The 144,179-nt window shown below is 42.8% G+C and overlaps 2 protein-coding genes across 4 annotated transcripts; one reads left to right on the top strand and one right to left on the bottom strand.

The window, feature by feature from the left end:
* The first annotated feature begins 4,092 nt into the window (after positions 1–4,092).
* Positions 4,093–29,090, top strand: dkk3a (dickkopf WNT signaling pathway inhibitor 3a). Its single transcript, XM_060940439.1, has 7 exons — positions 4,093–4,293; positions 7,432–7,560; positions 7,784–7,864; positions 12,962–13,054; positions 18,477–18,618; positions 22,283–22,439; positions 29,003–29,090. Exons 1-7 carry the CDS (start codon positions 4,093–4,095, stop codon positions 29,088–29,090), a joined length of 891 nt encoding a protein of 296 aa, XP_060796422.1.
* A 9,927-nt stretch (positions 29,091–39,017) lies between these two features.
* On the bottom strand, positions 39,018–138,014 carry usp47 (ubiquitin specific peptidase 47). Of its 3 annotated transcripts, XM_060940953.1 has the most exons (29): positions 137,695–138,014; positions 106,787–106,846; positions 101,501–101,695; positions 98,397–98,510; positions 81,342–81,495; positions 79,958–80,054; positions 79,705–79,850; positions 76,173–76,252; positions 71,714–71,863; positions 69,521–69,616; positions 69,265–69,417; positions 68,964–69,122; positions 68,694–68,825; positions 67,792–67,868; positions 66,313–66,368; positions 66,077–66,189; positions 65,867–65,974; positions 65,401–65,608; positions 65,169–65,284; positions 62,967–63,086; positions 62,129–62,837; positions 58,157–58,332; positions 57,961–58,041; positions 57,711–57,826; positions 53,939–54,057; positions 48,294–48,424; positions 48,147–48,194; positions 45,670–45,800; positions 39,018–40,622 (listed from the first exon to the last, which is right to left on the bottom strand). In XM_060940953.1, exons 1-29 carry the CDS (start codon positions 137,737–137,739, stop codon positions 40,448–40,450), a joined length of 4,065 nt encoding a protein of 1,354 aa, XP_060796936.1. In that variant the 5' UTR covers positions 137,740–138,014; the 3' UTR covers positions 39,018–40,447. The 3 variants fall into 3 exon arrangements, with proteins under 3 accessions (XP_060796936.1, XP_060796937.1, XP_060796938.1); XM_060940954.1 differs by lacking the exon at positions 106,787–106,846; XM_060940955.1 differs by lacking the exon at positions 137,695–138,014 and having other exon boundaries at positions 106,737–106,821.
* Positions 138,015–144,179: the final 6,165 nt, after the last annotated feature.

The raw sequence follows: 144,179 nt of genomic DNA, 5'->3' as shown, positions 1-144,179 counted from the left end.
TGCTACAGCACCCAGGGAGCAGTTGGGGGTTAGGTGCTTTGCTCAAGGGCATTTCAGCCATGATGCATAGGGAAGAGAAAGTGCTGTTTATTCACTCAATTCCCCTCACGTTTTTCCTGCCGGTCCTGGGATTCCAACTAGCAACCTTTTAGGCTTCTCTAACCTTCAGGCCACAGCTGAATGCACTGCACAGAGCAACAGTACAAGACCAGGACAAAGCCGTAAGCTTAAAATCCAAGATCCCACAGCAAATAAAATTCTATAATTTATACCTGAAATTAATATATATTTTTTCAATTCTTAATCATTTCCCAATTATGTAGCTGCAGTGTATGAGCAAGCATCATAGCTGTGTACCATTTTGTCACTGTGTAACTTGTGCTTGGCATAGGAGATAATGGTTCAAAGGCAGCAGTTCAGTAGCGTCTCAAGGGCGTTCTCGTGATGACCAAGTTTGGTGGCACAGAGCACATGCACAACATGTAATATAGAGAACAGCGCAATGAGCTCAGATTACACGTTCGCACTGATTCCTCAAATGTGCCTTCAGTATGATTTTAGCTGACATGCCAAATATGAGGTGGCACAGAGGCCAAATTCCCTTAGTCATCCATCTACATGGGAAAGATAAGAGAACACACAAACTAAATGAGGGAGAGGTGTGTTCACCTTCATAAGTCAGGAAATGGTTATAAACAAATCGATACTCTCCTGAAAATGTCCATTTCTACTGTTAGGGCAATAATAAAAAAAAAAAGTGGACACCAACTGGAACTGTTACCAACTTGCCTGGAAGAGGACCCAAGTTTATTTTGCCCCATATACTGTGACCAGGATGGTAAGAGAGGCAAAAAAAAAAAAAAAATATATATATATATATATATATATATATATATATATATATGGAGAGTGGCTCCAGCAAATCCCAGGAACAACATCTGAAGCCTCAGTCCAAAAGAGTGCAGTACTAGGAACATTGAAGATACTGCGCAGAACCCTCAAACTCCCAGGCCTCTGGTAGAGGACCCGAGCTTGAGGATGACATGGATACCACCCCCTGCCGGGGGTGAGAAGGAGATTTCTTTTTTTTTTATATATATTCCCAAGGATCACTGTTGGTAAATTACAAAATCTTGGGATTTCCAAGTCTCCAAAACCACCATCAGATGACACCTCCATGTCAACAGATTATTTGGAACATGTACTAGAAAAAAAGCCTTTTGTGTCAGTTAACCACAAACGTAAGCACCTGAAGTTTGGTGAAATGCTACTACAACTTTGACTGGAACTGTGTTCTATGGTCTGATGGAACAAAAACAGGGCTCTTTTCGGTGCAGTGTGGCAAATGAGCCCAACAGGGTCAATGGCACACCACCTGATGGCATGCAGAAGAGCCACTCAGCCAACAGATGGTATCACTCGGCAAGTCAGTTGTCACTGTGGGGCAACTTCCATACCCATCGGGTCTGTGGCACTTTTGTGCACCACTTGGCATCAGGTCTGGAGGTCCAGAGAGACAACACGATGGGGACACATCATCGTTTGTCTTCCCTTACTGTGCAAGCACTTTATTAGGAGAGGAGGATAGTATGCAAGAGCTCACAAGGCCAGACATTTTGCAGTGGCTGGGCTGTTCATACTGCCGCTGTGGGCGACTCTGTTGCAGGCCTTGCAGCCCATCTGCATTTCGGCACATCCTAATGAAGCAGTCGTCATTGCTCGTGATGGATAGCCGCCAACGCTGATGGAACAAAAATGGAGCTTTTTGGCAATAAATACTCAAACGCAGAGGTGTCAATAATAATGGTACATACGTTTTTGTTGAAAATAATTATTTCTTGATTTTTTTTAAACGGACTTCATATTTACAGGCCGCATGCTGGTGTCGTGGTTAGCACTGTCGCCTCACAGCAAGAAGGTTTGAGGTTTGAGCCCAGTGACCAACGGGGGCCTTTCTGTGTGGAGTTTGCATGTTCTCCCCCTGCCTGCGTGGGTTCCCTCTGAGTGCTCTGGTTTCCCTCACAGTCCAAAGACATGTAGGTTAGGTTAATTGGTGGCTCGAAATTGACCGTAGGTGTGAATGGTTGTGTGTCTCTATGTATCTGCCCTGTGATGACCTGGCGACTTGTCCAGGGTGTACCCCGCGTCTCGCCCATCATCAGCTGAGACAGGCTCCAGCTTGCCCGCAACCCTGCACAGGATAAGCGGCTACAGATAATGGATGGATGGATAGATACAACCAGTAGAAAATGTTTTTCTGCCACATCAGCCCTGTCTGCAAAAAGCTGGCCACTTCTTTCCCACAGAGAGAAGTGGATTGATTATGGGTATTCTTTATCCTCCACGATACATCATTTGGCCTTTAAGCTGTTTACTATGAGATGCATCAACACACTTGATATTCTGATCTTTCTGAACATGGCACAGTGGGATACTTCTGCACTCCAAGTGTATATATGCTACTCATATCGCACCCTGGCTTCGGTGAATAATTTCACCTGCAGATTTGCATCTATGAACTGCCGCTGTAATCATAAACACTGACTCTCATGACGAACATCCTGTCAACATTTTTATAAACATAGTACTGTATAGGCCTCACATGTAAACCATATTACCCAGTGTCACCCAGAAATAGAAGGATTGGATTAGTTTTTTGAACGTGGGTCCTTGAGTGCTCCCCCCTCATGACGTCTCAGGGAGTTTTTCCTTGCTACTTGCTCAATAGTGAGCTTCCATCTATAGCCGGGTTTGTGTAAAACTGCTTTGGAACAGGATGTAAGGATGTTGCCATAGTTCCCAGGCGTTCTTAGTGTTCTGTGTCTGAGAAATTAAACATGCATCACCAAAAGAGATTACACTACCGTTCAAAAGTTTGGGGTCACTTTGAAATGTCCTTATTTTTGAAAGAAAAGCACTGTTCTTTTCAACGAAGATCACTTTAAACTAATCAGAAATACACTCTATACATTGCTAATGGGGCGGCACGGTGGTGTAGTGGTTAGCGCTGTCGCCTCACAGCAAGAAGGTCCTGGGTTCGAGCCCCGGGGCCGGCGAGGGCCTTTCTGTGCGGAGTTTGCATGTTCTCCCCGTGTCCGCGTGGGTTTCCTCCGGGTGCTCCGGTTTCCCCCACAGTCCAAAGACATGCAGGTTAGGCTAACCGGTGACTCTAAAATTGACCATAGGTGTGAATGTGGGTGTGAATGGTTGTCTGTGTCTATGTGTCAGCCCTGTGATGACCTGGCGACTTGTCTAGGGTGTACCCCGCCTTTCGCCCGTAGTCAGCTGGGATAGGCTCCAGCTTGCCTGCGACCCTGTAGAAGGATAAAGCGGCTAGAGATAATGAGATGAGATGAGATGAGAAATCCACTCTATACATTGCTAATGTGGTAAATGACTATTCTAGCTGCAAATGTCTGGTTTTTGGTGCAATATCTCCATAGGTGTATAGAGGCCCATTTCCAGCAACTCTCACTCCAGTGTTCTAATGGTACAATGTGTTTGCTCATTGCCTCAGAAGGCTAATGGATGATTAGAAAACCCTTGTACAATCATGTTAGCACAGCTGAAAACAGTTGAGCTCTTTAGAGAAGCTATAAAACTGACCTTCCTTTGAGCAGATTGAGTTTCTGGAGCATCACATTTGTGGGGTCGATTAAATGCTCAAAATGGCCAGAAAAATGTCTTGACTATATTTTCTATTCATTTTACAACTTATGGTGGGAAATAAAAGTGTGACTTTTCATGGAAAACACAAAATTGTCTGGGTGACCCCAAACTTTTGAACGGTAGTGTATGTGAAAATAATACACGCCACATATTCTTATGATAAATCAAGTAGTATGCGATTTTTCAGGTAATTTTTTTTTTTTTTTTCCTGAGGGTTGGGGGGGTCAGATATCCCCGACGTGACATACCAACCCGTCTGCGCATGCGCGCCGCATCATCTATATTTCACGCCCATAATTGAGCGCTCCACTGGCACAGCGCACGAGCTGGTGGTGTTGGTGCGTCTTGCATCGTAGTCCGCGCGTGCGCACCATCGGTCCGCATCCTTACATCTTGCATCAAGCACCGAGCGACGCAGGGAAGATGCTGCTGCTCGCCCTGAGTCTCTGCCTGGTTACTGCCAATGGACTCCTTCCTGAAACTTGGACAGCTCCCGGTGAGGACTCCCGGTCGCACGCGCCCACAGACGCAACCGTAGGACAAAAACCGACTGTGCTGAGCGACCTGTTCAGGGAGGTAAAGAAACTGGCAGATGGCACGCAGCTGGAGGATGCAGGGCATCAGGTATCGCCCACGTCATGCATATAAAAGTCTAGACTGGTCACTTTTTTTGGGGGGGGGGATTATAAATATATGTATATATGCTGCATACAATTTGATTTGGCTTCATACTTTATATTTTCCTGACTTGTATATGGTCTATGTGAATGTGCACTCTCAGGGGGGGAAAAAAAGGGTACCAAACTGTACCATTACTTGTCACTGTGGTGGTCCCCTCCCCTCAAGAGTAGCTACCACCCTCTAAACACTAATCATGGCCAATAATTTGTCTAAATACTGTAATTTCTAAACGTAGCCTGTATTATTGACATTTCCAGGTCAAATCTTTATAAAGATTTATGAAGAATCAGGTTGCTACCCCAGGGACAACGGAATGACAATGCATCCTGTCAACTTCCAAAACATTCTCGGGGTTTTTTTTTTTTTTGGACTTTTTTTTTTTACACTATACTACACCGTACCATTATTTCGTTTTCGTATACTAATGGCCATTAGAGAAGCAGCTTTGGGGCCAAAAAGTCGCCAGTTTGATTCCCTTGACCAATAGGAACGGCTGCAGTGCCCTTGAGCAAGGCACCTAACCCCCGGCTGCTCAGGATAAGAGCATCTGCTCAATGCCGTTACTGTACGGTAATGTAATAATACAATCAGAACAAAAGGGTACTAAACTATACATTTTCTTGTTGATGGAGTTTCAGCATAAAGGGTACATTTTGTGTACTTTTACTATGTAGCCTGAAATGTCAAAGTCCATCTCATGCCAAAATCTGGTTCTCCTGGCCCAGTACTAACCAACTCATCATCATGATAAAGGTCTATGTGAATGTGCACACTCGGGGGGGGGGGGGGGGGGGGGGACACACCAAACTGTACCATTACTTGTCACTGTGGTGGTCCCCTCCCCTCAAGAGTAGCTACCACCCTCTAAACACTAATCATGGCCCCTAATTTGTCTAAATACTGTAATTTCTAAACGTAGCCTGTATTATTGACATTTCCAGGTCAAATCTTTATTAAAAGATTTATGAAGGATCAGGTTGCTACCCCACGGACAATGAAATGACAATGCATCCTGTCAAATTCCAAAATATTCTTGGGGTTTTTTGGACTTTTTTTTTTTTTTACACTATACCATACCATTATTTAGTCTTCGTATACTAATGACCATTTGGGGCCAAAAAGTCGCCAGTTTGATTCCCTTGACCAACAGGAACGGCTGCAGTGCCCTTGAGCAAGGCACCTAACCTCCAGCTGCTCCGGATAAGAGCGTCTGCTCAATGCCATTAATGTAATAATACAATCAGAACAAAAGGGTACTAAACTGTACATTTTCTTGTTGATGGAGTTTCAGCATAAAGGGTACATTTTGTGTACCTTTACTATGTAGCCTGAAATGTCAAAGTCCATCTCATGCCAAAAATCTGGTCTTCCCAGGTAGTCTCCTGGCCCAGTATTAACCAAGTCTTTAAGGTGTATGGGTGCGGTGCCGATCTCTGTTTCGATAGCTCTCAGCTTCTCGTCTATACAGCTAGGGTTACAGTGGGGGGCTAGTCCTCTGGTAACCACGAGAGTTTGACTTCCCCACTCGTATCTATTTTGTGGCGTGCCTTGCCAGAGTGTAGTAGGTACCATTTTTTTATGATGGTCTTTGGTATGACCCGACCGCGAGTAGAACTTGCAATCAACCTGAAGTGTACTCAAAGGTAATTACATAAGATTAACTACATATAGCCAGATTTTCCAGTTGAACGTGCATGTTATAGTTTAAAAAAAAAAAGATAAGGAATGGAACAGTTTTCATAACCAGGCCAACTATCTGTAAGCTTCTTTTGCCAGGTTATGTGAAACATCAGAGACAAGATGGCAGCATATTTTATGACAGTCAGTCAGCAGAACACATTCCTATTAAAACTGCTCAATCTGATCCAGAAACATCCTCCATGTTCATGTGTGTATTATAATCAGTTTTATACCGCATTCTGGTTTTTAGGCATGAGGTAGGTACTCAGAGCACACTACAGGGTGGCACCACCTGATTATCTTTTGAAATCGCATTTGCAGAAAAGTACATTTCAACAATGACATTCCTGTACTGGCTTCCTAGTTGCTCTGTTGGTGCAAAAGGAATCATGGAACGCCAATGGCTCTGGTTTTGCATGTGCAATGGCATTCACACGACTGGAGCTGGAGTATGAACAGCAAACTCACCACAGCTTTTCAGCAGTTTTGATGCACTTTGCTAGTTTTAGATCATTATATATATATATATATATATATATATATATATTAGTGCTGTCAAAAATGTCGCGTTATTAACGCGTTAACTTGACTCAATTTTAACGGCGATAATTTTTTTATCGCGAGATTAACGCTCTGTGACATGATGTAGGTTTTTCATAAGCTTTTGAAACTGCCAGGAACTTGGAACAGAGACTTTGCTTAGAAAAACGATAGCAGCTAGACTGTAATGCCACACCCCGCACAGCCAGAGTCCTCTGCCCTCCCCCGAAGAGCCACGGTGCTCGGCTTAGGTTTTGTTTTCCCATCGGCGGCTCCAGCCCCACTTTGCAGTGGCTGTGACAAGACGTGTTATGCTCTGCAATAAAAAAAAAAAAACATTGGTACAACCAGTGTTCGAACTATGCTGATATTTTCGGGGGGTCCCTTTTTTTCCCTTGGGGGGGTGCTTGCGCTTGTCTCAGAGCGCGGATCTCCATCGCGCGCTCACTTCGGATATGCAAATGCTTCCCGTTACACACGATTGCTATGTCAATAAACATCATTTTGCCAATATTTTAGAGACCCCCCAACATTTCCCAAATCATGTTTTCAAGGGATCTCATGTCTGTTTCAGGGGATCTCGGATCCCCCGAGTACCCCCGTAGTTCGAACGGTGAGCAAGCCCATTCACTTTATGCTGATAAGAGAATTACATGGTTTTTCATGTGACAAAAATGTGCGATTAAATTGCGCTTAATCGCGAGTTAACTATGACAGTCGCAACATTAATCTCGATTAAATATTTTAATCGCTTGACAGCACTAATATATATATATATATATATATATATATATATATATATATATAATTACTGTTATTGGTTCCTGTAATCTATAAGCAGTGGGTGATAACTGTTTACAGCTGGACAATGGGAGCGCAAAATCCATCCAGCCCATCCATAACATCACCTCAAATTACAGCAACGAAAGCAGCTCGGAGATTGTTAGCGGAAATCAATCCGCCCCTGCTGCTGTGGAGGCGATCGATAAGGTAAGACTGGCGTAGAGGTCATTTTGAGATGTTTGGCATGATTGCAAGGCCATACAAGTGATCTAAAGAACAGGATAATAGAATAGATTTTATTTTAGATAGATATTATGTCAACACCATGTACATTGGTCATGGAATGTCCATTCTGCAATATTTTGTTTGACAAAAATTATCTAAAAGTCGACTAGTCATGTGTTCCTGAGCAGTGTGCTTGTGGTTTTAGACATCAGACAACGTAACCGGGGAGATCCACATGACCAGAAGTGTTAACCAGTCCAGCAGCAAGGAAAATGACATTGATCGTGTATGTAACTCTAATCTTCTCTATTCCATGAAAACATATGAGCCTGTTTATCACAGTCAAAAAAAAAATACAGTGTCAATATACATTCACCGGCCTTTTTATTAGGTACACCCATCCACCTGCTGTTTTATGCAGTTATCTAATCAGCCGGTTCCTTGACAGCAGCACAATGCATAAAATCATCTCATCTCATTATCTCTAGCTGCTTTATCCTGTTCTACAGGGTCGCAGGCAAGCTGGAGCCTATCCCAGCTGACTACGGGCGAAAGGCGGGGTACACCCTGGACAAGTCGCCAGGTCATCACAGGGCTGACACATAGACACAGACAACCATTCACACTCACATTCACACCTACGGTCAATTTAGAGTCACCAGTTACCTAACCTGCATGTCTTTGGACTGTGGGGGAAACCGGAGCACCCGGAGGAAACCCATGTGGACACGGGGAGAACATGCAAACTCCACACAGAAAGGCCCTCACCGGCCACGGGGCTCGAACCTGGACCTTCTCGCTGTAAGGCGACAGTGCTAACCACTACACCACCGTGCCGCCCGCATAAAATCATGTAGATACAAATCAAGACCTGCAATTAATGTTCACTTCAAACATTAGAATGGGAAAAATTCTGATCGCAAAGTGTGACTTTCACTGTGGCATGGGTGTTGGTTTGAGCCAGATGGACTGGTTTGAGTATTTCAGAAACTGCTGATCTCCTGGGGGTTTAAAAAAAAAAAAAACACGAGTGAGTGACGGTTCTGTGGGTGGAAACGTCTTGTTGATAAGAGAGGTCAGAGGAAAATGGCCAGCTTGGTTCGAGCTGCCAGGAAGGATATAGCAACTCATAACTGTGGTGAGCAGAAAAGCATCTCAGCATGCAACAGCAAAAGACCACATTAGGTTCCACTCCTGCAGCCAAGAACAGGAATCTTATGCCGCTTTTCCACTACCAACGCGGTTGAGTTGGGCTGAGCCGTGCCGTGCTGAGTTGGGCTGAGTCGAGCTGAGTGGGGCTGTTGGGGTTGCATTTCAACTACAACTGCGCTGAACCGTGCTGGCTGGAAGTGGGTGGACACACTGGGTGGAGTTAGTGAAAGTGGGTGGATGTCACGTGATGTCGTTAGGCGGCGCAAACAGTGACATCAGTGATCTTTTAAGCGGTAGTCTCACGACGCGGATAGTAAACAATAAACATGGAGTCGTTAGTGTTGCTGGTCTTGGTGCTGTGGCTTGTTGTCACCGACAACGCCAACAGATACTGGCAAGAGCATATAGATGAGGCGAGGCTCATAAGGCTTCAGAAATTCTCGTAATTCTTCTTCTTCCGGGTTTACGGTGTTTACAGATCCCAGCGTGCTCACGGGGTGTGTGTGGGCATGTGAGGACACTCCTCCTCACCAATCAGTGCACAGGGGAGTGTCTCCTCACGCCCCTAGCCCCACTCGGCTCGCTTCAGCCCCACTCCAAAACCGTGCGAGTTTTGGGTGCTAAGCAGGGCTGAAGCGAGCTGAGTCACGCCGCTCTGAGGTAGTCGAAACGCGAGCCGTGTCGGGCTGAAGTGAGCTGAAGCGAGCTGAAAAAGGGTAGTGGAAAAGGGCCATTGAAAGGCATTTATATGGAAAGATTTGACAAGTTTAGTGATTCTGGTGCTAATTGAATGGCTGGTGTTGCATTTGTGTCATTCCCATAAGCAGGGGGACATTAATCACATGTTATTCATGATGGACTTTTCTTTGAAGATTAATTTCCACAGTTTAATGACAATCTGTTACCTGAACAGCTTCAGTGACTAGCATTTGTACCTTGAATACACTACGCCACCGTGCCGCCCCTAGTATATTTTATAATATATTGTAATACTGAGAACAAACTAGATTCCATCTGATTCTGGTGGTCGTCTTCAGCAGATCATTAAGCGATAAACTCTGGATCTGTTTCAAGCCCTGAAGTTGTATCCAGTACTTTGTAGTGCAGTTTACACAAATCAATCTCCTAATGCACAGATCCTCTCGAACTTCTCTGGTAAAAGCACTATATCTCTTGCCTGATTTGTCGAGTCATTCAATAATCCCCTGGCAGACATGAGCAGGATTTTCAGCCTGCTGTATCTGAGAGGGGACTGATAAAGCAGGATAGAGCCAGATAACGTTCTATAACCTTCTGATCATCAAGGAAGTGTGTTAAAGTGCATCACGTCTATCTGGCAAAGGAAGACAAAAGAAAGACAATTCAGAGTCTTACTGAGTGGATCAGTCTATTGACTGACATTTTAGTGAAATTAAGATGTGAAAGGAATGATAAATACCTAATTTTATATCATTTTAATTATCCTTTTTCATTTTTAGTCAAGGCTCTGTAGTATTTCCCAGGCAGTGTTGAGATTTTAGACATGAGCTCCTCATGTATGGCATATACAATTGTTATTTAATCCTTTTTTTTTTAAATAAACTTTGCTACAGGAAAGGATACATAATAGAACTTTTAAGACAGAAAATACATCACTTCAAATAACATTCAAGATCAATATACTGTACATATAAACCCTAAAAAAGTTACAATAGGCCAAGTTTCATCTGTGGTATATGGTATACATGTGTTGTATATTGCTGTTTCAGAATAATGCGTCTTTGACTCAAATATATTTGGCTGATAAATGGTTGTGTTTTTATTTAAAAGATGTCTAAAATAAATTACACCGACCAGCCATAACATTAAAAACATTGACTGACTAGTTATGATGGCACCTGTCAATGGGTGGGATATATTAGGCAGCAAGAGAACAGTCAGTTCTTGAAGTTGATGTGTTGGAAGCAGGAAAAATGGGCAAGCGTAAGGATCCAAGTGACCAAGGGCCAAATTGTGATGGCTAGATGACTGGGTTTGAACATCTACAAAACACAGGTCTTGTGGGGTGTTCCCAGTATACAAATGGTCAGTACCTACCAAAAGTGGTCCAAGGAAGGACAACCAGTGAACTGGCGACAGGGTCATGGGCGGCCAAGGCACGATGTGCCCATCTAGGACGATCCCGAAGAAGAGCTGGGGTGTTCTCGGTATGCAGTGGTTGGTACACAACAAAAGTTGTATAAGAAAGCAATGAAAGAAGATGGACTGGTCTGACGAATCACATTTTCTTTTGTGGACGGCAGGGCGTGTGCACATGTGTTGCTTACCTGGGGAAGAGCTGGTACCTGGATGTACTATGGGAAGAAGGCAAGCCAGCAGAGACAGTTGATGCATTCAAAATGGGGAAAATACTGTTTCAGGAGGATGGATGACAGCAAGGCATCATGGACTGTCCAAAACTGATTGAACTCTTGTTTCCTGTCTTCTAAGATTATTTCAGACTACCCCCAGTTGAAGGAAAGAATCAATGCATTCTCAACACGGACCCATAAATCTGTGTGGTCACTCCCTCAAAGGAAACCTTGAATCCTGGCATTCATGTGGATGCTACTTTGACACATACCACCTACTTGAAACATTGTTGCAGACCAAGTATACCCCTTTATGGAAACAGGATAATGCACCCTGCCACACTGCAAAAAAATGGTTCAGGAATGGTTTGAGGAACATAAAGGGTTCAAGGTGTTGACTCAGCCTCCAAATTCCCCAGACCTCAATCCGAATGAGCATTTGTGGGATGTACCGGACAAACATCCGTGGATCCACCTTGTAACCTACATGACTTAAAGGATCTGCTGCTAACATCTTGGTGCCAGATACCACAGCACATCTTCAGAAGTCTCATGGAGTCCATGCCTCAAGGATCAGCTGTTTTGGCTGCACAAGGAAGACCTACACAATATTCGGAAGGTGGTTTACAGGTTATGTTAGGTTTATATGGATGGACTCCAGTTTGCCTGCGACCCTATAGAACGGGACAAACGGCTACAGATAATGGACGGATGGTTTATGTGTTATGGCTGATAGGTGTATAGTAACACAGACATAAATCTAAATGGACATAGGTAGACAATTTATTCTTCAAATAAAAAATACCAATTTTGCATTAGATTTCACTCAGTTCTTTTAAATGGAAAAGGGGGAAACCAATCCCCATTTTTGCCCCAAAATATCCATACAGTAAACAATTGCAGCAGAAAAGTGTTTATTTTAGCCTTTATGGAATCAAAATCTTCTTGTCTTGATTCTAAGCATATGGGTCAACTTTCCGTCCAGGTAAATATTGGACAAGTCATGTGTCAACCATAGTAGTAAGAGGAGAAGAAGTAATACAAGTGGAAGTAGTAATAGGAACAACACTAATAATCACATTAGCATTAATAAAACTACACTATCATCATACTACAAAATACTGAGCCATAATAGTAGTAAGTAATCAAAGCAATAATCTTAGTAATATGAGTAATTACAATGCTAGCAGTCACATTCGTAATAAAGTAGTAGAAGAAACAATGGTAATAGTATGCATAACAGTGATTATAGTACTAGTACAAATTGTAATACTCAACAACGACTATTACTATAATCTGAGCAGTAATCCTAAAAGTACTGTTAAGATTCTTAACAGGGGTCTCCTTTATTGTGTTTTGCACTTGATAATGTACCAAATGTTTTCAATGGGTGACCTGTCTGGACTGCAGGCAGGCCAGTTTAGCACCTGGACTCTTTCTATGGAGCCATGCAGTTGCAGTATGTGCAGAATGCAGTTTGGCATCCTGCACTTAAAAGTGATGCTAGTAGTAAATCATAGGAGTAGTAATGGCAACAGTAGTAGTCATATTCATAACCATAATACCAGTATTCGTATTCGTTGTACTAATTGTAACAATAGTAACTGTAATCACAAGAGCAACTTAATAGGAGTAGTACTAGTAATAGAAACAGTACCTGTAATAGTTGTAACTGTAATAGCAGTAATACTTAGTAGTAGTATTCATATTATTATTAACTAATGACAATCATAAAATTAGTAGTAGTGCTTCAGTTACTTCTTTTTTTTTTAAGCTAAGAAATTCAAGATTGTTCCTTTGATAAACTGCACTGGCCAAATAATATGAAGATGCGAGTTCTGCGATTTCTTATGTTAAAGGATTTTTGATGTGTTCTCTTTCCCCCCTTTTTTCTCTTTCAGGAGTGTATTACTGATGAGGACTGTGAGAAGGGTAAATACTGTCTCTACGATGAACACCACTCCGAGTGTATGCCTTGCAAGCAGTCAGATGCGGTAGGACCTTCAGACTTCCTGTACAAAATTGTGAATCTAATCTCTCTCAGGGGGCACACCCATATCGGTCATGAAAGTGCTGAAGACCTGCACATTTGAGAGCCTCTACCTTTCTATATGATGAAACTGAGACTGCACTGTATCTGCATTGCAGCACAAGCACAAGTGCATTCGGAATTTGATATCAGTGGGTTCCCTCCCCCCCTTTGGGGTGCACATTAAAAGTGGAGCATTTGCTGAATCAGAGCGCGTTCTCTGTCCCTGTAACGTAAAGGACAGCAGAAGACAGTGATGGACAGGAGAAAGCACTAGAATACTGATGTGCTACTGGTAGTCAGGTTTAATTCAGTTCAGAGGCTTGTTTCGGTCTGCCATGAAATACAGTCGTATAGGCAGAGTTGAGAGTGCTCCTGGAACTTTCCCCCCATTTATACGGAGGTCTTATTGAAGAGGAATTCACAGGTAAAATCCTGTGAGTTTACACTGATTTAGGTCATGAATTCAGTACACAACCACGCCAGATAAAGTGTGCTTATGTTACAGGTTGGGTAAAATATCTACACTTTTAGAAAAAGTCTTCAGGGATAAAATCCTTAAATGCAATACGTAGAACTCTACAACAGAAATTCAGACTCTCAAATATCATATTAGAAAACACACACACACACACACACACACACACACACACACACACACACACACACACACCAAGCCTCAGAACAAACATGCGCCTTTTTAATGAAAAATAAGGGATAATTGGCTGCATCTGGGTCTTTCAACAATCTTCCAGAGGCAGCATAAGCGGGAGCGAAAAGCACGACATTCTTGATTTCCTCTTCTTCATCCTCAACAAGGTTGCCTGAGCAGAGAAAGGAGTGAAAATCAGAAGCCATGTACCCGGTAAACTCCACCTCACCTCTGTGTATGGTTTATACCGCTCCATTCGTATGCGATCGGCAAGCCCCACCCTGTGGCCATACTGCTTTCGGCCATCCAAAACCATGGTGATGAAGTGTCGCTGTCTTTTCAGCACCACGGAAGCAGTTGTGTGAGGAGCGATGCGCTGCTTCAGCAGCGGTTTTCTCATGCTGCCGTTACAGTCTTTGTCCTGCGGTTGTCTTCCTTGCGTTAGTCCCACATGGGTGCAGGGTCTGCAGCTCGGCTCAGCTGTCTCCACTTACTCCAATCAAAAGCGTCCTCTGGTTTTGCTTTTATGGACTTTAGGTCCTTCTTTATTGAGTCAGCCCATCTCTTTTTGGGTCTTCCACACAGCCACTTGTCTGGAATGTCCAGTGCTGTTGCAGATTTAGCCACTGCTCCATCTGAGCTTCGCATGATATGGCCATACCATCAGAAGCACCACTCTCATCTTTGCAGTGATTGGAACCACCTGCGTTTTCCTATGGACTTCCGGATTTTCCACATGGTCTAATAGAGAGTGTTCTTGAAAGCAGCATAGTATTTTCATCTCCATGGCATGTAGATTTTGCTCATGTTTTACAGTGACTGGCCAACATTCACAGCCATATAGTGCTACTGGGCTTACCAGTCTTATATACTTTAGCCGACCAGTTTAAGACTGTGGTACGCCCAGTAGCACTACATAGCTGCAAATGTTGGCCAGTCACAGTCTTTGTCCTACTGTATTCCCAGTTAAATACAGGGTTTCCATGATTTGCAAATCACCACATTGTTTTTATTTACGTTTTACAACGCTTCCTAACTTTTTTGGAACTGGGGTTGGAATAACAGAAGTGGTAGTACCAGCAGCAGTTGTAATAGTATGAGCAATACTAAGAGGGGCGATAGAAAAAGTCGTAATAGTAGTAGCAATAGTAATCATAGTATTAGTAAGAGAAGCAGTACCAATAATAATAATAGCAGAAGTCATAGTAGCCTTAGGCTACATCCACACGACAACGGCAACGAGATTTTATTTTTTTTTTAAATATCACATCCACATGGGCAACGGATCAGTAAAATATCAGGTTCATATGGCAACGCAACGCTTGCTGAAAACGATGCAATACACATGCCACACCACTACGTGCGCTGTAAGACGGTCCCATCGGAGACACCAGAACAATAGAAGTAGACGCATGCGCATAAACCCCTTCTTCTGTAGCATCAGCCACATAAAGTTTTGATTATTAATCAGTAGCGTAAAACGAAAGACGCGGAAAGAGGAATGAATGGGGGTAGATGGAAGCCGGTACGCCAACATTCTGATATCCTCCAGAATTCTTTAATGGTCCGGAATAAATTGAATGCTACACGTTGATGGATTACTTTGTTCTTCTACGCCCTTTTTGAGGAATGTATTGTCGGACTTAAACCAACATCTGAAGAGGTGAGATCGCTCCTTTTTTTCCCCATTTTTGCTGGCGGGATTGTTTTTGTTTTTGGAAAGCAGTGAAAATATTTTGTAAGCGCGTTTCATGAACCAAGTTATAGGATTTGTTGACAACTCGCATCGAGTTCGTTACACTTCTACCCGGCGTGAAGCACTGACAGTCATGTGGTTGTGACGTCATCGTAAACAAATCCGTTCTACTCATCCAGACGACTTCGCAACGGCGCCGTTGCCAGATTTTTCCACTCTGGAACCCGTTCTGAAAAGATTTCGTTTTGGGGCACCCAAAACGCCGGTGCCGTGTGGACGCCAGGCCGAAACGATAAACAATTTTCTCAGATTCACCTGAATCCGTTGCCGTGTGGACAGGGCCTTAGTAGTAGCTGCAGCAGTAGTAATGGTAATGGGTGGGTTTCCCAAAAGCCTCTTAAGGCCAAGAGAGTCTTAAATTACCTCATAAGATCCATCGTTAAGCTAACATGGTTTTCCCGAACAAACATCGTAGCCCAAGTAGTCCTTTAGTTTGCTCGAAATTTACGAGAGACCCAGACCACTCGTTCAAAACAAAGAGTGGCTCGCTCACAGCCAAATACACAGACTGCGCATGTGCTGCGGAGGGACGCTCACAGTCAACAAGGAAAACAGGTGTTGAATCTGCTGCCGGTGTTCAATTATTTTTCTTCACTTTCTAGTGCAAGTACATCCAGTTAATTATTAAATAAATATATGCAAAACATTCTGGATATATTTCAATAAGTTATGGAATTACGTATGGATATCGGAAGGTCACATTGATATCGCCATAGTTTAATCACATTTAACTCCATTTGGCAAGTGATTCACTAATTCAGTTTCATAAATGAGATTTCTGCACCTCTAACATTGCGTGCGCGTGCACGAGAGAGAGAGGGGTTTTGATCTGTGTGTAGTGTGTACCAAAGGAGATTGAATTGACCTTTTATAGATAGATCAATTTATATATACACAGAGGGCTGCAAAAAGTAGGCATACAAGAATGAAAAACAAAACGTTCACACAAAACAGTAGTATTAAATGAAACCAAGCACCACTATTATAATACTGGAATAATCCTTACTGTATACCTACTTTTGCAGCCCCCTGTATAAGGAGGTCAATACAACCTCCTTAGGTACACACCATACACAGATCAAAATCTCTTTCATGTGCGCACTTGTAAGGGAGAACATTGCCCCCTCTGCACTGTGGATAACAGTTGAAATAGTCCTGACTGCATGATCGGGGGATAACATACCCCCTTTCCACCAAATCAGTTCCAGGGCTGGTTCGGGGCCAGTGCTGGTGCTGGTTCACAACTCATTCAACTTGCGGGCCAGCTGAGAACCAGTTTGCTTTTCCATAGCTCACGGTGCTAAGGGAAGCCACGCCATTACGTCGCTGTATACGTCAGTTACGTCGCTACGTTTGCATAAACCTTGGCGCGAATATTGAAGCAAAAACAACACGGAAGAAGCAGCAGCAGCAACAATGATAATAATAATGGATGACTTCGTGTTTGTACAGCTGCTGCTTCTCGTCGCTTAAAAATGGCGATCTTTCGCGGTCTTGTTGTTGGTCTTAACAACTCCGCCCCCCCCGCTGATGTAAGCGGTTCTTTCCTCTGGCCCAGCAGAGAGTTGGTGCTAGCCTGGAACCGGTTTTTCTGGCCCCAGAGCCAGTTCTTTGTCAGTGGAAACAGAAAACCCGGTTCCAAACTAAGCACTGGCCCCGAACCAGCCCTGGAACTGCTTTGGTGGAAAAGGGGCATTAGTGAACGATTGCCTTTAGCAACTACGAATGCTGATATCGGGGACACGCATTGCAAAGACGCTCTTCGTCCTGTTGCTCTTTAGACTCCTTCTGACGAGTGAGTTTGGGAAAACCACATACAGAGACAACATTCGTTGCTTAAGGGCGTATTCACACCTACGTTGTTTGGTCCGGACCAAACGAACCAAATTTCCCTTGGTCTGGACCTTTTGGGTTGGTCTGAATACAAACCACCGAACTCTGGTCCAGACCAAACAAGCGGACCGAGACCGAGCTGCAAGGTCGGACTCGGTCCGGACCAAAGAAACCCTGGTGCGGATCTTTTGGAGGTGTGAAAGCAGACCGGACCTAATCCGACAGTTTTGCTTTTTTGTATCTCGGGAGCTTCCGTCGTTTGTTGAGCATTATGGGAAACAGAGTCTTGACACTCCACCACAAAGTGCAAACACTGTTTCGGTTGTCAAGGGAACCTTACAACAGTCGTTCAGTCACCAGTGGTAGGCGAGTACAAAAAATGAGTAGGGGGCAAACGTGGGCCGAGGAAGAAACGCGCACCCTTGTGGATATATGGGCAGATGTCCACATATCTGAGCTTTTGGAGAGAACACACAAAAATGCCGATGTGTTTGCTGTATTCAGTGAGAAAATGAAGGAGAAGGGGTTCACGCGCTCCCCAGAACAATGTCGGCTAAAAGTGAAGAAACTCCGTCAGACCTACATTAAAATCAGGGACATTCTTTCAAAAAGTGGCGGTACTAGCAACGCAAAAAAGAAATTCATCTATTACGATGACCAGGATACTATTCTGGGGTCAAAATATAATTGAGGCGTGGCTTTGTTGACAGATTTTGGTCCGCTTACTAAAATGTACAGTGTGAAAGCGAACCGCACCAAAATGAAAAAATAAAAAAAACATTTGGTTCGGACCAAAGCAAGTGAACTATCGAACTATCCTGGTCTGAATACACCCTAAGAGTCTCTCAACTCTCTCTTTAGCTCTGAAGGGCAACGTTATCGGGAAACCCACCCAATAACAGTTGGAACAACAACAGTAGTAGTAGTAATAATAATAAAAAAAAAATCACACATCTACACAACTTATCTTTTGGGTTGTCCATGTACCACAAATGTAGAACTATCCCCCACACAATGTCCTTTACTGTATTAATGATGCTCATAATATCCTGCCTGGATGGCCAATCATCAGCAATGACCTTTATTCATAAAGAAATGATTAGATGAGAAACTGTGCATAGCTATTGTGTGGATTTTGAATCACAGACCTGCAGGAAAGATGAGGAGTGCTGCGAGGGCCAGCTGTGCGTGTTGGGTCAGTGCACGAACGCGACTAAAGGGGAAGCGGGAACCATCTGCCAAGAACAAAACGACTGCAACAGCGATCTGTGCTGTGCCTTCCGTGAAGGTACTAACTTCCAAAGAGCAAAATTTTATTTTCCCAATTAGATGCGATTGGACTTTCAGATGTTTTCAGCTGTGATAGGATTTTACTGCTATCATTGATCGTTTCTGGAGTTTTATTCAACAGTACGGCCTCCTATAACAGAGCAAAAATAAGGCAAGAGAGCTCGAGTAGTTTTGTACATTGCAAAAATACTCAGAATTGGAACTTCTTCAGTAAAAATGTGAATTTTTCCAGTCTATGAGTAAGGAGTAGCTGTTTTTAGCATTTGTTAATATCGTATATACACAACCATTACTAATGGTAGCTAACTCACCTAACGTTATCCATAACTTATTTCAGTATCTCACGAAATTTGCAGTATATTTTAGTGATTTACCGAAATATATGCCATAATCTTAATTTGCTCACCAACATTTAGCGAAAAGTAGGTAGCAGAGTACAAAAGAAAAAGATACCGTAACTTAGCTTGCATTGCACAACCTGAATCTCACTGGGCTGCGACAGCTTGCGACAAATTGCGAACGTCATTCGCGAGAGAGTTTCAAAAGTGTCTTGAAACATTCGCAGGGCTTCTCAATTTCCTCGCATCAGTCACAAAGTGTCGCTCCTTCGTCGCTGAAATTTTGAACATGTTCAAAAAATTTGTGCGACAAAATTGCTCTCAAAATAGCCGCAAATGCGTTGCTGGTGTCGCAAAGCCGTCGCGAACCCTTCTCAAGTCAGTTTCCGTGAGACAGGAAGTGCGAGTGTATCTCACTGGGCTGCGACAGTCTGCGACTAGTTGGAGACAACAATTGCGATAAAATATGTGAATATCAATTCAGTGTGATTCGAAGTCAAAATTGTCACTAATCTGCATATTTTATCGCAATTGTCTCTCCAACTAGTCACAGCCCAGTGAGATACTACCTTTAGTCACATGGTTCAAAAATATTGCACAACCAGTAAAACCCTTTCAGACATGACTTGCATTAAACAAGTTAGCTAATCTGGGTAGCTTAGCACATGAACTGAGGAATCCTCCCCCAACACGCACACAAAGCTCAGAAAACATGCATTTAACCAATCAAAATGTGAGTTTAGACAACCCTAATTTTACAATTTTAAGGTAGACTGCCTTTCAGATTTTTCAAGTGGAGGTCATTAATAAAAATAATAATTTCCGACACTCCGTTAACTGTGGGTGGTTAAAGAGAGTGTGCAACTGGACTTGCTTGAAGATTCTTGATGTTTCACCTCTCATCCGAAAGGCTTCTTCAGTTCCGTCTGACTAATAGATAGTTTTCACTGACGTCACGGCATTCCGGGGAACACCCTCCAGCCGCCATCTTGTGGGGCAAACAAAACGGACCATCGCCATGTTATCTCCGACGAATTTATGAAGTTATATAGTCAGTTTTCTAAAATAAAGATCAATGTCGGCAAAATCAAGCAAACAGAAGTATATAGATACATTAGACGACATCTCACGACAGCGGTATGCAGCCAAACTGGCCTTGATTGGGGGAATTGACCCCTACGAAGTGGTCAAAGATGCATTTTCAAGTGACTATGCAGGGCTGCCAAAGCCTGAAACTGCCAAAGCCTGCTCCAAAGCCTGAAACTGACTTCATCAAACTTTAAAGGCTGTCTGATATATACAACTTTATATATTCACAGCGCGCCTTTTGTCGGATGCCGCCTTTTTCACGGCTGAATCGCACAGATCCGATTTTTTTTTTTAAATGTGAAAAATTAAAATTACTAAATAAGCAAATCCGTTACAGTCCATGAAACAGGAAGTATAAGGATGAGAAAAAAAAACAGTTTAAATCGGAAAGCTGCGCACATTTGCGCAGCCCGAACGGTGTGCAGGACTGCGCAAATGTGCGCAGCTTTACGATTTAAACTGGTTTTTTCTCATCCTTATACTTCCTGTTTCATGGACTGTAACAGATTTGCTTATTTAGTAATTTTAATACAGAATTTACTTTGAAATTATAATCAGACACTCCAACACCCCCCCCCTAAAAAAAATCGGATCTGCTCGATTCAGGCGGCATCCGCCAAAAGGCACGCTGTGAATATATAAAGTTGTATATATCAGACAGCCTTTAAAGTTTGATGAAGTCAGTTTCAGGCTTTGGAGCAGGCTTTGGCAGTTTCAGGCTTTGGCAGCCCTGCATAGTCACTTGAAAATGCATCTTTGACAACTTCGTAGGGGTCAATTCCCCCAATCAAGGCCAGTTTGGCTGCATACCGTTGTCGTGAGATGTCGTCTAATGTATCTATATACTTCTGTTTGCTTGATTTTGCTGACATTGATCTTTATTTTAGAAAACTGACTATATAGCTTCATAAATTCATCCGAGATAACGTAGCCGGTAGTGGCGATGGTCCGTTTTGTTTGCCCCGCAAGATGGCGGCTGGGGGGCGTTCCCCGGAATGCCGTGACGTCAGTGAAAACTATCTATAGGGAGTATCAGGTATTTATCCTCTCATGGATAAAAAGCAATCCTAAGGTGTCGTCAAGTCATCCTGTTGGTGTGGGTCACTGGGGGCTGGGTGTGAACGGCCTAGAGTCGTTGGGGTGAACTCTCTAGGCCATTCACACCCAGCCCCCAGTGACCCACACCAACAGGATGACTCGACGACACCTTAGGATTGCTTTTCATCCATGAGAGGATAAATACCTGATACTCCCTATTAGTCAGACGGAACTGAAGAAGCCTTTCGGATGAGAGGTGAAACGTCTTCAAGAATCTTCAAGCAAGTCCAGTTGCTCTTTTCTACCACCCACAGTTTACTATGACCTGGATGACTGAGAATCTTGACAGACCGACACCCAGTTATTTTTGTTTAGTGGACCGAAAGCTACCGAATTCGAATCACAGACTTCCAATAAGTTTTTTTAAATAAAACAATTAATGAATTTAGGGCCGTGTGGCCCTAAATTCTCTGCTGCTTTTTCCTGCTTCACCATGACCCAGTTCAAGATACTACATCATGCAGTGGACTTTCCCCGTTCGTGCAAGGAATTGTGGGATACAAATTTGAAACAGGAGAGAAAAATAGAGGACGCGAGTGTGCGAATGAAACGTGAAAGACCGACTACAGTAAAGGAAAGTGAGAAGACGTTACATTGCGAAGGAAAGGAAACGCAGGACCAAACTAATACATATCAGCGGTCAGCGAGCACCTCGGTGTGATCAGCTGTTTCTTTAGTGACAGAATGATGTAACTGTTAGTGCACGGTCAAAGGTGAACCTGCGCATGCGCACATGGACTTCCTCTGTCTGCTTGACTGCGTGAAGCGCGATTTCATGCATGTTACAGTATTTGCTCAGGAATCCCCTCAAATTAAATAACTTCCCAGCCACAGAATGACCTGATATTTTATGAGATATTACAGAAATAAATATACATCACAATGACCAAATTTCAGAGAGAACTAAATTTCACCGATTTTATGAAATCGAAAGGCAGTCTCGCTTTAAATCAAGAAAACTGTTCAGAAAATATTCTTACAGCTTCCAAATAAGTAATAATGCTCACACTACCATATTTTTATTTCGAGTCATAGTCATCAAAAACGTGAAGTTTAGTGGAGCAAGTTCTGTGAATCTTTTCTGTCCCTGACGAAGATTTATGACATTTCTCTTATTTATCCACATTTTCCTTTCAGGTTTGCTTTTCCCAGTGTGTAGCCCCAAACCCAAAGAACGCGAGCCCTGTCACATCTCCGCCAATCACCTGATGGACCTGCTGTCATGGGATTTAGGACACCGGAGTCCCAAAGAACATTGCCCCTGCGCTGGGGACCTGCAGTGCCAACATCTGGGGTAAGACACCAGGACAACCTCAGCTTGCATTCATTTCCCAGCGTGACTGGAAAATATGCCATTAAAATGAACACAATGATGGCTGTAACCAAATAAAGGCATCACATCTGTACTTAATCACCATATCACCAACGCCTCCGAAGAGCCATCCAGCTGTGATCGCTCAAGCAGATGTTTTCTCTAAACCAGCTGAAGGTTTATACACCATTTTGCAAACAGAGTTACAGGTGAAACAAATCTGTCAGGAAACATCTTTAGTGGTTTCCAAACAAATCCTGACCTGCTGCAAATTCATTGTGCTCGTAAATTGTTAGTGGTAAACCACGGCTCTGTTCAGTTCTTGAATCGGATTAGTCTGAAGGTGTTGATAATTTTCTAACAGCAGCTCAGATAGTAGTAGTGCAGCCTGCAATTTAAAAATCACAGGATTATATTAAAGCGCTGGTTCGAGGATGTTTCGTTTCTGTAGTAACTGGTCATTCACAGAGACTTGTTCAGTGACCAAGTTATTCCATAAAATCGAGTCATACATGAGCTGATAGCCGACGAGGCGCGTAGCACCGAGTTGGCCATCAGTCATGAACGACGAGATTGAGTGGAATCACTTATTCTATCCACATGCACTGGATTTTGAGAAACAGAGCACTTTTATTTATTGCAAATTTGATAAATTTTTACACAAAACATCCGACAAAATCATTTCCACTTAGAATGCAAATAAACCGGCGAAATGACAGTAGCAATTTGTGAAAAATGTGATAATTCTTGGGGGATATCTTACCATCAAATACTTTTATTCTGCTTTTTTTGTATTTTGGGGGGGCTTTGTTTTCAAGTAGAGTTTTTATTTCATCCTCAGTTGGTTCAGCAACATGCTTCGCAATTTTGTTTTTTCTACTCATGGTATACGAGCTGATATAGCCGTAGAGTAGCCAATCAGAGCACACGATTGCTCATATTCGGTGAATGTGGATGTAATATACTTGTAATATACTACTACTACTACTACTACTAATAATAATAATAATAATAATAATTTTAAAACATGCTGTTATCTACCAAAGATGATAATCATTGAAATGAAATGTTTTTCACGTTTATGGAAGGTGGCTCCAGTGTCCACGCTTTGTTACAGTAAGTTTTCCCATCAAAGGAAAGTCTTCAGGATGGAGGAGTTTGTGTTCAAGTCAAGTCAACTTTATTGTCAAATATGCTATACATGCTCGACATACAGCACAGATGAAATTTCAGTCCTCTCTGACCCACGGTGCAAACAGGCAATGCAATAAATAAAAATAAAAATAGAATAATTGAAAAAAAACAAACAAACAATATAACAGTATAAACACTCTAGATAGGAACTAGACATAGACTAAACACTCAGACAAACAATATAAACAGTATAAATAAACAGTATAAACACTAGATAAGAAGAACTAGACATAGACTAAACACTCAGACAATATAAACAGTGTAAACACTAGATAAACACGAGATAAGAACTAGACAAAGACTAAACACTCAAACAGACGATATAAACAGTATAAACACTCTAGATATGAACTAGACGTAGACTAAACACTCATACACACACACACACACACACACACAAAATGGTTCACACACAAATTTGGAAAACACACAAATTTGGTGTTTTCTGGTTTCTCAGCATTATTACAGCCTTCATTTAAAAAAAAAAAAAAAAAAAAAATATATATATATATATATATATCATCTCATTATCTCTAGCCGCTTTATCCTTCTACAGGGTCGCAGGCAAGCTGGAGCCTATCCCAGCTGACTACGGGCGAAAGGCGGGGTACACCCCGGACAAGTCGCCAGGTCACCACAGGGCCGAAACATAGACACAGACAACCATTCACACTCACATTCACACCTACGGTCAATTTAGAGTCACCAGTTAACCTAACCTGCATGTCTTTGGACTGTGGGGGAAACCGGAGCACCCGGAGGAAACCCACACGGACACGGGGAGAACATGCAAACTCCACAAAGAAGGGCCCTCGCCGGCCCCGGGGCTCGAACCCAGGACCTTCTTGCTGTGAGGCGACAGCGCTAACCACTACACCACCGTGCCGCCATATATATATATATATATATATATATATAATCTCAGGAGAAAAAGAAAAAGTTGGTGAGGGAATGACGTAGCTGATAAAACAACTAACTATAATATGATTTTTTTTTTTTAAAAGTGGTGTTCTTAAAAAAAAGTATAATTGGCAAATTGCTATGTTGGAAGATTGGAATAAAACAAATGACACTTATAGGGGGGGGGGGGGGGGATCAGCTTTGAGGTTTAAATGGCAAATCTCTTCAATCTGTAATTATTTATTTTCCACAACATGTTTCATTGCAATCAAGACGAAAACCTTTGAATCTTGGAATGAGCCAAATGAACATGAGCTAGGAAACCAGTGTACAGTAATTATAAATGACCTTGGTGATTATTTTAAAATCTTGAATTTATTGTCTACATATCAGGCCTCAACGTTAACTTTTGCCCCCCCTTGAATTTCGTTTTGCCCTAAAATTTTGAGGTATTTCAGCAAGTTTTCAAGTACACGGTTCAAGGCAATGCTGATGTGTTTTCTAGGGGTATAACTGTGTTATTTAGACAAAAGTACATTAAAAAAATTTGTTTTAAACATTTATTTCTGCAACAGAACAGCAAGACAAGCCCTGAAAACATGAAACGTAAATCATATGTAAAGACTTGCATACAGTACTAGTACGTAATGCGTCTTTTTACCATATATGGTGTTGAGGACACAAAACACACTTTGTTTTGCCGATAACAATGACTAGCAATATTGCAAAGATGAATTGTAAAACTAAAAACATTATAAAACAGGAGTCTGTACTGCAGTAGTGTCTTATCATTCAGTTTGCCAAAAAAAAGGAAAATAACTTCCATCCATCAACCAACCCATTCCGTCCCCTCCCATCATCTCGACCTCCATCCCACCCTACCTCCATCATTCCCCTCAACCCAATCATCTTCACTTCACATGCATGATGGGCCAATATCAAATGATAAATGGGGTAAGATATCTTTATCTTTGGGATAATTCACTATGTAAATGAGATATTTATTGTAGAGGGTGTGGTTTACTCTTTGAAACACAAAAGCATGCCTTTCCATTCGTTGAATGTACTTCCCACTAGCTTTTTACCTCCGCCAAGGAGGTTATGTTTTCGGTAGCGTTGGTTTGTTTGTTTGTTGGTTTGTCTGTTAGCAACATTATGGAAAAGTTATGAACGGTTGCTCTGAAATTTTTTCCAGAGGTGTGACTGGGCACAAGTAGCAATCCATTAAATTTTGGCGGTGATCTGGATCACCTTCTGGAGCCCGGATTTTTTTAAAGGATTCTTGGCGGAGGTCTGCGCTCTCTGAGTGCTTTTCTAGTTTACATATATATCCTTGACTTGCAAGTGACGTCAAAGCAAAAAATGGAAACCCAGATGTCGGCCATATTGGTGGAGATACAAACGCAGGGTCAAGCCTGTGCAACTCTGTTTTTCCACTGCTTTAAGCGTTTTTAGCTATGCCATATCCTTGTGCTGTATATGGTTGTGGTCACAACAGTACTCGTGACCGTGGCACATTCCGATTTTTTAGAATTCCGTCCGTGATTTGGAAAGGGGGCGAGGAAACTCTGAGACTTAGTACGGAGAGGAGACAAGGGGATCAGGACACTTTGTCCAGTGACCATTTCATCCAACAGTTAAGACGTTTCATCCAAAGCCTTTTTCAGACACACTATCAATTATTTTATATTTCAGGTATTCTGGTGTTCGTGAATGAAGCCCCCGCGAGAGCGCTGCTCCACGCCTAAAGATTTAATATGATCCAGCCGGCTTTAAAAATTAAGAACAGAGCTCACACGCCTTGGCCCAGGATACGCAAATGCTGCTTGGCGCCTAAAGATTTAACATGATCCATACTATGGCACTCATTTGCTTTACAAAAATGTGTTTTGCTTCGATCAGATTCCATTGAGAATTCCTCCTTTTTTCAAACAAACAAATATCTAAAATATAAAATAACTGATAGTGCATATGAAAAAGGCTTCGGATGAAATGACCTGTATTTGTACTCAATGGTCGGTAGAAGCATCTTATCTTCAGAAAAGCCTGACTTTTCAAATAATATGGGTCAAAACCACACATACAGTGGTGCTTGAAAGTTTGTGAACCCTTCTATATTTCTGCATAAATATGACCTAAAACATCATCAGATTTTCACACAATTCCTAAAAGTAGATAAAGAGAACCCAGTTAAACAAATGAGACAAAAATATTATACTTGGTCATTTATTTATTGAGGAAAATGATCCAATATTACATATCTGCAAGTGGCAAAAGTATGTGAACCTTTGCTTTCGGTATCTGGGGTGACCCCCTTGTGCAGCAATAACTGCAACTAAATGTTTCCGGTAACTGTTGATCAGTCCTGCACACCGGCTTGGAGGAATTTTAGCCCATTCCTCCGTACAGAATAGCTTCAACTCTGGGATGTTGGTGGGTTTCCTCACATGAACTGCTCGCTTCAGGTCCTTCCACAACATTTTGATTGGATTAAGGTCAGGACTTTGACTTGGCCATTCCAAAACATTAACTTTATTCTTCTTTAACCATTCTTTGGTAGAACAACTTGTGTGCTTCGGGTCGTTGTCTTGCTGCATGACCCACCTTCTCTTGAGATTCAGTTCATGGACAGATGTCCTGACATTTTCCTTTAGAATTCGCTGGTATAATTCAGAATTCACTGTTCCATCAATGATGGCAAGCCGTCCTGGCCCAGATGCAGCAAAACAGGCCCAAGCCATGACACTACCACCACCATGTTTCACAGATGGGATAAGGTTCTTATGCTGGAATGCAGTGTTTTCTTTTCTCCAAACATAACGCTTCTCATTTAAACCAAAAAGTTCTATTTTGGTCTCATCCATCCACAAAACATTTTTCCAATAGCCTTCTGGCTTGTCCACGTGATCTTGAGCAAACTGCAGACGAGCAGCAATGTTCTTTTTGGAGAGCAGCGGCTTTCTCCTTGCAACCCTGCCATGCACACCATTGTTGTTCAGTGTTCTCCTGATGGTGGACTCATGAACATTAGCCAAATGTGAGAGAGGCCTTCAGTTGCTTAGAAGTTACCCTGGGGTCCTTTGTGACCTCGCCGACTATTACACGCCTTGCTCTTGGAGTGATCTTTGTTGATCGACCACTCCTGGGGAGGGTAACAATGGTTTTGAATTTCCTCCATTTGTACACAATTTGTCTGACTGTGGATTGGTGGAGTCCAAACTCTTTAGAGATGGTTTTGTAACCTTTTCCAGCCTGATGAGCATCAACAACGCTTTTTCTGAAGTTCTCAGAAATCTCCTTTGTTTGTGCCATGATACACTTCCACAAACATGTGTTGTGAAGATCAGACTTTGATAGATCCCTGTTCTTTAAATAAAACAGGGTGCCCACTCACACCTGATTGTCATCCCATTGATTGAAAACACCTGACTCTAATTTCACCTTCAAATTAACTGCTAATCCTAGAGGTTCACATACTTTTGCCACTCACAGATATGTAATATTGGATCATTTTCCTCAATAAATAAATGACCAAGTATAATATTTTTGTCTCATTTGTTTAACTGGGTTCTCTTTATCTACTTTTAGGACTTGTGTGAAAATCTGATGATGTTTTAGGTCATATTTATGCAGAAATATAGAAAATTCTAAAGGGTTCACAAACTTTCAAGCACCACTGTATCCATCTTTGCTCAACCGTTCAAATCGTGGTGATACTGAGAAAATTCAGCATTGTTTACAGACACGCTTTCAGCGGCTGCCATCCTAGTTGCTTTGTCTATCCACCATCATGGCAGACGCTCATGACGTAACACATTTTGATCATGTGGTTGCAAATCATCTATATGTGGACGTTCTGAAGTCAACCCAGGAAAACAGACGGCACCAGCGATCACTCGCAGTGATGAAAAGCACAAATGTGCACACGCCTGAAGCGAGACAATCAGAATCGGCGTTACAAATCAGGAAGGAAAAAACAAAACAAAACAAAATGGCGATCACAGAGGAGGGGAGGCAAGGATGCTGGTTAATGTCTTTTTTTTTGTTTTTTGTAACGTACTCTCTTGAAAATCATTTTTGTGCTTAAAGAAGCCAACCATAGGTGTGCCCGAACGGGCCTAACTTGTTAAAATATTTCTGCCCGAATGTCTTGGTTGGGCAAATCAGGCATTCGGGCAATGCCTGGTGTTGAGGCTTGCAATATGACAATGTAATTATACAGAATGGATTTTGAGACCAGAATTTTTGCTCAAGAATATTAAGCTAAAAAGGTAACAAAAAAAAAAGAAAAAAAAAAGCCTAAATGCAAGTCAGCATGAAATAGCAGCAACTCAAATCTGCAAAGGATTTTCCAAGTTGGATTTAAAATAATAATAAAAAATTTCATAGATCCCTGCACTCTACCATTAGACATGGATGAAACTGTAACCCCGCTGTTCTGTCTTCTTTAGTCGCAGCTTGGTGTGTTTGAAAGGTCCGACCTCCAGCGAAGAAGCTCTGAGCGACACGCTGTACTCCGAGATCGACTACATCATCTAAACCCGGACACAGAACCTGTTCAGATCTGAAGTTAACCCAATAGTGAGCTCTGCAACCTTCACAGAGCCTGAAAGCCTTCAGCAGTCCACCGTAGAAAACTATTTATTACTCAAGACCAGAAGTGTATATACAATCAGGTCACCATTATCATGCTTCATGTGCCAATGTTCAGCTTGTCTACAGGAACAGTAGCTTTTAGCAGGAAGTCTACCATGTAAAGGTTCTCCAAATCTCTGCAGACAGGAAACAATATTAGATTAAAAAGATATACAATATTTACTTATGCACATATGACTGAATAATCACTGGGGTGCAAATACAGTACGAGTATTGTAGGTGTTCATGTTACAGACCAGTTATCAGACCCCACTGCTTCAGATTTCAGCACTTCACACTCACCATCAGTCCTCCATGTGCTCAATTTGGTGCATTAGAAAAAAAAAAAGAAGCTAAATCGCTGCTCCAGGATTGAGTGGAACTCCCTTGATTTAAGAATTAATTCAGAAATATTGTATGTTGTCTCAAAGCTCCAGAAATGTAAACTTGCAATAAATAAAATGCTGAAAAATGCTCATTTTCTTGCTTTATCGTTAATTAGGATTTCATTATCAGTAGTGCTGGGTGATATGATTATATAAAACCAATATTGTGATAATTTACACCATAGTTTGAGATATTACAGCTATTTTTTTTTTTTTTAAATACCCTGATCACAATTTTATGCTGCTGATATGATGGTTAAATGTTGTTCTTAGGCCTTAAAATTGAAAGAAAGTGTTAAATATTTTTTAAATTGAGCCATTTTTAAGTATAAAATGTTTATCAATATCTATATGAATAATGCTATTTCGTATAAACACGGAGGAGATTATAGAAATTGCATGCAGTGATTATTGAAAAATAGCCCGAATTTCTTCAACAATCACCTCGAGCGATTCAACAAAATGGCGGCCAATCACTTCAGGACCGTGAGAGAAGTTACAAATTATGAAAGAAAATGCTGTTCCGAAAAGCACGAAAGATGCTATGGAGTTTGGTCTAAAACTATTCAAAAGTAAGGTGGGATTGTGATTTATTCTATCCATTTCAAAATGAAGTATTTTATGTGACTCGGCGTAGATAAGTGACGAGCCTTTATTACATTTGCATGCTGCTTTTGAAGTTTGAATTTTTTTTTTAAATAAATCACCTGTGTATTTATACTAAAACAATTATCTGCCTCAGACTCTGTGAATAATAACGTCGACTTCGTCTCGGTTATTATCCACCAATCTTCACCTCACCTTCAGCAATTAATTGTTAAAATACTAATTTAAAGCTAGACTGCCTTTCAGATTATTCAAGTGTAGGTCATAAAAATAATTTTCCCTGGCACTCTTTGTTTAGTGGACCAAAAGCTACCGAATTCAAAATCACAGACTTGCAATTTTATTAGTTTTTCTTTTCAAAGAGCATTTAATGAATTTAGGGCCATGTGGCCCTAAATTCTCCGCTATTTTTTCCTGCTTCACCATGACCCAATCCAAGATACTAAGTCATGCATTATGTGGTAGGCTTTCCCTGTTTGTGCAAGGCATTGTGGGATACAAATTTGAAACAGGAGAGAAAAATGAAGGATGCAAATGAAATGTGAAAGAAAGACCAACTACAGTAACGGAAAGTGAGAAAAGGACGTCATGTTGTGAAGGAAAGGAAACGCAGGACCAAACTAATATCGGCGGTCAGCAAGCACCTCTGTTGCCCCTTTTCCACCAAAGCAGTTCCAGGGCTGGTTCGGGGCCAGTGCTTAGTTTAGAACTGGGTTTTCTGTTTCCACTTACAAAGAACTGGCTCTGGGGCCAGAAAAAAAGGTTCCAGGCTAGCACCAGCTCTTTGCTGGGCCAGATGAAAGAACCGCTTACGTCAGCGGGGGGGCGGAGTTGTTAAGACCAACAACAATAGCAAGACTGCGAAAGGTCGCAATTTTTAAATAAGCGACGAGATATCATGGATGCAGTAAAGCAGCAGTCATCCATTATTGTTGTTGTTGCTGCTGCTTCTTCTCCGTGTTGTTTTTGCTTCGATGCTCGTGCCAAGGTTTATACAAACGCAGCGACGTAACTGACGTACACAGTGACGTAATGACGTGGCTCCCCTTAGCACCCCGAGCTATGGAAAAGCAAACTGGTTCTCAGCTGGCTCGCAAGTTGAATGAATTGTGAACCAGCCCTGGAACTGATTTGGTGGAAAAGGGGTATGTGTGATCAGCTGTTCGTTTAGCAACAGAATGATTTAAGTGTCAGTGCACAGTCAAAGGTAAACCTGTAGATGGCAGTAATGCAACACTGTGGATGCCAGCTGCCGTAAAACCCAAAAGAAGGTGGTAAACCTGCGCATGCGCACACGAACTTCCTCTGTCTGCTTGACGCGAGTGATTTCATGCACATTATTTGCTTGGGAATCCCCTCAAATTGAATAACTTCCCAGCCACTGATTTTTTTTAAATTATTTTTTCAAGATATTACAGAAAACAGTGGTGCTTGAAAATTTGTGAACCCTTTAGAATTTTCTATATTTCTGCATAAATATGACCTAAAACATCATCAGATTTTCACACAAGTCCTAAAAGTAGATAAAGAGAACCCAGTTAAACAAATGAGACAAAAGTATTGTACTTGGTCATTTATTTATTGAGGAAAATGATCCAATATTACATATCTGTGAGTGTCAAAAGTATGTGAACCTCTAGGATGAGCAGTTAATTTGAAGGTGAAATTAGAGTCAGGTGTTTTCAATCAATGGGATGACAATCAGGTGTGAGTGGGCACCCTGTTTTATTTAAAGAACAGAGATCTATCAAAGTCTGATCTTCACAACATGTTTGTGGAAGTGTATCATGGCATGAACAAAGGAGATTTCTGAGAACTTCAGAAAAAGCGTTGTTGATGCTCATCAGGCTGGAAAAGGTTACAAAACCATCTCTAAAGAGTTTGGACTCCACCAATCCACAGTCAGACAGGTTGTGTACAAATGGAGGAAATTCAAGACCATTGTTACCCTCCCCAGGAGTGGTCGAGCAACAAAGATCACTTCAAGAGCAAGGCGTGTAATAGTCAGCGAGGTCACAAAGGATACCATTGATCATTCCATTCTTCTGGATAGACTAGAAAATGTTGTGGGAGTTAAGGGAACGACCCTCTCCTGGCTCAAGTCTTATTTAACTGATCGCTATCAGTATGTTGATATAAATGGTGATATTTCTAGAAGTACTGAGGTAAAAGTTGTGTGTTCCACAAGGTTCTGTCTTGGGTCCACTGCTTTTTTCTTTATATATGTGTATGTATGCGTGTGTTACCTCTGGGTGATATTATTCGTAAACATTGTATTAGTTTCCACTGTTATGCTGATGACACAGTTGTATGTTTCTGCAAAACCTGATGAGAGACACCAGCTTAATAGAATTGAGGAATGTGTAAAGGACATTAGACACTGGATGCTTATTAACTTCCTTCTGCTTAACTCTGACAAGACTGAAGTACTTGTACGAGGACCACATGCAGCTAGAAGTAAGTTTTCTGATTACACAGTAACTCTGGATGGCCTTTCTGTTTCTTCACGTGCAGCAGTCAAAGACCTCGGAGTGATTATTGACCCCAGTCTTTCATTCGAAACTCACTTTGATGATATTACCCAGATAGCTTTCTTTCAGCTCAGAAATATTGCTAAGATAAGAAATTTAATGTCACTACGTGACACGGAAAAACTAGTTCATGCTTTCGTTCCCTCCAGGTTGGATTATTGTAATGCCTTACTGTCTGGATGTTCCAATAAGTGCGTAAACAAGCTCCAGTTAGTTCAAAATGCAGCAGCAAGAGTCCTTACTAGAACTAAAAAATATGACCACATCACCCCTGTCTTATCCACACTGCATTGGCTCCCAATCAAATTTCGTATTGATTATAAAATACTACTATTGACCTTTAAAGCACTGAATGGTCTCGCACCACAGTACCTGAGTGAACTTCTGGTCCTCTATGACCCGCCACGCCTACTTAGATCAAAAGGTGCGGGCTATATGCTGGTACCTCATATAGTGAAGGCTACATCAGGGGGCAGAGCCTTTTCTTACAAAGCCCCACTGTTATGGAACAGCCTTCCGAGTAGTGTTCGGGAATCAGACACAGTCTCATGTTTTCAGCCTAGACTTAAACACTCTGTTTAGTCAAGCCTTTTGTTAATGGTGTTTATGAGGTAAAGGTGTAGATCTGAAGGGTCCTCAGACATGGTGTGTTTTGGTAAACTGGGATGTATGGATGCTGTCAGTCCCCACTCGCTTGCTCACGGTGTAGTGGCTGGCTGCTTTATGTCCTGGAGCTCCCTCATGCCTGTGTTACCTTCCGGCTCTTCCCTTTTAGTTATGCTGTCATAGTTAGTTGCCGGAGTCCCTGCTTGTACTCAGTGCAATATGTATACTGTTCCTACTTATTCAAGTGACATTGGGCATACCCAACAACCTGTGCTTTCTCTCCCTCTCTCTCCCCCTCCCCCCCAAATCTGTCCCTCTGAGTTACATGTTGGTCCTGGGATCGAGATGCTGACCTCTTCTGCTCCTCGGACCTGCTTGATCCATCCTGATGCCCTGTGTCTGGTTAGTCTCATCGCATCGCTCCTGTGGAGGACAGCCCCCTGAGGACCGTTAAAAGTTACACTTGGAGGACGCTCTGGACTCTTACAGTAAAGCTTTTATGGCTGAGGACTACAGTTAACTTGCTAACTTTAGGACTGCAGTTGTCATGAACAGTTTTGCACTCAAGTTCCCATCAAAGAAGAGTTTATAACATCAACGAGACTGACTTCATGTTAAAACTGTTAATATTATAGTCATGCTGTTTGTTGTTGCCCAAATGAGGATGGGTTCCCTTTTGAGACTGGTTCCTCTTGAGGTTTCTTCCTCATGTCGTCTGAGGGAGTTTTTCCTTGCCACCGTTGCCACAGGCTTGCTCACTGGGGATAGATTAAGGATAAAATTAGCTCATGTTTTGAGTCGTTCAAATTCTGTAAAGCTGCTTTGCGACAATATTTATTGTTAAAAGCACTATACAAATAAACTTGACTTGACCCCAGGGTAACCTCTAAGCAACTGAAGGCCTCTCTCACACTGGATAATGTTAATGGTCATGAGTCTACCATCAGGAGAACACTGAACAACAATGGTGTGCATGGCAGGGTTGCAAAGAGAAAGCCACTGCTCTCCAAAAAGAACATTGCTGCTCGTCTGCAGTTTGCTCAAGATCACGTGGACGGATGAGACCAAAATAGAACTTTTTGGTTTAAATGAGGTGTGTTATGTTTGGAGAAAGGAAAACACTGCATTCCAGCATAAGAACCTTATCCCATCTATGAAACATAGTGGTGGTTGTATAGTTTGGGCCTGTTTTGCTGCATCTGGGCCAGGACGGCTTGCCATCATTGATGGAACAATGAATTCTGAATTATACCAGCGAATTCTAAAGGAAAATGTGAGCACATCTGTCCATGAACTGAATCTCAAGAGAAAGTGGGTCATGCAGCAAGACAACGACCCTAAGCGCACAGGTCGTTCTACCAAAGAATGGTTAAAGAAGAATAAAGTTAATGTTTTGGAATGGCCAAGTCAAAGTCCTGACCTTAATCCAATCGAAATGTTGTGGAAGGACCTGAAGCGAGCAGTTCATGTGAGGAAACCCACCAACATCCCAGAGTTGAAGCTGTTCTGTACGGAGGAATGGGCTAAAATTCCTCCAAGCCAGTGTGCAGGACTGATCAACAGTTACCGGAAATGTTTAGTTGCAGTTATTGCTGCACAAGGGGGTCACACCAGATACTGAAAGCAAAGGTTCACATACTTCTGCCACTCGCAGATATTGGATCATTTTCCTCAACAAATAAATGACCAAGTACAATATTTTCGTCTCATTTGTTAAACTGGGTTCTCTTTATCTACTTTTAGGACTTGTGTGAAAATCTGATGTTGTTTTAGGTCATATTTATGCAGAAATATAGAAAATTCTAAAGGGTTCCCAAACTTAAGCACCATTGTAAACATGCATCATAATGACCAAATTTCAGAGGGAACTAAATTTCATTGGTTTTATGAACTCAAAAGGCCTTCTAGCTTTAAGTGCAACACTACTGTATTTGCTGTATAGTGCGTGAGCAAACCTAAATATTGTAATGTCTCTTTTTGCTCTACAGTTTGATACTTGGCAATTTTTGGCTTGTAAAAAAAAAAACCCATTCATAAATTTATGTGCAAAATTATTGGAATTGCTCAAAGAAAAACAAAGTTGTCAGTTCATTTGTTGCACTCTAATGCAGATGAAAGTACAAGAATCCACAGAAAATTTGGATATGAGCGAGGAGACAAAATCTTTAAAGCTTTCCTAACCTTTTAAATGTAAAATCATGTACAATTTTGAACTTTATTCACAATATAAATTATATACGAATATAAATACACCTTTTTTTCAAACTGGAAGTTGGGGGGGGGGGGGGAGAAATTCAGCGACACTTCACACAACTGTCTGGCCACGTGCAGTGATCGTGAACAATTTTCAAATATGAAAACAATGTAGAAAAGAGTGTGCTTTAAATGAAAAAGTTTCTAAATAAAAAAAAGCCATTTTTATTACTTCGCTTGTACAAAAAAATTTGTACAATTACACACACTTTGAATGGAAGCATTATGTCGGCCTTGATGTTACATGAACAAGTTACATTAAAACACATTGATTCACAAGAATTTTCCCCATTATATTCAGTTATTAGAAATAGAAGTCAAACATACAGAACCCATTTTTTGGGGGTTGGAGGGAGTTATTGAATGTGTTACTGCAGTACGACTCAACCAATAGGGATTCCTGAGGATTTCCTTTTAAATATGGCGGAGTGGACAGACATGTACGAAACTCTCACATAACCTTGACGGATGCTGCTGTATGATCAGCATTTCAGATTAAGGAGGCTTGTCCAGCTGAAGTTAAATTACAGTACATGGAGGAAACAACTACTGGACTGTACAAGTGGCCAACACGTCCTGACATCTTCAGAGAATCCATAACCAGCATCACCAAAAGACTATCAATGCCTGTCCTGGATGAAAGTTCAACCAGAACACAGTTTTTCCAAGTTTTTGTAAGTGTGATGAATTGGTGTGCGCGTTACACTTCCTGATGATCTTATGCCTGTAATAGCTGTCATTTCTGAACTATCATTTTTCATTACACGATTCTTTTTTCCTCGTTCCAGACTCCATGGCCTACTGAAATAGTTCAAGTGTGTGTAATTAATCGTTGAAGTAATGGGGAAAAAAAAAAAAAAAAGTTACTTTGTAAAATATCAGCTTTTGAAATGAAAATTAATCAAACAGACCTCAGATCTGTCGAAAATCTATTTACAATCATTTCATTTCCTAACAAAGAAACCTCGTTTGGATAACTTTTGTCCATCCTGTTACATGAAGAGTTGCAGTTTCATAATGAACCCGTCACATATGCATCATGTTACAAATCTTAATAAATGGTATAAAGTAAAATGTCTTAAACATGGATTAAAATATTTTTTTTGATCAGTAACATTTTCATAGTAAAGACAATGGCACATTTTGGATTTGAAGGACTCCATATTAATAGAAAAAAATGCATCATGATGGATTAGTTTTTGATAAATGGATATATACCCAACAACCTGTGTTCTCTCTCTCCCCCCATCTGTCCCTCTGAGTTACGTGTCAATCCTGGGATCGAGATGCTGACCTCTTCTGCTCCTCAGACCTGCCTGATCCATCCTGATGCCCTACGTCTGGTTGGAATCTTCTCGCATCGCTCCTGTGGAGGACGGCCCCATGTGGACAGTTGAAAGTCACACCTGGAGGACGCTCTGGACTCTTACAGTAATGCTTTTATGGCTGAGGACTACAGTTGACTTGCTAACTTTAGGACTGCAGTTGTCATGAACAGTTTTGCACTCAAGTTTCCATCAATGAAGAGTTTATAACATCAACGAAACTGACTTCATGTTAAAACTGTTAATGTTATAGTCATGCTGTCTGTTGTTGCCCAAATGAGGATGGGTTCCCTTTTGAGTCTGGTTCCTCTCGAGGTTTCTTCCTCATGTCGTCTGAGGGAGTTTTTCCTTGCCACCGTCGCCGCAGGCTTGCTCATTGGGGATAGATTAGGGATAAAATTAGCTCATGTTTTAGGTCATTTAAATTCTGTAAAGCTGCTTTGCGACATCTGTTGTTAAAAGCGCTATAAAAATAAACCTGACATACATTTATATATGGCATTGAGGTATAATGCATTACATTTGCTGTAAAATTAAAAGATGTCACTTGTAAAATGTTTATCCTGTTATGTGAACGAGGCTTGAGTATAAATACAGAGCGATTCTGCAACAGCTACTTAAACTTTTTTTTTTAATTGCTGTTTGTCAAATTGAAGGATCAGTTAAAACAGTTTTGAATTCCAAATCGTTTATTTTTTAATCTATATGTCCTGCTAAAAGGCTGAAGAGCAAATAAATAGAGTCTCAAATATATTAAACACCCCATCCATCCCGAATCTTCATATCCTGGGAACTCCGCATGAGGCCAGAACACACCCTGGATTGAACATTAATCCAGCTCAAGGCACCTTGCATTCATTTACATTCCTGTGAAAAAAAAATCAATTTTTAATAATTTAATTTAGTCACCAAAGAGTCAACCATCATTTTTTCTGGAAGGAAAGTGCAGACGTGTTCGAAACATTGAACAGGAAGCCATTAAAAGTGACTTCAATGTAGAACTTTTAAATTATTTTTTTCTGACATTTTTTAATTCTTTAGAAACCTAAAATGGCCCAGAAACATCAAGAGCTTCATCATAAAAACTGCAACGATCTAGAACACTGCACACTTACACAAGTTGGAAATAACCCTGCATCAGATTTGCTCACTCACTAGCAAAATCAGTCATCAAATAGGCTTTCAGCACTTAAAGGAACAGTCCACCGTACTTCCATAATGAAATATGCTCTTATCTGAATTGAGACGAGCTGCTCCGTACCTCTCCGAGCTTTGCGCGACCTCCCAGTCAGTCAGACGCGCTGTCACTCCTGTTAGCAATGTAGCTAGGCTCAGCATGGCCAATGGTATTTTTTGGGGCTGTAGTTAGATGCGACCAAACTCTTCCGCGTTTTTCCTGTTTACATAGGTTTATATGACCAGTGATATGAAACAAGTTCAGTTACACAAATTGAAACGTGGCGATTTTCTATGCTATGGAAAGTCCGCGCTATAATGACAGGCGTACTAACACCTTCTGCGCGCTTCGGCAGCGCATTGATACGGAGCTCAGATATCAATGCGCTGCCGAAGCGCGCAGATGATGTTAGTACGCCTGTCATTATAGTGCGGACTTTCCATAGCATAGAAAATCGCCACGTTTCAATTTGTGTAACTGAACTTGTTTCATATCACTGGTCATATAAACCTATGTAAACAGGAAAAACGCGGAAGAGTTTGGTCGCATCTAACTACAGCCCCAAAAAATACCATTGGCCATGCTGAGCCTAGCTACATTGCTAACAGGAGTGACAGCGCGTCTGACTGACTGGGAGGTCGCGCAAAGCTCGGAGAGGTACGGAGCAGCTCGTCTCAATTCAGATAAGAGCATATTTCATTATGGAAGTACGGTGGACTGTTCCTTTAAGCAAAGTAGTTTCTGAACTCCAGTTAGTTTGAGTAAAAAAAAAAAAAAAAAAAAGCACTCTTTCAATAAAAGGTGGTGTTCTAGTTCTTGTGCTGGATTTGGCGACACATTTCAACTTCAAAAAGTGTGTGTGTATGAAATGCTCTTAAAGATTAACTTTTATCCCCCCCATAAGGATATCACACAACTCTCCTCCTGAAATAAATGCACTAAAAACAGTAACTCATTTTTTTTTTTATTATTATTATTTCCATATTGGCAAGTCTACAGTGAACAGCTTGTGGCAGAGTTAGGAGCCCAGGGCACCCACGGAGGTTCGGCCAAGTTCAGTGATGCTGTGAGCCAGAGCGCTGCTCCTCCTCCAGTGTGGCTCTAAAGCAGGGTCGCCAAACTCCACCTAACCACAGCGCAGTCTGGTGGTTTTCCTGTTCAAGCACACCTACTAAACCCGATGATAAACTAACGACCTGCATCCGGCAGCCCTGCTTTACAGCGTTTGCTCTCTGGCTATGCAAAAACAGCAGCAAGTAGCATCACACAGAGAGCACATACAAACATGCGTACACGCAGAGACCAGGCTCGAACACACACACACACACACACACACACACACACACACACACACAGGTTCCGTTCATGTTGTGCAGAATTAAAAACTGGACAAAAAGAAAATTGGGCTGGGGGGGGTTAAAACGTGTGCCAGTTACTCAAGACCCATCATGTCTGTGGTGAAAATAACTTACAAGGAAGAGTTGGGGGGGAGAAGGTAAATAGGTAAAGCTCGACATGATTTGTATTACCCTAGTCTTAAAGACCGACTAAAAATGTACCAGTGTGAGTACCCTAGAGGAAGTGGGAGGAGTTGTAAGGGATCAAGAGGCAGGGCTCCCTCTACAATGGGTGGAGCTTCAGCAGTCAGCAGGGTGGCACACAGCATCAGCCACCGTCACACCCACGTGTGTGGGGAAGCACTCTTGTAGAAAAGGCCAGAGCGGAGCCTCGTCACCCAGGAGAGAAGCATTTAATTCATTCATCGAACAAGAGCGCAAAAAAGACAAAACAAGAAGAAAAAAAAAAAAACCTCAGCTTTCTGAGAACCTCGAAAACACACAGGATCATAACGTTTGTGTTGGAGAGGACAGGCTTGTCATGTATCTCAACCAAGCAAAACTTGGATCATGGACATGTGCATGGTGGACAAGATCACTACTCAGAGGAGTGATTAATGAACAGGGATTGAGGGAAACGAACAAAAGATAGAACTGCCAGAGAAAGAGATAAAAATAGTCCTCTCTATTCCGCAAGTGCATCCATTTTTGTCAACATTGATTTGTCTGAATGATACCAGATGTCTTTTCATTTGAAACAGGCTTTGCGCTTCCCTTTAACTCTACGAGAAACTACAGTGCACAGTAGAAATTCTGAGCCTCGTACACAAGTCCGCCGCAGAGCTCGGAGAAGACGGCGCCGGCTGTACGGCACCGGTGACGTCGGATCGGATGTGGGCTCCAACGCCATCAAGGACCCCTAGCGAGGCAGCGCTAAACTGCAGCAGGCAGGTCAGCTATTTTAAAAAAAATTTTTTTTTTTAAATTTATTTTTATTTTTTTTTTTTAAAGTGATCAGGGTGTAGAAGGGGGGCCTACTCTCAGTCCTGGCCCGGGTCTTTAGAAGGTCCTCCGTCTAGGTAGATCTTGAGAGCTTTCTCTTTGCGGGGAGAATAACTGACCCGGTGGCCCGTTTTCAGCAGCCGGCTGCTCTCTTTCTTCATCAGTTCGTTGCGCTCATCTTCCGAGAGCTCCATGAGCTCCTCAGTGCTGTCCCTGCAGGAGACGGACACAGCCTTCAGGCAAAAATTCATAATTATATTTAAAAATGTTTTTTTAAAAAAAAAGTCAACCCTAAAATTAGGTGCAAGTTTTCAGTCATCAATTTTCCTCCTTGGGGAAAAAAAAAAAAAAAAAAAAAACCCTCAATATTCACAAGTTCACTGGTTGCTTTTGACTAAGTACGAGATCTCAATCTGTGTATATTAAAAGGTTCTGACTGCAAAGCCATCTGACATTCTCCAAAAAAAAAAAAAAAAATTTTCCTTTAATTGTGCGTGGCTTTTTTCTGTCTCGCAAGAATATCACGCAGATGAAATGTGATCATTCTGATGTCCTGAGTAGATGTCCTGCACGATTATGGAAAAAACGATAATCACGATTATCTTGATCAAAATTGTAATCACGATTATTCTTGATGTTAGGGAAATCACTTAAATTTTCATCTCACTATATTCAAACAATATGAACAGCTTTCAGTGCAGAATGAAATTTAAAAGAGAAATTCTGATTTCCAAATGAAAAATAAATTACATTTATCCAAGAAATTACCAAAAGGATGAAGGAACTGAAAACTCAATTGCAACAATTACATAGCATTCTACTGAGGCCTACAAGTTTTTAGCTAGAAAGACCAGCCTATCAACATGCTCTGGCTTTAAACATGAGCGAAGGCAGGTCACAGCATTGCCTCCAGTGCTCAATAGTCTGTTGTTCCGACATAGTTAGCTTTTCTCCCTCACCTCAATCTGTTACCTACTCTCACGCCATTAGGGGGCGAACCGACGCATGTAAGTTTTCATTACTCCGCCTAAATAAGCAAGCAAGCCAAGTGACTTGGCTTGCTTGCTTATTTAGGCGGAGTAATGAAACCTTACATGCGTCGGTTCGTCCCCTAATGGTTTGGCGGAGTACTGGTCAAAAAGTGCTTCATCAGATATGCAGCAGAGCTCGCATTTTAAATGGAAATAAATCGTGATTTTCATTTAATTTAATCGCGGCAGCCAAAATCGTGATTTTCAATTAAATTCGATTAATTGTGCAGCCCTAGTCCTGAGGGTCGCTTTCCTGCCTCCTGAGGCAAACAGTACGGCCCTATGGAAACAGCCAAACACGAGGAGCTTTAACCAATTAGCAAAACCATGGAATTGCATCACACCACGATGGTGACGTGCAGGAAACACCGTGGCTCTGCATCGACCTCGGAGCGTTCTGAACCGTAGGGATGCAATTTGTGGTCGACATTTGCGAATAGATCCGTGAAACAAAAAGGCAAAATACATCTTCTGTTTCTGCTTGTGTGTTCTCGTTTCTTTCTCTGCAAGATCAAAAAACATTGTGTATAACTCCATACTCGCTACCATGAAGTCGAACCCACGCGTTCTAAACCTAAGATAGCTAAGTGCTAGTGAGAATGGTTTAGTTATTGGTCCAGAAAAATGACATCATCTCGCCTTACTCCATCTTGCAGTTGCACTCATTAGGCAGGCTTTCCTTTTCTTTTCCGCTGGCGGGAGAGCTGCGTCCGCCATGTTTGTCCATGCCGACTTGTTTTTAGATTAGATTAAACTTTATTGATCCCTTTGGGAGGCTTCCCTCAGGAAAATTAAGATTCCAGGAGCATTATTACAGATAAACAGAAAAGAAAGAGAGAAAACTTCTAGATAAATTAAAATAAATTAAGTATTTACATATACAAATATAATAGTGTAGCGGCGAACATGACATTTTCACCAGAATATTTCACTTGGTGAGCAAAGCATGAAAATTGGCACACATGTAGATCAAACCATACTGTTTCCAAAAACAATCGTTGGCCATCGCGATTTCCGCCATTTTAAAGATGGCCGCCGCCGTTTTCAACATGGCGCCATTTTCAACAACCAAATTTCCGAAATATGGACATTAGGGGTGGGCAAAATTATCGATACGGCGATATATCGCGATACTTTGTCTTCCGATTCAATATCGATACTCAAAATTTGAATATCGATATTTTTTCAAATAATAAAATCATGTTTCAGACGGGTTGTAAATCCAGTACGACTTCCGCTCCGCAAGGTGTCACTGTGCCGCTACCTCACTGCAAGGCACTCTGTCTTCTCTTTTTTTTCCCGGTGGTTGCAGTGAGGGAAAAAAAAAAACCACAAGCAAGCATGGCTGTTAATGTAAACCTAGAGACGCCGCCGAACTTTAAGGCAGATGTTTGGAGGCACTTTGGATTCCAAAGGAAAGGAGAAAAAAAAAAAAAGTGAGCTGGACAAAGAGTACTCACTTTGCAAAACCTGTTTCGCTCCAATTAGATATTCAGGTAACGCAACAAACTTGCGAACTTACTTAGCACGACACCACCCCGACATATTAGCTCAGACGGAGCCACCGAAACCCGACCCGAAGCAAACTACACTGGACAGCGCCAAAGTCCTCCCGTCTACTTCAGTGATGTGTGACTTACTGTAACTGTGAACTTAATTTTGTCATTTAAGACCAAAGGCAAGAAGCTGCACTTTATTTTGCATTTTCAATTTTAGTGTGTGAGACACTGCATTTTATCTTGAGTATTTACTCTAAGTTCAGAAGAAATGTGATTCACTGAGGTTTCAGTTCAGTTTCAGTGTGTGGACACTGACCCACACTGCACTTTGTTTCATAATTGTGCTCAGGGAGACTAAGATGCACACTGCACTTTTCAATGTGTTCCAGACAGTGTGTTGTTCCTGCAAATACGTTGTAACTTGCGCTTGTGTAGTTACAATAAAATGGCATGGATAATTAGAATTACACTGTTTTGACTCAGTTTGCCCCATGAATTATCACCATCATCTGATGTACATACAACTCAGATTTTAAGATGCATAATGCGGTTACATTTTTCAGTGAACTATGTAGAATATCGCAATATATCGCAGTATCGTATCGTGACTGAAGTATCGTGATGCGTATCGTATCGTGACTCAAGTATCGTGATGCATATCGTATCGTGAGGTCCTTGGCAATACCCACCCCTAATGGACATGTATCTTTATCGTGGTCGTTTTTTTGGCCGGATTTTCACAATTTTAATGTAGAAGGCTTTGGTTATTATGTGAGTGAAGTTAGAATGACTATTCTTTCAAAATAATTCAACCTGGATCAAAACTGTCCAGGAGCATGATAAAAGTTTGATTCAAAAGGGCAACTAAGAAACTGTTGTTTTATATTCTCAAAAGAGTAAATTGCAAACACTACCAGGGCACAATGGTGCAATTTACTGCCGTTAAACTCGGCATGGGGTTCAGTGTAAGCTTTGTTCATTATTGATACAAAGTCTCCCAAATACATTACGATCTGCCCCGTATAAACAGGTCGTGATGTCGTATCCGAATTGACGGAGTGTGCTAACGCGGGAGAGCCGAGCCAAGAGGGACGGGGCTAAGGCCCAATCCCAATTCTAATTTCTACTCCTACCCCTCCCCCTTGGCCCTTCCCCTTGAAACTGAGCTACAAGGGATAGGGCTGGAAATTCAACCCCTACGTATTGGGATAGCCCTTCAACGATCGCATACGTCATCGCGTACCTCCGTCAGCATTTACGTTAGCAAAACGCGACCAAATGCGTCATTGGCTGCGACCAGCCGCTACAGTCAGAGCCAGAGGCAGAACCAGAAATCTCTGCTGAAATGCCGTCTGCTGCTGTTGTGATCACTGTGTCCTGGGCTATAGGCCTCTTTTTACGGTTGTCTGCAGCTAAACGGAGAGTGTTTTTTCCCCACTCTGAACAAGTGCATATCACAGTACTATGTTGAAAACTTGTTTCAGACAGTTAAAATGACCAATATGATGAAAATGTGTTAAAAGCTTGAAAACATGAAAATCCATGCTTAGAAAGTTGTTTCATGTCACATATGCTCGAATGCACTCATTTCACTCAAAATCACTGTTCCTTGTTAAAAGTTTGCTTTATGCGCTGAACATGTGTTTGGAACAGGTTGAAGGCGCTCCTGCTGTAGGAAAGCTGTTTTCTTGCACTCAGTGACCCAAAGTGTGTATTCCCACTCTGAACAAGTGCATGAGACAATCTTTCGCCGCGGGAACCGCCATTTTTCTGGAATCCGCATGGCATTGTGGGAAATCACTCAAACCCCTTCGTTTGGAGTCAGCTCCAGGAAAATCTCCGTTTGGAGGGGTACAGAAGCCCTACCCCTTCCCCTCTGCGTTAACTGGGATTGGGATACCCCTACCCCTTCACGTGAACGCGCAAAATGGAGGGGAAGGGCCAAGGGGTAGGTCCAAGGGGTGAAATGGGATTCGGCCTAAAAGTCCCTTGAATGGTGTACAGATCGCACGGGAGTTAAATTGCACTGGATGAACGATCGGGCTAGGTGTAGGAATTCCTATCTTCGAACCTAGTTGTATCCCATACGTTAAAGTGTTATAGCTGTAGGTGGTAAAAGGATAATCCCTCGGCCTTCAGTTATTGATAGTGACAAGTCATTTTCCTTATTACTGCGTTTATTACACCATTTTGAAAATCATGGCAGCCATCTTGAAAATGGTGGAAACTTGAGTGGCCAATGATGATTTTTGGTCAGGTACATGCAGACAAAGTTTCATGCAAAATTTGGTGCTTTGCTCACCAAGTGAAATATTTTACCAGCTATCCGCTCCACTATAAAAGAATAAGATATGGGAAAGAGAAGGGGAGGGGGAGAGGAAAAAAAAAAAAAAAAAATTGTTAAAAGTGGGTCAAAAACACCCCACAGTGGTCACGTGATTCTGTTGCTCGCTTGCTTCGGTAATCTCCGGAATCATTAAATGTGGGATGCTTTTTATCTCTGCAAAAAACATTTACACGCAGGGTACACGGTGTGTGCGGCAGCAAAGCATCTCGAAACTCCAACAGCAACAGAACATTTTGCCCAGAATTCAACTTTGCAGTCAGAACCTTTAGATATCCTTTACCACAATCAGAGCCAAGTTCATGGCCCACTGTCCTCTGCATTTGACACCAGATTTCTCTCCTTTGTCTTTATATCCTGTCCTGAATGGTCAGTGTGTACTCTACCTGTAAAACACCACTGCACCATCGTCGCAGATGTAGAGGGGCCAGACGTTCAGTGTGGAAACCTTAGGATTCCAGTCTAAATCCTGATGGATCTCCAACACGGATATGTCACAAGGAAACGTTCCTCGGCCCTACAGGTGGAGGACAGGGATGCACAATGAACCGACCACTACCAAGACACATTAGTTGAATAGGGCTAGAACAAGATTCTACTTTCATAACTATCAGTGGATTTATTTAGTTAAAGATGACTGGACGGAGAACTGTGCGTTTACTTTACTTTGAGACGGAGGTCTCATAACACTCAGTGGTAACATGAAGGGCCACTCCAAACAAAACCTTCTTATAAATAAAAAAGTAGTGATGTCTTGTGTAGCCATAAACTATGACTAAATTTTAGTGCTGTCAAGCGATTAAAATATTTAATCGCGATTAATGTCGCGACTGTCATAGTTAACTCGCGATTAATCGCAATTTAATCGCACATTTTTGTCACATGAAAAACCATTGTAATTCTCTTATCAGCATAAAAAAGTGAATGGGCTTGCTTTGTACCAATGTTTTTTTTTTTTTTTATTGCAGAGCATAACACGTCTTGTCACAGCCACTGCAAAGTCGGGCTGGAGCCGCCGATGGGAAAACGAAACCTAAGCCGAGCACTGTGGCTCTTCGTCCCGAGGCGCGGGGCTAGCGCGCCCTGCCCGCGCTGGTTCTTTGGGGGGAGGGCAGAGGACTCTGGCTGTGCGGGGCGTGGCATTACAGTCTAGCTGCTATCATTTTTCTAAACAAAGTCTCTGTTTCAAGTTCCTGGCAGTTTCAAAAGCTTATGAAAAACCTACATCATGTCACAAAGCGTTAATCTCGCGATTAAAAAAAAAAAAAAATTATCGCCGTTAAAATTGAGTCAAGTTAACGTGTTAATAACGCAACATTTTTGACAGCACTACTAAATTTCAAATATTTAAAAAAAAAAAAAAGTTGTCAATATTCAGGTCATGAGAGTTGCTTATCTAGAATTTTGTGTCGTGGAATATTTTCTACACATTTTAAAAATTTAATATCCTTATTCTATCCACATTCACTGGATATGAGCAATCGTGTGCTCTGATTGGCTACTCTACTACTAGGCTATCAGCTCATATACCGTGAGCAGAGAAAAACAAAATGGCGGCGCATGTTGCTGAACCATCCGAGGATGAAATAAAAACTCTACTCGAAAAAACAAAACCCCAAAAAACACACACAAAAAAAAGGCAACAAAATATGGAATGAAAGTCTTTGATGGTAAGAACATTTTTATTTTTCAAGAGCTATCGCATTTTTCACAAATTGCTCCTGTTATTTCGCCAGTTTGTTTACATTAAAGTGCCATTCCACCATTGGATGTATTTTTTTGGCATAAAATACAATATATTTTATGACATGACTAGACAGAAATCTTTTAGCTTCAAAATGATATATCAAACAATTTGACAACGACAAGTATATTAATTTTGCGACCAAAGTCACCTACCCTTTTAATTTCCGCGCGGTAGTGAAACGTGATGTCATCGGCAGGTTCCCCTTCTTGTGTACCACGTCACATGTGACGTGGCACAGATTATCAGCAATGGCGGATAGAACGCGATTGTCAGCTTCGGAAAAGAAGCGAAGGAAAATAGCAAGTGATGCCCAAAGGAGACGGTCGATGGTGAATATCGGCACAGCAATCGACAAGTGGAAATCGCGTTCTATCTGCCATTGCTGATAATCTGTGCCACGTCACACGTGACGTGGTACACAAGAAGGGGAACCTGCCGATGACATCACGTTTCACTACCGCGCGGAAATTAAAAGGGTAGGTGACTTTGGTCGCAAAATTAATATACTTGTCGTCAAAAAATTATGTTTGATATATCATTTTGAAGCTAAAAGATTTCTCGGTCTAGTCATGTTGTCATAAAATATATTGTATTTTATGCCAAAGAATACATCCAATGGTGGAATGGCACTTTAAGTAGAAATTATTTTGGCAGACAAGTTTTTATTTATCGGATTTGCAAAAAATAAATGCTCCGTTTCTCAAAATCCAGTGAATGTGGATAGAATAATACGGTTATTCCACTCAAGCTAGTTGCACATGGCTTATAGCCGACTCTGCGCCCCACTAACTCATGTACGACTATTTCGTGGAAAAATATATTACTGTGTAAAAACACTTTTCAAATTTAAACCGAGTCTGTACAGTTGATCAGGTATAAAATGTTTTGTTTTCAATCTTGAATTTGAAACCACACCAAGTTTTTCTTTATTTGACTGCAAAATCAATCAGATTTTAAAAAAAAAAAAAAAAAAAATGCAATGATGCCCTTCTCCAAATGAGCACGGCATCGATCCTGGCTATGAACTCATGCATTAAATCTGAAAATCAAAACATTAAATACCCTAAAACACAGCCGAGTTTGAGGTCTCTGACTTCAATAAGCAAGCCATCGTACCTTGGCGAACTCCAAGTTCTCGAGAGGAATCTGACTCATTTCACTGAGCTGCAGGGAAACAAACATGAGAATGAAACACCTTCCCAGACCAGCAGTGTTGGCGTTAACTTCACGTCTGTGATATGAAAAGTAAAGACGGGCCATCACCTTTTCCTTGAGTTCATCCACACTGCTGCTCTCCAGCACCACCTCACGGAAGGGCTCCAGCTTCATCTGAGCCGGACACCAGCGCCGCGTCAGCACCGCCAGCTGAGACATGGACTTCATCCGCTCTGGTTCTGCAACACACATCCCCCACATTGAAAAGACGATCATACATTTCAGGGCTCGAAATTTATATATATTTTTTTCACCAGCCAGCCAGACTAGTTACCTTCCAAAGTAACTCGCCAAACAAAATCAACTCGCCAAAACTTGCTCATGCATGAATTTTACTTCTGTCAAAAATAACATGAGAGTAGTTACCATTCTTCATGACTAATGTGCATTTATTTCAAGACTTGAGTATTTTGATACTGGGTTTTTTTTTTGGCACACTTTACAAATTGGCATTTGCTGTTCCACGTTCTCCTCGCGATATCCAAAAAAAAAAAAAGCCAGATGACTGACCCCTTACTAGTTCCTTTTAGGAACCAATTCGTCCGCTTCCATTTTTAAATTTGTCGCTGAAATTGACAGAGCTTCCACGGTAGCCTATGCAACACTAGCGATTGCACGAACTGAGTCAGCGCTGTTAACCGAAACTAGGAAATCTTCCCGCAAGTTCTTTTCAGCACCGAGATGTCGCCCGGGATTGGTTGGCGAGTGTGTGACGTTATTTATTTTTTTTTTTACCCTTAGGCAGCCTCTCAAGTTACTGCCTGAGGGACAGGGAGAAAACCACCGGAAAATGGTTTTAAACAAACGCAAGTCGGCAGATGACCATAAAATACTCTATAGTTACGATATATGTGTATCTCACAGAATTTTCAGAGATATATTGAGTATATTTGATATATCACACAGCCCTAGTCTGAATCTTCGCTTCATATATATTTTTTATTTTCAACTAGCCAGCCGGGCTGCCTAGTGACAGGAATTACCCGCCAAATGACAAATTAATGGCCCTTTTCCACTACCCTTTTTCAGCTCACTTCAGCTCGCTTCAGCTCACTTCAGCCCGACACGGCTCGCGTTTCGACTACCAAAAACCAGCACGACTCAGCTCGTTTCAGCCCTGCTTAGCCCCTAAAACTCACACCGTTTTGGAGTGGGGCTGAAGCGAGCCAAGCCGAGCCGAGTGAGGTTGGGGGCGTGAGCAGACACTCCCCTGTGCACTGATTGGTGAGGAGGAGTGTCCTCACATGCCCACACACGCCCCGCGAGCGCGCTGGGATCTGTAAACACTGCAAACCCGAAAGGAGAATAATTACGAATTACGAGAATTTCTGAAGCCTTATGCGCCTCGCCTCATCTATACGCTCTTGCCAGTATCTGTTGGCGGTGTCGGTGACAACAAGCCACAGCACCAAGACCAGCCACACTAACGACTCCATGTCCTCCATGTTTATTGTTTACTATTCGGGTCGTGAGACTACCGCTTAAAAGATCACTGATGTCACTGTTTGCGCTGCTTAACGACATCACCTGACGTCCACCCACTTTCGCTAACTCCACCCAATGTGCCCACCCACTTCCAGCCAGCACGGTTCAGCGCGGTTGTAGTCGAAATGCAACTCCAACAGCCCCACTCAGCTCGACTCAGCACGGCACGGCTCAGCCCGACTCAGCCGCGTTTGTAGTGGAAAAGCGGCATAAGTCGCCTCGGGCAACCGGGCCACCGCGAATTTCGAGCCCTGCATTTAGATTTAAAATAAATTGATCTTGGCAGGCTATAATGAGAGGTTTACATACATCGAGTCAAATGATTATGAAGCTAATGTCCAGCCATAACATTTTCATCTCATCTCATTATCTCTAGCTGCTTTATCCTGTTCTACAGGGTCGCAGGCAAGCTGGAGCCTATCCCAGCTGACTATGGGCGAGAGGCGGGGTACACCCTGGACAAGTCGCCAGGTCATCACAGGGCTGACACATAGACACAGACAACCATTCACACTCTCATTCACACCTACGGTCAATTTAGTGTCACCAGTTAACCTAACCTGCATGTCTTTGGACTGTGGGGGAAACCGGAGCACCCGGAGGAAACCCACGCGGACACGGGGAGAACATGCAAACTCCACACAGAAAGGCCCTCGCCGGCCACGGGGCTCGAACCCGGACCTTCTTGCTGTGAGGCGACAGCGCTAACCACTACACCACCGTGCCGCCGCCATAACATTTTATTTAAGAATATTTGTATAGGTAATCGTATGGGGCTGAGTAAAATTAAGGATTAATTTCACGAGTGATTTCAAAGTTTACGCGACTCGGGCAATTTCAAAACTTCAAAGTCACGAGTGAAATGAATCCTTAAGTTTACGAGGAACCATACGATTACTTGTTTATAATATATAGGGCCAAATTCATACTTCGGAAGCCATTCAAGTTCACAACATTTGTCATTCACGTTTTCTAAACCAATCAGGGCGCAGGACCATCTTTTCATGTTTGAATCGGTTTCTGAAGTGTCTTTCATCATGACACAGCGACACGGCACGAGGATTTGCATCTTTCAGGATTGATCCCTGATATTTCTCTAGTCTCAGATACCGATCCAATGCTGCCTGCATTACTTTAAGAGAGTCTGGTTCGTAGTTTTCCCCATTTTCTTTCCTCGCTTCTGCATAAAACTGCGATAGCACCTTGTCTAACTCACAGCATTCATATGCCACTAGACAGTCGTTTATTTGTCTTTCTGCGGCCCATTTCTTCAACACGGTATTTTCATTTCCGCTTGCAGCTTTCAATTGGTTTATCAATATAGTGAAACGCGGCACTGCTGAGTCAGCCATTTTGTTGACAAAATTTGCTAATTTTTGTAACCGTAACCAAGCAACGAACTAGCCAATAGCATTTCAGAAATACGGCCCCGTGTTAAGGGGAAAAAAAAAAAAAAAAGCCCTCCTTGATTGACCAATCAGAATTGAGTAATTTGGCCCAAGGCATTATAAAACAAGTAATAGAAAGTGCATCAGTTCAAACATACCAGAGAAAAGGTTTCAATTGCATAAAGTGCTTCACGGATGGTTACGAGCTCATGTTATAACTTTTTTGTGCACAGGAATTACAAATGGAACTAGTGCATGGTCCCCGTGATCAAACCGTAATTATAAAAAAAAATTTCATGTGCACGACGCGGTGACCAACAGCAGCCTGATGCCAAAGCTTCAACAACTATTAGTGCATTTCTGTCCGGTATACATTAGGCATCATATTCAACCAGTATGGTTTAAAAAGGAAAAAAAAAAAGTGCAGCTGAGGGAGTCAGATACAACAAAAAAAGATAAAGACAAAGCTGGCTCAGAGATAATTGGTCTGAAGTGCTATTTTTAAACTGCCATTGGACTGGTTTGTGGCACCAACTGACTGTTCCCTCTCCAAGTCTTCTGAACTCTGGTTTGCTTGAATAATTAAATGATGATATCTTAATTTGGTGAAAAAAAGTCTTGAGCAACTCTAAATAAGAGTTTCATTAGTTCTATCTAAACAGCATTACGATTAAAACTATAGAATGTATATACTGTACAGGGCTCGAAATTCGTACATTTCTTCACCACCCAGCCGGACAAGTTACCTTCCAAACTAACTCGCCAAACAGAAAATCAACTCGCCAAAATTTGTTCATGTATGAATTTTACTCAGGGGTGAAAGTAACTTATTTCTTGCCGTTACTATTATTTTGAGTCATAGTACGCGCACGCCAAAAAAATAAAAAATAAAAAAAATAAAAAAAATACACCCAATTGTCTACTTATCAAGCATTCACTAGGACTTCTCATCACTCAGTAGTACTAGTATAGTACTTTTTATCACACTATCACTCTCATCCACCTGTATCAGTTTTTGATTATAAATAAATTGCAAACATCATTTCAACAACACAATCGTTTTAATAACTTTTTAGCTGAGCAGTTGAAAACTAACTTTTCATTTTGGGCATTCTGTCTACTAAAACACTTTGGATACCAGCTGCGCACGTTGGCGCAAGATGGTTAAGCAGTGGGCTACGCGCGTTCTCGCACGTCGTCTGTCGAGTGAAACATGGAAGGAATTCACTTCAGACGTAATTCAGAGACAGGTCAGAACGAGTTATATCCAATGTATATTGAGGAAAATGTGTTGCTTTTGGTAAATTAACGTTAGCAGGTGTGTTATGCTGAAAGTGCATTTCCCCCCCCCCCAGAGACAGTACATTTTTCTTTCCGGTACGACCAAATCTTTTATGCCGCTTTTCCACTACCAACGCCGCTGAGTTGGGCTGAGCCGCGCTGAGTTGGGCTGAGTCGAGCTGAGTGGGGCTGTTGGAGTTGCATTTCGACTACAACCGCGCTGAACCGTGCTGGCTGGAAGTGGGTGGACACATTGGGTGGAGTTAGCAAAAGTGGGTGGACGTCACGTGATGTCGTTAGGCGGCGCAAACAGTGACATCAGTGATCTTTTAAGCGGTAGTCTCACGACCCGGATAGTAAACAATAAACATGGAGGACATGGAGTCGTTAGTGTTGCTGGTCTTGGTGCTGTGGCTTGTTGTCACCGACAACGCCAACAGATGCTGGCAAGAGCGTATAGATGAGGCGAGGCACATAAGGCTTCAGAAATTCTCGTAATTCGTAATTCTTCTTCTTCCGGGTTTACAGATCCCAGCGTGCTCGCGGGGCGTGTGTGGGCATGTGAGGACACTCCTCCTCACCAATCAGTGCACAGGGGAGTGTCTCCTCACGCCCCTAGCCTCACTCGGCTCGGCTCGCTTCAGCCCTACTCCAAAACCGTGCGAGTTTTGGGTGCTGAGTAGGGCTGAAGCGAGCTGAGTCGTGCTGCTCTGAGGTAGTCGAAACGCGAGCCGTGTCGGGCTGAAGTGAGCTGAAAAACGGTAGTGGAAAAGGGCCATTAGTGGTACGCCGGACCGGCCAGGACCGGCTTACTTTCACCCGATTTTACTTCTGTCAAAAATAACACAAAAAGAGAGTAGTTACCATTGTTCATGGCTAATGTGCATTTATTTCAAGAACTGGAGCATTTTGATACCGTTGTTAAATACATAAATGAGAACACAGAACACCATAATATATCAACAAATAATAATATATTGGACTTTTTCCCCCCCGGTCTGCAGGTTGGGATGTGTGTAAACCAATCAGGATGCTCTTTGTCTAGCATGCGCTTCATGAACTGGCACACTCGCAGTCTCTCTCGCGCACGCCGTCATACGCGTGATGCAGACATTAATGTTTCGCGTGCACGCTCTTGCTCACTTGCTCTAGATTCCGGGAGATATTATCCAATTTGCGGGCATTAGGGAGCCACTATCAATATGCAGGAGACTTGGGATGTCTTATATGCATGCGCAGTAGTGAAAAAAACGACAGCCTGACCGTCCCGCCGATAAACACAGACACGGCACGCACTTAATATGTGGCGGCTTTAGTTGACGGTGTGTCTGAATCTTCGCTTCAAATATATCTTTTATTTTCAACTAGCCAGCCGGGCTGGCTAGTGACAGGAATTACTCGCCAAATGACAAAGTCGCCTCGAGCGACCAGACCACCGCGAATTTCGAGCCCTGCTGCATCTTGTCATGTCTTTGAGTAAGAATGATCGTGAACTAAGGTTTTTGGCTATGTCCTTTCTTGTAGGGATAAAATCTTTACCGTCAAGAACTTCGAGGAAGACTTCCCAATTACTCGAGATATTGATGTCCTCCTCATATACGTGATACTCCAGAAACACAGTGCCTGGGTTTTTCCATGTCTTCTTCCTGAGTCGGAACCTACACAAGCACCAACACAAGACAAATTTATATTTGTGTGGGTTCAGCTCCTTTGCCACATGATACCACTGAGTCAGGCCACTGAAAAAGGTCAGCTGCTGCTAGGAGGCTGCTAAGAGGCACAGAGATAGAAATTAATAACCCTTGACATGAGATCAATGGCAAATTCTCTTGTGTGAAAATGGGGGATTTTACAAAAAATACATGGCTTGGCCAAAATAAAGACATAAAACAAAACCCACACTATCCCATTTCATTAGATTGCCTTTAGCTTTAATTATGATACATGTTTGTTATGGTGTTGCTTCAGCAACCTTATCCAACATCACAGCGTTTACTCCCTTCCAGAGCCACTTAAAGGGGAACTGAAGTCATTTTTAAACTTGCTTTCTTTCTTAACGTGTTCAATTATGTTTTCGGTTTTAGTAACCTTATATATCGTGACTCATATTGGTAACTACGGTAATTGCAATTAAATATTATACTTACTTATCGGCCTATCCGGTTTTTAGCCATGTTGAATTTAGTTCGTTTGGTCCACGGCAGGCGTCGCTTATCCGCATGATCTTCACGAGACTTGTGCGAGACTTCAAAATGTGAAACGTCGGCGCTGCCATTTCGAAAACTCCGTTCCAAACGAAATATCGCACAAAAATGAGTTTCAATGACGATGACTGTCTACTTTTTCGAACTTTCCTGATTACGTCAGCATTAGAAAGCGGGCGCGCGCGTCTTTTGACAACGTTGGCAGATGCTTGTCACTTTGATTTCCGCTGTACGTTTTACTTCCGTCCTACGATGTCCCGCACAGGTCTTGATGAATCTCGTTTACGGCCGTTGCTTTGACGTATGGACTGATATATTACAGAGCATATTTCAAACACTCAACTTGCTATAAAAGGTGACAAAATAGCTATCAAAAATGCATTCCTATATTTAATAAAATGAGATAAATAGAATTTAGATTATATTTAAAAAAAAAAAAAAAAAAATTGGCTTTCAGTTCTCATTTTTCACCTAGATCTTGTATTGATGGGATTGTCCCAAAGACTTTCAATGGGGTTAAGCTCAGGACTCCGTGGTGGCCAATTCATATGTGAATGATTCCTTGTGCTCTCTGAAACATTTCATTCCTTCGCAATTTGAGTTCTAATTTCACACCTGTGCCATCAGGAGAAGGGGGGGGGGGGGGGGGGGAAACGGATGATATATCCATTGATGCGATAACCTGGTCATTTGTACATTCAAGTCATCAGCTGAATTCATTTTCTCGCCACAACATTGTTGAGCCTCGACCTGACCAACCACAGCCGCAGATCATAACACCGTTCATGATGGGTGCATCACTTCATGCGTTTCCCCATTCATGCCCTGACACGCCCATCGCTCTGGAAGAGACTAAACCTGGATTCATCAGACCACAGGACCTTTTCCACTGCTCTCAAGTCCAATCTTTACCCTCCCTAGCAAACAAGCATTTTCTTCCCATTAGTCTCGCTAACAAGTGGTTTTCTTACAGCCATACAGCTGCTTAGTTCCAATCCTGTGAGTTCATCACATTGCGCGTGTGCAAGTTCGAGCATCAGTTGACAGTTCACTACTATCCTTTTTCAGGTTTTAATAAAAGCACTGGACAGGTCTTAACCCAATTCCAGACCCTTCTGAAACATATTTTCCACAACCACAGGATACATCATCTGACATGGTGGTTCAAGAATTGAGAAGCTACTCTTTTTTTTTTAGGGGGGGGGGGGGGGGTTGTCAGTTGAGACACTCGGTGCGTTTACATGCACATAGAGAAAAATCGAATTTCTGCCGTAGCTCGACTGAAATCGAAGTTCTAAATGCCATGGAAACACCTTAGCTCGGCTGAAATCGAGACGAACTGGATTTCTCGTAATCGAGCTACGCGACCTAGATTATGCGATTGTAGCCAAGCTACTTAGTGCATGTAAACTCTATCGAGCTACATAGTCGAGCTGTTTACTTCAGCACTGCCCCTTCCGGAAGTGACGAGCGACGAGACCACAAGCGGGAAACACAACAGCCTCGGTCGGCATGACAACAGTAGTAGAGTGTGTGTTTTTTTTATTTATTATATATATATATATATATATATATATATATATATATATATATATATATATAAAAATAAAGTGCTGTCAAGCGATTAAAGTCGCAACTGTCAGTTAACTCGCGATTAATCGCACATTTTTGTCACATGAAAAACCATTGTAAATTCTCTTATCAGCATAAAAAAGTGAATGGGCTTGCTCACCGTTCGAACTACGGGGGTACTCGGGGGATCCGAGATCCCCTGAAACAGACATGAGATCCCTTGAAAACATGATTTGGGAAATGTTGGGGGGGGTCTCTAAAATATTGGCAAAATTATGTTTATTGACAGCAATCGTGTCTAACAGGAAGCATTTGGATATCCGAAGTGAGCGCGCGATGGAGAGCCGCGCTCTGAGACAAGCGCAAGCACCCCCCCCAAGGGAAAAAAAAAGGGACCCCCCCCCCCCCGAAAATATCGGCATAGTTCGAACACTGGTTGTACCAATGTTTTGGTTTTTTTTTATTGCAGAGCATAACATGTCTTGTCACAGCCACTGCAAAGTGGGGCTGGAGCCGCCGATGGGAAAACAAAACTTAAACTGAGCACCGTGGCTCTTCGAGGGAGGGCAGAGGACTCTGGCTGTGCGGGGCGTGGCATCATGTCACAGAGCGTTAATCTCGCGATAAAAAAAATTATCGCCGTTAAAATTGAGTCAAGTTAATTTTTTTATATATATATATATATATATATATATATATATATATATATATATATATATATATATCCCCAACATTTGAAGAATGTCAATAAAAACAAAAACAGTTGAACTTTGTGTGTTTATTAAGACAAGTTAAACTGTAAGCAAAAAAACGGAACTGATAACTTTGTTTATACTCTTGAATAGCTCTTCATGACGACAACCGGAAGTGTACCAACACGATGGGGCGTGTAGCGCCACCTGTGGCTCGGGTGCACAATGTACCTCACACAATAGCTCGATTTCCTTGTGTGCATGTAGGATTGGATTTCTCTGGCACCCCTGCTGGGACCCTTAGCTCGATTTGGATGTGCATGTAAACGCACTGAGTCATTACCAGTCAGTCATTCTGCAATCAAAGGATGTTAAGACTTGCTTATTTAAATCCAAATGGCTATTTTTTTTTTGGCCAGGCAGTTTACATTCATACAAAAGTATATTGTATTGAGTTAATACAAGACTCCATTAGGATTGTTACAGTTTCATTGTGGAAAATCAGACCGCTGCCTCACTTCTGACTGATTACAATGCATTTCAGTCCATTACCATCTTTTTTTTTTTTTAAACCAGATCAAGTTCAGCCAGGTCCATAAATATTAGAACGACAAAGTTCGTGTTATTTTAGCCGTCCAGCAGCTAACAGAGTGCTGGGGTTGAAATGAAATCCTGTATACGAGTCTAAAGTGCAGACTTTTAGCTTCAATAAGGATATGTACATTAAACCCTCATGCGGATGCTACACAGACACATTCATAGCACACAAATAATTAATCGATTACTCACTCGTGCAAAATCAGCTCCAAAACACCAGTTTCCTGGAACGAACATATGACTCACCTGTCTATGCTCAGGTCCAGTTTGCACTGGTCTCGGAGCTGGGGCAGTAACTCCTCTTTCGACTGCCTCACCGTCATACCCTTAGCGAACACAGTATCCAGTAGGAACCTACAAGGCTAGGGAGAACCATCACATCCACATCAACCAAATTTTCCCACCACTTTTACCTAAATAGCTGAAACGTGTTTTGCAACTTCGTCTTACGAACAAATTCTGCACTCAAAGCCCTCAGATGTAGATATTTATTTACCTCTGGTTCGTTGACTAAGAGCTGGTACACCTTTACTCTGTATTCCCCTTTCTTCAGTGCTCGTCCTAACCGAATGGTGATCTACAGATTCCCCCCCCCCAAAAAAAAAAGAAAAGCAGGATTAAAATTACTCATCCCGACTCAGAGGCTGAGATTGTGTGGTATTATGACACGCTAGTCAGGAAACAAGTCAAACCTTGTTGTCATCTGAGAAAGAAGAAAGAGTCTCGTTGAGTCGCACGCTCTCAAACTCCTGGTTGTTTGCGTAGACCCGGAAGACCTTGAACTGCGTAGAGGGGACTCCGACGAACGGCTCCAGGTTCTGCTTGAATGCTGCCAGAGTGATCCTTTTATCAACATGGACAAGTAAACCTGAAAGCATGGAGAAAACACCAAAGCGTGAATAAATTATTTAAATTCGATTACTGCAAAGTAGATAACAGGGATGCATTGTATATCGGTTAATTATTTACACAACTTTGACCTTTGTATTAGATCCTAAAGACGACTGCAGTACACAATTTCACACCAATAAAATCAGAGCATTAGGATGCTACAATATTACACACCGTACATGCACTTACAGGAAATTAATCAGACGTGGTGGTGTTTCATTACGCTTCTAATACAGCCAACAACTACAGCGTACAAAGCACTAAACCGAAAAACCTAAATCATCTGAGAAAAGAAAATAGCAAGTTTTTAAGTAGCTTTGGATCATCCAGCATGGAAGTCCCCGTCAATTAGTTATGATAGAAACGACAAAAAGTATTAGAACAAGTGGATTATACAGTGTTAAAGAAAATTAAAGCTAGACTGCCTTTCAGATTCAAGTGTAGGTCATAAACAGAATTTTCCCTGACGCCAATTATTTTTGTTTAGTGGAACGAAAGCTACTGAATTTGAATCACAGACTTCCATTTTTATTCGTGCCCCCCCCCGCAATAGAACAATTAATGTGGCCTTAAATTCTCCGCTATTTTTTCCTGCTTCACCATGACCCAATTCAAGATACTACATCATGCATCACGTGGTGGGCTTTCCCCGTTCGCGCAAGGCATTGTGGGATACAAATTTGAAACAGGAGAGAAAAACGGAGGATGCGAATGAAACGTGAAAGACCGACTACAGTAACGGAAAGCAAGAAGAAAAGACGTCATGTTGCAAAGGAAAGCAAACGCAGGACCAAACTAGGGCAGCACGGTGGTGTAGTGGTTAGCGCTGTCGCCTCACAGCAAGAAGGTCTGGGTTCGAGGGCCTTTCTGTGTGGAGTTTGCATGTTCTCCCCGTGTCCGCGTGGGTTTCCTCCGGGTGCTCCGGTTTCCCCCACAGTCCAAAGACATGCAGGTTAGGTTAACTGGTGACTCTAAATTGACCGTAGGTGTGAATGTGAGTGTGAATGGTTGTCTGTGTCTATGTGTCAGCCCTGTGATGACCTGACGACTTGTCCAGGGTGTACCCCGCCTTTCACCCGTAGTCAGCTGGGATAGGCTCCAGCTTGCCTGCGACCCTGTAGAAGGATAAAGCAGCTACAGATAATGAGATGAGATGACTTGTTCCATGAAATCAAGTCATACATGAACTGATGGCCAACGAGGCACGTAGCACTGAGTCGGCTATAAGCCATGTATGAAGAAATTGAGTGGAATAACATTCTATCCACATTCACTGGATTTTGAGAAACCAAGCATTTTTATTTTTTTGCAAATTCGATAAATAATTTTTATGCAAAACATCTGACAAAATCATTTCCGCTTAGGCAGGCTTCTTAAAAACTTGTCGATGGCTGCACAAATTGCCTTTCGTGTTGTTTTCTTGTAGAAAGTGCAGTCTTGCTGTTGTGCCGAGGTACAGAATAGCGTTAGACGTTTTAATTCTTCCTTGGACATTACATAACTGAAATTTTCAAAACTTCTTTGAGCTTTTAAACCAGCCTAAAAATAAAAATTCAACAAATTTTAATGCTTTAAGATGAAGAATGTCAACAAACCAGTGAAATGACTGGGGGGGGAGAAAAAAGTTCTTACCATCAAATACTTTCCATATTTGGTTGCTTTTTTCCATAATTTTGGTTTTTCTCCACCCCAAGTAGGAGTTTTTATTTCATCCTTCAGCAAAACGCTCCATTTTGTTTCTCTCTACTCACGGTATAAGAGCTGATATCCTAGTAGTAGAGTAGCCAATCAGAACACACGACTGCTCATATCCAGTGAACGTGGATAGAATAATTAGTGATTGATTAGTATCAGGTCACCTACAAGATAAAAAGCCATCATCTTCCATCCAAAAGCAATGACATTTTCAACCGAAACCATTTTTTACTTCACTCTGAACGTGCAGGTGGGGAAAAACGTTCACCAGTAGAGTCATGCACTCACAGCTAAAACCAATGTGGCATTTTCACTTGAATGGCAAAAAATACATTGTGATTTTCATTCAGCTGACAGTGTCACAAGACAAGTCAAATTACAATCGCAACAGCTCGCAAAACAACTTCAACATGCTATTTTTGGGCCCATTTTGCAGGTAACACGCTAGAAAGAGAGAAGTATAATCAGATTAGGGTTAGGGTTGTTTTACAATCAGGGTACGCAAGCTAAAAATCACATTTAACACTTAGTCAATATCAAAAGGCTTGACTAAATAAACTTGGTTGTTTATTGTAGCCCTGTGATAGCTCTATTTACCATGCAAAAAAAAAAAAAGAAAATTGGTGATAACGTTATTTTCGGTGAATGTGTGGCCTGGGAAATCCCATGCTGCTTTGCACAATCGTTCCGATCTGAAAAGACAGCATGGAAACTATGGTCTAAAGGCTCGCCTGAGTTAGGGAGCCAATCAGAGAGTGGGGAGGGGTGGAAAGACGGTGACGCGTACTACTCGACAAACGGAAGCTTGTAGTTTATTTGGGACTGTTTATGGATCACATTTAACATGGTGGCGAGCAATACGAACCAAACTTTCGATCAAGCTTTAGACACTGTTCTGAATAGTTTAGAGCGAAAGTTTGTTTTAAAAAAGAACAGCGTCTGTCTTCTTTCTGTTTAAAAAAAAAAAAAAAAAGAACGGCATCTTCTTCGCCTCTTCGTCGCTCTAACTACATCACCGAGTACAACTGCCATGATTGGCCATGGGCTATGTATACGCCAAATGGTAGACATTCGCAACGTCCAATAAACGGCTGTTGACAATCGTAAACCACGCCTCCCCTACGAGAAATTCAATAGGCGGATTCCAGACCATATTTCACTTGTGATATGGTCTGGTGTTAACCAGACTAGCAATGTGTGTCATATTTAGCAAAATTACTCACGTCATTTAGAAAAAAAGTGCTTTTTTGACCACAGGTAGCTCCAAAAAGGATGCACTTAAATCATTCTTTATAACACAAAACAAATATTTGGTTCCATATCATTGGAAACATAGTTAAGTTTTAATGTTGAATGCCAGTAAGGTTTCAGACTATTTTGATCAAATTAGTATGTAATTGTGTCAAAAAAAAAAAAAAAAAAAAAAAAAAGTCCTCTCCGAGACAGCTAATTTTTCAATATAAAATAACATAAACGATTATTTTCATCCTAAAATGTGGTCAAGATATTGGGACATAAATATTAGAGACAACTAACACAAAGCTTACAGCCTTATATTTAAAAGCACTATGGAAGCAGTGGATTCTGAATTGTCAAAAAAAAAAAAAAAACGTCCTCTCCGAGAATCACTTCATTTGTTTCTCCCATCTTATAGCAGATTACACAAAACTACCATACACGTACGTCAAAAAATTACCTGAAATCTGTTCTTTAACTTGTCCTTCACTTAAAAACTGGTACAAGAACCCCTGAGACACAAACTTTGTACCCCGATTGTAAAACAACCCGTTAAAAACCAAGGTAAAGGGGGCGTCGTGGCTCAGGTGGATAAGGCGCCATACCATAAATCCGGGGACCCGGGTTCGATTCCGGCCCGAGGTCATTTCCCGATCCCTCCCCGTCTCTCTCTCCTGCTCATTTCCTGTCTCTACACTGTCCTATCCAATAATAAAGGTGAAAAAAGCCCCCCAAAAAATCTTTAAATAATGATAAAAAAAAAAAACGAGGTAAATACTTATAATACATCAAAGGGAGAGGAAGCCCCTTCTGCTACTCCCCCCCCATACACAGTTCCTTACCTTTCTGCCCATTTCCAGCAGCATCCTCTTGTGCATACGGTTCTGCTCTGAAGTACAGGTAATGTGTCTGTGTTTTACTCTTGCCGTTCTCATCGTATTCGCTATCAGTGCCCGAGTCCTCCTCAGCTGTATCCCACGTCTCCTTCTTGCCCTCGTGGGCTTTGGAGCGGCGGCTGCTGGTGATGCTGTGCGAGTCGAGGCCGTTGGCCAGAGGCAGTGGTGCGCCGTCAGCGTTGCAAAGCGTGTCGCTGCTGTGGCTCGAGCTCAGGATGTCCGAGTCCACGGAGCTGGTGCTGCGGTCGTTGTTGGCATCCGAGTCGGAGCGTTCCTCCGAAGCCAGCTGGTTCTCAGGCTGCGGGAAATCGAGGTGCTCGAAATCGCTGTGGTCCGAACTCTTCTGGCTCTCGCTGGTGCTGGAGGTTTGTTTCTGCTGCTGCTTCTGCTGGAGGGAAAGGTTCTTTAACTTCTCCGTGCTCTCTTCCAGTATGGCCTCTACGCACTGGCCGCTGCTTTTAGCCCCCTCAAATGAGTCCTCAGAGTCACCGCTCACTTTGGGGCAACTAGTTCTGTGGGCCATGGAACCTGGAGACTGCTCCGGAAGCGAAACAAACAGTCTGATTGTGTTGCCGTGACGGTCCAGAAGCTTCCATAGGAGCGACTCAGTGAATGTAGCCTGGTGGTCCTCGGACTCCGAGCTCTCCACAAAAACCTAAAGGGAGACGAAACTATTCGATATTACAAGATGATGATCAAGGCAGAATTTTTACCAACACATTGATGAGGAACTTCTGATAAATAGTTTGGGAATTTTCCCCCTTTGGTTTTTAGAAAATGGAACCTTGTTACTCCTGAAGAAACCCTCAGCTTTCAGTGTCTTGTTGGGCACGTAGAGAAGCCTGAGGTCATTATAGCAGCGCTCCAGGACGACTCGCATGGTTTCTGCAGACAGCCCAGTGGCCTGAAAAAAGGAAGAGGTTGCTCTTTGGTGAGATTTTCCAATCTTTAAAACCAAGTGAAAATTTATCAAAAAAAAAAAAAAGCCACTGGCTGCTAGATTATCCAGGATCAGGCTTGGACTTTCATGCATCAAATGAACAGATCATAGTGCTTGTGGTATAGACCCTTCCCACGTGACGTTACAACAAACGCGGCTGCCATTTTGGACATGAGCTACCAGTAGTCTACCACAGCCAACGAGGAACGACGGCGAAGCATCGAAAGGAATATAGCCATCAAAGAAAGTTTTTATTTTCAGCAAGACTTCCATCATGCCATTATATTGTTGTGCACCTGGATGTAGTAACCATCAACACACAAGGCAAGATTTATCATTTTATCGGATCCCAACCGACGGAGAAGATGGATGGTCTCTAAAATATTGGCAAAATGATGTTTATTGACATAGCAATCGTGTGTAACGGGAAGCATTTGCATATCCAAAGTGTTGTGTTTACATCAAAGATAAAATAAACCGATATGACAACGACTGCTGCTGCCAGGTTGGGGACACAAATGCCGCTTTTCCACTACAAACGCGGCTGAGTCGTGCCGTGCTGAGTCGAGCTGAGTGGGGCTGCTGGAGTTGCATTTCGACTACAACCGCGCTGAACCGTGCTGGCTGGAAGTGGGTGGACACATTGGGTGGAGTTAGCGAAAGTGGGTGGACGTCACGTGATGTCGTTAAGCAGCGCAAACAGTGACATCAGTGATCTTTTAAGCGGTAGTCTCACGACCCGGATAGTAAACAATAAACATAGAGGACATGTTAGTGTTGCTGGTCTTGGTGCTGTGGCTTGTTGTCACCGACAACGCCAACAGATACTGGCAAGAGCGTATAGATGAGGCGAGGCGCATAAGGCTTCATAATTCTCGTAATTCGGAATTCTTCTTCTTCCGGGTTTACGGTGTTTACAGATCCCAGCGTGCTCGCGGGGCGTGTGTGGGTATGTGAGGACACTCCTCCTCACCAATCAGTGCACAGGGAAGTGTCTGCTCACGCCCCCAGCCTCACTCGGCTTGCTTTGGCTCGCTTCAGCCCCACTCCAAAACGGTGCGAGTTTTAGGGGCTAAGCAGGGCTGAAGCGAGCTGAGTCGTGCTGTTTTTTGGTAATCGAAACGCGAGCCGTGTCGGGCTGAAGTGAGCTGAAGCGAGCTGAAAAAGGGTAGTGGAAAAGGGCCAAAACTAGTAGAAAGGAAGTGTGCCAACAGTGCCAACACACTTCCTTTGTGGTCGATTCTGCTTTAAGGTAAGATGCATTTAATTATTCGTCTGCTGTGGGTTTGGAATCGGTAGCCTGACCGATTCGTTCATGTTTGTGGTGCCATTTGTTTGTTGACGCGTGTTGAAATGGAAGATTGGTTGTTGACATGATTTCCAGTGATGCTTTGGTGCTGCTGTGGATCAGATGTGTTGAGTAGCCTGACTGTTTTTTTTTTCTTGCGTGTGGTATCATTGTTGACGCGAGGTTGTTTTTTGAACATGCCAATGCGGACACGATTTCCCCTGATGAGTTATGACTTCAGACGCGATGCGTGTGTGGAGGTGTGGAGTCCGCGTGATATGTGCGTAAGATAGGCTTCTCATGTGTTTGGAGATCCGCGCTCTGAGACAAGCGCAAGCGCCCCCCCCCAAGGGAAAAAAGGGGACCCCCGAAAATATCGGCATAGTTCGAACACTGGGTTGGAGAAAGTAATGGCAAATAGTGAGTGCACAAACCATAGAAGGTAAACTGTACACAGCGCCAGGGCAGTGTGATGGTATGTCTACTTTTAGATTGTGTTAACTTAATGAACGCACTCGTCGAGTTTCACGTCTTCACGACGGATACTTAAATGTGTGTTAGGTATTATTGTTGCAGTCTAAGCAGTCATTGTAGCAGCGAGATGAGCGAGAACTGAAAGGGTCTGTGCCATAAACCGTTATTTCTTCATGTCCAAAATGGCGGTCGCGTTTACGAAGGTCACGTGAGTGAAAAGGATCTATACGCATGTCTGCAGACAGCGAGAGAGGGGGGAAAAAAAACAAAAACAAAACACGCACTTGTGCAATGAGTTGCTTGAACTCTGTAATGGTTTGGTTGAGGTATGCCCTGACGCTGACTGGAGCAGCGATGGTCTCACTCTTCAGATCCACCACATGGACCTTCACCATCACCTCTGAAGAGTTAAACACAGCCGCACATTCCACAAATCAATTCAAACAACCTTTTAATTTCGAAAAAGTGGCAAATTTTCACATTAGGAAATGGCGAAATGTGTGTGATTCATGGTACCTCCAGGTTTATAAGGCTGGAACACTTGGTCGGGTCGGCGGGTCTCTAGGAGCAAATCGAACATGTAGGAAGATTTAACCCCACCAAGGAGCAGCCCCATAGGCATATCCTCCTCCCCCTCATATGAGCACTCCAGATATTCATGAAATTCATCATACTTCACTAAGCGACAGCAGTCCAGAGGAACTACACCCTCAAGATCCATCAGCTAGCAGGACAAAGCAAACACACAAATATAACTGTGTGTATAGTGTATAATCACCTAATACAGTGAAGATAGTTTGGGTGATCAGGTTTACTGCCATTTCAGCTTTTCGGTATGTACAGTGAAACATGGTGGTGGAAGCATTATGTTCAGAGTTAACACGACAAATGAATCAACATGTGCATATACACACACTTCTGACAGGCGTTATGCGCAACAGTCTACACACAGCAGTCACTAATAAACCTGTCCAAGGCTTACCTTGTATGCCATTTCTGTGGCCTCTCGGAGCGTTTTGTCCTTGTGAACCTCCAGCTTGTTCTCCATCATCATCATCATCTTGACAGGATGCATGCAGAACAGCTTGATCTAGACAAATGAGGGAAAACGGAGGTGTGAGTATTCAGACCGAGAAACTGCGCATTAAAAGTTGCAGTAAAAAAAAAAAGTTTAAAGAGGTGCATGCAGTACCTTGCAAGTATTGCGCTCGATCTCTCTCTGTCTCTTCTCCTGCTCTTCGGACTCTCGTTCTCTTTGAACGAGACGCTTTATGTGCTCTGGGAAGTCTTCGACGTCGAGGTATTCTGCGCACAGTAGTAGTTAGCGTTTTATTTCCAAACCAGCAAAATATTTCAGCAACATCACCGAACTATTGATTTTTAAATGCAACTATTAGGTTGGAAAAGTACAACAATAACTTCTCTTACTTGCATTCCTTGAGGAATCTTTCAGTCTATATATGAGCATGTATGCGTTTGTGGAGCTGTTAGAACACAAAACATAATTATGGGGATTATTTCCAGTCAGAAACACCAGTGATGTAAGAATGTTGTTACTTGGACAACTCTATAGAGATCTTGCAGTCACGTGACCGGAAAGTTAACAGCCGCCATCTTGTCGGTAAAAAACGCCGCTGAATACTGCTGCACTCGTGTACAGAATGGATCAATTTCAACCGACGGACTACACGGCTCATTTTTCTAATGAACAGATAACTAGATACATGTCTAAAATAAACGATCTACAGATTAGTGACCCTTATGGCTTACCGGACGGAGTTTTCACGACCGTGTCAGTGGATATTGAACTGCCGGAGGTGGAATACCCGGATGTGTATAATTACCTCATAAACTTTCCCTCGCTGTTCAGTGGTGAAGCACTGCGTGCTTATAAATCTTTGGACAGTTATCTCTACAGAAATTCAGGATTTGTCAGCCCCCCTAAGATGTGGCATCTTGTAAAGAAGAAAATAACAATCCTCATTGGACGGGTAAGTCACTTAAGTATTGAGTACTAGTGCTGATACTAGATATATCAGTAGTATCCAGCATAGGACTGACCAGCCGATTATGGTGAATCATACATGGCATATATATTTATTTATAAATCCTTATAAGGATTTACTACTAAGACAGTGGTAAATTCTTATAAGTTCTTTACTGTTTTTTTCGTACCACACCGCTAAAGACCCAATCCACCCCGCCCCAACTTCCCGGAATTTTTTATTAGAGCAAGTCATAAACTTATGCCGCGAATAACCACATGGATATACTGAAATAAATACATGACGAACCTGAGATGAAATGGTCACTGCACAGGCGCCAGTGATCGTTCCTTCCAGTCGGTACCCATGCCTTGTTCTTGTTGTTTGGATCAGCCCGGCTGATAGCAGCAATCCATTTTGCGCGCCTGTCAGGGTCCCGTGGCAGCCTATGAAACTAACTTCCCGTTTTCTGACCTCTCCTGTTGTGGCATTTATATGCCATGTAACTCTCCGGCATTGTGGCACGGTAATATCTGAATATTTCGGCGAAAAATAATGAAAGTCAGTGTCGGAAAGACGGCGGAAATATGGCGTTTAACCGACAAGATGGCATTTGTCTACAATCTGGAGCGGATGTGACGTCACATGCAAGTGCTCCATAGGCATCTTGAAAACCACAACTGCGTGACAGAGGGGGGAAAGCACTAAATGGGGCTTTGTTCATGCTTACATAAAGAGTTTGTTTTCATTTCAGAGAGACATCATTTAGTTGTTTAATGGTTGAAGTTCATGGTGACCGTGTCTGTTTTTAAGATGGGAACGTGTAGACTTTTGCCTTTGAAGCCCCACCGTCAAAACAGCAGCCAGAGGCAGACGTGTCTCTGTGTGTGTGTGGTAGGGGAAGAGATGAGGTTTTATTTACCTGGCAAAGGCACTGGAGTAATAGCCTCTGCTCCCTGAGGAACCACCATGTGTCTTTCTGATGTCATCTTGTGTGATCTACAGCAAAAATAAAACAGCATCTTTAGAATATAATTAAGGCCCATTTTACACGGGGACGGTCTGAAACAAAAACGCAAAAGTCCGTTTCCGTTCTCGCTTTTTTCCACGTCTACACGACCGTTTTCAAGGAGGAAATCTGCGTCTATACGGTGACGCATAAATGTGTGGAATTCAATTGGATGTGCATGCCAGGCGGCTAGGTGGTGCTGTGAAAGACCTCCGCTATGTCTGCACGCATGCGCAACGTCTTCCGTCTTGTCTGATCTGCACATCTGCGCCGCGAAAACTTTGACTACTCTGGCTATGGTAAGTAAGAAAGTAAGTTTTTAAAAAAAAAAAAAAAAAAAAAAAGCATACTATACCCGCCTCTGTTCATTAACGGTATATGTGCAGATTCGGTATAGATGTTCGAAGGACTCCTGGACGTTTATTAAAGCTGCCAGAGCAGCTTGAAGGTCCGTTGGATCAATGTAATCAGACATGCTCTTACTTTTTTACTTACTTTCTTACTTCCCGGGCTGGCATGTACAGTATATGACATATGTATGACGTAAACGCGTACCCGACGTGAGCGGAGTTTCGCGGTATTGGGTAGTTTAGACGGATATGCAACGGGGGCTGTTTTTAACTTATCCACTCTGGAAGGCGTTTTCAATTTTTTCCGTTTTTCAGCCTCGGAAACGCCGTCCCCGTGTAGACGAAAGGCACTTCCGATAAAATATTTAGTCGTTTTTACCCGACAGCGTCCTCGTGTAAACGGGCCCCAATACTGAAAACCAGTTAATGTTTAAAAAAAATAAATAAATATGAAAGCTGAAGAACCTTGCTGACGTGCTGGTCGTTGAAGCTGTACCACTGGCCATCGCTGAAGGACTTGATGCAGGCGTAATAGTGTCCACCTGCGGCGCTCCCAGAATGCACCATTACCGAGAAGAGTTCGTAGGTTAGTGAGCTCTGCAAAGGAAGAAAGCAGGATGAATTAAATGAAGGATGTCGGATCTTTCGTCTGTTTACAGTTACGTTTCATGTTTCAAGCAACACGAACATGTATCATCTATTACGCATGTGCGTCAGGGTCAAGAATAAGGATACCTTTGGCTTAAGTACCCTCTCGGTGGTGCTGGTACTGTCCAGGCAGATGCCCTCGTCCACCCCATCATCTGTGGAGAAGTCATTGCTCATCTGGTCGCTGTGGCAACTGCCTTCATTCTCCGCCCCACTGTCAGTGCAGCTCTCTGTCTGAGGGGATTTCTGTAATTTCATGCACCAAAGATGAAATGAGAAAGGGAAAAAAAAAAATTGGGTCTAACTAGTCAGGAACAAATTGAGAGAAAAATTTCAAAAAGAACCATTAACCCACTGGCCATGGCAAATCATGGAAGCTGATTTTTACCTCGTCCTCGAGGTCAATAAAGGGGCTCATGTCAAGCTCCTCAGGGAAGGTCATGCGGTCGTTGAGCTTGATTCGGTGCATAGTGGTGTAGTCAAAGTCGAAACGTTTCAGCTGCAACGTCAGAAGGTAGGGAAAGTGCAGAAACCGTAGACCCTGAGGAATCAGACACAGAGAGGGGCAACAATAATATAATGTTTAAAAACAAAAACCCCAACCACTACGGAGACACTGTGCGCACGAATCTGCTTCTGCTCACCTTGCGTGCATCGCATTTCTTCTTGCAGCGCTCGCAGAAGTACTGGTTAGGCCCGTCCAAAGTTTCAGGCTGAATGAAGGCCTGCAGTGCTTCTTCCTGTTCCATGCATCACATTGCAAGGACAAAACTTCGTTTATAAACGTGCTGGCTTTTAATGGAGGTCTAATTCAAGACTCGCAGCCGAATACACTTGAGCTACAGAAGTAAACATTAGCAGTAGCACTAATTTTCTGGACCATACTCCATCGAAGGTGAAAAAGAATGAGCCAATATCAAATCAAAGTCCTTCCTACGCGATGTGGTGCATAGGGTGACGCCGATCTCCGTTTCCGTAGCCCTCGGCCTCTCGCCTATTACATAGCTAGGGTTACAGTGGGGGGCCGGCCCGGCCCTCTGATAACCGCGAGAGCTTGACTCCCCACTCGCATCTGTACTGCAGCGTGCCTTGCCAGACGGCAGTAGGTACCATTTTTATGATGGTCTTTGATATGACCCGACTGTAAATAGAACTCGCGATCTCCCAACGGAGAGGTGGACACGCTAACCACTAGGCCAACTCGCGGTAAGCTATCAGTTTTATTAAAAACAAATACTTCAAGATTAGTTATTCGTGTAAAGTAACATCTTAAATGTCAGCGATCTGGAGCTCAATTCTTAGACTACCCATGCATGATGCACGTATAAATCCTAATCCTGTCTTATTTTTCCACTAGATGATACGCTCACTATACAGGGTACGACAATGATTTGCAGGACTTATGAGACACACCATCTATCCAACAGGACACTGGGTGTGATTCAGCTACACAAACTGAATACATAAATGTCCCCTTACATACCTTGTTCATATTTAACTGGAATTTAAAAAAAAAACCCCGATGCATGAAAAACTAGAGACCTGTGCAGGTCTGAGTTCAGCCTTTTTCTGACTGGGAAGAAAAGATACATTTGAATTAAAGCCTGTTCAGAAATACATGAACGCGAGGATTCGAACCGACTATATAAAATCTGTTCCTTTCCTGGACAGCGCTCTAGACTGCTCGGCCACGGAGGATTTACATCGCGAACTGAAATTGGATGAACATGGAGCAGACACTGTCCACAGTTGCGGTGTGGCGTCACAACGTAATCACTACCTGAGGCTGGCGTGCCAATTACATTCTTAAAACACGCTCGAACTCAGTTAAACATACACATACAGACAGGTGCCTCGATATGCTTCAGCCAAAGGCGGAGCCAAAATTGAGCCAAATGTTTAGGCAACACCACAGTAGGTGACCAAATGCATGCAATCCCCCCCCAAAGAATGAACTTATGGTTATCGTAATTGCATTTGATTAGTCATAGTAGCAACTTTAAAAAATTTTATATTATATATATAATATATATATATATATATATATATATATATATATATATATATATATATATATATATATATGAGTGATTCCATGCTTATGGGTACTGAAATGGGGACATGAACTTGTACACCTAAAACCATTTCTTTTTTTACCATCAGGTCACAAAACATGTAATCTTTAATGAATGATGTGTTAAAAGATAACTTTAATTTTCTGAGATGTAATAAAAAAAAAAAAAAAAAAAAAAAAAAAAATATTTATATGCCAAAGTCAAGCCTATGAGTTCCAAAATGATGTCTGTTCCATTACTTCTGTTACGATTGTCCATCTCGCGTCTGTTACAAATTAATTACAATCTAGCTATATACCGTGTTAATCTTATTGAAAGAATGTGTATGTTTATTCTACTACACATGTTTATTAATTATATTTGCTAAAACATCACCTTCCTATGTTTCAAAAAGTAATTCTGCATTGTTAAAATTGAGAATATATATGTCCACAACACTTCTGTTACGTTCTGACTTTGGCATATAAATTTATTACATCTCAGAAAATTAAAGTTATCTTTTAACATATCATTCATTAAAGATTACATGTTTTGTGACCTGATGGTAAAAAAAAAAAAAGAAATGGTTTTAGGTGAATTTTTAAAAATAAGTTCATGTCCCCATTTCAGTACCCATAAGCGTGGAATCACTCATTCATATATAAAAAAAATATATATATATATAAAAATTTTTTTAAAAATATATACACAAGATTTACTGTATACACGTTTGGTACAGTTTCAAACACCTGACAGGTTGAACATGAAGACAGACATGCATACCACGCTGCCAAAGGCCTGACTGGCTCCGAAAGGCCTGATGACTAACGGGATGTCCAGATACGTGTCAATCCTCCAGCTTTCGTTGCCACACTCCAGACAGCGCACGTAGTCCTTGAGTTTGCCCTGGTACAGCTGATTTATCAGGTCAGCCTGAGGAGTCATAACGGTTATTCAGTACTGAACAAGACCAACCGTGAGCTACTGCTCACTTGCGTATCCCCCCGCTCTCGCTTATATCAGAATGCAAGCAATTGAAGGAATAGGGCACTTATTATGAATGTTGACTTCAACAAATAATTAACCCTGAAACAAGTCAAGAGCAGTGTTCTCCTCAGGGATTTCAAATAACATCCTGGTAAACTCATTTTGAAATGGCATCAAAATCCACCCTGTGTGTTTCATAAATACATAGTCAGTAAACAGGAAGTCAATGTAGGACAGACCTGAAAATGCCATACACTGTAGAAAACCCCAAGCTGAAGCTCGGTACTAAAATCTCAAGCAGTTTGGGGGGGGGGGGGGGGGGGGGGGGGGGGTGTTAGGGTGGATTTACAAAATTTTCCTAACACTTTTCTCAGCAACGACAAGTCACAACTGCTTGAGATTTAGTACCGAGCTTCAGCTCGGGGTTCTATACAGTGGAGACCATTTTCAGGTCTGTCCGACATTGACTTCCTGTTTACCGACTGAATGTATTTCCAAAAACGCACACAGGGTGAATTTACAAAATTTTCCTACGTGCGTTTCGTAAACACGTCAAGTCGGTAAACAGGGAGTTGATGTGAGACAGACCTGAGCGTTGGCTGTTCTGACGCGAGAAATACGGTCGCCATCTTGGAGTGGTGAGATAAGCGCGAGATACTCATATATATCAAGGTAACGTCTATTACTGCACCATACTACATGACTGAAGAAAAGAGACAAGATGCCAGGCTGGTGCTCAGCTCAAACGAGCGAACCATTTCAAACAGAAGCAGGGGGATTACTTTTCATAAGTAAGATTTAACATTACCGTACTATTTGTTGTTTTTTTTAAATAGTATATTACCAGAGCTGAGAAGGAGCTAAGAGACTTAAATCGTCATCAGGTAGCACTAGTCTAATACATAAGAGTATGACAATAATAGACATGAATGAAATTAAATATGATAAAGTCGAAATAAATGATGAAGAAATTATGATGATTGTGAACGCCAACGGGTATAAATGTACAGGTCTCGATTGTGTTGGGGTAGGGCTGTTAACCTACGTTAACCTGTCAAATTTTTCTCGGTTTCAAAAAAAAAAAAAAGTTTGTCGGTTAAAGTAACCTGTAAATAACAGTAGAGGAAATGCTACAAGATTACACTTCGCCATCTCATTCCATGATCTTTTCGAGAGAAGTGAGCGAACAAATTGTTCCTCATACACAACTATTTATAACAGATGAGGCGTGTTGCAATAAATGGTTATTGTTTGACGGTTAAAAAGATACAAAGTCGCTGTGGTAAGGTAACGTCAACCAACTGATTTAGGAGTCACTTAGTTACTTAGGCTCTTATAAATTATAAATTCACTGACTAGATTAATTTCCCCTTTGATATGTTCTTAATCTAAAGAAAACATACACACATTTGAATCATTATAATGGATTTAGATTGTTAAAACCGCATTTTATTTAAAAAAAAAAAAAAAAAGAAAAAAAAAAAGTGTCCCACTTTACCTGAATTTACCCTATCCATTGCAACAGATTGGTGGTTGTAGCCGATAGAAAAACGTTAAGCTGTTTATATCTAATGTATTTAGTATTCACACATTTTTTGGAGGATATTAATCACCGTTTCCTCAACTTCAACAATCTCCGACGTCTGTTCACTTAAAGGGCTGATGACACGAACATGACTCAATGCAATTTCTTAAACTATACAACATGGCAAACATGTTAGATTTCTGTTATAATTACGTGAAAAGAAGCTGTTGTTACGCAAACATCCAACTTTTAATTGCACAGCGCAAGAAAACTGGGTCCGTGGCTCGCGGCCATGCTGTGACGTCAGCGGAAGAACACGCTGCGGTTCGCTGGCTGTTCTACTCTGGTTCTACTCAATGGAAATGGCGCATGAAAACACCGGTGAACTCTCTAGTGCTAGCTCTTCCTCTTCTGGGAGTCTAGAATTGTGTTGATCTCTTCCGAATAGAATCTATGATAGCCTACCCTCTTTACCCTTTGCCTCTCGTTGCTAGGCGGCAGTTACATGAAAGCCACAAGCTTTCACAAGCAAATATATGACTGATATCACGCCGACTTTATGATTACATTTATGATTATCATGTAGAATCTATAGCTCTACGTACCTTTATCTTATGTCATTTCACAACACATGTTCTGACAGGAGGACTGTCTTTGGATCCGGCATAGCTACTAGTAGACCCCCTCCGGAATACTGGCAGTGTTGCCATATTGGGAGGTTTCCCTCCCAGTTGGGCGGTTTCAAGTGCATTTTGGTGGGTTTTGAACATATTTTGGGCTGGAAAACTTCAGCAGTATCTGTTGCCAGATACTGCTGAAGTTTTCCAGCCCAAAATATGTTCAAAACCCACCAAAATGCACTTGAAACCGCCCAACTGGGAGGGAAACCTCCCAATCTGGCAACACTGTGTAGGCACTGCTGATGGTAGTAACACATGCTTGGGCTGAACTGAACACCCAAGAGATTCTTTTAAGCTGGGAAGGGTGTCAAAACAATCCAAATCGAAGTGTTCAGAGCACAGGATGGATGTTGGTGAGGGCTCCCACTTGTCACGAGTGCGCCTGACTTGCTTCACCCACTTCGCATGCAGCTCGGGATCTCTGGGAAACTTGAATAAACTTACCCCATCCTTGTGGGTTTTGGAGCAAAAGCCGGCAACACAACGCGAAGGCATAATATATATATTTTACCAACCGGACATAGTGGTGGTGGACAAAGAGCAGAAGAAGGTGGTGGTGATAGATGTAGCGATCCCAGCTGACGCCAACATCAGGAAGAAGGAACATGAGAAACTTGAGAAGTATCAAGGGTTGAAAGAGCAGCTGGAACGGATGTGGAAGGTCAAGGGTTGCGTGGTCCCCGTGGTAGTAGGGGCACTTATCCCCAAACTGGGAGAGTGGCTCCAGCAAATCCCAGGAACAACATCTGAAGCCTCAGTCCAGAAGAGCGCAGTCCTAGGAACATCGAAGATACTGCGCAGAACCCTCAAACTCCCAGGCCTCTGGTAGAGGACCCGAGCTTGAGGATGACATGGATACCACCCCCCCGCCGGGGGTGAGAAGGAGATTTTTATATATATATATATAAAAATATATATATTTTATATATATATATATATATATATATATATATATATATATATATATATATATATATATATATATATATATATAAAATGTATAATAAAAATACTAATAATGATAAACTGAACACCTGTCACATCAACAACAAACTGGTAAGTTAGGAGGAAGGTTCTTTCGCTGACGTCATATAGCTCCTCCTCCTCCTTCGTCTCCTGGGTGCTGCAGCCCCGTCAAATTTGCCCAAATAGCCGCGTTTATCATAACTTGTAAAATAGGCGCCTTCGTGAATTAATATATGGATCATCGGGAATTACTTTTGATGTTATAAAACATCGCCAAAGATGTCAAAAACGTGTCATCAGCACTTTAATATCAGGATATTCTATTAACGTGAAGCCAACTATGAATAATAACCCCACCGCTATCCTTTATCGTAGCTACATCTATGACAAAAAAATGCGAGCCAGCGCTGCCAGCGCATTACACTGAGTGCAGCGTATCACCACTCCAAGATGGCGGCCCCGCGCCTCGTCAGCGCTTTTAGAATTTAAGTTGGATGCTCCGTCTACGTAATAATAGGATGTCTATGTATAGAACCCCAAGCTGAAGTTTAGTACCAAGTGGCTAGGATTTGTGGTTGCTGAGAAAAAGGGTGTTTCAGATGGACGGACGGAGGTAAACCAGTATACGCCCCCCCGGAGCTGGGATATAAACATACAACTTCACACTCAAAACCAGCACTATAATTCAACACAAAGCACACAATTACATCTAATCCTTTTGCTAACCACTACTAACAATAACCCCAATTTTGCTACTTCATTACTTCAAGAAAAACACACTAACTCAAGTGCAACGAAGCAAACGTCCTAAACCCAAACACTGAGGAGTCATTCACCTTCATTTAGCATATTACCTCCAGTCCACAAGTGTGAACAAGTAAACTGTGAAAGCCCTGTGACTGAGTCAGACGTCCTCAAAACACTGCACGGATCACATGAGACCAAGTTTATACAAAACTTCTTCCAAAATCACACCAAAAAAAAAGTACCAACCCTTAGAATTTCCTCTTACACTGGGTCCTTTGTTCAGACCCGAGTGGATTAGTGGCAGATCAGATAAAGGTGCAGGAGCTGTAGCACGTACCTGCTCCGTCTGTTTCCACTTCTGCTCCAAGGCGTCGAACATGACTCGGCAAAGTTCCTGGACGTCGTGCTGCTGCCAGGCTGCACAACATACAAGCGCGCACACAAATGTAGAATACTTTCACAGTACTCTAGTAATCTGGCTGCACAGTCTCTGCTCATCTACACGTAGGCTATGATGCCAGCTGAAAATGTTAAACCTTCTGGAGGTTTGTTTTGACACAAGTTAAAATCACTGAGTTCTACAGACATGGCAAAAAAAAAAAAAAAATTTTTTTTACACAGAACAGCAATTTAATGAGGAAAATTAAAATCTTTAAACTCAACTTCTCACTCTAATCATTCTAATGCAAGTGCAGTATTAAAAAGGCAGGTGGAACTGAACCATAATCCTGTTAAAGGAACAGTCCACCGTACTTCCATAATGAAATATGCTCTTATCTGAATTGAGACGAGCTGCTCCGTACCTCTCTGAGCTTTGCGCGACCTCCCAGTCAGACACGCTGTCACTCCTGTTAGCAATGTAGCTAGGCTCAGCATGGCTCAGTATTTTTTGGGGCTGTAGTTAGATGCGACCAAACTCTTCCGCATTTTTCCTGTTTACATAGGTTTATATGACCAGTGATATGAAACAAGTTCAGTTACACAAATTGAAACGTAGCGATTTTCTATGCTATGGAAAGTCCGCACTATAATGACAGGCGTACTAACACCTTCTGCGCGCTTCGGCAGCGCATTGATATAGAGCTCAGATATCAATGCGCTGCCGAAGCGCGCAGAAGGTGTTAGTACGCCGGTCATTATAGTGCGGACTTTCCATAGCATAGAAAATCGCTACGTTTAAATTTTTTTTTAACTGAACTTGTTTCATATCACTGGTCATATAAACCTATGTAAACAGGAAAAACGCGGAAAAGTTTGGTCACATCTAACTACAGCCCCAAAAAATACCATTGGCCATACTGAGCCTAGCTACATTGCTAACAGGAGTGACAGCGCGTCTGACTGACTGGGAGGTCGCACAAAGCTCTGACAGGTACGGAGCAGCTCGTCTCAATTCAGATAAGAGCATATTTCATTATGGAAGTACGGTGGACTGTTCCTTTAAACCTATGGAGACAGAGCTAGTATTAATGCAGGGTTCTCCAGAAACTCCGAAGCAGCTGGCAGTGGCTCTGGAACGCGCAGCAGTGAAGTGACCGTGGCATGCTCCCCCCCCAGAAAATTTTGAAATGTACATGCCTTCTGGCGCATTCTCAGCTAATAAAATTACTAAACCATTTCTGCGTAAAATACATATGAACTTTCCCTCCAGATTTACGCATGCTTGGCTCTCTCAGTTATCCTCTGTAGTACACTGCCTGGCTCTGTAACATAACTACATGGTGAGCTTCTTTGGTGCAGGTGTAATATAATGTGCTTCTGGTGCAGTATAGTGTATAATTTCAGCACGAATACTTGCACTAGCACTTGATAAAGTCTTCGCTAAGGGACCAGACATCTCTATGGGAGCTGAGGCACTCCACGTAGCTTCTGGATATGAAAATTACGATTTACACGTACAAACCGGCAGAAAACGCTTCCAGTATTTGGCCCACCGAAGGTTTTAGTTTCTTCTTCGGTGGCATTTTTGAAAACCTGAGTGGAAATCATCTGCAACCACCACCAACTGCGTCTTTACCGTCGTGGTCACGTGGCCCGGCTCAGCCAATCAGAGCGCGAGAATCGATCAACAAAATGTGGTGTCGCATCCAGTCATGCAAGACCAGAATCAAAGGCGATTTCTTGGTGGAATAATTGGATTTGCATTGGAGACTATATTTTAAAATAAATTAAATAATTTAAAAAAAAACGCAACATTGAAAGGCAAATTTTTTATTTTTTCCTGGGATCGAGTAGCCGGCGCAGACCGTCCGTGTAAGCAGAGAAAACCATCAGTCGCCAGCGCTTGTGGACATGTCTGTAATGCTAAGGTCAAAAAAGTGTGTTTCCGGTAACCCAACCGATCGAGAATTTCCGCGTCGAAATTGCCGACCGTAAAGTTTTTATTACAAATTTCCCTCGATATTTTAGTGTAAGCGGCGTTAGTTTGTCATAATTTTTTGTTTCAACGCATTCAAGTTGTGAAAGAAATGATAAAAAGTAAAATGTTTCGCCACTTCTATCAGCCCTCCTGCATACACACGGAAGTGCACTTGTATACTGAAGGAGGAAGGGAAAACGGAGCCGAGCCGCCATTTTGAATGCAAATTGCTTCTTCTTCAGTATACAAGTGCACTTCCATGGCAGGGAAAAACACTACGTTTTGCTGCCTATGTAGTCCCCTATTTATACAAATAGGAGTCATTCAGGATTCAGCCATGTTTTTGCTCGACCCAAGTTCTACAGTAGGCTAGGCCGTCTGCTTTTAATGGAAGTAGCCTAGGATGTTATTTTCACGTTATTTCTTGATAAGGTGTTTTCACGTTATTACATGAAAATATCATGAAATAATTTCGTATCATGAAATTACGTGGTTATTACATGATAACTATATTGTAAAAACGTGATAACTTTAACAATATCTTCTCACGTAATTACTTGATTCTAAGCCAATTTTTTTTTTGAGTGTGGCAGCAATACGCTTCCGTAGATCATAACTCGAACTCTTGCGATATTTTTTTTTATTCGTTTAAAGATTTAAAACACTTATTTTATTGTGTGGTATAAAGGATTCTGTGCCAAAATACTATTTTGTAAGATGTTTGTGTTAATTTTTTCAAAAATAATAAAAAAAAAAATTAAGAGGGAAAAAAAAAAAATTTTTTTCCTACCTACCGACCTTATTTTAGTATTTCATGTTACCTGAAAAAAACACTTTTTTGGCCTAACCCTTTCTGTAGGCTAGCAAGCAATAAAGTGACAGCCAGACGTTCATTTTCCATGCACACGAGACACGGAGCAGCAATCTCAAGTAACAAGGGAATTGAAATTCTCAATTCTATGCAAAAAAAAAAAAAAAAATCGGTTATGCCATCGTAAACCAAAAACAACTAACTCATTTCCTAGACCAAATGTACGGAGCATGGGGGCCGATGTTTCTTCAGGTCCTCAGTTGCAACTTTACTTCCTGCCAGTCATTAATTCCCATTCACTGTCTGACGTGCAACCTCCCCAGGCGAAAAAAACCCCAAACACTTTGGTTTTCCTGTCATTTAGGAGAATGTGTTATATATTAACAGGGGAAAAAAAATCCCCTCCTAATTGATTATTAAGCAGGGATACAAAACAGACACCAACACTGGAATAGGACACAAATTGTAACATGAAGACTAAAGTGAAAAATCCCTCTCTCCAGTAGCATAAGGTTTTGTTAAAATAATTTACAATAAATACAGTCTACAGTGTATGTGAAACAAGAATTAAAAAAAGCTCAAATACAGGGTGTTCAAAAACATTCGCCTGGCGATGTAGATCGTATGAGGTTGTCAGTAATACAAGACCGCTCCTTCTGTGAAAGTGAGCTGTGTAGAGCAGTGCTGAGAGGAGCTCACCTTCACTGCTGTCCCAACCGAAGCTGCGCGTCACATCAGTGGTTTCTATGGCTCGTTTCTTGCTGGTCTGCAGCAGCACAAACAGCCTCTGCAGCTGATAGGGAATACTAGTGACAGGATCTTCCTCAGACTCCTCAAACTCCCAACTGAAGGGGTGGGGGGGGAGAAAAAAAAAAAAAAAAAAGTCAATTTAATCCCCATTCACTGATTTTCTCTGATCTTGTAGGGGTGGTGACGTTTGTTTTCCACTTACTTGTAAAGAGCATTTCTGAACTCTGGTGTCATGAACAGGGTCTGTAGTAAACTGTTCAGGTAGCAGGTCATGGCTTGGTTGACCAAACCTACATATCCTAGATGGAACGATATATTAAATGTTAAAAAAAAAAAAAAAAAAACAGGCAGAAATGGAACTGTGCAAAAAAAATGTATAGAGATCTTGCAGTCACGTGACCGGAAAGTACACAGCCGCCATCTTGTCGGTAAAAAACACCGCTGAATACTGCTGCACTCGTGTACAGAATGGATCAATTTCAACCGACGGACTACACGGCTCATTTTTCTAATGAACAGATAACTAGATACATGTCTAAAATAAACGACCTACAGATTAGTGACCCTTATGGCTTACTGGATGTAGTTTTCACGACCGTGTCAGTGGATACTGAACTGCCAGCGGAATACCCAGACGTGTATAATTACCTCATAAACTTTCCCTCGCTGTTCACTGCGTGCTTATAAATCACTGGACAGTTATCTTTACAGAAATTCAGGATTTGTCAGCGACTCAGATGTGGCATCTTGTAAACAAGAAAATAATCCTCATTGGACGGGTAAGTCACTTAAGTATTGAGTATAGCACTGACCAGCCGATTATAGAATAGAATAAGGTAATTCCAGCTGTAATTCCAAATCGTCCGCCTTGTTTACCATGGATCTGGCGTTGGAGAGGTAGAGGCTTAGCAGTGGAGATTTGAGTGGCTGTTTTCTGAGCTTAATCAACAGGCCGGCTCTGCAGCCTCGCTTTTGCTTCCGCTCCCGGCGCCGCCTCCTTCACTTTGCTTCCGATAACAATCCACGGAGACCCCGCTGGTCTCGCTATCTCGTCCGGAATGTTGTGCACGCGATGGAAATCGCTACAAACCGTCATTTTCTGCTGGAAACCAATGTCCAGTAAGTCCATACGGTTGTAGTGGATATTGAAGTCCGGTACAGACGAATAACACGCAAAAATACACACAAAAAACAAAAACGTGCACAGGTAGGGAGAGCTTGTAGCTGCAGCCGTTGTAGTAGAATTGTATATAGTAGGGTTTTCCAGAAGAAAAGGTAGAAGCAGAAGTAGAACCAGAACGAAATAGAAGGTGGAAATATGGCGTTTGACCGACAAGATGGCGTCTGTCACAATCTGGATCGGCTGTGACGTCACATGCAAGTGCTTCATAGCTGGCACGGTTTTAATGGACTTTTTTTTTCCTTCCTCCTCTCTCATGTACAACCTGCTCTACCAGTACCATTGTCTCTACAATTGAACATTCAAAAAAAAAAAATTATATATATATATATATATATATATATATATATATATATATATATATATATATATATATATATATATATAAAAACCTAAGAGAGCTTACCCGTCTCAGACTTGTTGAGTATGGAGGAGTAAGAGTAGCTGGGGCTGCTGTAATCACTGCTACAACCCACTGTACCATCGCGGGACAAGGGTCCGATGAAGCGGTCCTGAGAACTATCGTCCAGTCCACTGCTGTCCGCCGTGCCGGACTCATCCTGTACGCACAAAGGTTTTTTTTTTAAACTAGAATTTAATACTACATGAAGACTATTGCACCCAATTGCTAGTGCATTTAGTGGATGCAACTTAATGATTTATCTCAGCCAGTGTAAAAAGACGCACTGTTCCGTCGACACATCGTAACAGATTGTTCCAGAGATAGCCGTCCCGCAGCAAAGTGTTCCTTCTACGATCTGCACCTGCCTTTTCAACGCTGCTCAGGATAATGTTTGACGCGCTTCAGCATAGCGTCTCATGCTGTTTTCAGTACAAGTAAAAGCACTTCAAGGGCAATTACTGTTCTTTATAAAAATATGTCCATGAATATCCAGCAGCCTCAATCAAAACATGTTTGCAACTTTCTCAGTCATTTAATCAAAGCATGAGAGTCTAGGGAAAAATTTTTTTTTTAAGTCAATATAATGGACAATTCCAAGATCAGGAAAATGTCTTACTGACATTAAAATTTTAAATATTTAAAAAGAAAAAAATACCTTAAAGATAGGGGACAGATTACTAGGACTTGATGCACAAAATGTATACACTTCATACGACACTGGTGTCAGACAAGACGTTTTCAAAAATAATTGCACACCAGCCATGACCTCAATGAAGCAACTATTGCTGCTCATCAATCTGAGGAGGGTCACAAGGCCATCTCCAAACAATTTCAAATTCGCTATTCGAAAGTGAAAAGGATTATTTACAAATGGAGAACCTTCAGTCTAGGGATGTTAACCGATGACCGTTTGACCGATGGTTGACCGAATCAGCGTCAACCGGTTAATTTTTTTTTGGGTTGTCGGTTAAAAAAAAAAAAAAATCGTTTTGAAGCTGCCGATTTTGGAGCAGAGAACCTGGAATTCTGTGTTGTAAACGCTTGGGGCATGCCATGCAGTGTAAGGACGACAGCTGACAAATCAGAAAACACCCATTCAGTCGTCCCGCCCCAGTTAAAGACAGCTGCCACTCGGCAAAAGAAAAAAGTCTAAGTACCAGGCTAGACTTTTTAGCTTACAAATTACTTTTTTTTTTTTTTTAATTATTATTAGAAGGCACATGGAGTTTAGTCCTGCCTTGGCCAGTGCATTCTGAAAGTATGTTTCGGTCTGTAGCCAACAATGCATGTTATTGCAGATCATATCTCTCCACACACTACGTTCAGACTGCAACCTGAAACGACCCATATCCGATTTGTTGTGAAATCCGATTTTTTTGTTAGGCCGTTCACATTACCAGAGACTTGTATGCGATCTCCAATATGAACGGAAAACGACCCAAAAGTGTCCCGCATGCGCAAACTGACACGTAATAAGCACATCTACGTAATACGTAAACCCAAAAAAAAAAAAAAAAAGCGCACTCCAAGTTTCCACCAAAGAGGCGGGATTAGCCAACGCAGAATAGTGATGTTTGTCTCTTGTTGATGTGTAGGTCGCATGAATACGACCTGTCCGGTCAGACTGCAGTCGCATGTGAAAATAACGGATATGCATCGGAATTAGGACCACATATCCAAGCAGCCTGGGTCGCATGTGAAAAAAATCAGATGTGTCGTTCAGATTGTCAATAACAAATCGGATACAGGTCGCATATGGGCAAAAAATAAATAAATAAATAAATCGGATATGGGTCGTTTCAGGGTGCAGTCTGAACGTAGTCCTAAAGGCGCAGATGCCGACTTTTGGAGGGAAGGGGAGAGAATGAAATGACAGCGGTGTGTGGAGGGGGAGTGACAAATGCAGCTTTTATGTCTGTGAGCCAAGTCGGTGACGGCTTCAGAGCAACTTCAATACCATGCACTAATGGCGTGTTGATATTGGTAATGGCGTTATAACGATTGTAGCTAATTAATTAGATTACCCGGCGTGATAACAGCCTTTATTTTAACGCCGTTATTCCCATTACTGAATGTTATGTACTACTTCTTAGCCTGGCTAACGCGACTTCAAAGCTCGCCGAGCATTTGGTCTGGCCAAGATATTAAGCCCAACCGTTTCCCAGAGCCCGTGGTTGACCCACCTCCCTGAAATGCCTCAGTTTGCTACTGGTCGAAGCCAGAAAAGGCTGTGACGAAGCTTAAACCAATCACATCACTCTTTCCTCTGACGTATGCGACGCGACGGGGCTAACTGGTAGATTAAACTCTTACCGAAGCCGGTCGGGAGCAAGGCGAAAACGTCCTTCCTTTCAGTAAATACCTCCAGGGCTGCTCTTTGCTCCGTTTTCAATGAGAACTTCCCGTTGAATGCTTTCAATACAGCATCTATGCGTAATAGATGCGGAAGTGTGAATGAAGCGCTTCCGGCATAGATTCTGTAAACAATCTATGGCTTCCGGTCGCAGTTCTACTACGTCAGTGCCTTGAACACGCCTCTACCCAGGGCCGTTGGAGATGCTCAAAGTTGACTGGTTCCCGATTTTTCGGGAGCTTGGAAGAGCTGTAGATAGCTTGCCTGGCCAGACTAAGCTCGCAACAGGCCCTCGTGTTGTGTTGCGTCACGCTTAGGATGGGCGGGCCCAGGCTAACTACTTCTAGCACTTGACTTTATTTTCAACACCATCATGGCCAACTGAAACTGTCTCTAAGCTGGAGCCATTTGTCCTCCGCTCCAATACAAACCCCTCGACATCAGTGCCGCGTTTGACCAAATGTTTCGCGCTGTAGAAAAGGTAATGTGAGTGGAGGGCAGCGACTGGGACTGAATGTGTGGATGCTCGCGGTTAGATTTAGAACAGATTCTAATAATTCCAATTCTAGAATTTTAAACTCGTAGGTTAACCGACTTTAACCGGCTAATGAGGCTCGGTGGTCTGTCAAGATTTTTTTTTAGTTTTCGCCATCCCTACTTCAGTCAGTCACCAATCTTCCCAGGAGTAAGCATCTCAGCAAATTCAGTCCAAGGTCAGACCCTTTAATACTCCGAGAGCTCATTTAAAAAAAAAAAAACCCAAGAGCTACATGTGACCTAAAGGCTTCTGTAAGCACATTAAATGTTTGACAATGACGATCACAATCAGAAAAAGACTCAAGAACTATGGCTCTCACAGAAGGACTGCTTTCTCTCCGAAAAGAATATGGTAGCAAGTCTTGGGTATGCAAAATTGCATCGAACAAACCACAAAAAAAAAAAAAAAGTTCTGGAACAATAGCATTTGGAATGGTGAGACCAAGGAGGAGATGTTTGGTCATCATGCACAGCACTGTTTGGCGAAAATCAAATACACCGCCACAAACACCTCATGTTTGTGAAGATCTGGGGAAACTTGGTCATTGAGATAAAGATGAACTCCACCTTATGCAACAATATTCTTGATACAAAGCATACCAGCAAATCAACATCTGAATGGCTATAATAGAAAGAAGGGGGGGAGGAGAGGGAGAGAAGGGAAAAAAGGGGGAGAAAAAAGAAAGGAAAAAAAGGTGTTGCAATGACCAAGTCGAAGTCCAGACCTCAACCCCATTGAGATGCTGTGGCAGGATGTTCAGGCATTTCAATTATATGAAACCTGTGACAGATAACGTCGTAAGAGCCCAAATTAAGGTCAAGCGCCCAGAATACGCTACTAAAAGTAAACAAAATGTTGATTAAGGGCGTATTCACACCTACGTTGTTTGGTCCGGACCAAACGAACCAAATTTCCCTTGGTCCGGACCTTTTGGGTTGGTCTGAATACAAATCACCGAACTCTGGTCCGGACCAAACAAGCGGACCGAGACCGAGCTGCAAGGTCGGACTCGGTCCGGACCAAAGGAACCCTGGTGCGGACCTTTTGGAGGTGTCAAAATAGACCGGACCTAATCCGACAGTTTTGCTTTTTTGTACCTCGGGAGCTTCCGTCGTTTGTCGAGCATTATGGGAAACAGAGTCTTGACACTCCACCGCAAAGTGCAAACACTGTTTCGGTTGTCAAGGGAACCTTACAACAGTCGTTCAGTCATTCAGACCAGTGGTAGGCTAGACTACAGAGTACAAAAAATGAGTAGGGGGCAAACGTGGGCCGAGGAAGAAACGCGTACCCTTGTGGATATGTGGACATCTGCCCATATATCTGAGCTTTTGGAGAGAACACACAAAAATGCCGATGTGTTTGCTGTATTCAGTGAGAAAATGAAGGAGAAGGGGTTCACGCGCTCCCCAGAACAATGTCGGCTAAAAGTGAAGAAACTCCGTCAGACCTACATTAAAATCAGGGACATTCTTTCAAAAAGTGGCGGTACTAGCGACGCAAAAAAGAAATTCATCTCTTGCGTGAAGAGCCAGAACTGTCACAACATGATGTGCGCTCATCAGCGCTATCCTCCGTGACTACTTTTGAACTTAACGCTTTGTGCACGTGTCGTCTCTGACCAATAGCTGAACGACCTCAGGGCGCGTGGCTTTGTTGACAGATTTTGGTCCGCTTACTAAAATGTACAGTGTGAAAGTGAACCGCACCAAAATGAAAAAAAAAGGAAAAAAAAAAACCACATTTGGTTCGGACCAAAGCAAGTGAACTATCCTGGTCTGAATACACCCTAAATAAACTTGGCTGCATAAAATCCAATGTCTTGACTTCTTTAAACACACCAAAATTAGCGAGAATTAGCATGCCTTTCTCCTAATTGACAAAATCCGTACCTTTCCCATGTTGTTCCGGGCTCGTCGAACTCGCCGCAAGCCTCGCACAGAGCACAAATTCTCCATCAACAGTGATCGGCACGCCATGATTTCGTGGAGGAGCGACACACTCTTACTAATGACCAGAGTGGGATTTCCACATTAGGCAAAGCTTCTTTCACATCGTTTTATGGCAGATGGCAAACAGCTTTAAGCTGCATTACTGCCACCTTCTGAACTGGAGTGTGAACCAGAATGTTGACTACCCCATTCTGCTAAATTCTCCTAATAATTCCTAGATCACTTAAAAACCTAAAAATAGCCCTACGGTATATCCCACCAGTGTTGCTTTCGTTAACGATGACGAAACTTCGTTAACGCACCTTTTTTTCATGACTAAAACGAGACAGTGACGAGCTAAACATAACTTTGATCGCGAAAATATGACGAGACGTATCTGTTGTTTTCGTTGACGAGACGAAAACGTTAGTGGGTTGGCTATAGGACTATCAAAATGCATGGCGTTTCCTCCAACGGCGCGTGCAACCTGTCTGCCAAATGCTGAAAATAATATCAGCAATGCACCTGCATCCAGTCCTTGTTTGGTCACGCCCACCAGGCACAGTGCACACCGGGGCAGCCACACAGTTCATGGACCATGGCGGCGGCAACGCCAGCACAAGGGCTTGGTGGGCGGAAAAGACGTGGTGATTTATGGACATACTTTACACATAATCCAGCAGAAAATAAAACGGAATGCCTTGCAGTGGGAGACAGAGGTACACGCCGTGGCTATAAACTATGTGGCAAGAATACGACCAACCTCAAGAGGCATCTAAAGGCTCACCATGCTGCTATTTCTGCGACGGTAAGTTAACGTTACAAGAAGTCCTTAACAGATCATGTGTACGTTTGCTAGCTTTGGTTAATGTCACTCAACAATCGGGCTGTGAGGAATTTCCTGTGAAGTTTTCCAAAACACCATGACCTGGCGAAAATGAATGGGACCGCTAGCTTCATGCTAAAGTTGGCTTGGTTAAGCTAACTTAAATTCAATTAACATGTCATGAGTAAAACTTGTCCTGCAGGGATCATTGGTGGGACAGCAACTGAATGCTTTGTCATATATTGACCCATATTTGAGTTACTGTGAAACACACAGGGGGAAATGTAGCTTTTCAGACCTGTTGCTGTGCCTTAATGTGTCTAAGGACGTATTCACACCTACGTTGTTTGGTCCGGACCAAACGAACCAAATTTCCCTTGGTCTGGACCTTTTGGGTTGGTCTGAATACAAATCACCGAACTCTGGTCCGGACCAAACAAGCGGACCGAGACCGAGCTGCAAGGTCGGACTCGGTCCGGACCAAAGGAACCCTGGTGCGGACCTTTTGGAGGTGTCAAAATAGACCGGACCTAATCCGACAGTTTTGCTTTTTTGTACCTCGGGAGCTTCCGTCGTTTGTCGAGCATTATGGGAAACAGAGTCTTGACACTCCACCGCAAAGTGCAAACACTGTTTCGGTTGTCAAGGGAACCTTACAACAGTCGTTCAGTCACCAGTGGTAGGAGAGTACAAAAAATGAGTAGGGGGCAAACGTGGGCCGAGGAAGAAGCGTGTACCCTTGTGGATATATGGGCAGATGTCCACATATCTGAGCTTTTGGAGAGAACACACAAAAATGCCGACGTGTTTGCTGTATTCAGTGAGAAAATGAAGGAGAAGGGGTTCACGCGCTCCCCAGAACAATGTCGGCTAAAAGTGAAGAAACTCCGTCAGACCTACATTAAAATCAGGGACATTCTTTCAAAAAGTGGCGGTACTAGCGACGCAAAAAAGAAATTCATCTATTGCAATGACCTAGATACTATTCTGGGGTCAAAATATAATTGAGGCGTGGCTTTGTTGACAGATTTTGGTCCGCTTACTAAAATGTAGTGTGAAAGCGAACCGCACCAAAATTGGAAAAAAAAAAAAAATTTGGTTCGGACCAAAGCAAGTGAAATATCGAACTATCCTGGTCTGAATACACCCTAAATGAGCAGCAGCACAACTGGCTGCTCTAACGTTAGCAGCATGTTTAGCAATCATTTATATTAACGGACAGCGTGGTCATCTTCTAGTTGTGTGTTCATCATGACATGTTTGTGCTCCATCAGCGCATCGCGACATGTTAAACGGAGGCAGAAACACGAGTCTGTGAACAATGGAGCATGCACACGAGCAGACATCCCAACCTGCAGAAACTCATTTCAGGGAGGTGTCGTGACGCATGACTCCTTCCCCCCTCCCACATCAGCTGGGGGGGGGGGGGGTCCACGACACCTCCCTTAAATGAGTTTGGATGTCTGTAAACCAATCAGGATGCTCTTTGTATAGCATGCGCTACATGAACAGGCGCGCGCGCACACAGTCTCTCTCGCTTTCCCTCGCGCACTCCATCATATGCGCGATGCAGACATTGTTTCGTGTGCACGCTCTTGCTCGCTTGCTCTAGATTCCGGGAGATATTATCCATTTGCAGGCATCAGGGAGCCACTATCAACATGCGGGAGACTCCCGGAACTTCCGGGAGACTTGGGATGTCGGCACTAGACCGCGTTTATGTAGAGAGCATGTTATGCACAACCTGTCAACCTCGATTACAATTTCCTATCTCTGTATTGGCCTCATTTAATGTTTTAAAAGTAATTATTTTTTCGACTAAAATGAATGACTAAAACCCTTTTAGTTTTCGTCGACTAAAACTAGACCAAAACTATCAAGGATGCAATTGACTAAAATGTGACTAAAACTAATAAGCATTTCATCCAAAAGACTAATGCCGCTTTTCCACTACAAACGCAGCTGAGCAGTGCCGTGCTGAGTCGAGCTGAATCGAGCTGAGCGGGGCTGTTGGAGTTGCATTTCGACTACAACCGCGCTGAACCGTGCTGGCTAGAAGTGGGTGGACACATTGGGTGGACACATTGGGTGGAGTTAGTGAAAGTGGGTGGACGTCACGTGATGTCGTTAAGCAGCGCAAACAGTGACATTAGTGACAGTGGCGGAACAAGTCACAGCCGGGCCGGGGGCGGGGCAAATGACCGGGCCCTTTATTAAAGCTTATCATAACATCATTTTAGGCTACAAAAACAAAGTCCTTCAAACGAACATGTAACTCAGAAACAAAAAACATTAGGATACTGTACATGGCTCATAATAAAACATCAATAGCCTATACTGCGCACATTATTTGAAGGGCATACGAATGAGCGCTCAGAGGTTGCAACGGTGACAGGAAGAGCCATGTACAGTATCCTAGTGGTCTTTTCAGCGGTAGTCTCACGACCCGAATAGTAAACAATAAACATGGAGGACATGGAGTCGTTAGTGTTGCTGGTCTTGGTGCTGTGGCTTGTTGTCACCGACAACGCCAACAGATACTGGCAAGAGCGTATAGATGAGGCGAGGCGCATAAGGCTTCAGAAATTCTCGTAATTCATAATTATTCTCCTTCCGGGTTTGCGGTGTTTACAGATCCCAGCGCTCTCGCGGGGCGTGTGGGGGCATGTGAGGACACTCCTCCTCACCAATCAGTGCACAGGGGAGTGTCTGCTCACGCCCCCAACCTCACTCGGCACGGCTTGGCTCGCTTCAGCCCCACTCCAAAACCGTGCGAGTTTTAGGGGCTAAGCAGGGCTGAAACGAGCCGAGTCGTGCTGGTTTTTGGTAGTCGAAACGCGAGCCGTGTCGGGCTGAAGTGAGCTGAAGCGAGCTGAAAAAGGGTAGTGGAAAAGGGCCATAAGGGTGTATTCAGACCAGGATAGTTCGATAGTTCACTTGCTTTGGTCCGGACCAAATGGTTTTTTTATTTTTTCATTTTGGTGCGGTTCGCTTTCACACTGTACATTTTAGTAAGCGGACCAAAATCTGTCAACAAAGCCACGCGCCCTGAGGTCGTTCAGCTATCGCTCAGAGACGACGCGCGCACAAAACGTTAAGTTCAAAAGTAGTCACGGAGGCTTTCCGTGCAGTTATTCTTTTTAACGTCATCAAAGCTATATGTTTTTCCAGTTTTTACTGTTGTTTTCACAACTGTGGGATTACTATGCTGTTGTACAAGTAATTTATCAACGATGACTTCAAAGGGCAAGGCGGCTACGGAGGATAGCGCTGATGAGCACACATCATGTTGTGACAGTTCTGGCTCTTCACGCAATAGATGAATTTCTTTTTGCGTCGCTAGTACCGCTACTTTTTGAAAGAATGTCCCTGATTTTAATGTAGGTCTGACGGAGTTTCTTCGCTTTTAGCCGACATTGTTCTGGGGAGCGCGTGAACCCCTTCTCCTTCATTTTCTCACTGAATACAGCAAACACGTCGGCATTTTTGTGTGTTCTCTCCAAAAGCTCAGATATGTGGACATCTGCCCATATATCCACAAGGGTACGCGTTTCTTCCTCGGCCCACGTTTGCCCCCTACTCATTTTTTGTACTCTGTAGTCTAGCCTACCACTGGTCTGAATGACTGAACGACTGTTGTAAGGTTCCCTTGACAACCGAAACAGTGTTTGCACTTTGCGGTGGAGTGTCAAGACTCTGTTTCCCATAATGCTCGACAAACGACGGAAGCTCCCGAGGTACAAAAAAAAAGCAAAACTGTCGCATTAGGTCCGGTCTGCTTTCACACCTCCAAAAGATCCGCACCAGGGTTCCTTTGGTCTGGACCGAGTCCGACTTTGCAGCTCGGTCTCGGTCTGCTTCTTTGGTCCGGACCAGAGTTCGTTGGTTTTTATTCAGACCAACCCAAAAGGTCCGGACCAAGGGAAATTTGGTTCATTTGGTCCAGACCAAACAACGTAGGTGTGAATACGCCATAAGACTAAATCAAAAATGGCTGCCAAAAACAACACTGTATCCCACATCGTTGGACCTCAACTGCAATAGCTCTCTGATATCGAGTTTCATATGATTTAAAAGACTGAATAAAAGAGCTATTCAGGACACAACTGTGTGTATTTAAGATACAGCTTGCATCTTAAATACACCAGTTGTGCAAGTGTGGGTGGAATCAGTGACTTGGAGCTTGGTCCTCTTGTTGATGATAGTCTTCGACACTGGCCTTTCATTTAAACTAAGATCTTTTACCCGACTACATACTGTGATTTGCGCTGCCGATTCTTGTGATGCGACTGAAAAACCTTTTGCGTCGCAAGTCTGCTACAGGTTTGTCTCTTTGACAGCAACAGCGCAGAACTTGCTTTTTCATTCACAGGCTGCTCTCCTCAGGCCCCAACACATCTTTTAAATCCTGACTAACTGTATTCTAATTATTTTCGTCATGTACGTCAAGAGGGATTAATGCTGTAGGCGTTTTGCAATAAAAGGTAAAAATAACATTCATACATTTCTTTATAGGCGGCACGGTGGTGTAGTGGTTAGCGCTGTTGCCTCACAGCAAGAAGGTCCGGGTTCGAGCCCCGGGGCCGGCAAGGGCCTTTCTGTGTGGAGTTTGCATGTTCTCCCCGTGTCCGCGTGGGTTTCCTCCGGGTGCTCCGGTTTCCCCCACAGTCCAAAGACATGCAGGTTAGGTTAACTGGTGGCTCTAAATTGACCGTAGGTGTGAATGTGAGTGTGAATGGTTGTCTGTGTCTATGTGTCAGCCCTGTGATGACCTGGCGACTTGTCCAGGGTGTACCCCGCCTTCCGCCCGTAGCCAGCTGGGATAGGCTCCAGCTTGCCTGCGACCCTGTAGAACAGGATAAAGCGGCTAGAGATAATGAGATGAGATGAGACATTTCTTTATTCATTCATAACTTTGTAGCACCGTGGGCGGCACGGTGGTGTAGTGGTTAGCTCGGTCTCCTCACAGCAAGAAGGTTCTGGGTTCGAACCCAGCAGCCGGCACGGGCCTTTCTGTGTGGAGTTTGCACGTTCTCCCCATGTCTGCGTGGGTTGCTTCGGTTTCCCGCACAGTCCAAAGACATGCGGTTAGGTTAATATGGGACGGCCTTGGGCTGAGGTGCCTTTGAGTGAGGCACCGAACTCCAAACTGCTCCCCGGGTGCTGTTAGCATGGCTGCCCACTGCTCTGGGTATGCGCTCACAAGGGCAAATAGCTACAGCCCCAATTACATACCGTATAACGGCGCCCAAATTACGGGCTTGTCAAAAGGCCCAAAATAGAACATATGAAAATCGCCCAAATTAGAAGAAAAAAAATCCTGTTTCATAAGGGTGGAGAATCCAAAATATTTTTAAATTATTGTTAAACGTCATTTTTTGGCATATATTTCAATTTGCTGTTCAGTCGTTTCATAACATGAAATGAACATGAAATGCGTCTAGCGATTACCGTAAACCGTGTCCGAGTCTCTGACGTCTGAATGTCGTAAAATATACTTCCTTTGTTTATGTTGTGAAATTCTCAACGATTCATAACACGTGGCTGTCGGTTTGTGATACTGCTGATAGTATAGATTGACACGTGGTCATCATGCCGGATCGTGGTAGACCTAAGGTAAATCACATAAGAACAACAGTTCATATATTCATGGAAAACGCACAATCGATGGCATTATTAAGTCTACAGGCGGGGGAATGGGGAGGTTTATAAATAAGTTTTATGGTATGTATTTGTTGCTAGAAAATATCTTGCACACAAATTTCTCTGTAGAAAATGATTTAATTCTAAAAGTAATAACTGTTATTGAATGACTTATACTAATACTACTGGACCTATTATTAATATATGTAAAGACGTACTACAAACTATTTTATGTGGTTATATTATATACTGATATCTTGTTTTATTTTAATTGATTTGTTGAATTGACATATTCTAGCTTTTTCGATATGTATCAATAGCTTAATTTAGACAGATACACGTGTCATATTTTTGATTGTTCTAGATCATTAATTGTTTCACTGTGAGATTTTAAAGTTCTCTGCTGCCCATACTCTTGTGCAAATAGATTGATATTAGGCTACATATTGTTTCCCATTTTTCATGCATATTAAAAAAAAAAAAAAAAAATTCATGAACTATTTCATCTTTATTCAGAATGTTGGAGAAAACTTTTGACTCTTTAGATACAGCACTACTTTATATTTGCACATGATTATGTAATTTCTATTATTTTTATTGCTCGATATATTTATAATTGGTTAAAAAAAATTACTAAAAATGATACGTCAAAAATTTTCGGCACACTACGTGCAAAAATAGTTAAAAAAGATAAATAAATTTTAAGCTTGCCACGCTCGCCATGGTGCCCAAATTAAAAACCTGTCTTTGCCCCTGGCTCATTGCTCGTGTGTGCGCGTTCACTGCTTCAGATGGGTTAAATGCAGAGAGGAAATTTCACAAGTGTGAAATGAATAAAAGTTGTGCTTTCTTTTTCTTTAAAACACAGCGCACTGGGAAAACAGCACTTTACACGTGCAGAAAAGCCCAAATTACCCTGCATCATGACGGAAAAAGCCCAAATTCAGAAATAAGGTGCACCCCAAATTATCTAATGGTGATGATACACGGGGCAACTTTTTGGGCAATGTTGCCGAGCAAAGTTGCTGGCAACGGGCAACTAGGTGAGACACAGGGCAACTTTTCAGGGCAACAACAGTTAGCAACGGCAGTTTACAGTTAGCTTAAAAAAAAAAAAAAACGATGTCTTAATTTTTGCTGTGACCATTTAATCAAGCTGTCTGTTGTTTTTTAGAGCTTTGGTGAGGTAAATTCCTCCATATAGAATATTAAAATAACTTACCGGCGTAAAAACAGATGAGGAGTCTCTCCATCTCTTCACTCCACTGACACTGAGCGGCCGCCATATTTGTTTGAAATTTCTGATCCGAACCTCACCGGAGGTCACATGACTCGATACTCGCGTTCTGATTGGCTTATCTCAAAAAGTTGCCAGAGATTATCAAAACCATTCAGAAAGAAGCAATGTTGCCCAATCTCAATAGAAAAGAGTCAAAACGCAATTGCCCAGCAACATTGCTCGGCAACATTGCCCAAAAAGTTGCCCCGTGTATCATCACCATAACCGAAAGGTCTGATGTTAAAAGAGCAGTGCATAAACAAATAACCTTAATCGATGAACTGAAACAATGCTGTCAAGAAGAGTGGGCCAAAATCTCTCAAGGTGATGCAAGAGAATGAAATTCATACAAAACACATTTACTTCAAGTTACTGTTGCTACAGGCGGCACGACAGGTTTTTCAATTAGAGTACACACATTCCCCCCAACCTACTTTCTAAATGGTTTAATTTTTCAAAAAAGAAAAAAAGACTACATATTGAAATGTGTTATGTTTTTCTTTGTCACCTGAGGTTTTGTTTGTTTATAGACGATGGTGAGAACCACCTAATTGCTATTTAAGCCCCAGGAGAGAGAGTGAGAGAGAGAAGGATGGTGTACTTTCTCCCCCCGCCCCATGACTGTACATGTGTGGGCTGTTAGTTTTTCATTAGTAGTTTTCCAGTGGACAAAGAAAATAAAAAGGGAGGAAGAAAGGAGAAGAGAAAAAAAAAAAAAAAAAAAAACACCCCCCCCACCCTGCTAGCTTTCACAGAGCAAACTGCTTTGACTTGATCTGCACACTGAAACATTTCGCCCTCCAGGTTGTTCATGATGTACTACTAGTCTACCATGAGCTTAAGGTGGTGTTTACATTAGACCATATCCGTCTCGTTTTCGTCGCGGATGCACTGTCCGTTCACATTAAAACGCTGGGAAACGACTCCACAGGCGGAACAACTTGAATCCGCCAGGGCCCACGTATTCAACCCAGTTCGTATCTGATCCGGTGCTGTGTAAACATTGAGATACGAGGAAACGCAGTGCTGAGCTCTAGCTGACGTCGTCATTGGACGGCGTCACTGTGACATCCATCTTCCTGATTCGCTGGCGTTGTTCATGCCACGTTGGTCATGTGACGCGACTGCTGAAAAACGGTGTGGACTTCACTTCCTGCTATTGTTTCCGCCTTGTATCACCTTTTTGTTTTTCATTAAAGAGCATAAAAGTATGAATATAATGCTTTGCCATTCTTAAATGTTGTTCATGGTAAGATGCAAATACTGCCCATTGTGTAGTTATGATTGTCTTTAGGCTTGCCATCCTTCCACTCGCAAGTGGTGAGTGACTTGCGCATGCCCGATATGCACTGAGATCACACACACACAGCGGCTCAGTCCCGAATCACTGCTCGTGCGCTTCACTCGTGCGCTCTGTGAGCTGCGCAGGGCCAGAGTGCGCACCCTCCAGAGGGCACTCGCTGTTCAGGGCGGAGTGATTTGGAGCGCAGCCGCTGAGGAGGAAGCGCTGAGCCGCACTGACACATTTCAACTTGCGTGCCGTCTAATTAGTCATGTGATCAGCGTATCCGTGTATTGGCGTTGCTGTGTGCACGCGAATCGTTTTAAAAACGTTAATCTGATGATCCGCTGATACGGTCTAACGTAAACACCACCTAAGAATCTCTGCTGGCTTCGAAGCGTCAAAACAATATGAACAAGACCGAAAGCAGAACAGCAAAACCCAAAACGTGATTAGAAATTCAGAAATCACATCAACACTGATCTTCAATCAGGACATCTCATCTCATTATCTCTAGCCGCTTTATCCTGTTCTACAGGGTCGCAGGCAAGCTGGAGCCTATCCCAGCTGCAGGGCTCGAAATTAACTTTTCTTTGTGTCCCCCAGTGGTCCCGAATTCTGTGTTGTATTGTCCCGAATGGAAGCAATAGTGTCCCCATTTTTTTCCTCTCTGAAATAACCAGTGGTTAATATTATCATATGAAGTTACTATTATATTTGTAACGATGCGATTTTGAACCCTTTATATCATTTTTACAATAAGTCACAAGACACAAGCGACACATGTCCTATACATCATCTACTTCAAAATTAGTTATTGCATTTTCAGTTTATTAAACTTTGGCGATCTCACTGTACGAATAGATACCCGTTTATTTAAAAGGGCCAACTAGCTCATTCAGAAAATGTTTCAACTCCCTACATCTGCAGTACACTTTAGTTGAAAATAAGACCCCTTTTATGTTCATTTCATCTACTTATACCTTGAATATCTGTTGGCACTTATAAGGCCAACTTATAATTTTCACCATTACCGTTACCCATTTTTATGAACTTTCCGTTACCCATTTTTATGAACTTTCCGTTACCCATTTTTATGAACTTTCCGTTACCCATTTTTATGAACTTTCCGTTACCCATTTTTATGAACTTTCCGTTACCCATTTTTATGAACTTTCCGTTACCCATTTTTATGAACTTTCCGTTACCCATTTTTATGAACTTTCCGTTACCCATTTTTATGAACTTTCCGTTACCCATTTTTATGAACTTTCCGTTACCCATTTTTATGAACTTTCCGTTATCCATTTTTATGAACTTTCCGTTACCCATTTTTATGAACTTTCCGTTACCCATTTTTATGAACTTTCCGTTACCCATTTTTATGAACTTTCCGTTATCCATTTTTATGAACTTTCCGTTACCCATTTTTATGAACTTTCCGTTACCCATTTTTATGAACTTTCCGTTATCCATTTTATGAACTTTCGCTGCCGAAACGTGGGTGCAAATGTTAGCAACATCAGCATAGTGGCAGGTCCGAGCCTAGTTGTGCTGCTGACTGACTAAACTTTCTGAACTAGAAAGACACCAAGAAAACTCACTTATTCTGTTGAACGGTATCTTCCGTCAACATCATCCACATCATTCCTGTTGTATTTTATAACGTGTCTAACAGTGTTCATTAAGTTCATTCAGTTGCTAGCGTTGCCTGCAGACCAGGCGATGACACTTTGGATCCTGAAGGTCCCGGAGACGTTATGTCTGGGCTTTCAGTTTCTTCCCCGCGGTCGGTCCGCTTCAACCACTTCAGCATTTTTGTTCTGGCAAGAGTCGGCGCAGCGTGTGCGGTAGCAATTCCATTCCAAGTCCATATAATGCGGACTCCGGCCGAAGATTCTAGAACAGAATGCGCTGCTCTGTAGCCTACGGATGCAGGTGCATCGAAAGTGTAGCTACTATGTATTTTTCGCTGTTAACGTTTTAAAATTAAAATTGACAAATTAGGTGAATGTCTACGTATGTGTTACGGCTTTGTAAATAATATTAATGTAGAACTTTTTTTCTAGATCTATTTTTTTCTATTGTCCCGGGATTGTCCCAGATATGATAATTTTGTGTCCCGATGACATTTTTTATGGTCCCCGGGACACCGTTAGTTTCGAGCGCTGCCCAGCTGACTACGGGCGAAAGGCGGGGTACACCCTGGACAAGTCGCCAGATCATCACAGGGCTGACACATAGACACAGACAACCATTCACACTCACATTCACACCTACGGTCAATTTAGAGTCACCAGTTAACCTAACCTGCATGTCTTTGGACTGTGGGGGAAACTGGAGCACCCGGAGGAAACCCACGCGGACACGGGGAGAACATGCAAACTCCACACAGAAAGGCCCTCGCCAGCCACGGGGCTCGAACCCAGGACCTTCTTGCTGTGAGGCGACAGTGCTAACCACTACACCACCGTGCCGCCCCCAATCAGGACATCTCTTTTCCATTTCGAGTTACGAGTGATGTATTCAGGATTTTGCTCTTACATTGTCACACTTGTTTAACATGCTTTGCTTTACGTATCAGAGGACGTATGACGAAAGACCTCAAGTCCGCATCATTACGGCTCCAAAGGCTGCCTTCCCCTGGGAACTTCGGAACTCGCGAATATATTAGTCCAGCTTGTAATTGGCCCGTTACAACATGGGGTTAAATTACATCGGCGACCTCTTGAATCCGGTTAATTTGATTTCCTGGCAACCAAACAAACAATGAGACCGCACTACTGGAGCTTTCACTTGCTCTGTGGGTGGAGAGAGTACATTTTTATTTGTCCGCCCTCGTGTTAACATGTTCTCTGTGACCGGGCTAGTAAAGGAAGCTAGGGTCAAAATCTAAGGTCGGCTATTGTACAACAGCAGTGGAACATTTGGTGGCGAAGGATCTGGGGCTCAGAACACAACATAACGTACGCAACGTCCCATGTTGCATTTCACTTTAAATCATGTTTGATGCTTCTTGGTCAGAGAAATGGCTGCTTTGTCTTTCTTCATTATCAGAGGGCTGAAATGCTGCACTGCTGCTAGCTTTTGCCGATTAGGAAACAGCCGTTGAAGGAGATAACCCACTTTCTGACGCAAGCATCAGTGACGCATGCTAATTACACACTGATAACTGAATTTCTAGCTCTGGCCAGACGGGCACTCACAGAAGCTATCTGAGGCTGCTCGCCATCCTTGTCTGAGAGTTGCAGGAAGTTCCTCTTCCCTGGCTCGAACCCAGACTCCACCAGAGACATTTCACTGGCCTGGTCCAGAGGAGCCTGTGGAGACAGACGGAAAGACAGAGAGGGGCAGAAAATTAGGATGATGTAGCTTTATATATTACACGAGTGTTTTTCTGGGAAATACTCCACTCATGTTTCATGCAAGCTACAGCCAGGACCTGGAGATCCAAAACTGTGACGCGTCACTCATGAGATCGATCGATGAATTGTCTTGATAAATTTGGGTACTTGTTTGTGAACGTGTCTATATAATAATTAAAATAAAAAATAAAAAAAATAAAAAACCCACCATACGCTGGCTTGAAGATATGAAGTTTATCTTCTCGTATTGAAAGACGTGCATTTTTCATATGAAAAACACATCGTGGCTCTGAGTGACAAATAATATTGGCTGGCGTTGAGTGGTATATCAGATATATTCCATTCAGCTAGCAGGATACTGAACGAGTCAAAGAGGAGTTCGATACCACGCTAGCTGAATGGAATCTCTCTCATATGCCAAGAGAAAAAGTCATTATAATACACACACATTCCTTTCAGGTGTTCAATGCATCTTTCGCTTTCAAAATCCTCTGTATTCAACAAAGCAAACCTGGCGGCCATGTAGGTTTACAAAACCGTCACCGTCGCTCGCTAGCGCGCGAGTTTCACGTCTCGCGTCATATCTTGACAACCATGCAATATCGTAAACCATATTCAACGCTCGCGTAGAGTGGCGTAATACACGCAGGATAAGCGGTATGCTAACAATATTACATGCTAGCAAACCAAACCCGCTAAAAGGGAACAGAACATGTTTTTATTCCATCGAAAAAGTGTCCTGTACGTATAACAATTCCTGATATTTCAGTCCGATAACGTCACTCCCATTGTTTTCCTGCTGTGCGTTGTCAAAATGACGAACTGGCTCAAAATTAAAATTCTTTTGATTAACTTGCATAATGTGTGTTAATGTGTCCACGGTGGCACGAAGATGTGAAGTTTATCTTCTTGCATTGAAAGAAATTGTGCCTACATGCACATGGGTGATCTGATCAAGAGAAAACTCCTGGTCTACAGGAGCCACTCAAAATCAGAGGTCACTATTAAATGCACTTCTGGTGTTAAAGGAACAGTCCACCGTACTTCCATAATGAAACGTGTTCTTCTCTGAATTGAGACGAGCTGCTCCATACCTCTCCGAGCTTTGCGCGACCTCCCAGTCAGTCAGACGCGCTGTCACTCCTGTTAGCAATGTAGCTAGGCTCAGTATGGCCAATGGTATTTTTTGGGGCTGTAGTTAGATGCGACCAAACTCTTCCACGTTTTTCCTGTTTACATAGGTTTATATGACCAGTGATATGAAACAAGTTCAGTTACACAAATTGAAACGTAGCGATTTTCTATGCTATGGAAAGTCCGCACTATAATGACAGGCATACTAACACCTTCTGCGCGCTTCGGCAGCGCATTGATACCTTCACTCCTCTTCGGGCACGGCCAGGCGGGCGAATGCCCTGGTCCGTCTGCCCTGTCTTTAAAAAAAAAAAAAAAAAAAAAAAAGGTACAACTCGAGCCCCATGATAAAACTGGGACTCTCATTTTTTCAGCCTAAGGCCCATGGTAAAAATGGGACGTCATTTTTCCGCATGAGGCCCATGGTAAAACCACACTTCCAGGAGGGGCTGCCGTCTGCCTCCCAAACTGGCCAAGAGCGCTCCTCGTCGGGCACGGCCAGGCGGGCGAATGCCCTGGTCCGTCCGCCCTGTCTATATTATTTAAAAAAAAAAAAAAAAAAAAAAGGGTACAACTCCAAGTGAAGGTATCAATGCGCTGTCGAAGCGCGCAGAAGGTGTTAGTACGCCTGTCATTATAGTGCGGACTTTCCATAGCATAGAAAATCGCTACGTTTCAATTTGTGTAACTGAACTTGTTTCATATCACTGGTCATATAAACCTATGTAAACAGGAAAAACGCGGAAGAGTTTGGTCGCATCTAACTACAGCCCCAAAAAATACCATTGGCCATGCTGAGCCTAGCTACATTGCTAACAGGAGTGACAGCGCGTCTGACTGACTGGGAGGTCGCGCAAAGCTCGGAGAGGTACGGAGCAGCTCGTCTCAATTCAGATAAGAGCATATTTCATTATGGAAGTACGGTGGACTGTTCCTTTAAGGTGGAGGCAAAGCCAGGGACGTGCAAGAAATATTTGCGTCTTAAAATAGACTAAATGAGAGAATTTCACCCTTTTCGCACAAGGACTTCCACTAGAGGTTTCTCTCACACAAAAATTAACACACACCATGCTCTCCTAGGCAATATCCATGTGCAACATAAAATGCGTATTTTTTTTTAAATTAGATTTTTTTTTTAAATCATGCATTAACGGCTTCCAAACATAACCGTTGACTGAAAACATATTTATGACTCCATTTAAGGCCTGCAATTTTCAGCCATTCTCTTCAATGTAATATTCAATGCTCTAATATCCCACTGTGCCTTCACAGACCTCTTTGTGTAAGGATTAGCTTATTATGATCCTGTACTATGACCCTTTTTGCATGAGAGAGAAAGAAAGTGACTGGACACGCATCATTCTTCTCCGTTTTATCGAACCAAACAGAGGACAGCTGTACCATGATGTTGCATGTTTGGATAAACATCGGATGCTGCATTACAAAGCTATTTAAAAAGGTGCTGTTGGCACAAGTGCAGAGTTTAATCCAGTGACCTATTCAGAGATCCGACTCCTCCCCTGGCACCTGTGCTCCGGGTCAGCTGCAGGATTAGCATTCCAACCCGGCTGAAGAAGACTAAGCCTGTCCGTCACTGGCTAAAATACCATGACAGTATTTCTAGAATCTTAAGGAATTTGAAAGATATAATGCTGCCTACTTACGATACGGCAGATGTAATTAATTTGAAAAGTACCCAGTAGCACCGTGTTGAATATTCCACCAGTTATCGACACATGCCTTATCACTAATTCATGATGCAAGATGTATTCGGTTACAGAAGAAAAAGAAAGGAGAGAGGAGGAGCTCACCAAATCCACGACGTTGGCCCATGCCAGCTCAAAGGTGCCATTCACGTAGCTGGCTTTGTGAGCGACGTCTTCGTAGAGCTTTGAGAGGGTGGTGGAAGCTGGGAGGTTGAGCGTCAGTCGCTCGTTGACTGTCTTGGCGTTGGTGGTGTCCTGGACGATACACAGCACTCGGGGTTCCTCGGCGGCGTTCTCTATCTGCACCACACAGACACATTTGCTTCAACTTTTCAGGAATAGCTGCTCAAAAACAAAATTCACCGCCATGTAGAGCTGGACCTCCTGATAGATAAATGTTCAAGATATTCCAAGCCTATTAATTTTTTTTTTTTTAAAAAAAGCACATCCTTTGGTCTAGGCGGCACGGTGGTGTAGTGGTTAGCGCTGTCACCTCACAGCAAGAAGGTCCTGGGTTCGAGCCCCAGGGCCGGCGAGGGCCTTTCTGTGTGGAGTTTGCATGTTCTCCCCGTGTCCGCGTGGGTTTCCTCCGGGTGCTCCGGTTTCCCCCACAGTCCAAAGACATGCAGGTTAGGTTAACTGGTGACTCTAAATTGACCGTAGGTGTGAATGTGAGTGTGAATGGTTGTCTGTGTCTATGTTTCGGCCCTGTGGTGACCTGGCGACTTGTCCGGGATGTACCCCGCCTTTCGCCCGTGGTCGGCTGGGATGGGCTCCAGCTTGCCTGCGACCCTGTAGAGGGATAAAGCGGCTACAGATAATGAGATGAGATCCTTTGGTCTTAGGCAGCCGATGTTACATGAACATTAAAGCAGAAACAAAATTCAAAAACGATGATGTGCATGAGGGCAGGTGACCGGAGAGTCAACCTGGGTCACCAATACAAGTGCAGTGCGCATGCAAACTACTGCACCTGAGCACTGAGACACGAGCATTTTCACTCCACAGTCAAGTTAATTAAAGCAAAAGAGCCACACCATAAGTATATATAAAAGTAACTTGTAATTATTAGTGTTCGGACAATGTGTTTAAATTAAAAAACGCATTTTTTTGCACCACCTTTTAGAGCAAACTATTATTGCTCGATGTGTAAACACACTGCAAAGGCAAAGCAATGTAAACAAAACCTGACCTCCACGCCCATCTGGTTGAACCAGATGGTTTCGACATGGTTATTTAAACAGGATTATTCTGTTATTGACACCAAACCTGCTGCGATGACATATGGAGATACTTGTCATTTTGGCACGTTTCCACTGAGCAGCTTCCCTGGATTTAACGAGAACACATCAAGGTGCAGCACACAATGCCATGCGAGTAAAAGTGGAACGACATGGATTACACAACTCGCATGACCGACAGTAGCTTTGGTTACATTAATCTCCCAGCAAGCACAGCTTACAGTACACTGATCAGGTTAGCGCTTCGCTTCCTTCACCTCAAGGTTTCTAATAAAACCTTATCACCCACGCAGTACAAACATGCCCAAGAGTGTGTGCTCGTCAGTATACTGCACAATGTCCGATGATCGTATTACGACCACCACCACATACTAGCACTTACACAATAAGAAAATTATCCAGGGTTCTCCAGAAAATCTGAAGTAGCCGGCTTTACATAAAAAAAATAAATAAAAATGAAAAAAGTAAGGGGCTCTGGAATTTGCCAAGAGGCCAAAGGTGCACCAATGCTAGTGGGGCATGCCCCCTCCAGAAATTTTTGAACATACATACCTTCTGGTGCATTCTCAGCGAATAAATTACTAACCATTTCCCACCACTGTACAGTATGCATGCTCCGCTTTCTCAGTTACCCTCTGTAGTACGCTGCCTGGCCCTGCAACATAACTACACGATGAGCTTATGTGGCGCATGTGCAATGTACTTGATGTGCCTCTGGTGAGGTATTGTGCATAATTTTAATTTCAGCATAAAAATATTTGCACTTGATAAGTATGAAGGCCTTTGCGAAGGAACTATAGGAACTTGGGCACTCTGGCTAGCTTCTGGATGAGAGAAACCATTCTTAGATATGAAAATATTAATTACGATTTATACGTACAGACCTGCAGAAAACGGACTTAAAGTGGTTTTAGTTTCTTCTTCGGTGGCATTTTGTGAAAACCGAGTGAAATTGTCGGTAGCAACAATGACCAACCGCATCTTTACCATCGCCTGCTACGGCGTGGTCATGTGGTCTGGCTCAGCCAATCAGAGTGCAAGAATTGATCAACAAATATGGCGCTGCTTCCTGTCATGCTCAACCCGACTCCGACGATTTCATGGTGGAATAATTGGATTTGCAGCAAATTATGGGAAGCGGAGACTATATACAAATCGCTGGAACACTGAAATTTCCCCCTGCCGGGATCAAGTAGCTGGCGGAAGCTGTCTGTATAGGTGGAGAAAAACGTCAGTCACCGGCGCTTGTGGACATCTCTGGTATACAAATTTTGATCACTAAATACACAGAGTCTAATACAGAGATGTCCACAAGCACCGGCGACTGGCGGTTTTCTCCACCTACACAGACGGCCTGCATCGGTTACTCAATCCCAAGAAAAAATAAAAACTTGCCTTTCAATGTTCAAGCAATTTATATCAGGGTTTTTTCTAGAAAAATTTAGTATGAGGGCGCTCACCATGGCGAGGGAGCAAAGCAGGGGGGGAGATGGTGCCGGTTGTCCCCCCCGCCGTGCAAAGCCTTTGAAAAATGCTCCAATGGGACATTCTGAGGCTGAGAGGGAAATTGTAACAAGTTGTCTGTCAACATTGAAAAAGAAAGTAGTAATCATCTTCTGCCCCGGACAGTCTTTGGCTTTCTTCCGCTTCGTGCCGCAGGACGACATCTTTAAATGCTCAAGTGTCAACAAAAACAACTCGCGAACTACTTCTGTCAAAAGCTCCCGCGCCAGTGGGTGAAAGGTCATTCAGTCTCGAGAAATCTCGCTCGACAAGTCAGCTGACCTTGTATGTAACCCATGTCAAATCTCGCAAGAGCAGCTGCGACAAGTAAACAACTAAACATGGCGCCTCAGTCTGGAAAACGCCAATTCGGATTGTTTTTGCACCGTCTGGCGGTGTATCTACTATGACTGGAATATTTTTGGAGCAATTATAACGTATTTGATGATCAGACACATTGTCACGTGGTGTTGCTGGGATGTTTTCACGGAGTCAGTAAGGGGGCGCACGCCGAGAGTAAGAGGGCGCAGCGCCCCTGTTCCCCCGTTTAGACGAAAGCCTGTATATCACCTTCACTGCCCATAATTTACAGTAAATCCAATTATTCCACCACAAAATTGTCTTCGATTCGGGTCATGACCGGAAGCAACATCATATTTATTGATCGATTCCCGTGCTCTGATTGGCTGAGCCGAACCACGTCGCAGCGTATGTAGTTATGCTACGAAGCCAGGCAGCGTACCACAGAAGAGAACTGAGAAGGCCAAGTGCACACAGGGAAATTTCAGACATATTTTGCAATTATTTTACAAGGAAATGGTTAGTAATTTTTTGAAAATGTAGAAAATGTCAAAATTTTCTGGGGGGAGCATGCCCCCAGACCCACCCTAGCATTAGCTGCCTACCACTTTTTTTTTTTAAAAAGTCTGCTACGTTAGATTTTCTGGAGAACTCTGCTCATATCTGCTCGGCAAGGACACAGAGGAGATCACAAGCTTTGCCTACAAGGCCAGAGCCCACCTTCTTATCACACAATGCCTCCCCTGACTGCTCGCCTCTGCCAATTTGCTCATGTTACTACAAGCGAAGGTGTCGGGCTTTCCAAGAATAACGCACATAAAACCGACTGACGGGGGGGGGGGGGGGGGGGGTTTATAAAGGGATGTGGAAAGCAAGCACCAGCAGAAATAACTTCAGCACTCACTGTGCAGGTTAATGAGGACCTGTGTTATATGGACATGACTCAGCTTCTTTTAGGATAAGAAGGTGTTTAGGAATTTTCTATAAATGGCGGATCTATAGAAGACTGAGTACAGTGGATGTGCCACAATCTAAATTTATTTACCATTTAAGGAAAACGTCTCCAGTGTCAGTATTTTGTAACAGTCAGTACATTTTTGGAATGGGAAAGTCTTCATGACGGAGGACTTTGTTTCCCCCCGGAACAAGACAGGCTGCATTTTTTTGGGCTTCTTAAAGGAACAGTCCACCGTACTTCCATAATGAAATATGCTCTTATCTGAATTGAGACGAGCTGCTCCGTACCTCTCCGAGCTTTGCGCGACCTCCCAGTCAGTCAGACGCGCTGTCACTCCTGTTAGCAATGTAGCTAGGCTCAGCATGGCCAATGGTATTTTTTGGGGCTGTAGTTAGATGCGACCAAACTCTTCCGCGTTTTTCCTGTTTACATAGGTTTATATGAGCAGTGACATGAAACAAGTTCAGTTACACAAATTGAAACGTGGCGATTTTCTATGCTATGGAAAGTCCACGCTATAATGACAGGCGTACTAACACCTTCTGCGCGCTTCGGCAGTGCATTGATACGGAGCTCAGATTTACCAGACAGCGCGTCTGACTGACTGGAAGGTCGCACAAAGCTCGGAGAGGTACGGAGCAGCTCGTCTCAATTCAGATAAGAGCATATTTCATTATGGAAGTACGGTGGACTGTTCCTTTAACCTCAAGAGGAAAAAAGCTGTTGGGGATTTTTTTTTTTTTTGGGGGGGGGGGGGGGGGAGCAATTTGACATCGGTCACTAAAATTAAAAATAGGTTACAGGAAAATAATCAGCTTTATGGTCACAGCAAGTGGACTTTGTCAAGCCACACAACACCCTGTTGCTGATTATTTTCCTGCAACACCCACCCACGGGTTCTAGTCTTTACTTGCATGAGGAGTCAAGTGGTTTGAGAGCTGCGATTTGATTCTGCATGTTGAAGTGCTTCCTTTTGAAACAGGAAGTCAGGGAGGGAGCATGTCGAAGGTCTTGGCTAATTTCCATAACAGCCAATCGCATTTGAGATACACTTTACCACACGCTGACTCAGCAATGGCTTAACCACCCGGCCAATTTATTTCCTTTATCTGTACAGTCAGCCTCGTGCAACAATAAGTGACGGTTAACACAAAATTCTGATAAACTCAGATTTTCAAAGCTGAAATATACTAAGGAAATAATATCTAGAAAAACAGAGTTTGGGTTATACATCAGTCTTTTTTTTTTTAAATTGGGTTATAGGGTTAGCAGTCTCATCTCAACTTTTATTTTCACTCATTAGCTTACAGTTAGTACATCCTTTAAAAAAAAAACCCACACAAAACACCGTGCTGTGAAGACACTCGGAACTGCTCATGCTAGAACTACCTGCGAGAACCTCTTCTTCATCTCCTCCAAAATACTCTGCCTGCAACTCCAAAACATACCCTGCTAGCAAAGCACAGAAGAGGGGGAAACAAAAAATAAATATTAAGAAAACATCTGGAACAGGAGACAGACATGCACTGTTCTGTATAAAGTAAGATAGAAAACATTACCGAGACAGTAAACTTTTGAAGCAGAGCTTCCTTTCTTACCTCTTTACGCTTTGAGGAAAGCACACGAGAGGAAAATAAATGCTCGAAGCTACCCTAAAAGCCTCGTAGGTGTCAACACGTGCAGCGCTAGAATGATCGTGATCTCTCCGAAGTCATGTAACGTATCCTAGCCAAACTGGACATTCCCTGAGACCTGCACAGCATGATCATAGTGCACATAACACCAGTTAATTTCTGACAATCCAGAGCCAAGGCCAGGAAGCAAACAAACAGGCTAAACCGACTGTCTGCTAGCTGCACAGAGTCGTCACTCAGGGTCCACTACATCGAGACGGTGCCTGTTCCCCGAGCTCAACAAAAAAGTAGAAATATTCAGCGTGTTTGTTCCAGTAACCTAATCAATACAAAATTAGATCATACTGACTATACAGCCGCTGCCAGCACCTTTGATCTAAAGGTGGGGCTGTTAAATATTAGATCTCATATCTAAAGCGCTAATGGTTAATGAACTCATTACTGATCAGGAGTTTAATGTACTTTGTTGAACTGAAACATGGATTAAGCCAAATGAATATATAGCATTAAATGAAGCTAGTATACAGTTACATACACTAGCCTCGTCTAACTGGTAGAGGAGGCGGCGGCACGGTTATTTATAATGATTATCTAGGTGTAACACAAAAACCTGGTTATAAATTTAATACATTTAAAAAGTTCTTCATACTAATATAACGCATGTAGCCTTGAAAAATAGGTCTACCCAGTTAATTCCGTTACTTATTTACAGGCCCCCGGAGCCATATTCTGAGTTTATTTCATCTCAGATCTGGTTATTTCCTTAAACAAAGCTTTAGTTGTCAGAGATTTTAATATTACTTAAAAACCCAGAAGACCCTTTGAAAACAGCATATCCCCATTTTAGATTCAGTAGGGATTGATCAGAGCGTCATAGGACCGACCCATAATGGTGGTCACACCCTCGAGCTAATACCAACATTCGGGGTTAAACATAGAAAACACAGTCATACTTCCACAGTCTGAAGTTCTCAGATTATCTCATCTCATTCAAACTATGAGTAATAATATCTGCACCTCGCCACGCTACCGTATTAAACGTACAGTCACGTCAACTACTGCACAGAGCTTTATAAATGATCTCCCAGAGTTATCAACTTTGACTGGGTCACTGTCAGCCCCTGCAGAACTTGATCAGGCAACTGAATGCTTAAAATCAACGTTCCGCAATACTTTAGATAACGTAGCTTCTCTGAAAAGAAAAATTAGCACCCTGGTATAATGAGGACACGCTCATTTTAAAACAGACCACTTGAAAATTGGAACGTAAATGGCGTCAAACAAAACTGATAGCGTTCAAATTAGCTTGGAAGGAGAGCTTCCTGAAGTATAGAAAAGCTCTTAGTGCAACATCTCTCCTCCCTAATAGATGATGATAAAAATAATCCTAGATTCCTATTTAATACTGTAGCAAAATTAACCAGGAATAAGTCCACTATAGACACATGCACACCTGCAGTATGTAGTAGCAACGACTTCCTGAATTTTTTTTTAATGACAAAATTGAGAATATCTGACAAAAAATTCAAACTACTAATTTAAGGTCAGACAATGTAAGTGACCCTGTAGTTAACAATATAACTATCAAATCAGCAATTAGAATGTTTTACTCCCCTTAGAGAAACTGAATTACTTTCATTAATCTCCGCATCAAGGGCGGCACGGTGGTGTAGTGGTTAGCGCTGTCGCCTCACAGCAAGAAGGTCCTGGGTTCGAGCCCCGGGGCCGGCGAGGGCCTTTCTGTGTGGAGTTTGCATGTTCTCCCCGTGTCCGCATGGGTTTCCTCCGGGTGCTCCAGTTTCCCCCACAGTCCAAAGACATGCAGGTTAGGTTAACTGGTGACTCTAAATTGACCGTAGGTGTGAATGGTTGTCTGTGTCTATGTGTCAGCCCTGTGATGACCTGGCGACTTGTCCAGGGTGTACCCCGCCTTTCGCCCGTAGTCAGCTGGGATAGGCTCCAGCTTGCCTGCGACCCTGTAGAAGGATAAAGCGGCTAGAGATAATGAGATGAGAATGAATCTCCGCATCAAAAGCCTCAACGTGTGTACTAGATCCCTTACCTACACGTCTATTCAAACATAATACCTGAAGTAATTGAACCGCTTCTAAAAATAAATCCTTCTCTTAGGATTGGCTATGTACCCAAATCTTTTAAACTAGCAGTTATCAAACCCCTGATTAAAAAAAAAAAAAAATCTGACCTTGATACCCATCAGCTGTCCAATTATCGGCCAATATCAAACCTCCCCTTTATCTCCAAGATCCTTGAAAAAGCTGTGACACAGCAGTTATGCTCATATTTACATTGGAATAACATCCATGAAATGTATCAGTCAGGATTTAGACCTCATCATAGCATAGAGACAGCTCTGGTTAAAGTAGTAAACGACCTACTGTTGGCGTCTGATCAGGGCTGTGTCTCGCTGCTTGTATTGCTTGACCTTAGTGCAGCATTTGATACCATTGATCATTCCATTCTTCTGGATAGACTAGAAAATGTTGTGGGAGTTAAGGGAATGGCCCTCTCCTGGCTCAGCTCTTATTTAACTGATTGCCATCAGTATGTTGATGTAAATGGTGATTTTTCTAAACATACTGAGGTAAAGCTGGGTGTTCCACAAGGTTCTGTCTTGGGTCCACTGCTTTTTTTCTTATTTTATATATATATATATATATATATATATATATATATATATATATATATATATATATATATATATACATATATATATATACACACACACCTCTGGGTGATATTATTCATAAACAAACAGTTTCCACTGTTAAGGCCTCTGCATGCTCTTGCAACAAGGCTTTCGCAGATAGCTTTTCGCAGACAGTTGTAATTTATCGTTGAGCGGGGAGTAATAGGCGTGCGCGATGTTATTTACTGCCACAACGCAATGGGGCGCAAAGTCGCTAGGAGTAGTTGGTGGCAGGGCTCGAAATTAACTTTTTTTCTTTGTGTCCCCCAGTGGTCCCGAATTCTGTGTTGTATTGTCCCGAATGGAAGCAATAGTGTCCCCATTTTTTTCCTCTCTGAAATAACCAGTGGTTAATATTATCATATGAAGTTACTATTATATTTGTAACTATGCGATTTTGAACCCTTTATATCATTTTTACAATAAGTCACAAGACACAAGCGACACATGTCCTATACATCATCTACTTCAAAATTACAGTTATTGCATTTTCAGTTTATTAAACTTTGGCGATCTCACTGTATGAATAGATACCTGTTTATTTAAAGGGGCCAACTAGCTCATTCAGAAAATGTTTCAACTCCCTACATCTGCAGTACACTTTAGTTGAAAATAAGACCCCTTTTATGTTCATTTCATCTACTTATACCTTGAATCTTTGTTGGCACTTATAAGGCCAACTTATAATTTTCACCATTACCGTTATCCATTTTTATGAACTTTGTTATCCATTACCGTTATCCATTTTTATGAACTTTCGCTGCCGAAACGTGGGTGCAAATGTTAGCAACATCAGCATAGTGCCAGCAGGTCCGAGCCTAGTTGTGCTGCTGACTGACTAAACTTTCTGAACTAGAAAGACACCAAGAAAACTCACTTATTCTGTTGAACGGTATCTTCCGTCAATATCATCCACATCATTCCTGTTGTATTTTATAACGTGTCTAACAGTGTTCATTAAGTTCATTCAGTTGCTAGCGTTGCCTGCAGACCAGGCGATGACGCTTTGGATCCTGAAGGTCCCGGAGACGTTATGTCTGGGCTTTCAGTTTCTTCCCCGCGGTCGGGCCGCTTCAACCACTTAAGCATTTTTGTTCTGGCAAGAGTCGGCGCAGCATGTGCGCTAGCAATTCCATTCCAAGTCCATATAATGCGGACACCGGCCGAAGATTCTAGAACAGAATGCGCTGCTCTGTAGCCTACGGATGCAGGTGCATCGAAAGTGTAGCTACGATGTATTTTTCGCTGTTAACGTTTTAAAATTAAAATTGACAAATTAGGTGAATGTCTACGTATGTGTTACGGCTTTGTAAATAATATTAATGTAGAACTTTTTTTCTAGATCTATTTTTTTCCATTGTCCCGGGATTGTCCCAGATATGATAATTTTGTGTCCCGATGACATTTTTTATGGTCCCCGGGACATCGGGACACCGTTAGTTTCGAGCGCTGGTTGGTGGGTGTGGTTAGTGGAGTGTTTATCCTCCGGTTACTTATAATGACTAGAACTGGAGTCGTATAGATGTACGTACTTCCTCACTTCCTCGATCAACCGCTCTTCGTGCTGCTCCATCTTCGCTCGTGTTCTTAAAAATGGTGGTAGTGAAAACAAACCAAACCAGGAAAGTAGGGAAGCGGAAGTGCGTGTACAGCGGATGTAGAGTGGACCAATCAGAGCCCTCTTGTCTGCAAGGCTTCTGCGGTGGTCATAATTTTTGGGCGGTGCGCGCAGAGCGTCTGCGAAGGTGGGAGGGCTACGCAGACACTGTCTGCGACGCTATCTGCGAGGACTGGGTTGTCAGCATAAATTGGCCTTAAGCCTGATGACACACAGTTGTATGTTTCTGCAAAACCTGATGAGAGACACCAGCTTAATAGAATTGAGGAATGTGTAAAGGACATTAGACACTGGATGCTTATTAACTTCCTTCTGCTTAACTCTGACAAGACTGAAGTACTTGTACGAGGACCACATGCAGCTAGAAGTTAGTTTTCTGATTACACAGTAACTCTGGATGGCCTTTCTGTTTCTTCACGTGCAGCAGTAAAAGACCTCGGAGTGATTACTGACCCCAGTCTTTCATTCGAAACTCACATTGATAACATCACCCAGATAGCTTTCTTTCAGCTCAGAAATATTGCTAAGATAAGAAATTTAACGTTACTACACAATCCAGAAAAACTAGTTCATGCTTTCGTTCCCTCCAGGTTGGATTATTGTGAAGCCTTACTGTCTGGATGTTCCAATAAGTGCGTAAACAAGCTCCAGTTAGTTCAAAATGCAGCAGCAAGAGTCCTTACTAGAACTAGAAAATATGACCACATCACCCCTGTCTTATCCACACTGCACTGGCTCCCAATCAAATTTCGTATTGATTATAAAATACTACTATTGACCTTTAAAGCACTGAATGGTCTCGCGCCACAGTACCTGAGTGAACTTCTGCTCCTCTATGACCCGCCACGCCTACTTGGATCAAAAGGTGCGGGCTATCTGCTGGTACCTCGTATAGTGAAGGCTACATCAGGGGGCAGAGCCTTTTCTTACAAAGCCCAACAGTTACGGAACAGCCTTCCAAGTAGTGTTCAGGAATCAGACAGTCTCAGTGTTTAAGTCTAGGCTGAAAACATATCTGTTTAGTCAAGCCTTTTGTTAATGGTGCTTATGAGGTAAAGGAGTAGATCTGGAGGGTCCTCAGACAGTGTTTTGGTAAACTGGGATGTATGGATGCTGTCAGTCCCCTACTCGCTTGCTCACTCGAGTTCGTTGACGGTGTAGCGTAGGGTTGGGCGGTATTACGGTAAGAAGGTATCCAAAAGTACCAACGGTATCGGTCTCATTACCGTCATTTTAAAAAAATATATAATATCTAAATAAATATGGAGTACATGAGGTCATAATATAAAATAATAAATTGAAGATCATCCCGAATAACTGTGTGATCGTATTTTCACTAATTCTATCAATTTCCTAAAGAAGTTTTCATCGCGTGCAGGGTTGTTTATGTCGTTACCATGGCAACCCTGCGTGACATTTTGGAGTCTGACAGAAAGCTTCGCAAGAGACTGAGACCGGGGGTGTCATGGCTCAGATGGCTAAGGCACCGTACCATAAATCCGGGGACCCGGGTTCGATTCCGACCCGAGGTTATTTCCCGATCCCGTCTCTCTCTCCCCCGCTCATTTCCTGTCTCTCTATACTGTCCTATCTAAAAAAAAAAAAAAAAAAAACTGAGACCGCGGTTGAAAGATGGCAAGTCAAGATAACGAGTTAGTGGCAAAAAAAAAAAATACAACATCGGCAGTGTGGCAGTATTTTGGTTTCAAACCAAACGAAAAATCTAATATGTCCCCTAAGGCTGCTGGGCCATAGAAGGTTCACGCTGCACGCTGCATGTTGCACGCTACACGTTCACGTGAAGAACCGGACCCTGGGCCATTAAACTTCATGCTTGGATGTTCACGTGTTGCGTCTGTTCTACTTTGACCGAGTAACCAACAATATGGACTCTTCGGATGACGACGATTGCCTCATTCTGCTTTTACTGAGACAGAGGAAGAGAAAAAGGAACAGAATTTGGAGCCGAGAACACTTCCTTCTGAGAGAAACCCGTGGTGAATTTCACCGAACATTCTATAATCTGCTTGACAATCCCGATGAAGAACTATTTTTCAATTATACCATTCAATTATATTTTTTCTGAAGTTTTCCCCTGAAAGCATAGCGTTATCTCCCTAGACCCGTTCTGATTGGCTGGCGCGGCGGTGACCGCATGCATTGACTGGAATTTCCGTCTTCACGCCTAGAAAAAAGTGTGCATGTTCATTTCATGCTTCACGCGTGAAGTGTGCAGCGTGCAACGTGAACGCCGTTCTATGGCCCAGAGCAAGTCATGCTACGTTTGTCCACTTTTCTTTACACGCGTGTAGCATGCAGCGTGCAGCATGCAGCGTGCAGCGTGAACCTTCTATGGCCCAGCAGCCTAAGGCACACCATAGCCTGGGGTACTCCACTTCCACGAGATCTCTCCAATGAGTTGTGTTTTGAGTAGGTTACATGAGTAACAACAAGGTAAAATAATATAACGTATGACATTTGGGATGTGGGTAATAAACGTTTGAAATGTCATCTACTGAAGAAACGGAAGAAAACATCGTAGCGTAAACTGTTAGGTTTCTGGTGGGAATTAGCAATGCGCTTGCTATCTTTGTTGGGTGTGTTAAACCGTATGGATTTAAGTGGAATAATTGTAAGGAGTTATGTGATCAAGACAACGTTTTAAGCAAGGTAAGGCCATTTGATTATTAATTTCCCCGCCATGGCATGACGTGGGCCCATATGATTTTGCCTTGTGCAGCTATCACGCATTTGAATTAGGTTCGCCTCATTTGCGCTGAAGAATATGGTTTATCGCGCAGTCTAAACGGACTTGGGTGTTGGTTGATTCTTTTTCTTTTTTTTTTATTTCCCATGCTTGAAAGGGTATGATCCTGCTCATCGTGTACTTTTTTTTGATGGAGCAGGTGAAATAGTGCTGCAAATGGCGTTTCAACGCAGACATGTGTAAACGACAGTTGAATGCTATTTTCAAGATGAAGGAAGAGTTGCGTGATGCTTTGAAATATCTCTTAATCCATTCATCAATGCACAAAATTCGCTTTGCTGCTTAATCCATACCACAATGCACACAATTCGCTATGCTGCTTTTAAATAGTACATTTGAGGCATAGGCGCACGTTACACAGTAGGCCGAAACAAAATATTTTTTTCTCGGTAATACCGTATACCCCGGGAAAACACAGAGACGGTTTAAAGGTATCAAAATTTGGATACCGCCCAACCCCAGTGTAGCGGCTGCTGCTTTCTATCCCAGGGCTCCCTCATGCCTGTGGTACCTTCTGACTCTCCCCTTTTAGTTATGCTGTCATAGTTAGTTGCCGGAATCCCTGCTTGTACTCAGGGCAATATGTATACTGTTCCTACTTATTCAGGTGACATTGGGCATACCCAACAACCCGCATTCCCCCCCCCAAAATCTGTCCCTTTGAGTTACATGTCTGTCCTGAGATCGAGATGCTGACCTCTTCTGCTCCTCGGACCTGCCTGATCCATCCTGATGCCCTGTGTCTGGTTAGAGTCTCATCGCATCGCTCCTGTGAAGGACGGCCCCATGTGGACAGTTGAAAGTCACACCTGGAAGACGCTCTGGACTCTTACAGTAAAGCTTTTATGGCTGAGGACTACAGTTGACTTGCTAACTTTAGGACTGCAGTTGTCATGAACAGTTTTGCACTCAAGTTTCCATCAAAGAAGAGTTTAACATCAACAAAACTGACTAACATTAAGTTTTAACGTGAAGTCATGGCTGTTGTTGCCCAAATGAGGATGGGTTCCCTTGAGTCTGGTTCCTCTCGAGGTTTCTTCCTCATGTCGTCTGAGGGAGTTTTTCCTTGCCACCATCACCACAGGCGTGCTCATTGGGGATAGATTAGGGATAAAACTAGCTCATGTTTTAAGTCGTTCAAATTCTGTAAAGCTGCTTGGTGACAATGTTTATTGTTAAAAGCGCTATACAAATAAACTTGACAACTTGTTCTAAATTTCCTTCCAACCAACATGAGAAGATTGAGAATGTAGCATAGATACTACATCGATAGGATCATCGCAGCTTGAAGAAAACAGTGGGGCTTCAAAAAGTGGCACTGAAGAAACATTCCCAGCTGGCATACAGCCAAAAGCATACACAGCTGCTGGGCCCCTCAGATCCTGGTTAGCATTTTCCAGAACCCTTTGAACAGAAAAACAAGATCAAAAAGGTTCTCTGAAGCAAAAAAAAAAAAAAAACCCACAACGGTGTGCGCGCATTGCACACAGAGCGACACACTAACTGAACCACACCCAGAGCTATGCAACAACCACCATCAGTACAATATGATTTCCTATCATGTTGCCATTCCTTCTCACAACACTTGAAAGATGTTTAGGGACTGAAGACACCAATGCCGCTTTTCCACTACAAACGCGGCTGAGCCGTGCCGTGCTGAGTCGAGCTGAGTGGGTTCCGTTGGAGTTGCATTTCGACTACAACCGCGCTGAACCGTGCTGGCTGGAAGTGGGTGGACACACTGGGTGGAGTTAGCGAAAGTGAGTGGACGTAACGTGATGTCGTTAAGCAGCGCAAACAGTGACATCAGTGAGCTTTTAAGCAGTAGTCTCACGACCCGGATAGTAAACAATAAACATGGAGGACATGGAGTCGTTAGTGTTGCTGGTCTTGGTGCTGTGGCTTGTTGTCACCGACAACGCCAACAGATACTGGCAAGAGCGTATAGATGAGGCGAGGCGCATAAGGCTTCAGAAATTCTCGTAATTCTTCTTCTTCCGGGTTTACGGTGTTTACAGATCCCAGCGTGCTCGCGGGGCATGTGAAGACACTCCTCCTCACCAATCAGTGCACAGGGGAGTGTCTGCTCACGCCCCCAGCCTCACTCGGCTAGCTTTGGCTCGCTTCAGCCCCACTCCAAAACGGTGCGAGTTTTAGGGGCTAAGCAGGGCTGAAGCGAGCCAAGTCGTGCTGTTTTTTGGTAGTCGAAACGCGAGCCGTGTCGGGCTGAAGTGAGCTGAAGTGAGCTGAAGTGAGCTGAAAAAGGGTAGTGGAAAAGGGCCACAAGTGATGGTGTTATTTTGTCCCACTTCCTGCAAACACGTCTTAAGGTGTACAACAGTATGGGGTTATCATTGTTATATTTTACATTTCAAAACCTTCCACGCACTCTATTGGGGACTGAGGGGACTGGCACCCTCTTCTTCCACAGCCCTGCCTTTAATGTGTGCAGAATGTGGTTTTGCATTGGCTTGTTGAAATATCCCTGGTAAAGATGTTATCTTGAAGGCAGAGTATGTTGCTCCAAAATCTCAATGTACTTTTCTGTATTAATGCTGCCATCACAGAAGTGTAACATACCTTTGCCAAGGGCACTGACAACCCCATACCATGACAGACCCTGGCTTTTGGACTTGTTCCTGGTAGCAGTCTGGATGGTCCTTTTCATCTTTGGTCCGGATCGGACAGCGTACATTTCTCCCACAAAAGACCTGGAATATGGATTCATCTGACCATTCCACCATGCGATGGTCCATCCCAGATGCCTCCGAGCCCAGAGAAGCCAATGGCGCTTTACACAGTTAACAAGGTTTCCTTTTTGCACATTTTAACTTGCATTTGTGGCTGTAACTCCGTATTGTAGTGCTTGACAAAGGTTTGCCAAAGTAATCCTGAGCCCATGTAGTTATATCAGCTATAGAGAGACGAATGATGGTTCTTGACGCAGTGCAATCTGAGGGATCGGAGACCACAGGCGTTCAGCTTAGGCTTGGGCCCTTTACACACCAAAATTCATCCAGATTCCTCAAATTATTTAGCGATATTATGCACCGTAGAGGGTGAAATATCCAAATCCCTTCCTATCCTTCTTTGAGGAGCACTGTTTTTAAACATTGCAATCATTTTCTCATGCATTTGCTGACAAACTGGAGATCCTCGGCCCATCTTTGCTCCTCAAAACACTAGGCCTTTCCTGGATACTGATTTGTACCAAATCATGATTACAAATCACCCGTTTCAAATAACATTGTCTTCCCTCATTACTAGCCCTAAATTGCCCCAGTCCCAACTTTTTTGGAAGGTGCTGCAGGCCTTAAACGCAGGAATGAATGTACATTAACAAATTAAATGAAGTTGACCAAACAAAATATGAATTCTCTTAGGTTCATGCTGCCTGCAATGAAATACAAGTCGAAGTAATCACTGCTTTGCTTTTTTTTAATTCCCATTTTTAATACCATCCCAACTTTTCTGATTTGGGGTTGTATGCAATTTTTTTTTATATAAATAAAAACACACACCCCACCACACTACTGAGCATCATAACTTCCCCATGGAGCAAAGATGAAACATAGCTAGCAATTATCCAACAAAATTACTCATCTCGTTATCTCTAGCTGCTTTATCCTGCTCTATGGGGTCGCAGGCAAGCTGGAGCCTATCCCGGCTGACTACGGGCGGGGTATACCCTGGACAAGTCGCCAGGTCATCACAGGGCTGACACAGACAGACAACCATTCACACTCACATTCACACCTACGGTCAATTTAGAGTCACCAGTTAACCTAACCTGCATATCTTTGGACTGTGGGGGAAACCGGAGTACCCGGAGGAAACCCACGCGGACACGGGGAGAACATGCAAACTCCACACAGAAGGGCCCTCGCTGACCACGGGGCTCGAACCCGGACCTTCTTGCTGTGAGGCGACAGCGCTAACCACTACACCACCGTGCTGCCACAAAATTACTCAAATAATTAAATATGTTGAAAGGAGAACTTAAGTCATCTTTAAACTTGATTTATTCAATTACGTTTTTGGTTTTAGTAACCTTATCGTGACTCGTATTGGCAAATAATTGTAATTAAATATTATACTTAATCGGCCTATTTGGTTTTTAGGCGCGATGCATTTGGTTCGTTTGGTCCACGGCAGGCGTCACTTATCCGCGCAATCTTCACGAGACTTGTGCGAGACTTCGAAACGTGACGTGTCAGCCAGGTGTCATCGGCATCTCGTGTCACATTTATTCCACCAAATGAACGGTTTTCTCAATGAAACATTGCACAAAAACGAGTTTAAATGACGATTACTGCCTACTTTCTTCAAACTTTCCCGATTCAGACCCTCCAGGATTTCGCCATGTTGCGATTTGCAACTTCAACGCAAATTTAACCAATCCCCGCGAATTCAGGGCAGTGTTGCAATTATATCCAATCACCGCAACTTTCCCGCAAATTTGACCAATCGTTGGCGTCGTCTTGAGGTGACGTTGGCAAACTACCTTCCGCCTTACTTTCGTGTATACGTTCAAGAGAAGCAGCATGTGCGCAGTGTTGCCAGATTGGGCGGTTTCCCGCCTAATTGGGCGGTTCTAAGTGCATTTTGGCGGGTTTTGAACATATTTTGGGCTGTAAAACGTCAGCAGTATCTGGCAACACTGCATGATGTGCGAGTCAGTGTTTATGTAGGCTTAAATTCTGTTACTGAAAGTGTGTTATGTTTACAGTGAAGGACTGTGTGCACTTTACTTTTTTTTTTTTTAACTTAATACAAGAAATTAATGGATGCCAACATTTTTGCCAAAATGGTATTTTATTTTCCATTGTTTAGGCAGCTTCAGCATCATACTGTGAGATTCTGTTCAAATTGTTTTTTTTTTCTTCTATGAAGCCTGAGCCATTTATTTTATTAGTTTATAATTATTGTTTAATTTAGTCTTCAGGAGAGACTGCCTGCACACAGTACTAGTATTAATAGTTTTTCTTACATGAAAGCTGAGGCATTTATATTTTAAGGTAACTTCATGTTGTGCTGTGAGGTTCTCTGCACTTTTACTTTTGAACCAACAGGTGCATTTGGATAAGTAAAGCCTATTTTTCTGCATTTTTGTAGTCCTGGTAATCTTTTATATTGGTAAAGTTGTTTATAGGACCATTTCTCACTGTTTTTTTTAATCAACAGTTTTTCAGTAATAACTTAATATTGAACATACTCAATTTTAATCACAAAAAGAGAAAATCGCAACAATTTCTCGCAACTTTCACTTCCTCCCGCAATGTAATCACAACAAAAGCCTAAAAGACACCGCAACTTTCATCACAATTTTTTGGAAAACCCCCCGCAACATCAGACATTTTAGCCCGCAACAATCACACAAAAAGCCCGCGGAATCCTGGGAGGACTGCCGATTGCTATCAAAACAAACAAAACTTCCGACTTGATTACGTCAGCATTCGAAGGAGGGCGCACACCTCTTCTGACAACGTTGGCCCATGTTGGTCACTTTGATTTCCACTGGACGTTTTATTTCCGTCCTACAATGTCTCGCACAGGTCTCAACGAATTTCGTTTACGGCCATTGCTTTGACATATGAACCGATATATTACACAGCATATTTCACACACTCCTAACTTGTATAGCAGTGACAATAGCAATCAAAATTGCTCATTTAATAAAATGAAAAATAGAATTTTGATTTTAAAAATTTGCCTTCAGTTCCCCTTTAACAAGTGAATTTCACTCATACCGCTCACAACGGGCCTCTTTATCAAGCTGAACACACGCAGATTTATACATCAACTGCTTGTTGGGGTTTTCCCAAGAAACTTCATATTCATGAAAGTCTAGTCATTCTAGAAAATTGTTCACATCCTACTCATGGTCCTGAGTCTGTGTCAAACATACGCATCGGATGACCAACTAACGGAAACCAAGTGATCAGCGTCAAATCAAACAGTGATTATTTACTACGTGTTTTATTTAAACAGATTGTACGGTCAGATTTATAGATTGTGACAACTAGTCACAACTTATATTAACGGACTCGACTAAAGAACCATTAAAAAAAAAAAGGCCAACACAAATCTATAAGAAAAGAAAAATAAAGGCCAGTTGTTCAATGAAGAACGCCTCTGAGAAAAAGGAGGATGTGCTCACGTGGTGTCCGAGTCAGTTCTGTTTGCTGAAGCATCTTCGTTTAATGCTGTATAACACTTCACCGGAGACACCCATAAGTGACTGATCTAGCATGTCTCAAGCTGTGGCATGTCTCAAGCTAGAACACGTCCTTTACCATGTCCCTCCCTACCGTGCTGCACATCACGGGACTCCCTAAAGTGAATGACGCATGAAATGGAATGACAGCTAGTGATTTGAACAATAAATGGTCCCTTGTCATTCAGATTCTTATAAATGGAATAACGATTGAAATGTAGGTGGAATGACATGCTTTCAGCTCATGAAATGGAATGACATTGTTTCTAAGTGGAATGACATACTTTTAGGTTACCGTATTTTCTGGACTATAGAGCGCACCTGTATATAAGCCGCATCCGCTCTATTTAAAAAAAAAAAATTAAAAAAAAAAGATATACAAGCCGCACCGGGCTATAAGCCGCAGATATCTATGTTGAAAAATTAGATATTTACTGCATGTACAGAACGATTTTGTACTGTAAATGTACATGTATGTACCTGAACAGATTCTTTCCGAACAGTGCCTTTTAACACGGCAGCAACTTTGCTGATTAAAACGGAACAGAACCAAGAGAAAATAACCGGTATTTATTTACCTTCATTTCTCCTGTGTTTGAAACCACAAGTCACTTTAATCATCTTCGCTGGATTTGAAAATAATTACCAGTTAGTAATTTGTCGTGCGTGTTCTATCTGCTAAAGATCTGCTAATTCTTCTTTGCGTTGATTTTTCGTCTCTCTTATTTTTGATTCTACTTCCGGTTAGAGCGCCCCTAGCGGTGGAAGAAAAATCCACAGAATAGCCGCACCTTTGTATAAGCCGCATGGTTCAAAACCTAGGAAAAAAGTAGCGGCTTATAGTCCAGAAAATACGGTATGTTATCAGTGATATCCCCTTTTACAAATGGAATGACTGTTTTTAGGTGGAATGACATACTTTGAGGCAATGTTATAAGTGAGATCACCTATAACCTAACCCTAACCCTAGAAACAAGGTCATTCCATTTGTTAATTTGATATCACTGATAAAGTATGTCATTCCACCTAGAAACCTTATCATTCCATTTGTAAAAGGTGACATCACTGACAACATTAGCTCAAAGTCAGTCAATACATATAGAAACCCTGTCAGTCCATTTGTAAAAGCTGATATCCCACCAAGCACCCACTTATCTTATCCTAGGGAGGTCTAAAACTAAAGATTTCAATCATTCCATTTGTAAGAATCTGAATGACAAGGGACCATTTATTGTTCAAATTTACTACCTGTCATTCGTCATTCCATTTCATGCGTCATTCACTTTAAGGAGTCCTCACATCACTCACTTCCTGCATACACACACTTCTGCTTTTCTAACATACCATCGGGGAGGACAAGATATCAGACCACGAGTCACCAACACACATCGCAAACAGTTTCTCTGTCTGATGTGCTCAGTGTCCATGTTCACCTGTGAACACCAGATAAATATACATTTCTCCATTTTTATTTCACATCTAATTAAACAATATTTTTATCAGCTTAGATACAAGTCAAAATAACCTTCACTTCTACCTCTGAGAAAATCCATTTTTCACCTTATGCTTCTCATTTCAGTTGTGCGAGCTTGTAGCCTGGGCCCGCCCATCCTAAGCGTGACGCAACACGAGAGCCTGTTCCGAGCTTAGTCTGGCCAGACAGGCTATCTACAGCATTTCCAAGCTCCCGAAAAATCGGGAACCAAATCAACTTTGAGCATCTCCAACGGCCCTGGGTAGAGGCGTGTTCAAGGCAGTGACGTAGTAGAACTGCGACCGGAAGCCATAGATCGTTTACAGAATCTATGCCGGAAGCGCTTCATTCACATCACGAACATGGAGCAGCGGCAAGCCTTTGACACAGCGGTAGATGCTGTATTGAAAGCATTCAACGGGAAGTTCTCATTGAAAACGGAACAAAGAGCAGCCCTGGAGGTATTTATTGAAAGGAAGGACGTTTTCGCCTTGCTCCCGACCGGCTTCGGTAAGAGTTTAATCTACCAGTTAGCCCCGTCGCGTCGTATACGTCAGAGGAAAGAGTGATGTGATTGGTTTAAGCTTCGTCACAGCCTTTTCTGGCTTCGACCAGTAGCAAACTGAGGCATTTCAGGGAGGCGGGTCAACCACGGGCTCTGGGAAACGGTTGGGCTTAATAGCTTGGCCAGACCAAATGCTCGCAGAGCTTTGAAGTCGCGTTAGCCAGGCTAGCGAGCTTTGCCTTTTCTGGAGTTTTGTGGGCATTACCATATGCAAATCAGCTGAGCCATGTACGTGTCTGGTAATTTACAGGTTGCGATTGGCATTCATCAACATGCACAACGGGACCTTTCAGGGCGAAAAATTCAACTTCAGTGCTTGGTCGCCACTCGGGCCAGTATCCCGGAATTCTTAGTGGCCCAGAACAAACAAACAAAAATAAAAGCATCCCTGAAATTTCCTCCAATTCAACACAATAAAACCATTTTTACTTGAATAACACCCCACGGTGTTTAACTTGTGCCCTCAGAAATGGCTTGATCAATATTCTGTGCAATTTTTGTTTAGATATTGTACATCATTCAAAACAGTCATTTAGCTGACGTTTTTAATCGACGCGACTAACAGTAAGTGCATGTCGCCTCGGTAGCTAAGAGAATCCAAGAGCGACCAGTGCTGAAGTATTACTGTAAACAAATAGCCTACAAATTCCATCCAATATCTGGAATGATCAGGGTAGTTAAGAAGTTGAAGAAGCTCGGACAAATACACGGATGAGGAATTATTCAAGTACGGTATGTTTATTGTTTCCAAAGTATGACTGCACCTGCATTAAAATGGTTAGCCGATGCTTCTCTGACCGAGCTTTTGCTTCTTGAGCCGATACAAGACGCATCACGGTCCAGTCGGCTGCGAGAGTTCCACCAGACTAGAGCTAGATGTTTATGGTTAATATGGTTATAGTTCTGGCATTTGGCAGACGCTTTTGTCCAAAGCGACTTACAATATATAAAACACTCCAGGCAGATTCTACCGTAACTAGATCCATTAATCACTTGCCCACAAAATAAGAAATTTTTCTTGTCCTTTTTTCAGTGAGGTAATATTTTCAAGATTGAAAACATGGTATTTGGTCTTCTAAAACAGCACGTCACTTAAAAATACACTGAGTAGATCAATAAAAGATTTTTAAAGAATAAAAGTTCTATTTCTTTGACATATCTGACAGACATAACTCCCATTTTAAAAATCACTTTCATTATCCCTGTTGCTATCGTCAGTGAATTTCTGTCAGATGACCTGACGATAGACTCGGCCATTATGGATCTTTGGTAGTTATCGTGTGGAAGCAGGCTTTATAATTTTTGGGTGTCAACAGATAGAGTTGAAATAGATTAACAGTGAAAAAACTATTTCGTTCACGAGAGAAGCCCACAGTTATTGTTAAAAAATGCTATCGTCAGTCTGTCAGTCAAACGCACCTGACGATAGCAAAATTCAAGCCCTCACCACGCACATGTTGACTGACGCAAAGAGGAAATTCTACTGCGCATGATTTTTGTGACAGCGGACATTTACTTCCGGGCAAGACTTGGAGTTCTGACAGCTAGATTTCATCAAATAAATCAAGGTAAGATTTTCAGTCAGCTATCCTGATGATAGAAATTTTTGACGATAGAAACATTGAGAATATATTTGTGCATTCATATTTAAATTTTTCTGGAGGAAAACTATTGTAAGTTGAGATAAATCAGAGCCACTTGCGACCCTTTCAGCCGACAGGCCATTTCAATGTGTTATTTCCCCGCGAAAGTGACACAGTCGTGTCTATCGTCACTGTTCTGAAAATTATTGTTGATATTTCAATTCTGAAAATAAATTTTATCTTTATTTCAATATTTTATTTTATTTGGTTCTAGTGATGAGGTATTTAATATTACTAAATTTGTCAGATTAATAATGTAAGAAACAGTTTTGTTGCTATTGTCATCTAGAGTGTCTGTCAGAATATGATGGTAGACGTTAGTTCGTTTGTCAGATTTTGATGATAGAAACCGATGTGTTTCTATTGTCATTTAGCATGTCTGTCATGTCAGGCTTTTATTAATTAGTTACCAGGACTACTGTCCTAAAATTTACTGTGAATGTCCAAGACCCCAAATGCTACTAGAAAAACTTAATAGAATGATCAAAATAATCAATTCAGCAATTTAAGGAGATGGGACTTAACTGGCCTCTGTTATGGTAGAATCTGCCTCCATTATTAGTAAACCAATACAATAATCCAATCGCTCTACTCGGACATCGTCTACCTTCCAGATGACAGCTGCTGCATGACCGCAGGATTTATTTCCCTTTTTTTGCTCGACTCGGCTCAACCTCAGCCTTTAAGCAAACAAACTCGCCCTCTCTTACACGTAATTTTGCCAATTTTATTTCTGTGTAGATAATTGGACGCCTCCGTGCTTTTGTAGTTCCTTAGCTCATCGCCATCAACGCTCTCGTTAAGAATAAAATAATTGACCATGTTAACGTAGCTGACGTCAGGACAACTTCATGTCGTCTAGCCGTTCCGTGCGGGTAGTCGGATGGGGCACTTGGATCGTATTATCCCCAGAACACATCAGAAAATCAGACTTGTGTAACCACCTTTGATCTCACCTACCTAGCAGTTAGCTACAAACGTCAACACAGTGGAGCGGAAGAAAGATCCCGGCTTCCGCTATGACGCAGCAATGAATTATGGGAAAGGTCAGAGTATGGGAAAGTTGTGGACATCGTCGAGCGATCTGAAAACTCACAAATGGCTTTGAATTTTGCACTTTAGAACTAAACTTTTACTAGAATTCACGAACTTAGAGTTGAGGAAAGGAAATCAGAGGAAAAAGGTACTTCAAGGAAGGAACATTTTATTTATTTATTTGTACTTCTCAAATCGTAGTCGTCAACCCAACTTTTAGTGGCCCTGGCCACTTGCTGATCGCCACTGGGGCCATTATTAAAAAATGTTCTGTTTCTGGTCCACCGGCCGGGTGAGTGTCGTTTGTGCAGTTGAAATTTTTTTTTTTTAACGCCGGTTTTTCGACATTTTTTTTTTTGGGTTCGTAAATCTAAAATCGAACTTGACATTTACGCATTCCTAGGGCTTTCCACTAAGGCTCATACTAGCCAGCCATGACAAATAAGTAGCCAGCCGGGGGGGAGTAAACAAAACTAGAGACAATTCCCCTGTGGGAAATGGTAAGAGTGCTGCAGGGCGCGTATCGCAGGCTATGAGGCTCTGATGCTCTGAGCCTGTGTGTGTTTGAGAGAGAGAGAGCAGCCCCGCCCCTCTCTGCTCCCTGAGTGGAGCTCGCCGCCTTGGTAACGGTGCTCAGGTGCAGGGCAGAGACACAATATGACAAGCAAAGAGCGCTTTTTCTCAGAGTTCCCTCTCCTCGAACAACGGTGATTTACACAGAAACGAAAGGAGCTATGGAGCACTTGCATGTGACGTCACAGCTGATCCAGATTGTGACAGACGCCATCTTGTCGGTTAAACGCCATATTTCCGCCTTCTACTTCTACCTTTTCTTCTGAAAAACCCTACTATATACAATTCTACTACAACGGCTGCGGCTACAAGCTCTCCCTACCTGTGCACGTTTATGTTTTTTGTGTGTATTTTTGCGTGTTGCTCGTCTGTACCGGACTTCAATATCCACTACAACCGTATGGACTTACTGGACATCAGTTTCCAGCAGAAAATGACGGTTTGTCGCGATTTCCATCGCATGCACAACATTCCGGACGAGATAGCGAGACCAGCGGGGTCTCCGTGGATTGTTATCGGGTCTGGCAGGCGAAGGAGAACTACAAAAAGGTCCGTGTGTCGGACATTTTAAGTACCTTTGTGAAAGTTTTGCAAATGTTGCAGTCAGCATTTAAAATGCTAACTTAAAGGATATGGGACATGAAACAAATGCACGCTATATCACTTTCTGTCCATTAAAAATATGAATTAATTGCATCAACAAATACAAAATCCTCTATTAAATTCAGCAAAATCGTTATATTCGTGATGATTATATGGCATTTCTGCTCGACTTCCGATATGCATTTTCTACAACCGGAAGAGCCGCTGTAACGTGATCATACATCACAAAAACTTTCGGGCACAGCACAAGCGGGTAGATGAATGGAGAAGTGGATGACAAGAAAATTGTTTTTATAGTCTTTAAAGTACATTGGACATCATGGTGTATTGTGCTGCTTATGGTTGCAATAATTCCAATGGGAAATGCCCTGGAGTAAGTTTTTTGCATTCCCCAAGGACCCGAAGCTGAGGAAAGTGTGGGCTCACTACTGCCATAGAAAAAACTTTGCACCTACTGTTTCCCACAAACTGTGTTCGGACCATTTCACAGAGGATTCTTTCAACTTTAATACTCAGGTACTGAGCGATATTAATTGCCAAGCCAAATTTAAGAGGCTACTTAAAAATGGAGCCGTTCCCAACGTCCCAATTCAGGAACAAGACGGCGGAGTGAAACCAGAAGTGCTACGGCCACCACGAGGTGCACTCGCTAAGCGTCTGAAAGCTGAGGTAAGGATTAGTATTATAATTTTGGGTGTATCAATTATTGATTATCATAATTCTGACTCATTTACTCTTATATCTGTCCTTCTTTGTTTACGTACCCAATCGAAGAGTTGTGGTGAAGTTGAAGAGTTTTTTTTTAACTTTTATTTCATTTTATTATTCTATATTTTATTTCTACTATTGTTTAATTCTTATTATTTTTCTTCCCCATTTATTTTATGTAATTTTATTATCTATCGCTTACTGTTTTGCTTTTACTTCTGTAAATGGACTCTGGAAGCATTGTATCTCAATCAATCTCGAAAAATATCAGCAAAAAAAAAAAAATAGCTTGCAACGGACTTTAGCTAGATCTGATGAACTTTCAATGTATGATACAAAAATAATACTTCTTTCAACAGATCATTAGCCTTTGAGCAGAATTGTTTTTAACTTACCAGGAAGTGTTATCGAGCCGACCGCTTTCAGTTTCATGAGGGCTGAATGAACTCTCACTCTGATAATCATCTGACCCGTCAGAGTAAAGATAAGATCCATGTTCATGTGAATTTCCAGCTATCGGTTCGAATTGATAGGGTCTAACTTCACATCTCTGTGAAACATCGGGAATGTCACTGTCGATTCTGTCCATTTCGGTAACCTGTTTACATTAGACTCCCAAGCGCTGGCTCCTTGGAAAGTTTTTGTGACGTCACGGGTCACGTGACCACCTAGCTCATTAACGAATCCTTGTTTTACGCTGATGTATAAAAAAACTTGAATAATGTGATGATTTTCACATTTTTGACGCCCTGCAGTGATTTAGATGGCATTTCTTATGTCCTTTATACATAATTATACCCAGAAAAAAAATCCATGTCCCATATCCTTTAAAGTTTTTGTACAAGTTTCAGTTGATTAAACTGTCATTTTATTAAATGTGTCTGCTTTTGTAATAAAAAAAAGTACTGAAAGAAAAAGCAAACACAGCATTGCGATTTCTTACCCATCCATTTAAAAATTATATATATATCCCTCCTGAAAATTTTTTTGCTCACCCGGTGGACAGGAAACGGATTTTTTTTAAGGATCGCCTGGTGACCAAGGCTACGTTTACATTAGACCGTATCTGTCTCGTTTTCTTCGCGGATGCACTGTCCGTTTACATTAAACTCCCTGGAAAAGCCAGGAAACGGGAATCTGCCAGCGTCCACGTATTCAATCCAGATCGTGTCAGCTCCGGTGCTGTGCAAACATTGAGAATACGCGAATACGCTGTGCTGAGCTCTAGCTGGCGTCTCATTGGACAACGTCACTGTGACACCCACCTTCCTGATTCGCTGGCGTTGGTCATGTGAGGCGACTGCTGAAAAACGGCGCGGACTTCCGCCTTGTATCACCTTTCATTAAAGAGTATAAAAGTATGAAAATACTGCAAATCACACACGGACTGGCCATTGGGAGTAGCGGGAGTTTTCCCGGTGGTTCAGTGTGGGCCGGCGGAGGAAAAAAAAAAAAAAAAAAAAAAAAAAAAACAGTTGCGCGCTGGCCTTTAATATGATAAGCAATGTTAACAGTTTCTTAAAGAAACTGTTAACATTGCTTATTACAGTTGCGCGCTGGCCTTTAATATGACAAGCAATGTTAACAGTTTCTTAAAGAAACTGTTAACATTGCTTATCATATTAAAGGCCAGCGCGCAACTGTTTTTTTTTTTTTTTTCTCCGCCGGCCCACACTGAACCACCGGCCCACCGGGAAAACTCCCGCTGGCCAGTCCGTGTGTGCTGCAAATACTGATGCAAATACTGCCCATTGTGTAGTTATGATTGTCTTTAGGCTTGCCATCCTTCCACTTGCAAGTAATAAGTGATATGCGCTGGGATCTCTCACACAGCGGCTCAGTCCCGAATCGTGGCTTGTGCACTTCACTCGCGCGCTGTGTGAGCTGCACAGGGCCGGAGTGCGCACCCTCCAGAGGGCACTCGCTGTTCAGGGCGGAGTGATTTGGAGCGCAGGATGCCTGCAGAGCCGAGCGTATCCGTGTATTAGGCTTGCCATCCTTCTACTTGCAAGTGGTGAGCCTTGCGCGGCTTGCCATCCTTCTACTTGCAAGTGGTGAGCCTTGCGCATGCCCTAAATGCACTGGGATCATGTTACGCGCTGTCTGAAATGCACTGGGATCACGTTACGCGCCGTCTAAAGTCATGTGATTAGCGTATCCGCGTATTGGCGTTGCTGTGTGCACGGCTAATGGTTTTAGTGTAAACGCGAATCGTTTTAAGAACGTTAATCTGATGATCCGCTGATTCGAAGTAATGTAAACGTAGCCCAAGTTTCAACCTTGCACTTTTGTAAATCTGGCAGATATTTTTTTTTCTTGCCTGGTTCGGCTTACATGAAGATTTAAAGACAACTTCACCAAGTGATTGAAACTCGAGGCCCAATAAGACCATTCTTGGATTGATTCAGAGTGCTGCAAAAAACACCTGCCACGAGAAATAAAGACGACAGCTTCTCTCCAAATCACTCCTTCACTATTATCTTCCTGTCAAGCTGAGGATTTTACTCATCAGTAACATAATGCACACCCAGAATGCTGACGAACCATTCAGCACTAACCCTCTGACGAACTGCTACAACGCTGCTAACAGGTGGTCCCTTTTCAGCCGCGCACGCAACGAGCATACGGGCTGCTCATAACCCGCTTCGGAGCCGAAGTATTCACCGCTACATCACTCTCAAAAACCAAACATTCATTTCGAGACAGTGGCATGCTGGGCATCGATCCAGGTTTCCTCTGTACGCCTTCAAGAGGAAGGGTGTGAAGCGAAGTAAAATTAGATCGTTATTGAGAAGTTGGCAAGAGACCCATCAGCATGTTTTAGGTGAAAAGGAGTTCAAGTGACTCATTATGAGAAAGAGGACTAGTAGATACAAATCTCTTGGCTTTCAAAAGATGTACAAGATTTCATTCTAGCATTTAGATTTGATTATTTGCTGATCATTTTTGGGGACTTTCGTGGGACCAGGCACAAGTTCATTTCTAACCTTTTTCTTTTTTTTTTTTTGGGGGGGGGGGGGGCGTCTTGGAGCAGTTTAGAAATAAACTATTCACAGTCATAATCGAGAGCGAGAGATATTTTACTGTCTGAGAAGGGTACACAGCAGCCCTGGAGCTTGAGCCAAGTCTCTGACTACAGCCTGAAAGTATCGCTTGACTTTGACGCAGTCACTCCAAGCTACAGATAAATCGACTGAAACCTTACACTCAACTTTAAGAAGGGGGGGGAGAACCACCACCCTCACCTACTCTTATTTAACCTGGTGAATTATCAAACATGGCTCAGAGAAACCTTACACTGCAGATTTAAAAAGTGCTGGCTTCGGAGAGGTTTTATTCCAACGCATGAAGAAAAATCATTCCAGGAAGCGTTAATGCTTGAGCTGGTTTTAGACTGTGGAATTTTACCCGTCTTTTAAAGGAGAACTGAAGTCATTTTTTTAAACTTGCTTTATTTCTTAAATGTGTTATTCAATTGCGTTTTCGGTTTTAGTAACCTTAGGTGGGGTTTACAGTAGACCGTATCAGCAGATCAGCAGATTAACGTTTTTAAAACGATTCGCGTGCACACAGCAACGCCAATACACGGATACGCTCGGCTCCGCAGGCATCCTGCGCTCCAAATCACTCCGCCCTGAACAGCGAGTGCCCTCTGGAGGGTGCGCACTCCAGCCCACAGAGCGCGCGAGTGAAGCACACGAGCAGTGATTTGGGACTGAGCCGCTGTGTGTGTGATCCCGGTGCATATCGGGCATGCGCGTCACTTACCACTTGCAAGTGGAAGGATGGCAAGCCTAAAGACAATCATAACTACACAATGGGCAGTATTTGCATCAGTATTTGCAGTATTTTCATACTTTTATACTCTTTAATGAAAGGTGATACAAGGCGGAAGTCTGCGCCGTTTTTCAGCAGTCGCGTCACATGACCAATGCCAGCGAATCAGGAAGTTGGATGTCACAGTGACGTTGTCCAATGACGACGCCAGCTAGAGCTCAGCACAGCGTATCCGCATATTCTCAATGTTTACACAGCACCGGACCAGACACGATCTGGATTGAATACGTGGACCCTGGCGGATTCCCGTCTCCCAGCATTTTAATGTAAACGGACAGTGCATCCGCGAAGAAAACGAGACAGATACGGTCCAATGTAAACTTGGCCTTACATCGTGACTCGTACTAGCAAGCAACTGCAATTAAATATTATACTTATACAATTCGGTTTTTAGCCATGTTGAATTTAGTTTGTTTGGTCCATGGCAGGCGTCACTTATCCACATGATCTTCACGAGACTTGTGCGAGACTTCGAAACTTGAAGTGTCAGCGCCGCCATTTTGAAAACTGTTTTCCAAACGAAGTATTGCACAAAAACGAATTTAAATGCCTACTTTTTTTTTTTTTTAACTCTCCTGATTGCTACCAATCACTTCCGTTTCCGGTTGAGAGTACGCCGTGTGCATTCTGGCTGCTGCTTCTCACCGGAGCTTTTGTTATTTCATTTTATTTTCTCTTGTTTGATGTTTTTGTTTGAGCGTTTTGTCCGCCGGTTGGGTTGTATTTCCGGACCCAGTTTTGGGCGCCGGTTCCCTCCAGGCCTTGGTTCACTGTAGGTGATGCCTGTGCTCCCAGCTACGGACTGCAGTGAGCTTGTTGCTCATTTTAACATCGTGGTTGTCCAGCAGTGCTTTAGTGTTTGGCGTGATGTTCCAAGCAATGATGTTCGGTGGCGTCGCAGCAGCCATGAAGGCAGTTTGGGACATACAAGCGCTCTGCGTGGCGGTGCGTCTGTGCTCACTTTGTGGATCCATGGCGCGGTGTTCCCAGTGATGCCGCCTGGCGGCGGCACAACAGCTGCGCGAGACTTGTTTTTGTGCGCCTTTTGGTGGAACTGTGGTTGCTACACCATTGGAATGACATCTTGACCTTTATTTAGTCGACTCCCCCCCCCCATAACCGTAACGCGACCTTGGGTTTTGAGAAAGGCGCTATACAAACTGAAATCATCATCAAAACAAACAAACCTTTCAGCTTGATTACATCAGCATTCGAAAGAGGGCATGCACGTCTTTTGACGATGTTGGCCACTTTGATTTCCGCTGTACGTTTTACTTCCGTCCTACGATGTCTCGCACAGGTCTCAACGAATCTTGTTTAGGGCCATTGCTTTGACATATAGACTGATATATTACATAGCACATTTCAAACACTCATAACTTGCTATAGCAGTGACAAAACGGTTATCAAAAATGCATTCCTATATTTAATAAAATGAGAAACAGAATTTTGATTTAAAAAAAAAAAAAATTTGCCTTCAGTTCTCCTTTAAGACTACTGCTTGTCACACTGTTCAAGACGATCCCAAAAAACTCCTGGCTGAATTCTTTAACAGGATGAACAGTAACACGTTGTGTCCGTCAGATTCTAATAACAGCTGAGCTCAAATAAAAAACACACTTCAACCATGGTGAGCAGAAAAGCATCTCAGAACAAGTGGAGCAGTCACGGGACGTGTTTTATAACCACCAGTCTCTAGTCAGGATCAAAGAAGGTCTTTATGATGTGTGATTTTGTCTCCAACAAAATCTAGCAGAAAATCTTACAATGTAAAGGAGTGGTGAAGCATGGGTCTTATTTTTTGGGTTGTTTTTTTTTGCATGTGTGTGTGGAGGGATAAGCGGTAAGCAGTCACTCGCTCACACAGCTTATAAGAAAATGTGATTTGGATTGGATTAGTTTCACATGTGGAGGTTAGCTAAGAATTCCTGCAGGAGAATCTCTGGTGCTGTGTCCGAAATCACTCACTCATTAAACTACTCCCTATCTAGGGAATTACTATATAGAGGACTATATAGTGAGCTCATTGATAAAATGGAGAAAAAAAAAAAAAAAAAAAAAAGACACTTTCGGACACTACTCTGCCACGCCGTTATTTCCGTCATTACTGTCGCACAATTAAAACGTGCTAGATCAGTCGGCTGGTGGGTTTTCAAAATAATAAATACACGCATGTATTTTTGTGATAAATTCATATTATACTGTGCGCATTTCCCACATTAATCAATACAAAGTCCTGCAGCTTTCAGTTCTTTTAAATCAAGGCTAATACGTTCTTTGCTGCTGCCTTTTATTAAATCAAATTTGAGGCTTTTGATTAATTCCTGGCTCTGCACTGTAACTTATTCTTGTATTTTATCTGTCATTCTATTTTAGCTTATTTTCTATTCGATTACTATTTTTAATTGTACCTGAAATGTCCATTCACCCCAACACCCCCCAGCGTGACCACATCGCATGATGGTGTAAATATTGCTTGGTGAGGGATCATCGGTTGTACACTACTTTTCACAGTGCATTGTGGGATACTATGAGTCCACTATATAGGGTGTAATAATTCTCAGTATACATTTAGACAGCACTATAAAATGGCAAACTCGCTATTTTCGGACATAGGGCGGGATTCGATTCCCATCCAAACCCAAGACGTCAGTCATTTTCTTACAGACTGCCTGTTCCTTAGAAGACCACTTTATTTTCTTCATGGTCCGGTTTCCATCAAATCCTGCGCTCTGATTGGCTGGCGAGCAAATCCGTATCCCACGATACGGACCCCAGTTATGGACCTCTGGCGACACGCTCGTTCACAACAAACATAGTAGCACTTTGTCAATATTTATCTTTTTTTTAAATAAGATTTATTTATAAGATTATCAAAAATCTTATAAATTTTTGCCAGCATTTCTCAGGAGAATAGCATTAATTTTACAGCATGGATAGTGATAACAGTCTTCACAGCGAAAGCGAGTTTTACTACCCTGAGGAAGAAGAAATAAAAGAAAACATTTCAGGAGAAAGCTAAAAACCTCTAACTGTTGCTAACGCCGAGCAAAAACATGGCTGAATCCTGAACGACTCAATTTTGTATAAATAGGGGACTACATAGGCGGCAAAATGTAGTTTTTTTCCTGCCATGGAAGTGCACTTGTATTCCGAGGAGGAAGCCATTTGCATTACAGCCATGAATGAGGATTCAAAATGGCGGCTCGGCTCTCCCTTTCTGTTAGAATTTGGTAAAGAAAAAATAAAATATTATTTACCAGCTTAAGGTCGGTCCGTATGGTGAAATACCGTGACCTCGGCCTTGAATACTGATCTCAGCCCAGAGGGCCTCGCTCAGTACTTTCAAGACCTCCGTCACGGTATTTCATGATACGGACCTCCCAGCTGGTAAATAAAATATGTAGTTTACCTTCTTCAGAACAACCGAAAGAAATACCTGCAGGTAATATAATAAAACCCTGCCTGAATTGATGTTGGTCATATATTTAATTTTAGTATAAATACGTTTATGTTGGCCGGGTAAGAGTGGAAGATACTATTATGAAATATTTCTTTGCCAAGATCATAAGCCACGATATTAATTCTCTCTTCTCAAAATGTGTTTACCACACATTGACATTCATAGCATTCCATTTTCACTTGGAATTTCTTGTGTTTTATTACAGTTTATACCAAAGCACTGTTATATTCTTGAACCAGAAACTGTTGATTAAAATTCTTTATGATAAATACACAGGTGATTATAGGAAATTACGCAATAGTCCGATTTTCTTGACAAACTTCCTGAGAATCACCTCGAGTGACTCAGCAAACTGGCTGCAAATTGCTTTGTCACACTGAGTGAGGAAGAATTACAAAACAATGAAAGAAAATGCTGCTCCTACAAGCACTACGATGTTACAAAGTTCGGTCGAAAACTATTCAAAGGTAAGGTGGAATCGTGATTTATTTTATCCATTTCAAAACAAAAGTATTTTATACGAGTCGGCGTAGATAAGCGACAAGTCTGCTCATGCCTTTATTACATTTGCAAGCTATTATTCACTGAAATTCACTTTGGCTTCAGCGAATCATTGTTAAATTTTATATTGGGGGGGGGGGGGGGGGGGTTCTCTTTTTATTAAGTACATGTTTGAGCTCATAGGAAGGCTATAGCAAGTCAAGTAACCACTAGGGCTGTAACGATACACCCAACTCACGATTCGATTCGTATCGCGATTTTTGACCCACGATTCGATACGCCCACGATTTTTTTTAAATGTTTTTTTAAAGTAGTAAATTTGACTTAACATTTACTTACTTACATTAACTAATAACAAATAATTCAGACCACTGCAGAGAATGAGTAATATGTATGCAAAAATGAACAAATGTATATCCAAAGATTGTTTAATTTCTCAAAATAATACTGTTGAGCCGGAAGCTCTGTTTTTTTCGGTTCTGAAAAAGTCATTTTTCCAAATCGTGTAAATCCATTAATATTTTTTTTTTGGGGGGGGGGGGGGGGGGGGGGGGTATAGGGGTGGCTCTCTCACTGTCTCACTCTCATAGGACCAATGATTTTCTGTGATCGCGGAAAACAGATGGAAATTACGGAATTTTTATGGTGAAACATTGCTCGCGTGTCAAAATGTAACTGCCGCAGAAGGCTTCCGCCCAAGCAGACATGCCTTCAGTGTTGCCAGATATTGCTAACGTTTTCCACCCCAAAATATGTTCAAAACCAGCCAAAAAGCACCTAAACCTGCCCAATCTGGCAACACTGCATGCCTTTCCGGTCAAGTGATTGTGATTGGCTTGTGGCACACCTAGCCAGCCAATGAGCTGCTTGTTTACAGATTCGCTCCCCGCGTCGCAACCAGAATGGCGACCGCTTAAAAGAAATGAATGCTCTGCCAGTGGCGAGTGTGGACGTTGCGTGACTCGCAGAAGATTGTCGCAGGTCGGCAAAAAAACGACTTACTAATAGATATAAAAAAAGTAATTTAAGTAAGTTTAAAATGTAATTTAAATAAAAATTAAAGTATTCATAAATTGAAGTTTGGAAGCGCCTCTGTTTTTGGGCTGAGGAGAAGTTTGAAAGGGTGTACCGCGATTCTGCCTTCTTGTATCGCGATACGGATCGTGGCTCTGCGTATCACGATTTCGATACGCATATTATTACAGCCCTAGTAACCACTCTTACCCCTTTTCCACCAAATCAGTTCCAGGGCTGGTGCTGGTTCACAACTCGTTCAACTTGCGAGCCAGCTGAGAACCAGTTTGCTTTTCCATAGCTCGCGGTGCTAAGGGGAGCCACGTCATTACGTCGCTACGTTTGCATAAACCTTGGTGCGAATATCGAAGCAAAAACAACACAGAAGAAGCAGCAGCAACAACAATAACAACAGATGACTTTGCGTTTGTACGGCTGCTGCTTCTCGTCGCTTAAAAATGGCGATCTTTCGCGGTCTTGCTATTGTTGTTGTCTTAACAACTCCGCCCCCCCCGCTGACGTAAGCGGTTCTTTCCTCTGGCCCAGCAGAGAGTTGATGCTAGCCTGGAACCGGTTTTTCTGGCCCCAGAGCCAGTTCTTTGTCAGGTGGAAACAGAAAACCCGGTTCCAAACTAAGCACTGGCCCCCGAACCAGCCCTGGAACTGCTTTGGTGGAAAAGGTGCATCTGTACAGGTCGTGGTGAGCAGAAAAAGCATCTCAGAACATACGGTGAACTATAAGGCAGATTTGCTACAAGCAGAACACCATACCAGGTTCTCACTCATATCAGACAAGAAAAAGAATCTGACAGACGCTCAAAACAAACATGACAGATGAAGATGAGAAAAAGGACCAGATGAAGTTGTCGTCAGTCACATCCTGCATTCTCTGTTGAAGGAACCTCAGAAAAAGACAGACACATCATGGGAAATTTGACTATGTAGGACGTGGTGAGGAGGAATGAAAAAAAAGGTGTGAAAATAAGTCGGTTTATTAGCTCAGGGTGATCAGATTACGACCAAGAGAAAGAAAAACCCACAGCAAGACAGTCCTTTTAAGAAATCCATTCTCTCAAGTCTCGCCTTTCATTAGTGAACTTCCAGTAAATAACTCGCTGGCTGAGCTAACACCAGTGTCAAGTTCAACCACTCAAACTAGCCTTGTAGTATTATTTTTTATTTATTTTTACTGCTGAACTCATTTATGATAACTAAGACCTACTAATTAACACAGCTGATATGTTACCTGACGGTATTAAATATAAACAGTGGAAGAATAGTAGCGAATTAGCTAGTTCGGGTCCTCCTCTGTCTGTCGTTAGCATGTTTGTTTTACTTGCCTTATTAGTTAGCTACCTAGCAAGGCAGTGTAGCATTAAACCAGAACGCTTTATGAATTCACAAACTACTCGACACGTTAGTTAATTAACAGTTTATACTTAAAATACATGTCAAACATCGTGTTATTCGGTCGGGTGTGTTTGTATACATGTCTGTTTTATAAACCGAAAAACAAAGCAAGCAAACAGTTGTTAGCTAGTTAGCAAAGTGCAACTAGCTAGCTCACAAACATAGCTAGCTAACTAGCGCTCTCTCACTCACACGCATATATATGTATAGAAAGATAGATAGATACAGTCCAATTCGTTATTAGCCCTGTTTCTAAGACATTACTGAAACGTTATACATTTTAACACGATAATTCTTTGTTGTTAATACCAGCTAAGGTACTGAAGCTAATGTTTGCTAATGCTAACGCACTTAGTACGCTAGCCAAAGGCGCTGCGTATAGGCTGAGCTAGCGCAGATGCGTAACAACGCGTCATTTGTGGTTCTTTACACCGTTTTGCTAACAAGCAAATCTGCAGCAGGGTCAAAAACAAACTGATTTGATGCACAGCATGTCAGTGTCTGTCTGTCTGTCTGATTTCCTCTCACCTCTTTGGGTACGAGCTGGTTCTCTTCGCTGGGCACCATTTCCATTCGGGCGACTGACTGTTAAACGCACATCAACCCCAGGACTCTGATGTCAACAGCGACTTTGTGCAGCCGTTTGGATAAACATCATTCACACTCGCGATCCAAAAACCCAGCCGGATGCTGCCACCAGACTGTCCGCTTCTAAAACTTGTTCACGAACCGCAGACACTTTCCCCTTCTTTCTATTTTACTGCAAACCACAAACAAGCAAATCAATGAGCGCTAAAAATGGCCGTCTCTCAGTGTGCGCGAGATTTCAGCTCCATATCTGCGTCACTTCCTAAACACGGACTATTTTGATGTGATGACGTCGATGCGACGTCACGACCTTAATGAGGTGGGGAGGGGGAGGGGTGTTAAACGCAATTAATCCAGTTTGATCCCGTCATTTGTTGCATCTCCCATAACGGAACAGAACCGTCACGTATTTTAACGTGGTGTCATGTATTTTCTGATATTTGTTTTCTGAGTTTTTATATGCTGTTCCGTCCCGCAAGACCATTTTTGTGACAATTTACATCATGTATATTATTTTTATTATTTGGTTAGCGCTGTCGCCTCACAGCAAGAGGGTCTGGGTTCGAGCCCAGTGGCTGACGAGGGCCTTTCTGTGCGGAGTTTGCATGTTGTCCGCCCGGGTTTCCTCCGGGTGCTCCGGTTTCCCCCACAGTCCAAAGACATGCAGGTTAGGTTAACTGGTGACTCTAATGCCGCTTTTCCACTACAAACGCGGCTGAGTCGGGCTGAGCCGTGCCGTGCTGAGTTGGGTTGAGCGGGGCTGTTGGAGTTGCATTTCGACTACAACCGCGCTGAACCGTGCTGGCTGGAAGTGGGTGGACACATTGGGTGGAGTTAGCGAAAGTGGGTGGACGTCACATGATGTCGTTAAGCAGCGCAAACAGTGACATCAGTGAGCTTTTAAGCGGTAGTCTCACGACCCGAATAGTAAACAATAAACATGGAGTCGTTAGTGTTGCTGGTCTTGGTGCTGTGGCTTGTTGTCACCGACAGCGCCAACAGATACTGGCAAGAGCGTATAGATGAGGCGAGGCGCATAAGGCTTCAGAAATTCTCGTAATTCGTAATTTTTCTTCTTCCGGGTTTACGGTGTTTACAGATCCCAGCGTGCTCGCGGGGCGTGTGTGGGCATGTGAGGACACTCCTCCTCACCAATCAGTGCACAGGGGAGTGTCTGCTCACGCCCCCAGCCTCACTCGGCTCGCTTTGGCTCGCTTCAGCCCCACTCCAAAACCGTGCGAGTTTTAGGGGCTAAGCAGAGCTGAAGCGAGCCGAGTCGTGCTGTTCTTTGGTAGTCGAAACGCGAGCCATGTCGGGCTGAAGTGAGCTGAAAAAGGGTAGTGGAAAAGGGCCATAAATTGACCGTAGGTGTGAATGTGAGTGTGAATGGCTGTCTGTGTCTATTGGCCCTTTTCCACTACCCTTTTTCAGCTCACTTCAGCTCGCTTCAGCTCACTTCAGCCCGACACGGCTCGCGTTTCGACTACCAAAGAACAGCACGACTCGGCTCGCTTCAGCCCTGCTTAGCCCCTAAAACTCGCACCGTTTTGGAGTGGGGCTGAAGCGAGCCAAAGCGAGCCGAGTGAGGCTGGGGGCGTGAGCAGACACTCCCCTGTGCACTGATTGGTGAGGAGGAGTGTCCTCACATGCCCACACGCCCCGCGAGCACGCTGGGATCTGTAAACACCGTAAACCCGGAAGAAGAATAATTACGAATTACGAGAATTTCTGAAGCCTTATGCGCCTCGCCTCATCTATACGCTCTTGCCAGTATCTGTTGGCGCTGTCGGTGACAACAAGCCACAGCACCAAGACCAGCAACACTAACGACTCCATGTTTATTGTTTACTATTCAGGTTGTGAGACTACCGCTTAAAAGCTCACTGATGTCACTGTTTGCGCTGCTTAACGACATCACGTGACGTCCACCCACTTTCGCTAACTCCACCCAATGTGTCCACCCACTTCCAGCCAGCACGGTTCAGCACGGTTGTAGTCGAAATGCAACTCCAACAGCCCCGCTCAGCTCGACTCAGCCCAACTCAGCACGGCATGGCTCAGCCCGACTCAGCCGCGTTTGTAGTGGAAAAGCGGCATATGTGTCAGCCCTGTGATGACCTGGCGACTTGTCCAGGGTGTACCCCGCCTTTCGCCCGTAGTCAGCTGGGATAGGCTCCAGCTTGCCTGCAATCCTGGAGAACAGGATAAAGCGGCTGCAGATAATGAGACGAGATGAGTTTCCATCAAATTGTGCACTCTGATTGGCTCGCGAGCAGTCCGGAATCCTACGATCCGGACCCCGGTTACGGACCTTTGGCGACTCGATTATTCACAATAACAACAAACATAGTAGCAATTTTTTGTCAACATTTATTTTCTCATTTCTCAGTATAATAGCATTAATTTTACAGCATGGATAGCGATAATGACAGTGTTCACAGCGAAAGCGAGTTTTACTACCCTGATGAAGACGAAATAACGGAAAACATTTCGTGAGAAAGCCGAAAACCTGTAACTGTTGCTAAAGCCGAGCAAATCCAGCAGTTTATTGAGGAGCAAAGAGGCAGAAAATACAACAAAAAAGATGACCTACAACTGTTCCGTCTCATGTACAACAAGTGTTCCGTCCCACAATAGCATTTTTGTGACATTTATTTATATCATGTATATTATTTTTTTCACGGTCCAGTTTCCATCAAATCGTGTGCCCAGATTGGCTCGCGAGCGGTCCAGAATCCTATGATCTGGACCCCGGTTACGGATCTTTGGTGACTCGCTTGTTCACAACAATAACAAACTGTGGCAGCGGGGGCGTGGTCAAGCACCGGTCTGTGACAGGAGGGCAGAGTCAGGGAAGGTAAGTGGCAGAATCACTACACCTGAGAGCAATTAACCTGTGTTTGTGTGTCTTCCCAGTGACCGCGCCCTATATCAGGAGGGAGAGCAAGAGCGGAAGGAGCTCCCCCAACCAGAAGACTGGTGTGTGTGTGTTAGACTGGGAGAGTGCATGTTTAATGCTGAAAAGTGTAAAAATAAAACAGTCTGTCAAACCTTATCTCTGTCCTGCCATCCTCTGTGCTCCACCCACGGGCGCAGATAGAGGGGGGGACGGGGGAGATTCGTCCCACCCAGGTTTAAATTCACCTCGTTCGGTCCCCCCCACTTATAGGGAGGAAAAAACGTCTATGCTGTCTTTCTTTGCATAAGGCAAACCTCACGGAAAAATCAAAAGACTAATTACCATTCGGTTTATTGAGGTACACAGCAGTATGTACATAGTTACAACTGCGCAGACTGCACAGGTTGCGAGCTCGAGCTTGGTTGCTATGGTTACCCATAACAAGTTTGACAGGCATATCAGGGACAGCGCCTCCTAGTTCAGGACCCCAACACGGCATGATGAAGGGTGCCAAAAGGCAGAAAACGATTGCATCGTTTTTTCAAAAAAAAAAAAGACGACTGTAAGTAAACTGTGCCTTACTTTATCATATCACCTTGCAATTTTTGATAGTCTGTTCAAAGTAATGTCGTAGTGAAAGTAAAATCGTACGGAGTAGGGATGCCTTTCAGGTAGCCTCTTTCTTTCGGTGGTAGCCTGTAGATACAGTGCTCAGAAGGCAGTTTTAATGTTTAATCTGGCGTTCCCTGCCATAATTTCAGCGAGCATATTGTTTCATAAGGAAACTTTGCAAAGAGTTGTTGACTGACTGCCGCTCACGCAACACACAGGCATAGTTAGAAAGTCAGGATGCACTGGTTTACACTTTACACACACACACGTAGCCCAGCCTCTCGCTATGTTTAACAGTTGGAACTTAGTGGTTTTAAAACTAGTTTTGCAGTCTCTGTGCGTGATGATAATGTGTAAACTTTGGATTTCCATAGGCTATGTTAAAATGTTATCATTGTCCTGGCCTGCAGGTAGTTCCTGGTGATGGCAGTGAGGGAGGTGAAATAACATGTATACACACTACCGTTCAAAAGTTTGGGGTCACCCAGACAATTTTGTGTTTTCCATGAAAAGTCACACTTTTATTTACCACCATAAGTTGTAAAATGAATAGAAAATATAGTCAAGACATTTTTCTGGCCATTCTGAGCATTTAATCGACTCCACAAATGTGATGCTCCAGAAACTCAATCTGCTCAAAGGAAGGTCAGTTTTATAGCTTCTCTAAAGAGCTAAACTGTTTTCAGCTGTGCTAACATGATTGTACAAGGGTTTTCTAATCATCCATTAGCCTTCTGAGGCAATGAGCAAACACATTGTACCATTAGAACACTGGAGTGATAGTTGCTGGAAATGGGCCTCTATACACCTATGGAGATATTGCACCAAAAACCAGACATTTGCAGCTAGAATAGTCATTTACCACATTAGCAATGTATAGAGTGGATTTCTGATTAGTTTAAAGTGATCTTCATTGAAAAGAACAGTGCTTTTCTTTCAAAATAAGGACATTTCAAAGTGACCCCAAACTTTTGAACGGTAGTGTGTGTGTGTGTTGTATATATATATATATATATATATATATATATATATATATATATATATATATATACACACACACACACATATATATATATATATATATATATATATATATATATATATATATATATATATACACAAAATGGAATCATTTGCTGACAGCTCAGTCCCCCCCAGTTCAAAAATCCTATCTGCGCCCCTGGCTCCACCCACCAACACAGAATCGTTACAGTGGTGCCGAAACCCGGGATCTGGAGCACAGCAGCTGAACAGCCCCATGGAGTCCTCCCCGTTCGCTGAACTGGTCCACGCCCTCGCCACGGCCCAGCAAAGCCAGCACCAGGTGCTACTCACCCTCCGAAAGGAGCAAGAACAGCGGTTCGAGGCCCTGGTGCTGGCTCAACAAGAAGATCAAGAGGCGTTCCAGCACCTCCTCGCGTCGGCGGGGGTCCACCAGCGCTCCTACCGCGGGCCCGTCTCCCCTCACCGTCACCAAGATGGGCCCGCAGGACGACCCCGAGGCGTTCATCACGCTCTTCGAGCAAGGCGCTGAAGCCTCGGGGTGGCCGATGGAGCAGCGCGTGGCGCGCCTCCTCCCCCTGCTAACGGGAGAGGCACAGCTGGCCGCGCTACAGCTCCCCGCCGACCACCGGCTGGCCTACGCGGACCTCCGCCGGGCCGTCCTCCAGCGCGTGGGGCGCACACCAGAAACAGCAGCGCCAGCGCTTCCGCGCGTGGGGCGCGTTCTGCGCTTGGAGGAAGTCGGCCGGCCGTTCGCATTTGGCCAGCAACTCCGGGACGCCTGCTGGCGGTGGTTGAGGGCCGACAACCGCGACGCCAAGGAGATCGTCGATCAGGTGGTGCTGGAGCAGTTCGTCGCACGCTTGCCAGCCGGAACCGCAGAGTGGGTCCAGTGCCACAGCCCGGCGTCGCTGGATCAGGCAGTCGAGCTGGCGGAGGACCATTTGGCAGCTGTCCCGGCGGCAGGACAGCAGATGGCATCTTCTCTAGTCTCCTCTTCTCTCTCTCTCTCTCCTCCTGTGTCCCATCCTTGCCCCATTCCCCCACCGCAGAGGCGGGGGCCGGCCCCACCCCAGCCGGCCCTCCGCACCCGCGGTGCCCTCCCGTTTCTCCCTTCTGTGTCTGTCTCTCCCCCACCTCAGGTGAGTGAGCCCCAGATCACCGGTGCAGAGGGAAAGCCCGGGCCGGTTTGCTGGCGCTGCAGGGAGCCGGGCCACCTTCAACAGCAGTGCACGGCGATGGAAGTGGGTGCGGTGGTTCGGATCCCCGACGCGCCAGAGGCCGCCCTCGATCGGGCCGGAGCATATCGCATACCGGTGAGTATCCAAGGGGATACATATCAGGCGTTGGTGGATTCTGGTTGTAACCAGACCTCAATTCACCAAAGCCTGGTTCAAAACGAGGCATTGGGGGGAGCACAGGGGGTGAAGGTGTTGTGTGTGCACAGGGATGTTCACAGCTACCCTTTGGTGTCGGTCCACATTTTTTTCAGAGGGGAAAAATTTATAGTAAAGGTGGCGGTTAATCCTTGCCTCACCCACTCTTTAATTTTGGGGACTGATTGGCAGGATTTCGGGGTTTAATGACACGCCTAGTAAAGAGTGGGTCCTGCCAGTTGACAGGGGGAGGTCCCGGTGTCGCTTTGGCGGGAGCAGCTGTCACAGAGCCGTCTACGTCATCTCCGCATCAGAGTGAGGAGCCGCCGGCTCCTCCTCTCTCTATTGGGGAATCCCTCGCGGATTTCCCATTAGAACAATCGCAAGACGAGACTCTGCGACATGCGTTTGACCAAGTGAGAGTAATCGATGGTCAAACGCTCCAGCCGAACGCCACCCCGTCCTTCCCCTACTTCGTGATTATGAAGGATAGGTTATACCGAGTGACGCAGGACACTCAAACTAAAGAGCGAGTC

This window comes from Neoarius graeffei, chromosome 15 (genome assembly GCF_027579695.1).
Source record: "Neoarius graeffei isolate fNeoGra1 chromosome 15, fNeoGra1.pri, whole genome shotgun sequence".
Taxonomy (NCBI): domain Eukaryota; kingdom Metazoa; phylum Chordata; class Actinopteri; order Siluriformes; family Ariidae; genus Neoarius; species Neoarius graeffei.
This window is presented reverse-complemented; position numbering and strand designations above follow the sequence as displayed.

Excerpts from the sequence above, each read along its gene's own strand:
- dkk3a (XM_060940439.1), top strand. The coding sequence starts at position 4,093 with ATGCTGCTGCTCGCCCTGAGTCTCTGCCTGGTTACTGCCAATGGACTC. Across the intron at positions 18,619-22,282 it reads GTGCTGTGCCTTCCGTGAAG|GTTTGCTTTTCCCAGTGTGT; the intron begins GTACTAACTTCC and ends TTTTCCTTTCAG. Across the intron at positions 22,440-29,002 it reads CTGCAGTGCCAACATCTGGG|TCGCAGCTTGGTGTGTTTGA; the intron begins GTAAGACACCAG and ends TGTCTTCTTTAG.
- usp47 (XM_060940953.1), bottom strand. The coding sequence starts at position 137,739 with ATGGAAATGGTGCCCAGCGAAGAGAACCAGCTCGTACCCAAAGAG. Across the intron at positions 76,253-79,704 it reads CGGTTGGGACAGCAGTGAAG|CCTGGCAGCAGCACGACGTC; the intron begins GTGAGCTCCTCT and ends TATGTTGTGCAG. Across the intron at positions 62,838-62,966 it reads GTTTCTTCAGGAGTAACAAG|GTTTTTGTGGAGAGCTCGGA; the intron begins GTTCCATTTTCT and ends GTCTCCCTTTAG.